Here is a 134,388-nt window from a genome sequence, read left to right on the forward strand (position 1 = left end):
TCAGTTGGACCCCCATTTCCTTCTAGTTCTCCCCCAACCAGGCAAGAGAGTGGACAGAGCAGCAGGGGGCTGTTCCGTTGCCCACATTGGTGTAAAAGGGGCATGAGAGACCACATAGAGTAGCCATTAGTTGAAGTGTTTATTGCTATTATAAACATGTAGGGTAGGGGGGCAGTCAGTCACTCCCTGTGATCTTACAGTCTGCTGGATTACCTGGCTCTCCTGGTGAGCATTTATGTCTTGCAACCTCCCCAGTATGGATGGCCCTGAGGAGAAGCTGAGGTGCTGTGGGTCCTAGGCAGGTAGAGGCAAGTCTAGAACTCAGCCTTTCGGAGGAGGCTGTGGTCAATACAGTTGGTCAACACCATCCCTTAGCCCTGGCTAGTGGCTTGCTTGGTTGGAACATCGCCCCATACACCAAAAGGTGGCGGGTTCCATTGCCTGTCATGGCACATACCTAGGTTTCAGGTTCAGTCCCCAGTTGGGTGGGATGCCTCCAGGAGGCAACCGGTTGATGTTTATATATTTCTCCTTACTCCTGGCTGCATTTGTATTCTAAGTAACCATAAGGAGAAGAATGCAAAAGCATTGATTCCTGATACTAAAATGTTAGGCTCTGTGACACCTGTGATAGTTCTGAACAGCTGAGTTTCCCTGTTGCCTTTCCCATCACACAGCGATGAAGCCATTTATCCACACAGGCACAGGCTGGTCCCTGGTCCAAAAGGCAGCCCCTGACCGCGCCTGGTGCAAAGGGCCTAGGGCAGAGGGAGCAGGTGGCATCGGCGGCAGAAGCACCTTTAATTTCGCAGCACAGGACCCGCTTCCTCTCATCCCCAACCGATAACCCAGAAATTACATCCTGAAACTTCTTTCCTCAGAAAGAAAAGGAAGGGGAGGCATAGCTTAAAAAGAAGATACTCCTAATATGGTATTAGACTGTAATTCATAGGGAAATTTATGCCTGAGATATGAATTTCTGAAAATAGAGGGGTTTTTTTTAAAGGGAAACACTGACACATCCTTAATTATAGAGTAATAAACACCAATGGTATATTATCTTCCGATATTTCCTTACGCAGATATCAAAGCATGCAGCTGTTTTTGAAAACTGATAATCAAGTACAATATAAGTATATTACATCTTGCACTTACAACAAACCCTTCCACTAAGCAGTCTCAGGGAGCACTAACAGTGAGAGACGGAGCTGCTCATACTAGAAACCTAACTGAACAAACTAGCCTTGAATTGTAACTTAAGAGTCATAGTCGAACCAAAGTGCCCGTCCTTGCCAGGAAAGGCATTCCAAAGGCAGAGAGCGAGCCAGTGAAAAGCCTGGGCTTCAGGATTATGGAGGCCGTGCTCGAAGGCCAGCGTCACTCAGTGGTCCATCAGAAAAACACAGAGCAGCAAGGACACAGCTGAAGGATGCATCACAATCGTACAAAGCATTCACAGTGGACTGGGGAGTAGGGTGGGATTTTCACAGAAAGCATTCAGATCTTAGGAAGCTCTCTTTATTGCTTTCATTCCAGACAGCAAGGAGAGAGACAAACATGGTAAAAAAATAAAAATAAAAAAGTATGTGGACAAATGTGGGGGGCCGGAAAGGAAATGAAGGTTAAACCAGGCCAGTATGATTCAGAAAGAAAGGAGACGAGTATAAGGAGCCAGCTGCAATCACTAAATGTTGCATTCAGAAGAGCTGAAAATGAGAGGGGGAGGTCCGGGTATTTTACTAAGTGGATTAATGCCTTCCTTGGGTGTCTGAAGTTGCAGATTTTAATTTATTTGGTGTAGGATTTTATTGTGAAATTATTAGTGGAGTGAGTGAGGGGATAACTAGGGATAATTATAAGCACTTGGAAAGTAACATATAATACTTTTTATAAATGTAACTAATAAACAAGGTTTGGGAGCTATGGACAAAGGTAAAGAGTAAAAAAAACAAACAAACAAACAAACAAAAAACAACTAGCCATAATAATAGAACTTAAAAGAAAACTAGAGGTAGAGAGAGAGAGAGAGAGAGAGAGAGAGAGAGAGAGAAAGCAAAGATGTGTGAAATGTGTGAAGCCAAGGATTTTGAGGGACTTGGGGGTGAGTTTTATTGCCGCTCCTTTCTCCACCCATTTAAAAAAATAAATCATAACTCTGGCATTTAGAAGCCTCGTCAGGAACAGCCTTTATTAATATAAACTTAATCATGTGCTGTTCTTTGGTGGGTGGTAAAGCATGAACTAACAACAACTGGCCTGAAACAACCACAAGGGTGATGCTCTCCAACACTGGAAAGCTATAAGGAAAGAAAGGCTCCTCATTTGCTCTTTCGCCTTATTTATTTTACCGAGGATGGAGTCAGAAAGTGGGGAGGGTGTGGCTACATCATGGAAGGACTAGATGCATCAAGGAGGATTTTCAAGGTTTTCCTACATAAGCTTGGAGCCTAGTATGACTTGTATCAATTTATTACCACCCTGGGGAGGGTGGGAAGGAAGGAAGGCTCTCTGCCTTCAGCATTGGAAGAGAGGAGAGGAGAGGAGAGGAGAGCAGTTGTGTGCATTTTGCCTGAGAACATCTGGCTGGCAACCAGGCCACAGACGTATGGGTTCGGGCATTTGCCAGACTCATAACCTTAGGAATTGTTTCAACTGAAAATATGGATCAGGAGGTTTTTAAGAATTATTGATACGAAGCTATTAATCTTGGAAGCAAATAGCATTATTTGGGGTGTGGGCAAATCACTTAACTTGAACCACATGAAAATGCACTTTGAAATTGTTATTATTATTATTTTTTAATGCTGTGGGGAGAGTGGCATTGGTGAAAAAATACAAATGAAAAATGGAAAGTATCCACAGAAAACGAACATTGGGAAAATGAAGCAAAGGGGCCCTGCTGCCTTGAAAGGGGTGCATCAATGGTATCAGCGAGTGAACCCCAAACCCTCTGTTTCTCAAGCTGACCCAGTGACAAGCTGGAGGAAATGCAGAAGACTGTAATGCCTGGGGGCTTGGGGTCACCCACGGGGTCATCTCTCATTTTAGTGTTAGAAGTGAGGGCACAGAACCAGAGGTTTGCACTGGTTGGTGAGTGGGCTGGGGCTTCTGAACACCTTCCTGCCCTCTGTGGAGAATTTAGGAACGTCGTGGAACTGAGCCCGCCTTAAATCCCAGGGACAGGGAGGAGGTTGTCCTGTGATCATAATTAAGAGGAAAGGCATAAGGCACACCTCTCTCTCCTTTTTCCTCTTCAGCTGAAGACCTGGGGTGGGGAGGGGGGGGGGTGGGGGGCGGTTCTCCAGTGCTTGCAGGTATGCTCCCTGCTCTCAGCTTTGCCCCTGGATTGCTAATGCTGTGAGACCAGGCCAGGGGAAAAAAAAAAAATGGTCTCTATAAAATTGCAAAACTAAACCTGTGTATGCGCGCGCGCCATAGGCCTTTTACTGAAGATAATGAATTGCAACACTTTAAGCACCAAATTTTAAAACTTAAAAATGTATGAGTAATGAAGTTTTCCAGAAGCAAAATGTGCTCGAGCGGGGTATTTATAGTTCTTTTTGTGCAGAGGTTCCCAGACCTTTGGGTGCATCAGCAAACTGTCCTCCCACGCGAGGCAGCGTGCAGCTGCGATCTGGCCCCAGGCACCACCTACCCAGGCTCTACCTAATGCATTCTGCATTTGCACAGATAATAAAAGAGGGAAGAAAAGCTTAAAGGACGAGAAGGGGCCTGCTGCCCCCCTCCCCCCGCCCCTCCGCGTTTTGTGTTTCCTTTTGTCGCGGCGTCAGCTGACACATGGAAAATGCGGTGGACGGTTTTGCTTGCCTTTAGTCTGTAATTAAGGATTCCTTGTCTGGGGCTTGCTACCTCTTTTCTCCTTCCCTTCCTGCCTCTCGGGGCTTCCGCCCTCAGTTGGGTCTGGCCCCGGGCTGCGTGGGGGTTCGGGTCGCCCGGCTGCGCCGCAGGCAGTGGTGAGGCGGGGGGCGCTCCCTGGCCCCGGAGCGCGCGCCCCCGCGCCCCGCGCCCCCCCCCCCCCCCCGGGCTGGTCCCGTCCGAGCTTAGCGTCGGGGCAGCTGCGCCCTCGCCGCCGAAAGCGGGAAGGGTTTCCCCGCGGGGCCCGGGCGCCTCCCTGGCCGCGCGTCCTCTCCCCCGCGCCCGGGAAGCCCGAGCTCCCGTCCCGCGGCGTCCGCCCTCGGGGCCCCACTCCCCTGAGTCCAAAGAGGTGGGGAAAGTGCTGCAGCTCCTCTGGGCGCGAGGGAAATGGGGAGGAAGGGAACGAGGGGGTCACACAGTCATAACCGAGCCCAGAGCCCGGAGCCAGAGGGGCCCCAGGACCAGGGCGGGCCCCCAGCGGCTGCGCCCCGCGCCCCGCGCTCAGACTCGCTGCACCCTCTCCTAGCCCGCGGCTCGCGCACCAGGCGCGCTCGGCCCGACACGCGCGCTGCCACGCACACGCACTGGCACACACACTAGCACACGCACTGGCTCACACACTAGCACACGCACTGGCACACGCACTGGCTCACACACTAGCACACACACTGGCACACGCACTGGCACACACACTAGCACACACACTGGCTCACACACTGGCACACGCACTGGCTCACACACTGGCACACGCACTGGCACACACACTGGCTCACACACTGGCACACATACTGGCACACACACTGGCACACACACTGGCACACATACTGGCAAGCACCCGACACGCGCGCACGACACTCACACGCTGACACGCACACGCGGCGGGTGCCACACGGTTGCCCTGGCCCTTCGTGCAGAGCTGTTGTCCGGACCCTCCCGCCCCCCCAGGCAGCGCAGCCCTGGCGCGAAAACGCCTTTTCTCTGTTCCTCTAAGTATTTTATTGCATTGGGTTCCTTGAGTCCGCTAGTCTCAGTCCTCACGGAGAGAATGCCATGAAGGTGCACTAAGCAAAAACAGAAATACTGATGTCTGACCTCATCCCCTTAGGGGGAAAACATTACCTTAAGCAAAAACCAAGGAGGAAGTAGGGATGGGCACAGAGTTTTCAGGGGGCAGATTCTGTCTATTAGTTTAAAAACACTCCTGTCTCTCTCATATGTTCAGACGTGTGATTTCGATCCCACCCCATTCCTCAGGTAGCTTTCCTGTTCACTCTGTGTCTGTTTCACATGACAAACTTTGTTTCCTCCCCTAACCACCAACTGGTTACTGAGGAGGAGAGAAGAGGGGGTTATTCGATATTCGAGTGGAGAATATTTAGAAGCATAGCATTGATATGCACTCATTTGGTCTAGTTAATATAACAAAAACCTTGGGAAAACATTTAATATTATTTTGAGGCTTCTAAATTTTTTAAAGAGTCTCCCTATACTAGTGTCATTATTTATTAGGTCTATTTGAGTGTACACATTTAGAATTGTCTATGTAGGAGGAAAAAATGCCCCTTGTCTTTAATTTCAACAATGCATTTCTATCCATTTAGGTTGTAGCATAATTTTCTTTTTCTTTCCCACCATTAGAGATTGTATGCTAAAGTGATGCACACCAATAGCCAAATAGAAGAGACCTTTTCCTAACCATCCCTGGCATCTATCACTCAAGATTCTAAGCGCCCCCCCCCCTCCAACACACACACACATACACTTCCACCCTGTATTCTTCAAATTGTGGCTTTGAACCTATGGGCTATTAGGGTGGTTGTTTAAAATCTGAGAAGAGCAGTCAAGGGGTAAACTGAGGTAGGGGAGGGTGGCCTACATAAGCCTACCCTTGGAAGGCGGAACAAGAACACATTCGAAGCACATTGAGAAGAGACTGTCTGTAAACAATGATAATCGAGGCTTTCAAAAATCATAAAATGGATTGAAATATCTGATTCATTATTTATTCATCACAGCCCAACTTTGCAAATCTGAGAGCGGTGTTTGAAAACCAAGTGGCTTCTATTTTGTACATCGACTCAGCAGATGGAACTCCCTTCCAAAATATGGCTAAAGGGTTAAAGCTATAATTTTAGAAAAGAATCTCAGGAAATGACATTAAGATCTGATACATTCCCTTTTCTTTCTGGCAATAATATTCCCCCAAAAGAAACACACACACACACACACACACACACACACACACACTTATTGATATCATGATAATGTTTCTCATTCGGAGTATGAGTGTCAGAATGATTCCTGTTTGTGGAAGTGTTTTTAAAGCTGCGAGGACACTTTCACTACTATGAAAGCTGACAAGCCAGTGAAAGGGAATTTCTTTTAAATCCATAATAGCAGGTTACATAGAACATGAACACTGATGGTCAAATAGCCAATTATGGTATAAATATCCTTTGTTTACAGAGAGGTGTTAAATGAGCCTTTGGAGTACAAAGGATTAGGCCCATCTAAGCTACCATTTGTTCTTCAACCCATTATGTCTTCCCTTAAAAAGGCCAGTGCCATTGTAGGTAATAGGCCCACAGAACATACTCTTCTCTGTTGATTTTAGTTTGCTTTATTTCAATGAGCACTGTTGTTTACTTTTTAAAATTTAAATAAATGTCAGCATTGTATAATTTCTATGTTAACAAAGCAGTGAGCAAAATCCCTTGTATGTTTATAAAATATTATTGTTTAATTCACATAGTTTAGAAATTCCAAATGTTGAGAATAGGAAGGAGGCCAAATACCATCTGTTTATAACTATGATGCATCGTAATATGTGTACTTTTAAAAGGAGTTTGGTCAATCATGCCACTATTTTATCTGCTCGGAATATGTTGAAGATTTAAAATGTAATTTACAGGATTACTTTTAGTGCGTTGCATCCAACTGTGAGTTGTAAAGAAATCGGTCTCTTCTGCTTTTCTCAAATCAATCATGTAACAGCCCCAATTAATGGGGGCTGTTAAACGTGTCGCTTTTTGCTTAGCTCCAGAATTATTCTAACTTTGGCTCAGTCCACCTTCTCAATGCTGATAAAAAAAAAAAAAAAAAAAAAAAAACAACCTCCAAGGACAAATGAAACAAAACACTCCTAGCTGTGTCTTTCTGCCAGGAGCTAGTCACTTCGAAAGGGAGGCAGGGTATGGTAGCTAATAATTAGCTCACATCAGCCCTGAGAAATTACCTGTGAAACATCCTTTGGTGCTGGGTTGAAAAACAACATTTGACACTCCCTGTTTTAAAATAGTACTTTCTTGTCCCTGAGACTTCTGATGTCATTTACCTTTTATTTCAAAGGCACTTAATTGCATAGTATGTAACAAAAGGAGAACACTTACTTGCAATAGATGAACAGGGTTTTTTGTTGTTGTTTTGTTACAAATCAAGTTATTTATCGAAGAATTCTGTTCTTTGCAAACTGGAGACACTCAGCAACTGGGCCTTCCATGCAGGGCAGCGATCTGTTGAAGTCCCCAGGTGGTGTTGGGATCTCACATCACGGGGTCCCTTTTTCAAGAAGGGGGAACTGAAGACTCAGATGACTTGGGAAAATTTGGAAAATGGGATTAAAACATTGATTAGCAAATGACAGTTATTTTATATTTTTAGCAAGGTAGAATCAGTAAGAACTACACTTTGAAATGCTTTTACTGTCAAACACATGTAGAAATATGAAAACACACTCCCAGGGCGCTGGGCATGTTTGGATGTTTGACTTCTCAGCTGAGGGTAAACAGGTACAAAGTGGTCTCACTGTCCTCAGCAATAGCAATTTTCTCAAACATTTTAGGTTTAGCAGCTTCTAAAATGTTATCAATTAAGGTTTCTTACTTACATATAATTAAGAACATTAAGAGTACCCAAACTCTCCTGTATATACGTGTGTGTGTGTGTGTGTGTGTGTGTGTGTGTGTGTGTGTGTGTGGTTTTTTCTTTTTTCAATCTAATTGTTACATTTTGAAAGTCTGTTTTGTTTTCTTTCTGGTTAGATTACCCGCCCCCCCCCAAAAAAAATGAATCTTTATATCATAGAGATATGCCCAGGCTTGTTTTCCTTTGAATTAAAATAAGAAAATACCAGACTCATTTTTTCTAAATAATTGCACAAGTGTACAAAATAGAAGAGAGAATATGAGGGAGGGAGGGAGGAAGAGAGAGAGAGGGAGAGGAGAGAGAGAGAGAGAGAGAGAGAGAGAGAGAGAGAGAGAGAGAGAGAGAGAGAGAGAAATGGGAGGGATAAAGAGAAAAGAAAGTGGAGAGAGTGGAGGTGAGAGAAGCAGACAGAACTGGGATAAAAGAGGCTTGTCAAGAAAAGCTTTCAAAATTGCTTTGAGCAAAATAAAACACAATCATTAAAAGCATCATCATTTCCAAATAAAGCCCAGGTTGTTGCATTCACATCTCCAACAGGTCAGAGAAGCTCTTAAGTGAAACTTGAGTGATAGCTGTGGACCAGTTTTGCCACCCGAGCCCCAGCTTCTTAAGTGGAGCTTGTACTAGCTGCCCACGCCCACCCTGTGAGAGAGCAGCAGACACATTCTTTGCTCTTGACGCATGTACAATCTAGACGTAAGCCATAATGCATGCAATAAACATGACTATATATGATGCGTTGTTTATATGTTACCTACTGGAGGTGCAAAAATAAAGGTGACATTAAATGGAGGAAATGCAGACAGTACCTGGCTAGTGGTTAATTTCTAAACAAAATAAGCAACTCTTTGCCGTAAATATATAATTGAGATTGAAGGACATGTAGGTACACATTTCAAGTTGCTTTTGGAGCTGACTTAGAACCATAGCAATGGCCCAAGTGTGCAGATGTCATTGTATAGCCATGTTATCTTGACAACCACATTCACTTTATAAAATAATTCACTCTAATAGTGCTCTGAGGTAGGACCATAGAACTTAACCAATACTGCGTGGGCATTCATAGGAATTATGTTTAAATAGGGGAAACGATTAAAGAAAGAAATTAAGAGTAAGAAAACCATGTGGGAGACTACTTGCTTCTTCCAATGCATCTAAAACATGCCAGAAACTTTTCTTCATTTTGCTTTTGATGAAGAATTATTGACCCAAGCAAGAGTCAGATGAGGACTACCACTAATCAACAATAAAAGCAACAACAACAACAAAAATTTTGCTTTTTTAGGAGAGAAATATGAAAAGTAGTAAATTCACCCATTTTAAAAATTAAGACAAGAAGACATAAAATTTAATACACACCATAAATAATAAATATTCTTCAGTTTCATGTGATGGCTAATTAAGGAAAATGCCCATGTGCAAAATTTGGAGGAGAGATGAATATAACAAGGTAATTAACTCTTTGCTCCTTCAGCTTTAGAGACAAGACAGCAGGGAGAGACTTCTTTCAAGTTTGGACCTGCAGTGAGCTCAGAGAGCAAATCTGCCTCTACAAAAGAAATAAGAGGATTCCTAGTAGCTCTCCACCTCAAGCCCACCTTCTCTCTGACTTTGGTGTCCCAAAGTCTCAGTTCCTGGGCTCTTTGTTCTTTAAATTGAATTCCTGTGCTTTAATAGACAGTCAGCAGCTGGGTTCTTGCTTGGTTCTCTTGGACCTTCCATGGTGGAATCTGTGATCTGATATTCATTCTATTCCATTTGAGAAAGTCTTGATAGTTGAAGATGCACTTTTTCACCCATCCTCTAATTTAGTCTCTGTAATACCCTCGTGATACGTAAGCCACAGCTTTAATCCCAAACTTCAGGACAGGGGACTCAGAATCAGACTGCTAGTAGGCTGCAGAGCTGAGACTAAAAATCAGACCCCGTGGTGCCCGTTTCTCCCTCTCCTTTTGGCTAGATTCATCTTTTGTTCTTCACTTGAACTTTGTGCATAACAATACATTACAATCACAGTTTTTGCATTGGGAGGAAAGAATAAGGAAAAGGAGAAAGAACAGAGGCTGAAGGAAGATGGGGAGAAGAAAACAGGGGGGAAACCCTAAACAATCTCCATAGAGTTTTCTGTAAAGTGGTGAAGGATAAGGCATTAATTTGCTCCCCTTTTGCTTACAGAGACCAGTAAGGAGGGAAACACTCCTAAAATTTCTACCATAAATGGAAAAATGAATTCCAAAGCTATCACAGTGTTTTTTGTTTTAAAGGATAGAAATTTGAAGTAGATAGCCCATTGACAGAGCACCTTAATGAGTTCTTGTCTATGCATGAGTGGGCCACAAGCTTAACTTTAAGTATAAGACAGAGAGAACTATTCTGTTTATAAAATTAATGGGAATTTGCAGAAATTGAAAAAAAAACACACACAACAAAACCTGGTAGAGAGGAAAAGAAAATGGTCATAGGATGGAGGAAAATAAACTAGGACTTAAAGATGACATATCTACCAACAAATTCCCTGTGGTAGGCTAGAGTTGATTATTAAATTTTTTTTATTATTTAGGTGTATTAGACTCAGTTCTATGCTTATGTTCCAATGCAAACTCCTCTAAAACCTCCACTGAAAGTCTGAGACCCCAAACTGGCTTAATTTACTTCCACACTTGGGGAATGAAGGCACAGAGAAGGCAAACGAAGGTGACATTGCAGAAGGCATCATTTAAAATAAGACAAAATCCTGTGGAAACAGAAAATAAGGATAAGAAGTGAGTGGGAGAAACGGAAGCCTTCAGAGAAAGATTACTAAGAAACCTGTACTATAGGAGGTCTTGGGGAAAATCAGGTAATTGTCAATAATGTAGACATTTGACAGTTTTGGCTGCTCAACCTCTAGCTAACCTTCTATAGAAATCTAAAGTTCTATTTGAAGAATTCATTCTTTCTTACTGAATATGATCAGCCTTGGGAATTGAATCTTGCCTTGAGAGAGAAACGAAGAGACAATATTGTAGTCCTGGCTCAGTGGTTGAGTGTTGACCTATGAACCAGAAGGTCACTATTTGATTCCCGGTCAGGGCACATGCCTGGGTTGCAGGTTCAATTTCCAGTGGGGTGCCAGCAGGAGGCAACCGATCAATGATTCTCATCATTGATGTTTCTATCTCTCTGGCCCTCTCCCTTCATCTCTGAAATATATATATAAGAAAAAAAAAAGACAACATTGTAATCCCAGTCCATTTGACATGGAGCAGCCCAACAAAAGTATTGGGTTCTGCTTCTCAACTTCTAGCTTCTAGGGTCCCTCCCTTGTAGATTCCCAAGTGTGAATGTCCAGCATCCAGTTGATATGTTCTCTGTCCATCAGGATTGTGTCAGGTGAGAAAACAAAACAGAAAGATCTGGTTCAACTGAATTGTTCACTAAGGAAAAAATGATCATTTTAGAAAGTAAAAATGATGCAAGTAGAGTGGCTACGTCTTTCCATGTTTTCATCCCGACGTGTTACCCTCACAAGAGAGCTACAACATCCCACATGCAGGAGAGGGGACCTTTCTTGCTTGTGTTTAAACAGGCAATGGGAATGAGAATGGGGATTGTCTTCTATCCATTAGGTCCTAACTCTGAACAATGTAGATGAGGAATAAATAGACCCATGAGTAAAATTAGGACAGGACAAAGGGAGGAAACGGCTGATACCTGACACAGGTAAGCAACACAACTGCACCTTCTTTCAGTAAATTACTTTACCTCTAATGTAGTCATATTTGGTCTCTGTGGTTTGCAAGCAATGAATTCTAATTAATATGCTTGGTTATAGCTACTACTGGTATTATTTAAATCAAATAGCTTTCTTGAAATATATTTATATCATGATTAACCAGGCCTATTCATTTGGTGCACCACGAAGGGGATGGAACATGATGCCTGTGTATATGAATCGAGCTTTAACCGCACATGCCATGGACATTCGCTGCTGTCCCTGCAGTGGTTTTCTTAAAGTAGGGTTATGGTCAATATCGCTAATGCATACTTGTCAGTTTTTATAAATATTTCTTTATCGATAGGTTCACAATTTAAACATCTTTAAATAAGTTTCAATCAAGAACTGTGGACAATATTTCATTAGATAGATAGATAGATAGATAGATAGATAGATAGATAGATAGATAGATATGCTGTACATATACATATATTCTTTATTCATTCATTTATGGAGTCCTAGGTTGTTTTCATATCTGGGCTATTGTAAATAATGCGTCAATGAACATAGAGTGCATATATCATTATAAACTATGTTTTCAAATTCTAACCTAAAGAAAAGCAAAACAAATGAACACACAAAATAAAATAGGAAGAAATTCATACATATGGAGAACAAACTGACGGTTGCCAGATAGGAGGAGGTGGAGGGATGAGCACCAAAGATGAAGTGGACTAAAAAGTTCAAACCAGTTATAGAATGAGCCATGAGGATGTAATATACAGCATAGGAAAGAGAGCCAATTACTTTGTAAGAACTATGTATGGTCTGATGAGTACTGCTAGACTTAACCATGGTGATCACTTCATAAAGTACATAAATGTTTAACACTGTGTTGTACAACTGAAATTAATATAATATTCTATGTCAACTACAACTAAAAAAAGAAAGCACTGCAGACAAAATGTGCTGCTCTATTCCGGAACATGTATAATGTAGGTGAAGAAATGACTTGGATTTTAGAAATGAACTTTTTAATCATCTAGATGTCAAGCAAGCATTTATTGACCATGACTTTAAATTTCCCAGTAATAGTTTCCCCAAATGCTTAATGTCTTGCTTTTACATTTATTCATGTATTCTTTTTTTGTTCATTCAGTACTTCATTTACTCATTAATTTCTTTTTTGTTTATTCAAAAAAATTGTTATTAGGTACCTAATATGTATGTGGAAGGCATTGGGTTGGCAAGGAAAAAAGCAGCGTTAAATATTTTATGTACAACGTAAACCCAAGGCATGTGTTGCTTTCCATTTGGTAACATTTGTAAAAGGGAAGCAATAGGACAAAAACAAGGAGCACGGGGTTTCCAGCCTTTCCAGGTCTTGCTAATATGGTGTCTCGTGTTCTGAGGCGAGTCCTGCTTTGACAGGCAACTTCTTTGGGTTTTTTAAGCATGAGAATAGGGAGGAAAGGGAGAGAGAACAAAAGTTCAAAAGGTTAAGTTGTGGGGAGGAGGTTATCTTGATGTGAGACTGGAATCTGAAGGCAGATGTAAAAGAGCAGAAGCAGCTGCCGTGTATGACCTGGACGGGAGATGTTTAAGGATCCCCGTGCCTTCATCGTGTTTAAGAAAACAAATGAAGAGCTTGAGTTATTCTGAAAATATGTTTGGTGGTTGTACCATTGTGTGTTTTTCCTGACCGTGATGTTGATGTTCTTCATGTGGGTTGTTATTTTGTAGTGCCCAGGACTCCGTTTGATTGCAAGTGACAGAAATCAGCTCACACTCATCAGGCATAAAATTTGGCCTCTTTGGGTTCAAAAGTCCTAGAGCATGATCTTGGGCATCATGAGAACTCCACACTCAAGCACTGTCCTCTGGGATCTGGTGACCTGGCTCAGTCTCTCTCTCTCTCTCTCTCTCTCTCTCTCTCTCTCTCTCTCTCTCTCTCTCCTCTAGATTATTTTTTATGTCCAGAAGGTTATCTAGATGTGGTGAGAAAGATGACTCTTGAGTATTTCACATGATTCTTACAGCCACAGAAAAGAGATCCTATCATCCTAATCCCACCCTAGTACTTAGAACACATATTCACTCCACCTAGGTCACTTGCCTACACTTGTGACAGGGGACTTAGGGAAACTGAGCAAGACATAACTTCAGATGACTACTCTGGTGTTATTTGGATGGATCCTTCAATCCATGTTAAAAGAAAGTTTCCAGCTATTAGGCAAAGGAATCAAATGTGATATATTTGACATTGTACCTCTAGATGAACAACTGTCTCCTTAGTTGGGATATATACACTGTTATCATCACACAGGGTTGAATTAACTGATATTTAAATATATAACTGTCTTTTCAAATCGCTTTCAAAGGGTTACACTTCACGGTAGCTTTGAAAAGTTCTTGGATGTACAAAACAACATGGAAATAGAGTCACAAGACTAAGTTACAGTAAGTGAAGCAAATACTCAACACTGGAGAAATGATGGACATGCACTTAAATGTCATCTAGAAACACTCAAGTCCTTTGCAGACCCCCTAAGATATAAAAGACACCCACGAAGAGATAAATCCCTGTTTCCTTTTGTTAAGACATGCTCAGAAGAATTGCCTGCCACCTACTAGACCAGTGATGGCAAACCTTTTGAGCTCGGCGTGTCAGCATTTTGAAAAACCCTAACTTAACTCTGGTGCCGTGTCACATATATAAATGTTTTGATATTTGCAACCATAGTAAAACAAAGACTTATATTTTTGATATTTATTTTATATATTTAAATGCCATTTAACAAAGAAAAATCAACCAAAAAAATGAGTTCGCGTGTCACCTCTGACACGTGTGTCATAGGTTCGCCATCACTGTACTAGACAGTACAATTGAGATTATAAACAGATTGTGGCATTTCCAAGTTAGAAAAGTTCATATATTGCAAAGGCTAATCATTCAGATGTCAAGTATCTGTCAAAAATTACTTGTTGATTTTATAAAAAAAAAATATTAATTTCCAAGAGAGTAAGTTATTCGGGGAGGGGGAATGTCTGAGTTAATGAAATTGAGAGTGCAACTAGTGCCTTCAAATGAAACCTACCAAAGATAAGCTCACCATTCAAAATTACAAAACATACAAGGTCACAATCTAACCTTAAGAGAATTAGGAAAGAGTAAAAGTAGAAAAATTAATACTCCCAAGAAAATTTAGATAATAGAAATATCAGAGAGAAATAATAAAATAGGTAGATTTAAAATGTTAAGAACAGCCCTAACCAGTTTGGCTCAGCGGATAGAGCACTGGCCTTGGGACTTAAGGGTCCCAGGTTGGATTCCGGTCAAGGGCATGTACTTTGGTTGCGGGCACGTACCCAGTAGGGAGTGTGCAGGAGGCAGCTAATCAATGTTTCTCTTTCCTTGATGTTTCTAACTCTCTATTCCTCTCTGTAAAAAAATCAATAAAATATATTAAAAAATAAAATTTTAAAAACATTACAAAAGGAAAAAAATGTTAAAAACAAGGTACAGATAGATTTGAAAAAGAACCAATTAGAAATTCTAGAAATAGAAAACATGGCCCTTTAAGTAAAATAAAATCAGTGGTTTTAAGGGCATGTTAGATACAGCTTGAAGGAAATTCATGAACTGAAAAATAGATCTGAGGTTATAAAGAAGTTGCAATATGTACATATAATTTATGTGCACGCACAAATATATCCACAAAGAAAGGTTAAAATGAAAAAGTCACTTACAATGGGAATTTTATTAAGATTCAGTAGAAAGAATGGGAGAAAAAATACCTATTGAAGCAGATTATCTGCAATGGAATACTAATGAGATTGACAGCAGACTTCAATTGCAATATAATAGGCACAAAAAATAATATCTGCAAAATGTTGAGAGAAAGTAGATGTCAATCAACAATTCTATATCCATTATATTTCATACTATATACCTATGTCATTCAAAAATGGGGTCAAATGCAAGTACTTCTTTCCAAATAAAGAATAAGGAAGCTTAAGATTCACAGACCTTTGTTGAAAGAACCAAGTCAGAATGTTCTTCATACAAAGAAACCAAACCCAGACAAGGGTAATACATAAGAATTAGTAGTGACAAAGCAAAATGGCAAATTGTAGATAAATCTAAATAAGCACTCTTTGAATGAAATAATAAAAACAACCATTTTGGACCATAAGCTCAAGATGGAACATTTCTTGATTTTACAGAAGTTATTTCTGAGGAGGAGGGGGAGGGGGAAGGCTACCCAGGGTTGTTTTATTTCTTAAGTTAATAGTAGACAGAGGTTATGATTCCATGACTCTTCATTTTTGGTGTGTGTTTGAATGTGTCATATGAAATTTAGAAACAAATAAATTATCTATATTTAAAAAAGAAAAGTGGATATAAAACAGTGAGAAACAACAACATACAGGACAAATGGAGAATAATCAGATTTAAAGTATAAGTATATTCTTGTCTTTTTTTAAGAGGCTAAACATATTCATTAAGATAAGGCCTTACAGAGTCAGAGTAAAAGAACAGAAATAAAATATATTATTTCAAACAAGAAGAAATTTTAAAGAACCAACAAACTTGAATGACCCCCAAAAAGAGCAAGAAAAGAGGAAAACAGAGTGATGGTAAAAAGAAGCACAAAATATAATGGTGTAAATAAGTCCAAATATATAAGACATTACAATAAATATAAGCAATCTTAAGTAGCCAGCTAAAAGAAATATTAAAAGCTTGAATTTTAAAATTTACATAAATAATTTCTACTATAAATACATCCAAACCTTAAGACCATAAAAAGTTTAGAAGTAAAGTTCTAGGAAAATAAAGAGAAAGCAAATACCAGCTAACTAATTGGAATAAAAAGCTAATGCTGCTAAATTAATATTAGAAAAATAGACTTTAAGGCAAAAACCATTATTAAGACATTGTTAGGAATAATTATGGTTAATACATATTGATAAAAAGAATACATCAGCTGGAAGATATAACAATTCTGAACTTCTATGCACCAAATAACAAACATGCAAGATATATGAAGCAGATATTGACCAAATTTTAGAAAAAAAAGTGGACTAAAATCATAGTGAAAAATTTTTTAACAATCTTGTCTCAATAATTGGTAAACCAAGCAGGCAAAAAAAATCTTAATAAAGATATAGAAGATTTGAGCAACACAAATTACAAGATTGATATGTTTGATATATATATGAAATTCTGAACCCAACAGTTTGAGAATATGAAATATATTCCAGCAAACTTGAATCATTCACCAAATTTGACTATTAATCAGGCCTCATAGAAAATATCAACAAATACCAGAATTGATCTGAATCTGATTAACTAAAAAATTAAAAAATAGAGCTGAATACAGTGTCATTAAATTAGAAATCAGCAACAAAATTCCTTAATATATTTGAAAACACAAAATACACATAAACTTATTCATGAGCTGAAACTTTGAAGGATAATGATAGGTGGAGGGTGCCAAGGGGCGGGGGGGGGGGGGCGGGAAATGGGGACATCTGTAGTACTCTTAAGAATAAAATAAATTAAAAAAATAAAATAAAAAAGCAATAAAAAAAGCATTACTAGGCAAAATTTGAGTGACACTATTTCCCCTTGCTCAATAATTTAGTCCTAAACCAATAGCTGATACAGAGCAAGGTCGGAGGATCTGCAGTGCCAGAGGAGGATATCAGGATCCATAGAGGATGAGGAGAGCATCCACGCAAGGATGAAGGCAAGCTAGCAGGAGGAATCAGCCTGAACAGGGTCAGAAGGTACCCACACAACATAGGGCAATACCTAAGAATCCATTTACATGGATTGCAGATTAGTTGCACAAAATGAGGTTAACTGCATAAATAAATAACTGAAGAATTATGGAGGCTAGTCTTCTCACTATTAAATTTAATAGTGGACAAAGGTTATGATTCTATAAATTCATTTTTTGAAAAGTTATATATATGAAAAGGGCAAAAACTAGAATGGACATGTGACTTGAAGGTATTAGCATGAACTCATGATTGTCAATATATGTTGACAGACATAGAAATGAATTTAGATGTAAATATGTGGAGTGTACACACAAATACTTCCCAGCCCTCTCTTTGGATGGGACCTAGAAAGAGCAACACTCCAATAACAATGAATATATACCATAGAATATACAGGTCTGGGCTTCTAAATACCATTTTCCAGAAAAAGAAATAGGAATTCTTAGAGAAATGGCTAATTGTGATATTGAGGAGAGGAAAAGTTAAAGAAAAGTCTGGAACTTGTACCAGAAAACCAAGGAAGTGTTTTTGTCTTTGTTTTAAATGCTGGGAACATATCAAAAGAACCTAGAAGCCATTTTAAATGGGCTTCTACTGGCCACATTAGTCTAAATTTGGGTACCAAAATTAATACTGATAGCAGTAACTCATAGAACTTATAATATTAAGTAAAATAAGGAACTGTGAGACCATACCAATATAAGTGAATGAATGAATTTTAAGTTTGATGAGGAATAGAATATTTACCTGGCTTCAAAGTGTGTCCCCACAGAAGGAGGAAAATGTATGGAGGAAAATCCTGGAACACATCACTTTCATCAAGTGGTCAAAGTGAACATCAGTTATTAAAACTATGCATAACCTGATATGATGCTTTGAGAAAAACACAGCATCACTTCTATGACATTAGAATCTGAATCCAATCATGAGGAAATATTAGCAAGACTTAAACTGAGGGAAATTCTATAAAACAACCAGACTCATCTTCAAAAATATCAGTCATGAAAATCTAGGATGGGCTGAAAAATATTTCAGGCTCAAGGAGACTAGAGACTCAGAACTGTATGCAGTGTGTGATTCTGAAGTGGATCCTTTTTTACAAAAAAAAAAAAATATATATATATATATATATATATATATATATTGCTGAATGAATTGGTGAAACAACTATGGCCTATAGAATAAAGGGCAAGAGTTTATCAGTTTATTTCCTGACTTGAGGCCTGGTGCACGAGATTCATACACTCGGGGGGCCCCTCAGCCCCGCTTGCACCCTCTCGCAGTCCGAGAGCTCTCAGAGGATGTCCCACGGACGGCTTAGGACCACTCCTCACAGGGAGTGGTCCTAAGCCGTCAGTCAGACATCCTGAGCGCTGCCACGGAGGCTGGAGAGGCTCCCACCACCGCTGCTGCGCTCACTAGCCATGAGCCCTGTGGGAGTGCGCTGACCACCAGGGGGCAGCTCCTGTGTTGAGCGTCTGCCCCCTGGTGGTCAGTGTGTGTCATAGTGACCAGACATTCTGCCATTTGGTCGATTTTCATATTACCCTTTTATTATATAGGATTTTATTGGTTGTGTTGCAGTTAAGTAGTAGGATATTCTTATTTATAGAAAATGCACATTAAAGTATTTGGGGTTAATGAACAAGTAGTAATTTATAAAAGGCAGGAAAAAAGTTATTTGTATTGTATGTCTAGCTTTTTCTGGTAATTTTTTTATTGTTTTAAACTTTAAAAAAGAACAACCAATAGCAAAATAAAAAAAAATGTGTTAAGTAGCACCTAGAGGTAAATATATAGACTTTACAATTTGTAATTTTTTAACAAGGTAAAAATTGGTGAGTTAACTATTTTATTCAATAATCTAGAAGAGAAAAAAGTCCAATGAACTAAACTCTAAAAAAATAGTAAGAAGAGGAAAGCAAAAGGCCAGACAACAAAATGAACGAACTAGAAGAAAGAGAAGATAATACATAGGGACCCTTCTCCCCAATTGGGCAGCAGTTAGGACTTCCTTATGTGCTTAGGCAATGGATGCTCTTGCAGAAAGAGAGAGGAACCTTGGGAATTTTTATATCAAACATGAAGGCCTTAAAGATCTCAAAGCATGATATTAATATTACAAACAAAAGATTTGGTGGGAAAAAGACAACATTAAATGAAGACCACATAGGCTAAAGAAAGGAGGAAAGGAGAACATGGCATAGAGCTTAAATATTGGTGGTGTCTCTGTAAAAACACTTTGGCCCTGACCCTCTTTCATCTGAGTTGGGAGTAATGCCCATGGTTAGTAGAATCTAGAAGCAGAAAGCTATCTGGTCTCATATTTTGGGGGAATCCAAGGAGGCCTGAAGCCTCAAAGATTCCTCTGTGCCCAACATAGCATGGGAGCAGTAGGAGAGAGATGGCTGTGTGGATGTTCAGGTAACCTATCAAAAAGAGCCTCTGTGTTTCTGACATTCCAATGAGTCCGTGAAAGGGCCACATGGATTCTATAGGCCCAAAATGCTGAGGACATTTAGCCTAAGAAACAGGGTTAGGGTAAGGTTAGGCAGGTGAATAAAGTTCATATAGGATGGTGACATCTTGGACACTTGCGTGGATTAACACCAGAGAACCAAAAATTGGTGATACATCTCTCAGTGAATGTCAGCATGAATAGATGGCTCTCATCCTAGCACCCTGTTTCTTTGTAAACTATTCTGAGCATACTCCCAAAAGTATCCCAATGGCTCTTTTACAAGTTATTAGATGAATGGACAGATGGATGGATGAATAGAAGGAAGGAAGGAAGGAAGGAAGGAAGGAAGGAAGGAAGGAAGGAAGGAAGGAAGGAAGGAAGGAAGGAAGATGCATGAATGAATAATAAAGGGGCAATTCCTAAATTACATTAATCTAAAAGTAGGTTTTAGCATTTCATGCCACCAAGAAAACAGCCAAATCATCCTATTCATTCATGCCCACCTCCCACTGCTTTCCAAGATCATTAGCAGCTACTACTGGGAAAGGAATCAGTCCTTATATGATTTTCATCTGCAGCTGAAATAGCCCAAGATCAGTGGATACAGCAAGTGGGTTTGCAAAACAGTACATTAGAAAAGAAATATCATTCAGAGCCTAGGACACTGAAAAGTGTTTTAAAAAAGACATTTCTCCCAAGTTTGCTTGTTTACTGAAGAAAATAAAGAGCATTCCTTTCTGCTCTGTTTGGAATCTTCTCTTTTTATCTTGGCCATGATAGGTTTATATTGTATACTTAGGAAGATCTTCATGGGAGCAAATTTGTAATTCTAAAGCAGTCTACAAATGTATACTCACACAGCATAACCCACCCACAATGTTATGCAGCTTTTTCTTCATCTTAGATTCTGCAGGTCTTAAAGGAAAACGTGGATGCAGTGGTGTGTTACAACTGCTGTGTGAGAAGTCCAAGGAAACAGGGTACAGCATGATGATCAACCTTGGCAGTCCCCGCAGACAGCATGATTATATTGTAATACTGTTTGATGCAATCATATGTTTGATCAGTTTCAAGAGATGAATGTCACTTCACTTCAAACAATATGATACAGTCTCATTGTATGGAATTATGGCTGCTGTCAATCAGCATATGGTATAACCCTTAAAGTGCCACTTTTTGGCAATGTCATAAAAACGATTGCAACACTTGCATCAATTAGTAAGTTTTTGCACTAACACAAAGCAAAACCTGTTAAGATAACTTATCTGCTATATCTCAGTTCATTTTTCTCATCATAGAAACATGCATATAACCCATACGTGCATATATTCAGCTAATGAGCTCAACTTACTGGAGTAACCATGCTAATAAAAATACTATAATGTATATGAATCCCCTTCCCCACTCCACCCTATATGGAGCTATATTTTCTCTATTTTGTTTATGGTCCACAAATATACCCCTACTAGAGGCCTGATGCATGAAATTCATGCATGGCAGGGGTGGGGGAATCAGCCCAGCCTGCACCCTCTCGTAATCCTGGACCCCTTGGGAGACATCCCTCTCGCAATCTGGGACTGCTGGCTCCTAACTGCTCCCCTGCCTGCCTGCCTGATTGCCCCTAACCATTCTGCAAGCCTGCCTGATCACCTCTAACTGCTTACCTGCCTGCCTGATTGCCCCTAACCACCTCTGCTTTGGTCCTCTGCTCGCCACGGCAGCGACTTCGTCTGGAAGGTGGTCCTGAAAGATGTTCATCAGGATGTCCTGAAGGTCGTTCAGCTGTCCAGTCTAATTAGCATATTACACTTTTATTATTATAGATTCTGAACCAACTATCTTATCAAAGTGAGGGGTTGGTGCAAAGTAAAGATAAACACTAAATTATCACTAGGTCTATGTTCTTGACAAACCAAACTCAGAATTCAAGCTCAACAAATGACAAACAGTGGCATGTGGATATGTTTCGATTGATAAATACAGATTTGGAGTCTTTTGAATGTCAGTAATTTCAATTTATGATTGTTAATTGTTAGATAAAACATTTTGAGGCGTTAGAATTATGATTTTTTTCACTAAGTTTGGAATATTTTTCATCTTGGTTGAGGTGTGTTTCTCTGTTATCAATTATTTCTTTGTTTTAGGTGTTTCTCTGTTATCAGTTATTTCTTTGTTTTAGGTTTTGTGATGGTCACCCTGTCATACTTATTATTTCAATTTTTCCCAATGTACACATAACTTGAGAGACTACTGCTTTAACATGGTATACACTGATTTTACCTAAGATTTAATATACTTTCTCAAGGTAACTAATACCTCCAGATTTAATTTTGTTTGCTGACAGTGTATATATTTTTAGGGTAGTATGAGTCTTTTCCTGAGGAATTCCTCTGTCCTTACGTCTCCTGGCATTTTCCTTTCCATTTTCCCCCAGCGAACTTAAAGTCCGTCAGCAACTCAGTAATCACCTGCTGTAGTTGACAATTTCTAAGGTAGTTTCCAATAACATCTGCCTCCCAGCATTCATAAACTTGTATAATCTTCTCCCTTCACGTATGGGCTGAACCTAGTGACTTGCTTAAAATGAATAAGAATATGGCCAAAGTTATTAGATGTCACTTTCATGATTAGGTTACAAAAGACTATGACGTCGGTCTTGCAGGCAGTCTCTCTCTTGCTGGCTTAGATGAACCAAGCTTCCATGTTGGAGAGCCCAACGTGGCAAGGAACTGAGGCAGCTTCTGGCCAACAGCCAGCAAGGAACTGGCTCTCATTCCAATAAACCCATAAGGAACTGAATCCAGCCAACTACTGTGAGCTTGGAAGCTGATCCTGTCTCAGGTGAACCTTCATGTAACTGTGGCACCAGGTGACATCTAGATTTCAGCCTTTGGAGAGACCCTGAATCAGGGGATCCTGCGAGGCGGTGCCCAGATTCCAAGCCCACAGAAGGTGGCCATGGTTGGAAGTCACTAACTTTGGGTTTATTTGCTACATGGCAATGGACAGCACTATTACTATCTCTTAGTGAACATACTTGGTATGTTCCTTTTGTAGTGAGTAGTAAAATAGTGCAGTTGAGTTGTAGGTCTTCATACTTTTGCCTTCAAAATATAGAAGCTCTTATATTCATTGGCAGGCTGCGTGGAAGTGCTGCCCAAGTCCACAAAGAAATATGTGAAGTCTCTAGGACCTTCCAGCAAAGCTCCCACTATAATTCATAGGGCAAAAGATATTGACCAGTGTTTATTCTTTGGGATAAGATTGTAAAGGTTTAAAGTGTAAAGGTGCTATTTATTTTTCTAAGGCAAGGTTTGGCACATACACTTACTGGGACTATGGAAATATAAAATGGTTTTTATTCAGGCCACCAATGCCATATTTTAAGACACATCTGCCTTGTTTCACAGACTCTTTTCACATGGCCCCATCATGTCAACAGCTTGTTGAGTTCTAGGCTTTGTGGTGAAATTTTTAAAGATCCCATGAGAGCCTTTAAAAAAATTAAATGTAAATTGTTTTACTATTAGTAGCTGTCAGGATTTGAAGAATGGGTCCAACAACAGTATATATTTTGTAAATTATTTTATTAATTATTCAATTATCTACACCTTGATAAAGTATATTAAATCATAGGTAAAATCAGTGTGTACCATGTGCAAAGGGACAATCCAGTTGGGTAGGAGAGGGAAGTCAATTTGGTACAGAACATGTTTCATGGGTGGGCCATATGTGATTTATCAAGAACTGATTGATTTAAAAGGTCCCTAAGTAGTCTAGGATTTAAAAGAACAATGGGAAAAAATGAGACTTTTTTCCTTATTAGATTAACAAAGTTTTTTTAAATGAATAATATCCAGGCTGGGTTATAGGGGAAATGGGTTATGCACAGTTGGTGAGAGTATAACTTGGCAAAACATTTTTTGAGAGTAATTTAATAGAATACTTCAACATATTTTAATGTTTTTTTTTAAAAAATTTATTGATTTCAGAGAGGAAGGAAGAGGGAGAGAGATAGAAACATCAATGATGAGAGAGAATCACCAACCAGCTACATCCTGCATGCCCCACACTGGGGAATGAGCTCACAACCCGGGCATGTACCCCCAACAAGAATTGAACTGGGGACCCTTCGGTCCACAGGCAACACTCTATCCACTAAGCTAAACCATCAAGGGCAGAATACTTCAACATTTTAAGTCCATTTTATGTCTAGAAGTATATGCCAAGAAAATAAATCTGAACTTGCAAAGATGTTAAAAGCTGTTTATTGAAGCACTGATTATAAGACTAAAATGTAATGCAACGTAAATATCTGTCAGTAGAGTTAAACACATTAGGAAATACACAGAATAGAGCTACCATAGCAAATTAAAGAGAAACACTCATATCATGGAAAGGTTTATCAGAAATAATTTTTAAATTTTTTAAGCTAGTCATTGAACAAAACTTTTTTAAAAATGCCAACCTTACATGCTGCAGGTATGAACAACTGAGAGCACCAAATCATTTCAAACTGGTTTTCTCTAATAAAGGAACTTTTATGAGGTACTTGAATGTCTTCCAGTGACCACGTATTCTTTATTGGTCAGAAAAGGCAGCTACTTTCACTGAAAAAAATTCTAGATACTAGTTTTTGCTTTCACTCTTTTGAACACTGAAAAAAAATTCAACACATAATCATGTTTCATTTGACCTCCAATTGCTCATCTTTTTTTATTCATTAGCTCAGTTAAGCACCTATCATGTGTCCTGTGGTAGTCACTGAAAAAATGCTGTTAAAAGAGATAGCCTTTAATTCTAATGAAAAAGACATGCAAATTTCACATGAAATGAAGTTTGTAAATGCTCAGTTAGAGTAGATGTAAGATAAGGTGGAGTCACAAAGGAGGGAGTGATCAATTTAAAATTGTGGAACAATTCATCTTTGCAGGTATTTCATTCACTACAAAATGATAAAAGTTTTGAGACTGATTTTATAACACATACTTTTAAAATAATTTTTTAGGGCCCACAACCTTGCAGATGGTGTGCCAAGTGTTCAAAAACATCTCTACTATCTCTACATTCACTTAATTCATCATTAGAGTAGTAGTTTTTGAACTTTTGGGATTAAGACTTGAGTTCAAATGATAGAACAAGCAGTGGGACATTTGTATGGATTTAAAAATTCAAAGCACACTAAACAAGTAAGCAACAACTTCAGACAGGGGAAGGTCTTATGCGTCTATGATAAAGAATACAGCGTACCCAAGGTAAGCTAGCTCACATAGTTGCCATTAGGTACAGAGATTCAGTGTTTGAGTAGAATGTCTATATTCTAATAACTCCTGTTAGGTTATGAGTTTGGTTATTTGTATGATCATACATATATGTAATCCACATGGAATATATATGTGAATATGCTCACATAATGCCTATTCATACATACATATTTGGAAATCAAAGATTTAGTAACCATGCTCGCCCTTCATCACTGATTTGAAGTTTTCTATTTATTGCAAAGGGCGAACTGTGTGGTAGAGCACCTACCTGAGTCAACATAATTCCATCAGGATGAACAGCCTTCCAAGGGAGCTCATTGAATAGCTTAAGGCGGATGGACGTTTGATGGCACACCTGGGCTGGGTAAGGGGCTGGCTCAGCTATTTCAGAGGAAACTGTGAGGAAGCAGTGAAAACATGCGGCTTCTTTTTGCTTTCACTAGAAGCAGACAGTTGAGCTCTTTATTCATCTTTTTAAAGGGACTGCTGGTGCTTGGGGGGAACTCATTGGGATGCTTCATTCAAGGAGTACTTGCTCTTTCTCCAAAGCTTTCACATGTTATCTGAAGATATGGACTCAGTTGTTTTCCTATCATAATCAGATGACAGACACAGAGAAGGATGAGGTGAAAGAACAAGGGTAAAGCAAGACACAATGAAGAAGAGATGAGAAAATGGAGTTGGAAACTTGAATGTGGGGAGAAGGACCAAGTTTCTCTATCTACCAATATGAGAATTTCAGGTCATTCACTGTCGGTAATGATCACACGTGGGAAAGAGTTCTTGGGGATGAGTCCAGCAGTGTTTGCCATTTTGAAATTTGTTAGCCATTGCTCGTTTGAAAAATCTCTGGGCTTGAAATTAGGGACTCTAGGTTCCAGTGAAAACTTTCCCTAGATGACTGTGCAATCAAGAGAACGTATTTGCCCTACCACGTGTGCCTCCGTATCCCTATTCATTAAAAACAAAAAGGAAAGCGGTGCTTATCCAACCCATTCCACATGCCTGATGTGAAAATGTGAGAGACTTTGAGTACACGATAATGCTTCAAAAGATTCAAAACAAATTGCAAAATCCAGACATTAAAATCAAATAAAGGGTTTTCTTGTGTGGATGGTTGTTGAGCAAAATATTTCCATTAAAAATATTAACTGATGAGTTTGGTTAATAAAAGGGTGTGACTTGCCAAGAAATGGATTTTGTATTAATTATAAAAATTATATTCTAATTAATGCACTCATTAATGATCTACCAATCAATATCAATTGAAGATTTAATACTTTAAGGAGGATGGGCAGTTAACAGTTTGACACCATGAAAAAAGAGATAACCAACTGACTGATGGGTCCCCATCAAGTTTAATTTTAATTTGTTTCAAATGTATCTTCTTTAGGAGTGATTTTAAATGCACATCACTCTTTCTCCTTTCAGAAAATGAATATATATATTGTTTAAAAGGGTATATCTGAACAACAAAGAATGACGTCTGGCATATGTAACAGGAAATGAGCATATCTTCTAAATGGGCTCGATGGTTGGTATACGTTCTATTCTCTCCCACAGTAATATAACTGGATTGCTCTTTAAATTAAGTGAATTTGTATGTCCACTTTTCCTTAATGGAATCAGTTTTGATATACTCTTTGTTCGTGATGTTTCAGGCTTCAGGGTAAGGGTTCTTTGTATTAACTTTTTAAAGTTACATTACAAAGAGGTTTAAGAATTCCCAACAGGCTTTTATTTAACCAAAGCTTTTGATCTCAAACCTGCTGGGACCTAGTGAAATCCTTACCAATTCTCCAGTAACTCCTCACTATTGGAATTTGAAAAGACCCACCTGAAGGATTGAACTCCCGGTATGGTTTCAGCCATCCTTTAGATCACTCTATTCAACAGACTGCGAGGGGGTCTACTGCACCCTTTGTGATCTGCTAAGCAGCCTAAGGTGTCCTTTGCATAAGTTGTTCTCCAAGGAAATAAAAATCAGGAGGACACAGGCCTATATACCTTACTTCCTGCTATCTTCAGTTAAAGGGGCATTGCAGGGGGTCTGCTTAACATCCTTTGCTACCTAAATACCTTTTGGACATGGGAACTCAATAAAAGACCTTTCATTGCATCCATTACCCTACTGCGGTGCATAACAAATTAGATTTAAAAGGCTACTTCTTTCCCTTACAGCAATTTCCATCATTTTCTTTAAAATTTCAATTTAGTGTTTAGTGACAGACTATTTTATAATATGCTTTAAACCACTCTAATGCCAATTATGCTGGCTATTATTTCCAAAAAATTAGGCTTATCGTACTATAGACAAATTGTAGTTTTAAAAGACAAAGTAGGAAATTGACTACGTTTAAAACATGTTAAATATAAAGCACATATTGTTTTTAATAACTTTTAAAAAATATAAATGTTCATTAATTTTGTTTTTGGCCTCAAACTCCCATTTTTAGAAAATATTTGCATTTGAAAATTATCAATGTCACATAGTAAACTATTTGGAGAAAGAATGAAATAAAATTCTCAATTGTAATACTGAAACTTTTTATTTATTTCATTTAAAAACTTTATTGTGCAGAGATTTTTAGGTCATGCTAACAACAGCAAGCATGGAAAGCAAATAAAACTTGGCAAAAGATACAATATTTGCTGCCATGTGTGAGAAAAACAGATTTGCCTACAAGCCACTTCTATATAAATCTTGATCTTTACCTTTCCATTAATGTGATATAAAGCCTCATCATTATTAAAAAAAAATTTTTGTACTCTATCTTGATAAATCGAGATCGACTTGCTCCTGTTACTCTCATTGCATCAGATGCATCCCTGACAAAGCCTCAAGGTAACTTTATGCCAAAGAACTAGAGAGAAACATATACGTATATCCAGAAGCTGTGAAATATTTGCCATTCAGTGCTCACTGCTGGAGGGCAAATTTGATCATGCTACACATGTACCACCAACTACCAGACACTAGAGGCACTGGACCCTCCTTCTGTGCTAACTAAAGAAAAGTAGCCTAGCACAATTGCAATTCTGAAGATGTGGTAGAGTTGTCAGGCAATGTGTTCACGTTGGGTTTCAGAAATAATATTTCCATATCCGTAGACATGACATAATTCTTTCATTTCTTGACTTATTAATTGTCATAAACATTTGTTACACATCTGATTGGTAGATATCTATAAGTAGCTGCCTAATGCAATATTATTTTCTTCAATTAGTAATAACTGATTATCTGAAGTTAAGATGCTACGAATGCTGTTCCTGGAGGAGGAGGGTCCAAACACTTGCAGAACTGTGAGAATGGTGGGAATGATGAAGAAATGGTTTCTGATATTTATGGATAATATAATACAAGCATTACTTATTATATGTTGTGCTACAATAATCCCCTCCTTCTTTGTGAAAAAAGATATTTTTATGTACACACAAATAGTTTAATACAGTGGGGCCTTGACTTACGAGTTTAATTCATTCTGAGACCAAGCTTATTAAGGAGCTCGTTAAGGAGCTCATTAACTCAAATTACTCTATCAACTCAATGCAAAAAATCCGCCGAGAGACAGCTGGTATCTCAAAAACCTCATTAGTCGGGACTCTTGTAAGTCAAGGCCCCACCGTACAGTATTTTTTGTAATTTCAAATTTACTTTCACTCACTCTTTTTTGAAAAGATATGTATTTTTCTTGATTTCAGAGAGGAAGGGAGAAGGAGAGAGAGGTAGAAACATCAATGATAAAAGAGAATCATTTATTGGCTGCCTCCAGCGTGCCCCCCACTGGGGATCGAACCTGCAGCCTGGGCCCTGACTGGGAATTGAACTGGGATCTCTTGGTTCATATAATAATGCTCAACCACTGAGCAACACTGGCTGGGCATCACTCACTCTTACAATATAAGTGCTTACAATTTAGGGGATGTTACTCTACAATATCTATCAGTTTAAAAAATGTGTATCACCTTTGATTTGAAATAAATGTACTCCCAAAGTATGGCCTTTTGAAATACAACATTGGTATAGCTGTACTTAGAACCATGTTCACTAACTAGTGCATCATGCGTGAGAGTAAAAATTGTAATCAATCTAAATGTCCATCAGCACGGGATTGCTAATAAGATAGCAAACATCCATGTAGCAACACTGTCGTGGTTTGCAACCTTACCAAGTGCCAAGCAGTAAGTCCTCATTCACAAGGCAGCCAGTTCAGGTAGGCTTGCTCAATATGTTATGGGCTTAGAAAGTGAAGTACAGAGAAGTTAAGTAACTTGCCAAAGTCACAGAATTACGAAGGGTGGCGCTAGAATTCAAACCCAGTGAAGCTCTTGGTTGCAAAGCTCATATATATTTAAAAAATGAGACAGCTTAGACATCATGAAATGAAAAAGATGTATAAGAAATATAATTTTTTAAAAATGAAGTCACAAAGAGGAAGTATGGTAAGTTGCCATTTTGGTAAAAATTATATCCATATCCATTAGAATGTGGAGAGAAAAGTTTAAAGGAATGTTCACCAGGCTGCTCATGTGAGAGTTTTTGCAGGTGAGACTCTCATGTTCTACTTCTAATTCCTGTAACATTTAGATATTTTATAAATGCATTTGATAAAAACAAGATAGGTATTTCTTAAAATATTAACATATAATTATGAGGCTCAATAAAAACAATGAATTATTGTATCAACATATGCAGTATTTTTTCAAGATCTCGAGTGCTGATAGTCAATTTGGCCTTTTTTTTTTTTTTTTTTGAATTTTTAATTCCACTTTATTTAAACGAAGTTAACTGTGAACCGAATCAGCCATGAGTAGCAGCACGTGGCTCCCATACTGGACAGGGCATCTCTGAAGTGGGGAGCGGAGGGACCTGTGGTGACTGTGTGTGGGTCCTCATTCTGCAGAGGAGAAATCTGAGACCCCGAGGATGAATCAGACCCCTGGGGCTGTTGAGGTAAATTTTATAAAACACGAATCAACACGATGATGGGGTCAGAGTGGGAGACAATGTTGCAGGTGGTCAGAGGCGAGCTCTTTGCAGAAAGTCTTTGAGGAGCCTCAGGTGGGTTTACCATCTGTCAGTGGCAACATGACCTCAGAGGGCCGCAGGGGCAGGGGGAACAGGAGGATCGGGGCCTGCACACGACATTGCTCTTTAAGAGAGCTGAGGGTCACAGCACAGAGGGCTGAGCCATCCTTTACGCAGTTTTGTTTTAAAATGTCATTTTAAAACACTGGCATCACTGGTCTAAAAGACTAGAAGCTCTGGGCTGATAGGCTTCAGGCCACTGGGACGACCCCTGAATGCCCACCCAGCAGCACACGGATGCTTGAGTGACCTCCCTCAGAGAGGACACAGAGCAATGGGACACCGTGTGGTGCATGGAACAGCAATGCCTCCCAGAGTGTGACTGGCAGTACACACGGCAGTGATCACTCAGTGCCTTTTTATTGCCATTGGGTTGTGACCGTTGATAGTGATGATTTCAGGAGCAACGGGTGGATTAAAAAACCGTGGCCAGGAAGTTCTTTTGGAGAGAAAGAGCAAGTGAGGGCGAGGAGGGTCAGAACCTGACGAAGGTGGCGTCGATCTGCCGCACGCTAGGCAGTGCCAACATCACCTTCCGTCGGTACTGTGGGTCCTTCTGCAGGGGGTTCCCCTCCAAGTATACTGTCTCCAGGTTCTTGGCTCCCTTCAGCTCGTCCAGGTCGCTCCAGCTCTCGAGGAGATTGTCGTTCATCCAGAATTCCAGCAGCTCTGTTAGATGGCTGATATTTTCAATCTTTTTAATTCTGTTTGCCGCAATGTCCAGCATCGTGAGTTTGTTGTTGTTCTCCAGGCCTTCTATCACTTCGATGCCGTTGTGGCTGAGGTACAGCTCCCTCAGGTTTACCAGGCTCTGCAGACCCTCCATCTTGGTCAGCCTGTTGCTCTGTATACTGAGGACTGTCAGGTTGGAGAGTGCATCCAGGTTTTGAAGTTTAGTGATCTTGTTTTTCCCCAAAAACAAACTGTCCAAATTGGTTAACGTGTCGATATTTTCAATGGCCCGGATGCGGTTGGATCCCAGCTCCAGCATCTCCAGTTGACGTAAGTTGCTCAAGTTCTCAATTTTATTGACTTTATTGTTGACCAAGAAGAGCTTTTTCAGTTTTGTCAACTTGTCAACCCCTTCAATGTTTCTCAGTAGATTAAAAGAAATATCTAGAATCTCCAGCTCTGTTAGTGTGTCCAGATTCTCTATCTTCTTGATCTGGTTGTCATACAGGTCCAGTTCTCGGAGGCTGTGCAGCTCCTCCAGGTTCTCAATGCACTTAATTAGATTTTGACGGAGGCAGAGAGTCTTTACTTTCTTCAGAATCTCAAATCCTTCAATTTTTCCAATGCAGTAGTGATTCAGGTCAATGTCCTCTGCATCTCTGTCCAGGGTAATGGTTTCCATATCCACAGGCAGCTCTTGTCCTGCTGGTTCTTCTTCCCCCCGTTCCTCTCCATCCTTCAGGCTGTGCTCGCTGAGGTCTGCCACTATACGGCTGCTCTGCTTCTTCCCTTCTTCATCGCCCGATTCTTCAAACTCGACCCGCCTGTCAACCTCCATCATCTCCTGCGACAGTTGCTGGCCCCCGCCGTGCTCGGCCGCCATGTTGGCTCAAATTTGGCCTTTTTAAAAACAAAGCAGAAATAAATAACATTGCATAGAATTTTCATTCTATGGACATTAACTAGCGCAGTCTGTTTTGAGGGAGGATGGTAAGCTTTGATAAAGAAAGCTATAACATGGAGAGGCTTTTTCCTCATGTAAGCAGGTTTTGTAAGTGGCTTGTCTTATAACTATTGAAAAAAAAATCCCTGTTTCATCAATAGAGTTATATGTCTTTTTATTTCTCATTCCCTATACTGGAACACAAAATATTTATTCTTTTAAATCAGTGGTTCTCAACCTTCCTAATGCCGCGACCCTTTAACACAGTTCCTCATGTTGTGGTGACCCCCAACCATAAAATTATTTTCGTTGCTACTTCATAACTGTAATGTTACTACTCTTATGAATCGTAATGTAAATATATGATATGCAGGATGTATTTAGGCGACCCCTGTGAAAGGGTTGTTCTACCCTCAAAGGGGTCGCGACCCACAGGTTGAGAACCGCTGTAAATGCTTTAGGGAAGGAGGATTCTCACAACCTTTCTAATGTAGAGAAACACTTAGTATGTTGGCACCTATAAGCTGCTTATATGAGCAGACACTGCATCCAGGCTCCTGAGGAGGGAACGTATCTGTGCATTTTATTCTGAAGTTACAAATGGTATTTGATACCCTGCTAGGCTACACTGGAATCTGGGCTGGCTCTCGCTCTCCTTCTTGCATTTCAGCATTGAAAAAAAACACACACCAAATCAGTCATGCTTTGTAATGCTTTCAAAAATTCGAATTCAAAGATCTGCATACGGAGCTCATATGGTTTTAAAAGGTAATAAAGAACATGTCCTATAATGAAAGGCAAGCCAAGGAAAATGGCATCTGAAGGTGTAAGTCTGCCAAACAAAAACTTGAGGCAACACCAACCTCATTGTCAGAATTACAGCTGCCACACCAGCCAATGAGACCTGGAGGAAGGTGGCCAGGAAGTCGGGTGCTGGGGCTGGAAAGACTGTTCCAGATCCACTGGCAGTTGGCCCTTCAGCTGCTGTACCACCCACAGGGCCCAGCGTGCTGGATTGGGTTGTGAACCACAGGAGGGGAGTGAAGTGAAGTACAGCCAATATTGTCAACAGCAAGATTGTCAAGTTAGTACTGATAATATATTCCTGGGAAGATACAGTGTTTTGAACTTTGGGTTCTGCGGGAAGGAGGAACAGGGAGCATGTGTGTAGCGACTCTGAAAGCTTAATCTAACCCTCTGCTCATAGAAACTGGTAATGGAGACCCAGTTTTCCTTCAGCCTTTTGATTCCTGCAGGCAGTGTGTCTTACTGATTAAATAGGATCTTGCGAAATATGGAGAAAGAAGTGAATGCCAGGTTTAAAGGGGAGGTGTTAAGGTTAGAAGAGATATTCAGTTTTAAAAGAAAAATGGGTTTTTCTTATAATGAATAACATAAACTGATGAACAAAAATAGAACCAGAGTCACAGAAGCTTCGAACAGACTGTCCAACCCATGAGGGAAGGTGGAGAGTGAGGGGGTAAGAGATCAACCACAGGACTTGTATGCATGCATATGAGCATAAACAATGGACACAGATGGGGGGCAGGGTGTGAGGGCATGTGCTGGGGGTTGGGAGCGGCCAGGGAGAGGTCAATGGGGGAAAAAGGAGACTTATGTAATACATTAAACAATAAAGAATTTAATTTTTTTTAAAGAAGAGCTTCACACTCAAGAAAAAGCTAAAGGAGTTCATCCCCACCCAAAAAGAGGAAAATGGGTTTTTGATTTTGACACTAACATGCTCCTTTTCTTCAAAAGGGAAAATAAGTGAAGCAAAATAGAAAAAAAAAAAAAAAAAGATCATTCTGTAGATTAGCAACTCACTGTGTTTGTTTAGTGAGAAGTAAAAATGTATCCAATAAAAATTCTAATCAGAGATCACCTCCTCAAACAAAAATAAATAAACTGAGGCCCAGCCGAGTGACCTGGGGGATCAGCATCCTGTGTACCTAAAGGTTGCTGGGTTTTTCCCCGTCAGGGCACATACGCAGGTTGCGGGTTTGACCCCAGGTTGGGTCACATAAGGAAGCGATTGATGTTTCTTTCTCACGTTGATCTCTCTCTCTCTCTCTCTCTCTCTCTCTCTCTCTCTCTCTCTTCCTCTCTCTAAGCATGTCCTTGGGTGGGGATTAAAAAATAATAATAAACAGAGAATACACACTTATGGCAAGTCATCTTAGAACACCTTTGAAGCTGAAGAGTATCCCGCTTGCATAGAGCAGGCACTTCATAAATATTGAAAACTGAACACGCTTTGCTGAATTTGAGCTTGTTTTTGCAGCCTGTGGACTTCCCTAAATAGTCTGGCCTCCTGGTTTGTACAAGTGTTTGCTTTGTGTGCCCCCAAAATGCATAAATTGAAATCTCAACTCCTGATGTGATGGTATGAGGAGGTGGAGCCTTGGGGAGGTGCTTTGGTCATAAGAGTAGAGCCCTCATCAATAGGATTAGTGCCCTCACCAAAGAGAGCCCCTCCCATCATGTGAAGACCATTGTCTATAAACAGGAAACAGGCCTTCACCAGAACCCGACCATGGTGGCACCCCGATCTTGTACTTCCAGCCTCCAGAACGGTGAGAAATCAATGCCTAATGCTTATAAGCTACCCAGTCTATGGTACTTGGCTACAGCAGCCCTAACAGACTAAAACAACATCACACATATGACAGGCATGTGCCAGTCATAAGTCTGGAGCATTATTCAGGCATAACTACAGCTGCACATTTAAGACTCAGTTGAGAACTGGAATATCATTTGGCTAAGAGTGTACGTCTGGAGATTTAGTTATCCTTCTGTATGCTCACGGCCAGTGTTTGCATCTCCCTGCGGCTGGGTTCGGCCTTCCTCACCACCCCCTCTGTGTAACCGTGCTTCTCCTGCTGCTTCTCACTTTCTTTTTTTTTTTTTATATATATATATATTTTTTATTATTAGTTAAGGTATTACAAATGTGTCCTCATCCCCCCCATTAACCCCCAACCTCCCCCCCACACACACTCATGCTCCCATCCCCCTGTTGTCCATGTCCATTGGTATGGCTTATATACATGTATACAAGTCCTTCGGTTGATCTCTTCCCCTTACCCCCGCCCTCCCCTACTTTCCTTCTGGGGATTGATAGCCTGATTGCTGTTTCTCAGTCTTTGAGTCTGTCCCTTTTCATCAGTCTATGTTGTTCTCTATAATCCACAAATGAGTGAGATCATGTGGTATTTATCTTTCTCTGACTGGCTTATTTCACTTAGCATAATGCTCTCCAGTTCCATCCATGCTGTTGCAAAAGGCAAGAGTTCCTTTTTTTTTACCGCAGCATAGTATTCCATTGTGTATATGTACCACAGTTTTCTAATCCACTCATCTGCCGATGGGCACTTAGGCTGTTTCCAAATCTTAGCTATGGTGAATTGTGCTGCTATGAACATAGGGGTGCATATATCCTTTCTGATTGGCGTTTCTGGTTTCTTGGGATATATTCCTAGTAGTGGGATCACTGGGTCAAATGGGAGTTCCATTTTTAGTCTTCTGAGGTAGCTTCATACTGTTCTCCACAGTGGCTGCACCAGTCTGCATTCCCACCAGCAGTGCAGAAGGGTTCCTTTTTCTCCACATCCTCTCCAACACTTGTTGTTTGTTGATTTGTTGATGATAGCCATTCTGACAGGTGTGAGATGATAACGCATTGTCGTTTTGATTTGCATCTCTCGTATAATTAGTGACTTTGAGCAGGTTTTCATATGTCTTTCGGCCTTCTGTATGTCCTCTTTCGAAAAGTGTCTATCTAGGTCCGTTGCCCATTTTTTTATTGGATTGTTTATCTTCCTTTTGTTAAGTTTCATGAGATCCCTGTAAATGTTGGAAATTAAACCCTTATCGGTGGTATCATTGGCAAATATGTTCTCCCATGTAGTGGGTCTTCTTGTTGTTTTGTTGATGGTTTCCTTTGCTGTGCAAAAGCTTTTTATTTTGATGTAGTCCCATTTGTTTATTTTCTCTTTAGTTTCCATTGCCCTAGGAGCATTATCAGAGAAGAAATTTCTTCGGCATATGTTTGCGATTTCGCTGCCTGTGGATTCCTCTAGTATTTTTATGGTTTCCCGTCTTACGTTTAAGTCTTTTATCCATTTTGAGTTTATTTTTGTGTATGGTGTGAGTTGGTGATCTAGTTTCATCACTGCTTCTCACTTTCACTCACTCTCTCTAACCTCCTTTCTTGCTCAGACTTCTGATCAGTCAAGGTTCCTTTTTCCCCCACGGTCCCTGGTCCCTGACTTCTTCCTGCGTGAATGTCTCTTGGTCTCTGTGAGTGTGAACTTCGCCGATGTCTTCTTTCACAGGCCTTGGAGACTGGCTCAGAGACCAGCGGGTGTGCAGCCATGCCTGTGGGCGGGATCTGTCTCCTCGGGCCACCGCAGAGGACCCCGGCCCTGACTGCAGACAGCAGCCTTTGGGCAAAGCGCTGATCTCAAACTGAACTGGCATGGCCTGGTTTGACAGCTAATTTTATGTGTCAATTTGGCTAGGCGGTAGTACCCAGTTTTTGGTCAAGTGTTAGTGTAGATGTTGCCGGGAAGATATTTTTTTAGATTAATACTGAAATCAGTAGACTTTGAATGAAGCAGATTTCTCTCAATAATGTGAGTTTTCACCCGCCAGTTGGGAGTCTTAAGAGAAAAGACTGAGGTTCCCCTTAGAACAGCGGTTCTCAACCTGTGGGTTGCGACCCCTTTGGCGGTCGAACGACCCTTTCACAGGGGTCGCCTAAGACCATCCTGCATATCAGATATTTACATTACGATTCATAACAGTAGCAACATTACAGTTATGAAGTAGCAACGAAAATAATTTTATGGTTGGGTCACAACATGAGGAACTGTATTTAAAGGGCCAGAAGTGCTTGAGAACCACTGCCTTAGAAAGAAAAAGTTTAGCCTCCAGATTGCCTCTAGACTCAAGATGCAGCATCAGTTTTTCCTCGGGGTCTCCAGCCTGCTGCCTGCTCTGCAGATTTCAGACTTGCTAGCCCCCACGATCTCAGGAGCCAATTCCTTACAATAACTCCCCCTCCCCCCCCATGTAGATGTACACATCCTCTTAGTTCTATTTTCCTGGGGAGCCCTGACCAATAGAACAGGTAGCAGGTTCATAGAGATAGTGACCTCTGATAAGAAGAGGCATTGTGTTCAACGTAAAGAAAAATGGTAAGAACAGAAACTAACTAGCTGATCTGAGAAATGAGTGACAAGACCAAGAATACCTTAAATAAATAAACATGAGTTGGCTTTACATTGGCACAAAGAATATCAGTCAGTCAATCATAAGAAAAGTTCCATTATAGCTAAAACTAGCTCTTCCAGTGACATCAAAGCAAGTAAAATGGCTTAGTTTAGTTTCACTTAGAGGTGGGGATGAGAAACTTAGTTTTATTCAAAATCTGCTAGATGTCAGGCGCTTGCTTGTACATGATCTCATTTAACTATCACATATCCTGCCCAGTCGGCCCCTGAGACTTAAGGAGATAAGCAGCTTGCCCATGGTTACTTAGAAAGCAAGTGGTGAGCTCTTTATTAACTACAGATACCCAAACCAGGTCGCTCATTACTTGATTCAAAGTCGCTGGTGAACTTGCTTTCACCCAAGGTCTCCTGTGCAATATACCGGGGGTTGGGAACACCTGTCTCTGCTTTGTGTTTAAAGTGTAGCTTGAATGTTCTCTTTAGAGACTCATTTTCTGCTCTCAGACAGGTTGAATCAGGACCACTTGCTATAGCTCTCCAAGCTCCCAGCATTTTTCCTTCATAGCACTTGTAATTACATGTTTATGTAAAATCATTTATTTAATTCAGTCTTCTCTACTAGGCTGTAAGTTGCACCAGGGTAAGAATTGCACCTGCCCTAGCCGGCTTGGCTCAGTGGATAGGGCGTCAGCCTGCGACTGAAGGGTCCCAGGTTTGATTGTGGTCAAGGGCACATGCCTGGGTTGCAGGCTCGATCCCCAGTGTGGGGCGTGCAGGAGGCAGCTGATCAATGATTCTCTCTCATCATTGATGTTTCTATCTCTCTCTCTCCTTCTCCCTTCCTCTCTGAAATCAATAAAGAAATATATTTTAAAAAGAGAATTGCACCTATTTTGTTCATCATTTTATTTTCTGGGCCTAGTGTAGTCCTTAGAATGTGGTACTGACCTATGGTACTGACCTATATAGTTGAGTAAAGCAATGTGAATGAATTTGAAGCTACTAGTAAATCTAGCAAAGGCCATAGTTCATGCTTTATTTCATTGCATCACAAGGGTTTTCTGATTCTTTCAACTAAAAAGTTATAGGTTTCTGACTTATAAAAAGAAATAGAAAAATACCTGGCCGCCTTTCAAATGCTACCTAAAAAGAAGTCCATTCTTTCATGTACCACAGTGTTATTTTACTATCAGTGGAACTTAACCCACCCAGGCACAAAAGCTTAGAATGAGATTTGCCTTTATTTTAGCCCATCAAGCCAAGTTTTAAAACATTTATACAAAATGTGGAACAGTAATTATTATATCCTTACCTGAGGATATGTTCATTGATGTGAGAGAGATCGAGAAAGATAGAGAGAGAGAGTGAGAGATCAATGTGAGAAAGAAACATTGATTGGTTGCCTCCCATATGCACCCTGAGCAGGGGCCAAACTCATAACCTAGGTACTTGCCCCGACCAGGAATTGAACCCAAAACCTTTTGGTGTATGGGATAATACTTCAACCAACTGAGCCACCCGGCCAGGACAGTATTATATCTTTATTTGAATATTTATTTAGATTTACCCACATATATACCAAATTCTTTGATTACCATAATTTGCCCTTCTCCTTTCTTCTGGTTCAAAGTTCTTCTTACTTGAGTATATCCTTTAGTCATTTTTTTCAGTAAAGAATCTGTAGATGGTAAAACTCTATTAGTCTTTATTTAAAAATCTATCATATTCTTAATCTTTCATCATAGTTGATTTGAATATAAAATTCTAGGTTGACAGATGTTTTTTCCAAAGCACTTGGAGGATATTATTCTGTTTCCTGCTGGTTCTATTCTTACTGATGAAAAGTCTGCTTCAGTCTAAATATTGTTCTTTAGGTAATCTGAGTTTTCTTTCTAGTTGCTTTTAATATATACATATTTTTAACTTTAGCATTAAAATGAACATTTAGCATTTTAGTGAACATTTTTCTTACTTTTGTAAATTTTAACTGGTTATTTTTCAAACTTGCCTTTTTTTTTCATTAAGTTCTGTCCTTTCATTTTTATATCTTTTCCTTCTTTAATCTATTTTATCATTCTAAACATACTATCTTACAGAGTCAGATTCTTTATTTTAAAGTGTTAAGGGTACTAATCTTTTCACGTTCCCTTATGGAAAACCATTTCCTCATATATCTTGTCATTTTGTATTATGAGCTTTTCTTTGTTGTAAGATTCTTTGGCACCCTAGGCTGTGTCAGTATCCCTAACCATAGGTTTGAGGTTTGCTTCTGTCATGTTCACTTCCCTTTTTTGTACATTAGATTTTTTATTTGAGATTTTCAAATAACTCAGGTAGTATGAGAAAGTTTTTCTCCCTTTGCAGCAAGCAGAAACAAATGTTCTTGTTGCTTATAACTCCCACAGTCACTCTGGTGTCAGCCATGTTCTTGCCACTTTGACAAGAAATAGAGACTCAATTGATTGAAAACTCCAAACGTGGCTATAATTAGAATAGTCAATTTTAAATGACTTGGTCTCTTAAATTTCTTATTTTTTTTTTTTTTTACTTCTGAAGCAGAGAATTTTATTCTGTTTTTCAAACTACATATTATATTTTGGTTATATTACACCCAGCATTTTCACAAGTTAACCGAGAAAGAGTTGTTTGTGTTACTTCAGTTTGCCATTTGCTAGAAACAAGAATCTATTATTATCATTATTATTTATTAATTTTATTAAAGCACTATTTATCAAAAGACTATGGTCATTCTTATTATTCTTGCCATTTCTCTGACATTTTAAGAACAGAATCATATGGCTGCTGAAATCAAATCCTCAAGTAACCTGAGTTGCAACTTTTCCATAAATTGGCAGAAGGAAGAAAAAAAAATAGAGTAAATTTTTAGGAGTGGAGAAATACTATGATGGTATTCCTAAGAACACAAAGAAGTTATGGGTCAAGGAGAAGAGACAGTGGGCAAGTGGGCGGAGGTGCTGGGATGGAGAAGGTACAAAGCATTGTGGGTGATGAGGAGAAGAAAAGAACAAATGTCATTAATGCCTATGATGTGCTGGACAGAATATTAGGCAGTTTTATGTATATCGCATATGTGACATCAACCAATGTATAAACTATGAATGATTATTTCACTTGGTAAATCAATTAAGTCACAGAAAAATCACTCATTCAAAACCTGAAAAGTTAGTGAAAATTCATGCCCAAATCTAAGTGTTTTCACCAATAACGGGGGCAGGATTGGAAAGGTCGCTCTCCTCCCTCTGTGTGGAGCCTAGGACAGATGCCCCTGCTTTTTTCTTCTTTTCTTTGCCAGCTAATTACATCTCTGACTAGTGCAGGACAAAGGGAAACGCACAGAAGAGGAGTCTGACAAGGTCCAGAAGGACAGAAAGGGAGATGCTTCGTATATAAGCTCTTTGTCCTCTGGAAAGGTAATAGGCCTCCTCGGAGGAGAAACTCAGTGTCTGTGGGGACAGATTGGACCCCGAGGAATGCGTCACTCAGAGGTGAACAGGACAGACCTCCCTACCTCAGCAAGGCAAAAAAAAAAAAAAAAAGCCATAAAAGGTCTTCAGTTCTTCCTCCTCTCCATTCACACTGTTATAACCGGCCTGTCCAACATCTTTTAAGCAGGACCTCCTTCGAGAGCAGTAAATTAACCAGCGGTGTTTCCTAAGCATCTTTATAGTGCCCAGGATCGCACTTCATTCTTCTCTAAGACTCACCACAATTCAGGGTTTGCTGAATGATTCACCCCTAACCCATCCCCCTCCACAAAAACCCCAAACGGCATTAAACAGCAGTTTAAAAACTGAACAAATACTATTTCCCATTGATAACACTAACTATCGGATCTCTGTGTTGCTAGCCGCGGGCCGAAAGTCATGTCAGATATGCGGTGTGGTAAACTCACTTTGTCATTGAAGCTCAAAAATCAGATACCCTTTCCTTTAAAAAAAAAAAAAGATTAAACATTCTTGGAAATTTTTATCATCATTTCCGTAGTGTAATTTTTTTTTCAGATAGGAAAATAAAGGTCATTTTTAATCTTCAAATTCTAGTTGAGTGTTATCTCGCTTCAATTCTTGATAAACCCATCATTTAAAATTGACTATTCTAATTATAGCCACGTTTGGAGTTTTCAATCAAGAACGGTTGCTTCTTCTGGCTCTCGCAGGTAAAGCCTACATATTTTAGAACTCCGGTGGGCCTCCCCCTCCAAAGCTGAAATTGCCCTTTGAACTCCCTTTCCCTTTTAAAACTGCCTAGGTTAAAAATTAAGCCCCTACAGTGAAGGGCACCTGTATTGGCTCACCCTAATTTGCAGCTCTCCTGCAATGCTTTACAGCTGTCTGAATTAGCATAATTAAATCCACATCAGTGGAAAACCTCAATCACCTCTCTCCCCTTCACATGTAGATGGTGACATTTGTCTAAGGTGCGAAGTAACAAAAGAACTTTTAAACAGTTGGCGATCCGGCTGAAAAGCAGGGTAATAGGATTGGTCTATTGTCTCGGGTGCACCTTAGGACCGGGAGCAGTGGTCAATGAGAGCTATTGGCCCAAGTAGGATGCAGTTTGCATTTCAATGCTGTGGGCAGGCAGGGCCTGCGTTGGAGGTGTGCATTTTACAACAGGCCTCTGCTGCTCTTTATCCTCCAGTAATGAGGATAAACAAAGCACCATTATGACTTTGGGAGGGTGGTTGTTTTTAAACTGGGGAGGCCTGCTGACCGCAGGTTAGTGACGAGACTACGGCGTGTGGTGCAGGCAGAGAGAATTCCTGGAGATGAAAACTGACGTGGGGTCCCGGGGTTAATTTCTGGAACAGGCAAATTTGCATACAAATGAAAAATGATGGGATTTCCGTTCTCCTAAATTCTCAATGTCATCAGCATCAAACAGCAGCTCCCTTGCCGTTTGAAGAATATTCATGACTTTAGAAGGGGCACCTTGTTTGGTGTTCAGCTCAATGCAGGTCAATGACTTAATTCGTGAAACTTCATTCGGAGGGTGAATTTTCTGTGTGTCTTTGCAATTCTTCCAACTGTGGCTTGAATGATATTTATTTTTACAATCACACACTTTTATGAATAAACACTGAGTGGCATATGGCTGACTACTTTGAGCATTTACCTTTTTCACCCCGGTGACTTGCTTTATTCCATTTAACTGCCCCCCCCCCATTTTTTAAAAAAAATTGCACAAGATAACAACTTGGTCTATGTTGAGTTACTAGATATGAGAGACAGGACATGACAATACTTATTAATTTCTCCAAAACACATAATATTTCTTCATTATCATCCTGACTTTTAGTTATTTGTTTTTTTCATATTTAAATGCTTTATTTTTATTTTTAAAGTAGTTTTAGGTTTGTGTAGCGAGTTCCCATGTACTGCCTGCCCCACACAGGCACAGCCTCACCTGTTATCAGCATCTCCCACCAGAGTGGTGTATTTATTACAGCTGATGAACCTACACTGACACATCACAATTACCCAAAGTCCATACCTTACATTAGGGTTCACTCTCGGTGTTGTATATTCTACAGTTTGGGCTAAAACTATATACACTCATATCCATCATTATAGTGTCGTGCATCATCATAACATCATATGGTTTCACTGCCCTGCAAAACCTCAGTGCTCCACTTATTCACCCCTCCCCCCTGCCCACAACCCCTGGGAACCATGTTTTACTGTGTCTATAGTTTTGTCCATTCCAGAATATCATATAGGTGAAATCGTACAGCATGTAGCCTTTTCAGATTGGCTTTTCCCAGTTAGGTGTATGCACTGGGTGTATGCACTCCATGCCTTTTCCTGGCTTGACAGCTCATTTATTTTTAGTGCAGAATAATATTCCATTGTCTGGATGTACCACAGTCTATATCCCCATTCAAAACGAAAGGATATCGTGTTGTTTCCATTTATGCTTTTTTGATGACACAATTCACTCCTGCTCATTTTTTTATTAGCAAAAGATATGCGTCTGGAAAGTGTAAGATCAGACAGAGGCCGAAAACCAGGACTACAGGCTTTATTAGAGGAGAAGGACCTGCCCGGCTGTCTCGCAAGGGGAGGACAGCAACACGTGCAGAGAGGTGAGCACGCCTTTTGAGGGGCGGAATGGGAAGGGGTGGGGGCTTAGTGTACTCAGTGCACACTGATTGGTGGCTTAATGTATGGTCCATATAGGACAAGGGCTTAGGGTATTTGGCAGGTGTGGATTGGTGGTTCAATGTATAGTCCATATAAGGCGCCTGGTTAGTCACTCAGGTATTTCCAGGCTGCAGGTTACGTCATACTCCACCCACCAGTTGGGGGAAGGGAGGATCTATCAGAAAGAAGTCCCGGTTCCCAGAAATGACTGCCAGTTAGTGTTTTGGTGCCTATGCTTTCTCATCCCCTTTCCATGATCTATTACTTGGAAACTGCCAGACACTGAAGGCCAGAATACTGTCTGGTGCCTGGTTAGCTAAGGCTGCCCTCAAGGAAGTCCTGCTGAGGAGGCTAAAAAGCTAATTCTAATGTAACCCTGATATTTGGGGCAGGGGGTGGGGGGGAGGGGTTGCAATCTGAATCCATGCCAGCAAGCCCAGTATACACTCTTGATAACCTATAATTAAGTCACTACCTCTTTCCCAGATACTGGTCTTGCAGAACCTGTTATAGAGGCCATAAAACTGTGAACAGTGCACTGCCTCAGAGGGAGGGCTATTAACACTGGCATCAGGCCAGACCATCAGATATGGCCTGGAGACCCCCAACACCTGGGGGCCTTCTTGCAAAGCCCGCGAAGAGGACCAGAAGCATAACCCATATTTGTGGGACAAAGACCCCAGAAAGATATAAAAGAGAAGCCCCCTGCATGCTACTTTACTCAGATTTGGGAAGTTATTCTGCTGAGTCCACCGGCATATTAAACAGTGTAACTTCTTTTCTTTAAAAGCATTGCTTGGTTTTTCTTTGGTCTTCTGCAACACTGCCAGTGGCACCTCCTTATGAGAGAGACTCTCTCGCCCTTCCCTACTGTGCCACTGATGATCCATAAGACCCTGATAATTTTCTGAAGCCTCAAGTCCTGAAGTCTTCCTTTTCCTAAAACATAAATCACTCCAGATGTTGCTTTTGGATGCTTCTACAAATTAATGACTGTTAAAGTACATAAGCATTCTTGTTTAAATTGAGGACAGTATTGAAGTGTTTCCATTGATGCAATGACACAGTATTGCCCTCAGCCCCTCAGCTCTTCAGAAGTCCAGGACGCTTGGGCAGGTATGCTTGCCCCACGCCCTTTCGATTTGCCTGCAGCTTCTGTGGGGAACAGTTCATGATGCCTTTTATTGGGTCATTGAATGCTCTTCAATACTTTACTTCTCCGTCATGGGTGAGGTTCCTCCCTGGCAGTTTGTCTTTGTTCTTTTTCTGAAATATTAATAAAAAAAGAATCACGCATGAACTTAAGAAGTCTTAAAGAAGGAGAAGGTCCAACTTTCAGGATATAAAATGATTAAGAAACCCCTTAGAGCCATGGTTGGCAAACTGTGGCTTTCGAGCCACATGCAGCTCTTTGGCCCCTTGAGTGTGGCTCTTCCTAAGCCTTAGGAGTACCCTAATTAAGTTAATAACAATGTACCTACCTATATAGTTTAAGTTTAAAAAATTTGGCTCTCAAAAGAAATTTCAATTGTTCTACTGTTGATATTTGGCTCTGTTGACTAATGAGTTTGCCGACCACTGCCTTAGAGAAACAGCATCAAGGCAGCTGAATTGCTATGATACCAGCACATAACCATAAAGACAATAACATACATGGGAAGAGAATGTATCTGCTTAAACTGAACTTCACTGGTCTTATATATCTCTGGGACAATAAGTAACTTTGACATATGTGTGCATTGATCAGAAATACTTTTACATTTTTCCTCAAGGAAGTTACATTTATTGTAATTATGACTTGCTAAAGGGGAATTTTTAAGCAATAAATAAACTATCTCAAAGCCCAGATGTCCTGTTTAGACAAGGAGTTTTATATTGATTCTAGCCTGCTTTCACCTACCCTCCTGTAGCAAATATCACAAAGATGTAATTAGAAAATTCGGTACAATATTTAGCGCTGTTCGCTGTGTGATGGAATTGTTTGACTGCTGAGTAACTGAAGCTTGTTTGCATCCCAGTGTGTAGTGAAAGGCAAACCTCAAATAAAATGTTATATCTCCTAACTCCAGCTCCTGAGTGTCTTGGAAGTATAATAGAGCAAGGCTTAAAACTCCCTGCTGGGGAAAGGCCAATTTGACACTGAAACTACTGTTAAATCACTACTGAAACACCGGCTTGCAAAAGAGTTCTTATTAGATAAATATAAAGCTTTAGAAGGCAGGAGGAAAACACAACCAAGTCACAGGGAAAAAGTGGGGGTGGGGGCGAGTCTTTAAAGTTGGACAGTATGTGTTGACAAAATGTGGAGATTTTAAAGCATGTATCTGCACATTTATTTTATAAATTGTACATAAGACTGGCTCCTTTTCCAGTGTAAAATCAAATATTTGGATTTGTAAAAACCTATGGAAGCCAGATTTTAGACAAAAAGGGATTTCTGTCAGACTGTCAGTCCCTGAATTCCATCACAATCTGTTCGGCTGTTTTTGTTGCAGGCAGGCGTAAAACGCACTGGGTAAGTGTGTTTGTATTTATTATTAAAATAGGGATGTGAAACCCTGCTTTCTAACAGTGCTTGCATTCTGTAAGCCTGTGCTGGTCACAGAGATGTAGGCTCAGGAGATACAAGGGTGAAAGTCAGACACAGAGAGGTTGTACCTCTTTGCAAAATGTGGTTTTGAGCTTTAAAAAAAAATGACCCTGGCATTTTGCCTCAGTAACTTTTCCTGCGGTGATATGCACTGATTCTTGCCTTGAAGAGAGATGGGAAAATAATGGGTTGGTGGCAGATCAAATTGTTTTATTTACTTGTCATGATTTCTTTATACCATCCTCTGCACTAATAAAAAATAATAACTTGCTTCGACAGTTTCAACATCCTTTTTCATGTACATGTATGATGATCTGCAAAGATTGCCTAAGAGAAAATTAAAGATAGAACTTAAACTTCCAATAGATGGGTCATTCTATTAAAGAACAAACAACAAACATCAAATCTTACATAAACACATGTTTACGGAGCTAATTCTTCTTCCAGTCTTGGCTTTCTGATGCATGGCGCTTGAAAGTGACAACTAGCAGAAATGAGATTTGAGATGATATCATCCTTCATTTAATGAAACTCTTTAAAAAAGGAAAGTAATACAGTTCATTCTAATCACAATTGACTATGACAGAGGGGACATTTGAGGTCTTTTTCATATTTTAAAGATGCACAAAAAACCTTTCACCTTTAACTGAATGTATTCATCAGCTCTGGCTACCATAGCAAAATACCACAGACTGGGTGGCCTAAACAACAGAAATTGATTTTCTCACAGCTCTGGAGGCTGGAAGGTCAAGATCAAGGTCTCGGCAGGGTTGATTTCTGGTGAGACCTGCCTTCCTGGCTCACAGACAGCACCTTGCTTGTTGTGTCATCACATGGACTTTCTTCTGTGCATGAAAGAGAATCTCTGGCATCTCCCCCTCTTCTTACAAGGACACTAGTCCTACTGGATGAGGGCCCCACCCTGAGTACCTCATTTAACCTTAATTACCTCCTTCAAGGCCCACCTCCAAGTAGTTACATGGAGTGTTAGGGCTTCAACATCTGAATTGGGATGGGGTGGGGGGGGGCACACATTTCCGTCCATAGCACCAGGAGAACACACAAGCTCACTGGAACTCCAGGTGTCTTTGCACTGGCTGGCTTTACACCAACTCAGTGTAAGACTAGTCCCCATATTCTGGGCACAACTTCTGATTTGCAGTTTTATATGTTTTTGATTAGTAACACATGGGATAAATAAATGCTGATGCTCCATAAATGGGGTTCAATAGACAAATTATTTCTAAACATAAGGGCTTTGGAGAAAAATAATGAAAAGGATTCTTAATGGTGAAAAAAGACTGAGAGTCACTGGAGAGAACATGACCTGCCTAAAGAGGTGAATTCATCTAAGGAGTCGCTTGAGATCACTCCCTGTTTTCAGACCTGTGAATGCAAGTCATACAACCAGGCCTGGGAATTTTATTCTTTGTAAATATAGAGCAATAGTCACTTTTAAAAAAATTTGGAGGGAAGACCACTTTTGCTATGTTCAGTGGGTTCTTCTGGCCTGAGGCCTGGGTAGGGGCGGAGCCGGCGATTGCCCTGGGCTGGGGGTCCCCTGCCCAGGCCTAATGCCCTGGCCAGAAGCCTGAGGCAGGGGCGGAGCTGGGGATCGGTGTGAACTACAGAGGAAACACCTTTTCTGACCGCTCATTGGCTAAGCTCCCTGTATGCCACTGGTAATAGTCTTAGTAACTTGGGTAATAAGAATCCAAGAAGGTGATGTAGGGTTTTTCCACCTCACTCCTGGAGGAAAAAGCGAAGGTCCGCTGCTGGAGGGGCTAAGAAATATTATATCCTGCCCTAGCTGGTTTGGCTCAGTGGATAATGCCTTGGCCTGCCTACCACAGGGTCTGGGTTCAATTCTGACTAAGGGCATGTACCTAGGTTGCAGGCTCCTCCCTGGCTGGGGCCCAGGTCAGCGCTCTTGCAGGTGGCAACCAATCAAAGAGTTCCTCTCACTTTGATGTTTCTCTCTGTCTTTCCCTTTCTCTTCCACATTCTCTAAAAATCAATGGAAACATCCTCAGCTGAGGATAAAAAAAATAATAAAGAAATTTCATATCCTATGAAAGACACATCTTGAAAATACCTAAAGAAAGTTGTCATTTTTTCATGGTAAAGGGACTGGAGTCCGTGTTGATGAAAACACCTTGGTGGCTGCGGTGACTGGCAGTGGCTGCAGCAGCGGGGTGATGGGGCTGGTGCCTTCCCCTGACCAGCCTGGTCGCCTTCCACAAAGGGAAGCCAGACTGTGGCTTAGGCCCGCTTCCCAAGGGGAGCAGGGAGCGGGCCTCAGCCATCAGTAGGACATCCCCTGAGGACTCCCAGTATGTGAGAGGGGGCAGGCTGGGCTGAGGGACTCCCCCCCCCCAGGGCATGAATTTCATGCACCGGGCCCCTAGTGTGATTAGGTCCAGCCAATTGAAAGTGATGTATGCCACTTCCAGGACTGGCCAGAAAACCATCTGTGTGAGCCTTCATGATTTCTCCTTTGCAAGTACCAATGGAGGCCATGTACGAGATCAGATATACAAAGAGCCTGAGTCCCATAGCCACCACTTCATAGAGGTATCCAGAAAATCTGACAAGGAACAGGTTTTGTTGTGTTAATCCACTGAGATTTAGGCTTTTTTTCTTATAGCAGCTGGCATTAGTTGTTTTTATTAATATAATATCAAGGACAATTTTTGAAAATTTGGGATAGCACACTAAATTTTATTTATTGAAATATATATGCCCTTGAAGAAAGCCAGACAAAAATACAAAATTTCTAATTGTTTCAAGACATCAAATATAATTGCTATCCTGGCATCTTTTGTCTTCATCACCAGAAAGATTCTGACCGGAGTATTTCTCAATCAAATATGAATTATTATGTTCCACTAGGTCAGTGATGGCGAACCTATGACACGCGTGTCAGAGGTGACACGCGAACTCATTTTTTGGTTGATTTTTCTTTGTTAAATGGCATTTAAATATATAAAATAAATATCAAAAATATAAGTCTTTGTTTTACTATGGTTGCAAATATCAAAAAATTTCTATATGTGACACAGCACCAGAGTTAAGTTAGGGTTTTTCAAGATGCTGACACGCCGAGCTCAAAAGGTTCGCCATCACTGCACTAGGTGCACACACAAATCACAGTAAGGTTTTAGGCTTCAACCTGTTCCCATCATTAATACTACTGAACACTGGGAAGCACTTTTCAAAACAGATTTAAAGGTCCTGATCAGATGCCACCTGCAATTTCTCCCTCCTCCCTAAAATACATCCTGGTGAGAATTTTGTATCTTCTGGTCCATTTGTTTGGCAAACCACTGTGTAAGCTTAGGGATGACAAATAGGTTGTACCTAATGTGTTTGCTCTAATGAGTTTGTAGTGGCTGCCAGAGACAGTGCTGTGAAGGAATCAGAGGTGGAGCCAGAGATCATTGGAATTACCTTTGTCTGCCAAGGGCCAGAGAGGGTGGCATGGTGGTGCACGTCCTAGACTTGTTATCGCTGGCTTGCACTATTTCTAAATATTACATTTCTCTGTCTATATGTCTACTTCAGATAGGGTCCTGTCTTGTTGAAAATGTTAAAACCCCCATCTAAGGCCATACACTTATTCCAGTAACTACTGTTCAATCATGCACAGTGTGGGTTGCCATTTTTAGAGCTGTGTTAATTTAGGTCAGACTTGTCTGACTTACTCTAATTTGTCTGACTCATCTCCAATTACCAGTGAAGATGGCACTGTATAAGATCTGGTATCTAGGATGTGGAGTTCACAGACATCCTAATAGATTCTCTGCCTTCTATTAGATGATGATGTTAGGAAGTGAGCATTATTATACATTCTTGATGGGAGTGTACATTGTGATAAATTTTCTGTAGTACAATTTAGTAATATGTATAGAAATGTAAAATATATATATACTTTGACTCAGTAATTATACTTTTTGGACTTTATCCTAAAAAACAAATGGACATTATATTCAATGATATCAATATTAGCCTTTTTTTTTGTAGTATTGGTATAGCACTTTATTTTTTTAATTTTTCAATTACAATTGACATTCAATATTATTATTTTTTTTTATTGATTTTTTACAGAAAGGAAGGGAGAGGGATAGAGTTAGAAACATTGATGAGAGAGAAACATTGATCAGCTGCCTCCTGCACACCCCCTACTGGGGATGTGCTTGCAACCAAGGTACATGCCCTTGACCGGAATCCAACCCAGGACCTTTCAGTCACAGACCGACGCTCTATCCACTGAGCCAAACCAGTTAGGGCTAATATTATTTTATACTAGGGGCCCAGTGCACAAATTCATGCACCTTGAAAGGAACTGTGGGCCACGAGGCTGCCGTGGGCACAGGGGAAGGTCTTGGTCCATCCTCCACACCTCCACCCAGCTCCTTCCACCACAGCCCTTAATCCCGTCTGCTGGCAGCCCCCATGAGTGGCGGCTGCTGCCCTAATTGTCCCTCAGGAGCAAGATGAGGTGGAGAAGCCCTCAGGGATGATCAGGGCTGGCGGCTGCCACTTGCACCCGCTAACAGTGCTGAGTGATCAGGGCCTGCGCCCAGCGCCAGCAGCGGGTGCGAGCGCCCAGCGGGACCTCTGCATGCTGGAACAAAGAATTTTTAGTAACCACCAGAGGCCGCCCTGATGACAGTGACTGGTGCCCCGCCTTGATCTGGCCCTTCTGCTCACCTGCTCCACCATCCTGCCATGGCCGATGCTCTCCATGTTCTGCGCTCTGCTGCCTGCTGCCGACGCCTGCTATGTTTCATGTGCGCCCCCTGGTGGTCAGTGCATGTCATAGTGACCGATTGTTCCACTGTTTGGTCTATTTGCATATTAGGGTTAATATATATATAGATTTGTTTTAGGTGTACAACATAGATGTTAGACATTTATATAATTTACAAAGGGATTCACCTGATAAGTCTAGTACCCACCTGGAAGCATCATTGGCTATACTAGAGGCCCAGTGCATGAAATTCGTGCATGGGGAGGTGGGTGATCCTTCAGCCTAGTCTGCACCCTCTCCAATCAGGGATACCTTGGGGGGATGTCTGACTTTAGTCACAATCTGGGACTGCTGGCTCCTAACCACTCACCTTCCTGCCTGCCTGATTGCCTCCTAACTGCTCCCCTGCTGGCCTGATTGACACCTAACTGCTCCCCTGCCAGCCTGATCGCCCTCAACTCCTCTCCCCTGACAGCCAGATCACCCACTACTGCCCTCCCCTTCCAAACGTCTTGTGGTAACCATCTTATGGTGGCCATCTTATGGTGGCCATCTTGTGATGATGTCATGGTGGCCACCAAGCCTTTTATTATATAGGACTAGAGTCCCATTGCACAAAATTTGTGCATGGGGGGGGGGTGTGTCCCTTAGCCCAGCCTGCACCCTCTCCAATCTGGGACCCCTTGAGCGATATCCAGTGGGATCGGGCCTAAACAGGCAGTTGGACATCCCTCTCACAATTCAAGACTGCTGGCTCCCAACCACTTGCCTGCCTGCCTGCCTGATTGCCCCTAACTGCTTCTGCCTGCCACCCTGCTCACCCCCTAACCACTCCCCTGCCAGCCTAATCTATGCCTACTGCTCCCCTGCCAGCCTGGTCACCCCTAAGTGTTCTCCCCTGCAGGCCTGGTTGTCTCCAACTGCCATCCCCTGCTGGCCCCATCACTCCTAACTGCCCTCCCCTGCTGGCCTGGTCGCTCCCAACTGCCCTCCCCTGCTGGCCTGGGTCCCCCACAACTGCCCTCCCCTGCCAGCCATCTTGTTTCCACAGGGGTGTGACCATCTTGTGTGTTGGAGTGATGGTCAATTTGCATATTACCTCTTTATTATATAGGATTTTCTATGCTGTACCTTACATCCCTGTGGCTATTTTGTAACTACCAATTTGTACTTTTTAATTTCTTCACCTTTATTTGTAGCCTTGTTTTTTTAAAAATATATTTTATTGATTTTTTACAGAGAGGAAGGGAGAGAGATGGAGAGTTAGAAACATCAATGAGAGAGAAACATTGATCAGCTGCCTCCTGCACACCCCCTACTGGTGATGTGCCCACAACCAAGGTACATGCCCTTGACCGGGATCAAACCTGGGACCCTTCAGTCCACAGGCCGACTCTCTATCCACTGAGCCAAACCAGTTAGGGCTGTAGACTTGTTTTTAATAGTAATGTCCATCATTAAAGGATTGGTTAAACATGTTATGATGTATCCGTATAATGGAACAGTATATAGCCTTTGAATAAGATAAAGTAAATCAATGCGGCATGAAAAGCCATATGACAGAACATACAGTGAAGAATGCAGGTGGAGAACACTATATATAATATTAATTTATCAAACATGCAGCTTATATTGCAGTGCATATAATATTTTCTATTTAGTGCTTTTACAAAAGGCTTCTATGATATAAAAATAAACTGAGCCCTAGCTGGTGTGGTTCAGATGGTTGGACATCATACCATGCACAGGATGGTTGCTGGTTCGATCTTCGGTCAGGACAAATGCCCTGGTTGCAGGTTCAATCCTCAGTAGAGGGCATGCAGGAGGCAGCTGATGGATGTTTTGCTCTCAGATAGATGTTCCTTTCGTTCTCTCTTCCTTACTCCCTCTCTGACGTCAATTAAAAAATCTATAAAGTAAAAATAAAAATGAACTGAAAGTACATATTTCACATAATAAGAGAGGGTACATCTGTGGGATAGGATGGAAGCAAGGGAAAAGGCAAGATCAAGGTAGCTCCACATTTTATACTTCTGTATTTTTCAATTTTTTACAATTAGCACATATTACCTTTTTATCAACAAAAGCAATATAATTATTTTATTTTGAGCAGAATAAAAGAAGTATTAGAACCTGATAATTCCTGTGTTTTCTTCAAGATAAAATAAAAATCCTAAATACAAGAATTCAAAACTTCTTCTAAAATATAAATAGGTGTTCTAATATACATATTACATATCTTAAAGTTTACCCAAAACTACAGAAAGATAATAAATCTAAAGAAAATGGAAACCATAATGGTCTGCATTGAGAAGTGTGATATTAAATATGAAATTTTATGGAAGTCTACTGTTTTTGGAGAGTATTAGATCATATATTAAGTGCCTGGAAAATACACCAAAAAGTAGGGAATTCAATCCAGTAGGCCGGCATGTGTAGTGATTGGTTTTTATTTGCCTAGATCCACTATCCTTTTTGTGACAATCCTATATAATAAAAGCCCAGAGACTGAAATGGTGGAATGACCAGAATGACCAGAGAGCAGAATGACTAGGGCCCTTTGCCCTGGCTGACCCTGCCCCCCAGGGAGTGGATAGAGGCAATCACACAAGCAAGCAGAGGCAGTTAGGGGTGATCATAAGGCAGGCAAGTGGTTAGGGGCAATGAGGCAGGTAGGTGAGTGGTTAGGAGTAATCAGGCATGCAGAATGGTTAGGGGCAATCAGGCAGGCAGGCAAGTGGTTAGGGGTGATGAGGCAGGCAGGCAGACATAGTTAGGGGTGATCAGGCAGGCAGGCAGAGGCAGTTAGGGGTGATCAGGCAGGCAGGAGAGTGGTTAGGGGTGATTAGGCAGGCAAGCAAGCAGTTAGGAGCTAGCAGTCCCAGATTGTGAGAGGGATGTCCGACCGCCAGTTTAGCCCTGATCTGCAGGGATCCCTGTGGGATCAGGCTTAAACCGGCAGTTGGACATCCTCCAAAAGTCCCAGATTGTGAGAGGGTGCAGGCTGGGCTGAGGGACCACCCCCCGCTCCCACATATGAATTTCATGCACTGGACCTCTAGTAGAAGTATAATGACAGTTACCTGCCATTTTTAAAAACATACATTTTATTGATTTTTTTACAAAGAGGAAGGGGGAGGCATACAGAGTTAGAAACATCGATGGGAGAGAAACATCAATCAGCCGCCTCCTGCACACCTCCTACTGGGGATGTGCCTGCAACCAAGGTATATGCCTTGACTGGAATCGAACCCAGGACCCTTCAGTCCACAGGCCAACGCTCTATCCACTGAGCCAAACCGGGGCACCTGCCATTTTTTCGGAACCCCATGTGTTCTTTCTTATCCTGGCCAGTGGGTGGGCATAGGACCTGAGCTATGCTTCTCACCAGCCTTTCTTCTAAGAATTGTCCTTTTGAACACAATTTCCCAGGAAATAGTTGAGACTTCCTGGATCCCCAAGACTCTACTTTTGTTTTGTTTTATTTCTTCTGTTTTTTGTTTTACTTTCCCAATGCCTAGTGATTCATTTACTCAATAAATATTTAGGTGCCAATTACTGTGCAAAATAGCAACTTATCTCTGCTCTAATATTCTACGTAAGATCAATAATAAATACAAATCAGCAAACATGAAGTGTGTGAGTCAGTGATAAGTGTCACAGAAATAAAATTTCTGTTGGGATGGCATTGAAATTTTAAATAGGGGATCAAGGGAGATCTCATTGAGAAAGTGAGGGGTGAGAAAAAAATAACAGAAGGAAGGGTGGGAATGAGCCAGATGGTGATCTGGAAAAAGATCTGGAGATGGACAGGTCTGAGGTGGGATTGTGCCCTGGGTCTTCAAGGAATTTGTGACTGGAGCAGAGAGAGAAGGAGGGAGAGGGTGGCAGGAGGTGAGGTCCGAGTTGTCTGGGGGCCAAGGACAGATCAAGTAGGACCTCTTTGGTCAGAGTGTAACAGGAGCCATTGAAAGGTTTAAGTAGTCAAGTGACATTGCTTGACCTACATTTAAACATGACCCATCTCTCCACTAGGTTGAAAGTCGCCTGAGGAAAGGCAAGGGCAGAAGCCTGGGGACCACTTAGGAGGCTCCTGCATTCATCCAGGTGAGGGATGGTGGTGGATTAGTAGAGGGTGACACCCTGAGGTAATGAGAAACTGGAATTCTGGGAACAGTCTGTTGGTTCAGGTTTTCCTGACCCTATGGGTGACTCCATTTCCTTCCAATAAATTATTTTTCTCTCTAAAGCTAGACATTTTGGATTTTTAGTCTTGTAACCCAAGAATACTAACAGATTCAGAATGTCCAGAAAAAATAAGAAAATTAATATTTTGCTAATTCTGTGATCTTGGGTACATTAACCTATTTGCACCTCATTTCTTCTTCTGTAAAATAGTGAAGTAATAATAGGTTGAACTATATAAAATTGTCATTTTTGTAGGTCAAAAATCGTCCAGTATTGGCTCTTTCATATGACTTAACTGTAGGACCCTCCGTATAATACAGGTTAAATATTTATCACACTGCGTAGTACATTGTATGACCTAAAATAATGTGAACTATTACTGCCCTTATTACTAACTGTGCTTTTGTATTTCTGTTTTTCACTTAGTCTTGTGACATTCTCTTGGGATAGTCAGGGCAGGCAACACCACCCACATGTTCGAAGAGCTTTTTCCAGCACTTTGAAAGGTGTGCTTTCACACATCATGCCATTCGAGTCTCAAAACAATCACATGTATTCAAGTCTGCTTTGCTTATTCAAATTAACTAATTAAATAGAAGACAAGAAATTTGTACATGATTGATTCCCTCCCTCCCCCCACAATAGATAGGGATAAAATCGTGTTACCCTAACATGGATATTTTGATTGATAAGATGCACAAAAGCAATGTTTAGAGCTCTTGATCTTTAGGATGCAGCTCAATGATCATGTCCTTTCTGAGAAATCCTGTGATTCCTGGGGGCAGATTTTTTTGCTCTGTTCTCCAGCCTCCATAGTCCTTTCCCCATCATATCTATTAGCATAAATAGATGTTTTGTGAACATTATACATAACATTGCAACCGTTTGATTTTTGTGTCTTCTCACCTCTGCTTTGATTCCTTATTTAGCTCTGATTTCTTCACATCTAGCATAGTACCAGACCTAATAAATGGTTAAAAATTAACAAGGAACCAAATAAAGGAATGAATTAATGATTATTCTCTTTGTTTTGTTCATTAGAAAACCAAAGCCCCAGAGAGTACAGTGGGTTGCCCATTTTTGCAAAACTACTCACTGAATAAGCCAGGAGTCAAGCCCGGGTTGCACAAAACCTTGTCCAGAATACCATCAAATGTGGCATGAAGCTTCAGACCAAATGAAACAGTAGGTGTACTCTGCCTTGAATGTGCCTACCAGACGAAAACCCACCCCAGATGGCACATCCAATTTAATCAACATCACCTGTGAGCCAAACTGAACAGTAAATGTTAAGACAGGATCACTAATAATGGGGACCTGGAATGTAGCCAGAATTAAAACAATGATCTGCTTAACAATCCCTCTGGGCTGGATGCATGTGGAGAACGGATAAATGCTGGATATCGAAACAGCTGTTGTATGGCAAACTGAAATGGGGCAATCATAGATAGCAAAGGGAGAAGAAACACTTGAAAGTTGTCTTAAATAAAGTAGTGCTTTAAATAGTGTGTGACCTGGCTGTGGCCTTTGAAGAAGCAACCACCACATACAACCTACCCTGACATGCATTGGGAGACAATGAGGTGGCTTTGGTGAGCAAAGCCTATCCTGTATAATAAAAGGGTAATATGCAAATTGACCCTAACAGCAGAATGACTGGGAATGACTGGTCACTGTGACACACACTGACCACCAGGGGCAGACACTCAATGCAGGAGCTGCCCTCTGGTGGTCAGTGTGCTCCCACAGGGGGAGCTCTGCTCAGTCACAAGCCAGGCTGACGGATGCCAGTACAGCGGTGGTGGTGGGAGCGTCTCCCGCCTCCTCAGCAGCACTAAGGATGTTCGACTACAGCTTAAGCCTGCTCCCTGCTGGCAAGTGGGCATCCCCCAAGGGCTCCCGGGCGCCAGAGGGATGTCTGACTGCCAGCTTAGTCCCGATCCCCTGGGGAGTGGGCCTAAGCCAGCAGGTGGTTATCCCCCGAGGGGTCCCAGACTGCAAGAGGGCTCAGGCCTGGCTGAGGGACCCCCCCAAGTGCACAAATTTTTGTGCACCGGGCCTCTAGTGGAATTATAAAAGGCAATGACAACTGGTAACCATTAGTCCCCAATACACATGGACAGCATAAGTCCAAACATCACCGTGGAATATGAAGCCCGGTGCTCCAAGTGAAAATTCCATGGTACTGCCTGCTGAACTTTGCCTCCTACCATGGCTGTTTGTTTTTTTTTGTGACCTCCTCGTAGACGTTGTATTAAACTATCCTGTTTTTCATATGCTCACTATTGCCTATTATTTTTAGATTATTATTATCTAATGTCTTTTCATGATAATCACAATCACAAATTATCTTTGATCAGAATCCAAAGTTGATGTTCAAAATATTTTGCAAGCAGACACAGGCATAGAGCAAACAGAGTGCCAGTGCGATGATGCCCTCCTGACTCGCACCGGCCACTGCCCCTGTTCTTTGGGCTGATGACTCTCCACTGTGAAGGATAGTAGGTCCGCATGCGCACAGTGCTCTGGGAAAGGACTTCTTGACTGATTGATTCCCTAAGTGAATTTTATGCTTACCTGTCAGTTGGAGAAATCCCATATCAGTGTGTAATTTATCATCCGTACAACTGTATTAAAATAAGCATGCCAATTACAGAATTAGGAGGAACAAATAAGCAGGCAACCAAGGAAGAAATCAGTTGTTCAAAAAAAATTCTAATGTATTCAAATAATTTAAAAATACATCCTCTGCATCACGGTGCTGATATTTGAGAACATAGAGATAAAAGGAACTGTGCTTACTTTCCAGGAGCATATAGGTTTGTAGACATACAAATTTACCTCTAGTACTGTCAACAACAATATGGCCAATGTTCTAAGAATAAGGTCAGCATAATCATTTTTAAAAATTTATCTTGATTGTTAAAAGTATTACAGATGTCCCCTTTTTTCCCATTGACCCCCTTCACCCCGTCTGTAACCCCCACCGCGCCCCCCCCGCAAAAGGCATAATCATTTTAAAAGCTGTGAGATCACTATCAGGTTGACAAGTGCAGTTGCATTTTATGTAGGTAAATGTTGGATAATCTCATCCAGACTTCCTGGTATGGGAATTCCTATAGCAGCGCCCCTAGAGGAAGCTAGCAGCTTTGCTGGACCACTCACAGTACCAGGAAGAGAAGCCATTCATAAGGGAAGCAACATTTTTAAAGAATTTTCATACTTTCAAATAGCACTTTGCAAGATATACTACAATTGTGGATTTCCTCACATTCCCTTCTCTAAATTATTCACTAAGAATTTAGTTAGACTGGATCTTAAGATCCAAGAGATTTGTAACTTGAAACCAGAATGTCTCCTAATTTTTAGCCTCAGAGTTATCAAGTGTAACTTTCACTAAATCTCAATAGCCCTCAATAACACTCAATGAAAGGGAATTTATGTTTTAAGCAAACTTCAGGGAAACAAAGGAAATTTTATTCATTTCCCCTTGTCCTTGTTTAGTTAGGTTATTTGATCCCCATTGGTAAGTTGTTCATCATCCAGCTCATTTAGTTTTTAACAAAAACTTTCAGCATTCCTTAACTGCTTTGATGTGGGAAAACATTTGTTGGGTATCTTACTAAATGTTGATATTTCCATACAGTAGACATTGGACTACATAGATACTATTTCAACTCGCAAGGAGCTTCTAATGAAATCAAGAGAGGTAGGGATGTAAGTAAGCGAGAACTACATGAAGTTGCCCATACTTGTGAGACTGCATGAGCAGGAATCAATGAGTGACACAAAGAAAGGAGTGGTCAGTTCTCTCTTCTGTATACACTGGCCTACCAAGATAACAATATTCCAACAAGAGGAGAAAATACTTAAATATGTTTTTCCACTGTGAGATGACTATCTCTGGGATACGTCCTACTAATATTCCTTATATGTAGAGCATTTGCTTAGTATGCTTTTTATGTTTGGAACGTTTTCATGGCTATTGTAGCATTCATATTGATGGCTTGCATACGTTCCTAAAAAACTATTGCTATTTCATGTTATATAATTAAGAAGGTCCCAATGGGTAAAGTATTGAATACCAACTAGTATTCAGTATAACAAGTAGCTCAATGTAGTATCTTAGATATATAGCTTTGGGGTTCTTTCTGATATCTATATCTATATCTATTGATATTGATATCCATATTTATATCTATGTCTATATCTATCAATGAAGAGACACCTCATAATTTGAAGAGAACATGGGTGATAAGATGAGAGATATCACAAATGCTTTCTACCACCACCTCATTCCATTATTTTGAGCCTCGTCTCTGAGATACCTTCAAGGTGACTAGAATAATTCTATTATCTCTTTGACATTGTTTGGTGTTGCTAACAATTAAACTCCAATGGTAAAGCAGCTTTATAAGAGCTCTGCAGTGTCACATTACAGAGAACAGATGTCGAGAGAAAGGTTCACTATCTTATAGTAACTTAATAAACAGAACACTCAGGTGTGTGTGACCCCCAGAGGAGAAGGTGAGATTGTATTTTTTACAGTTGAGTGATATGCACCGGCTCTTTCCTTGATATGCCAACAGAGAAATTTTGTTAGCAGTGTTCTGTGAACAAAACACTTAAGAGAATGTATGTATACAATAGTTAAAAAAGGGGGTTACTGACACAGATGCCAATTTGGTGGGGCATATGGAACATTTACACTTGCCTTTTTCTTGCTTGCTTGCTACAGCTGGTGCTGATTTAGTATGTGAAATTTTACTAGCAGGAGTGCTAATCAAGACCGAGATTCTGTGAGGATTTAGTCATTTATGTAGGGGAAACTACGGGTATCATTAAAAAGTAGAAGATCATCTTATGGAAAAGCATTACCGTTATCAACCTCATTTTTAAACTAAACAGACACAATGGTACTGTAAGTGTCGCTTTAGCAGCCGAAAGAGTCAGAATGTTTTCCCGATAATGTTCTAAGAGGATGGCACCCACGGTGTACAGTTGTGGGGGAGGCACGTTAACGTTGGGTAGTGTCAGAGTAACGCAGAAGGGTGAGCAGTTTAGCAGTCAGTTGCTTGACTTTTGCGTGTGTAGTGGTTCGGAAAAACTGCCTTTTGGAAACATTCGATTTGTAAGAAACAAAATGTAATTGTAATGATATACAAGGTGAATGCATTTTCCTGGGTCATTTGGGGGCAGTCAGGGGAGGTGGAGAAGTGGGCCGGCTTTGATTTTTCCCCTCCCTTATATTTTTGAACAAAGAGTTTTGCACCATGAGGCCAAATTTCAGAGCATAATCCCAGCGATCATAGCGGGGGTTGAGGAAAAGATTAAATTAACAACAACAACAACAAAATCTTTCCCAAGTGGCAGCAATCGCACTGCCGGTACATTAAGTATGTGGCACAGGTGGCTCTTGGAGTTGGAGACCTGCACAGCAGCCACCAGACATCTGCTGCCGGAGGAAACTCGCAATGCGGCCGCGTGGTGTGTGCAGCTCCCGGTGGAAGGGTGCCAGCTGCCCAGGGCTTCGCTTCTACCGGTGACGGAGCCTTGTTGGTGCTTCAGATGAAGCGGGCATCACCCCCACCCTCTGCTCCGCGCGGATTTAAAGGACCAGGGAGGCCTGCCGTGAAAGTCCGGTTGGATGTTGTTGGATGAGTTGTAGGTCATCTTTCTAATATTCCCGCGGGCTTTGTCCGTCAGTGTGACAGCAAGCACAGCCTGCCTCCAAACCACTCTTATTCTGTGTTCATGTTTCATTTCCCTGACTCACTGCGAGTTACCCATGATTTTCATGATTTTAGCCTTACGTGTTCTCAGAAGAGATATTTGAAAAATAAAGTCTGCTAAAATGCAAGCAACAGATTTTATTTTAAAATAAGTAATGGTTATGAATGTTTTAGGTGATTGGTTTATTTGTTTTAGGGCATTTTGATGTAAATATGGCACCTGTTTGTTGTGGTTAATCCTCACCTGAGGACATTTTCCTCATTGATTTTTTTAGAGAGGAGGGAGGGAAAGAGAGAGAGAGAGAGAGAGAGAGAGAGAGAGAGAGAGAGAGAGAGAGATGAGAGAGACACATCGATTGGTTGCCTCCTGGAGGCAGCACAAACTAGTGACCCTCTGGTGCATGGGCTGACACTAACCACATAGACCAGGGCAAATATGGCACCTTTAAAAGCAGAATACATATTATGTCTAATTAAAATTTATTTATTATTACCATACACCAACCTCTATGTTAAAAGCAATCTGCAGCTCTTGCTCAGAATCTAGATATTAATCAGAACACCTTAATTATTTTATTTACTCAGGCTTTAATAACATTTTTTCTATAAACATGACCATCTGGGATATCTGATTAAAACTGGAAAAGTTGAAGATCTATCCTTAAATACATGAAGAGAAAAGGATGAGTAGGCTTACACCAAAGTGTCAAATTTTAAAACAACTAATACAAACTTTTTCCTTTTTTCTCCTTCAAAAATCCCTTCCATCTACAATAATGCCTCAGACATGAAGTTTCAAGAAATAAAAAGAAAGGGCAGCTAGTTAATGGGATATTTGGTTGCTTAAACACATGAGAAAATCATATAGTTCTTTTTTTAAAGGCAAAAATTAGACAGGGTAAAAATGAGTATTTTTAGTCATTTGTTTACATGCACATAATTTAAGCTGTAATGATTTCTAAGCACTAATAATTTTTCTTTAGAAATTCTGTTAGGCTATGTTGAAGGAAAGAACTTATTTCTGAGAGTGCACCTGATGAATATGGTTAGAGAATTTCCTCAGCGAGGCGATCATTTATGTGATAACGTCTGTGGTAAGTTCTAGGGCCAAATACCCATTCTTTCCCCTTCAAACTATCTTAAATTTGCCCTTAATCATCTACTATGCTGTCATGCTTATGTGTAATAGGAAAACTAAAATACCTGATTGGAAAAAAGAAACAGGTATTCATTCTTTTTTTAAAAAATTTCTTTATTGGTTAAGGTATTACAAATGTGTCCTCATCCCCCCATTTGCCCCCAACCTCCCCCGCCCCCCCGCAATCATACTCTCATCCCCCTGTTCTTTAAGTATATCAGGTCAGCCAGCTGAAGCATACATTAGGATGGTCTACAAACTGCGAACAGTGACAGCAAGCATATGGCAAATTTGAACTGTCTGCAGGTCAGCTTTTACTTTTGCCTTCCCAACGTCTGTCAGTCATTGTTGGAATCTAAGTGCATGTGTTAATGGGTGGGATTCAACAGTATGAAATCAGTCAGCAAATTCATGGAGCAAGTGGAATTTTCTGTGTCTTTGTGGCTCATGTGCAGCCTTTCTTGCTAGCAATCTTGCAAAATTTTATCCAGAAGAAAACAAGCCCTTTGAAGAGCACCATTTCCATTTTTGTTGTTCTGTTAGGAAGATATATAATCATATGCTGTGTGTGTGTGTGTGTGTGTGTGTGTGTGTGTGTGTGTGTGCATTCATGGGTGTGCTTGTGAATGTGTGTACATGAGAACCAGTAAGATGCTCAGATGGGCGCATTTGTCAATATTGTGACTGTTCCTATTGCTCTGATTATACCTGTCACTGTGGCAATAGAAAGTTAGCTTTTAATTTTTCTCCTATCAGAGTATGTTTGCTTTCTAAAGCCAGTAATGTCTGGAGACCAATAACTGTGACCATGTCTCCTTTTTGCCAGAAATAGTAATAATAGGGGTAAGACTGTAGCTGGAATGAAAAATGAAGTGGAGTTCCTGGAGAGCAGGTTATAGAGCAAGAGAGGAGAGGAGAACAGAAGAGAGGATTTGAAACATGAGTCTTGAAACTGGCAAACCACCAAACTTCCAAAGGGACGGAGACACTGAATGCAACAGCGTTTTCTGAACGTATATGAGAAGATGCATGAACCGCAAGCGCTGGAGCTGCCTTAATTTTGAAACACTGCATTCACAACAACTTCAGTTATGGAGTCAGATGTTGGACGAGAGAGAAGTTGCTTATTTCTCCAGGGCCAGAAGAATTCTTGTCACATAAAAAAAAAAAAATCACTTGTCAAAATAAGAGCTTGAAGAAGTTGTTCCAACTCAACTGAAACTGCACAAGGAAAAGTGGCCTTGACTCAATTTAAGAAGGACATGTTGACATTACCCTTATCTTCACTCTAAGGATCTATTGCTTTAGCCATTTGAAAAAGCACAGTTATTGTCCCTAATGCTTTTTTATTAACAATTTTTCATTTGTATTAAGTTTTGTGCATTCAAAAGTACTTTTGCATACAATCTCAAACTGAGGCATTCAAATTATATTTTTTAAATTTTCATATTACAAATTTAAAAGGGAGAACATTTTAGAACATTATTAACATCCCAAAGATATGAAAATAGCTAGAAACAATTCTATCCAACTCCCAACATACTATGTTCTTTGTTTTCCAAAGTTTGGACTTGTGTGGATTGAGATTGTGTCACTCAGTAAATGTTAAACTAAGCCTAATATTCCATTACAATAAAGTCAGATAGATAATATATTTTAATTGTAAATCTGTCACTTAATTGCTCTTTCTTAGCTTATTTTCCTCGTATTTAAAATCAGGAATAATGATTCTTATCTTGAACTGCTACAGGGTGTGCTGGTAAATGTTTAACAACTTGATCATCCACCCTCTGAAAAAAGGATCTGATGTGTAGCTTTTCCCAGTTTCCAGGATGTAAGTACTCCAACTATGGACAATTTCAAGCTACCAACATGACATCACTAAATACCTAGTTGGTAAGAGATGTGAATAATCAGCTCTGTGGAGCTAATTGAGGTTCTACTGGTGTGTTCTAGTACATCACTGCATGGCTTTAAATGGATAGTTTGATTTCATAGAATTGCTCTTCTGTATTATTATAATTCATAACAATAAGAATATATTAAGAAATAATAGTTTAGTGGATGCTGCTGGAACCATGCCGTTGGATTCCTTGCATGCAGTGATGTATCCATTTTCTAGCTGCTGTGGGTATAGACTAATAACCATTTATAGCTGTCTCCTTTTTTACAGAACTGCCCTTAACAAGGAGGCTATGGAGGACTTGAGGTCCGGCTCTCAGGTAAGGATGCTTCCTTGGGGGGGATCATAGTAAGACCAATAAACTCAAAAGCATGGCTGCTGTCACATCGCTCTGAGCTCTCCTTAGAATTGGCCATGATTAACATAAAAAGGTAGGGCTGCTGCTACGTAAAGGGGAATGTGGGTGCCTCTTCTGCCCATTGTAACTTGTACTTGTGAAGAGCAAGCACAATACCTGTAGCTTGAGAAGGATGTGAAAACAGATACCAGCAATGAGGTTCTGGGTTAAACCACCAGGCAAACCACCTGGCCCAGCCAGAATGCTAATTGAAAGGAGAAGCATCTAACATGGCTGAAAAGGAGAGAGTAGATGAATCAGTTATTGCCTCAGCGTTTACTGCTGCAGTGAGGATGTAGTTTGTCCCATTAACTTTCCTGGAAATTCTGACAAACCAGAATCCTGTAAGAGGCTGTGCCTGGATGGAAACACTTAGTCATTCATGGAAACGCTGTTGTCTACTGGAAAGGCTCTTACACACTCTCTTCTGTTCAGTGTCTATGGTTTTGATAGACCTCTGACAAATTATTTAGTTCAAAACTTGAAGTGTGTGAGTGCTTGCATGTGTGCATCTATATGTTTTATACAGGATGATATGTGCAACCTTAATAACCGTTGTTCAGTGATAATAACCAAGGTTGTTGGAGTAGGTCATGAATCATGCCAGCTGGCTCTCCTACAAATTCATGCCATCCAACCCAGCTGGACCCTCACTGCTATTCAGCAGTCTTTTGTCTTTAGTTTTTTTTTTCCCTATTGTATTCCCCACAGCTGCTATTCCATACCCTTTCCCTTCTCCTCAAGTCCAGAAAAATATTCCTGTACATTTTATACCAGTGGATGACCTCCAAACATACTTTACAGTGGTTGAAGCTATTCTGATCCAAACTCCAACTTGTTAATCCTCAACCGGCGTTGGGAACATTGTTTTCTTGTGGGTCTCTCTATCTTTTCATTGCTTACTCTTTCCTGTTCTACCTCCCACCCTTCAAATAGAGTTTCCCTACAGCTCTCTTTGGTCATCATTCGCCATCCTCATAATAAGCCATGCACAAACACATCAACATTCTCTCATCTCTTCTGTCAATTATATGTTCGCAAAGTTTCTCTTTTAAATTTGCATGTGATTGGCATTGCCCAGGTTAGAACCTCATTTTCTCCCTCCTAGGTAGTAGAAGCCCTCAGTGTCTCTTCTATATGTCCACCAGATAGTCTTTCTAAAACATAGATTCGATCCATTTTCCTACTCAGGCTTTTTGTTTTTATATTTTGCTATGAATAAAATGTTTTGTATTTTATTTTAAACACAATACTTTATACTGTAAAATATAGTACATTAAAATGTATATAATATGTAAGTAGCATTCTACAAATAGGATAGTAATCACCGATCACAATCTTGTCTACCAAGTAAGATACTGCCTTTGTTTTGAAAGTTATGTTGCATGAGATCCTTTTTGGTGATATAATTGCCCTACCTCTGCCCTAAATGTAACCTCCGAATTATGTTAGTCATTTTCTTCTGTGTGTTTTTTTAAAGTTTTCCATATACGTGTATATATTAATCTATGCAGACGTTGTATTTGTGTAAATATATATAAAACATGTTTACCTATGTGGTTTAATTTTGCCTGCTTTTAAACTGTATATATAAAAGAAATCCTAATGTGTTATTGTAGAAGTTGGTATTTCACTCATATTCTGTTTGTGAGTTTATAATTTCTGTTTCACTGTCGCATAGTACTCCATTTCAAGAATGCATTTCAATTTATTTTTTTATTCTACTGCTGGTGGACATTTGGATTGACTTGCCATTACAAAAAGGTGTTGCTGGAATTTTACTTGTGCACGTTTCTCTATGTTTATGTGATTCATGTACGTAAGAGTTTCTCTAGGATATATAGATAGAAGTGATATTGTTGGGTATGCACAACTTCACCTTTACTGAGCAATTCCAAATTGTTTTCCAAAGTAGTTTTGCTGATACATCAGCAGTTTATGAGAAGTTTCTTTAGTTCACATATTACCAATACTTGGCATTTTTAGACTTTACTCTCTTACCACAAAGCAACAATTTGTTTATTTGTTTGTTTTGTTTTTACGAAATCATTTTCTGGCTGTTATAAATTCTTGGTTGGATTCCAGAGTTTTTTAAAAGCTCATTCTGACAGTTTTTCCCACTCATTACTTACTTGTGGGAAGAAGGGATGAAGCCCTATAGCTCACACTCTGCCATTTTTGGTGATATCATTGCCCTTTAGACTATTCTTGGTTCATTGCTTTTCTGTGTCCATTTTAGAATCAGTTAGTTAATTTCCATAAGTAATCTGGTGTGTTTTTTTCCTCAATTAACCTTTTATTTTGAGATAATTATAGGTTAACAATTACAATTGTTATACAAAGATCCATGTACCCTTTACTCCATTTCCCGCAAGGTAACATCTTGTAAGAGTATAGTAAAATATCACAACCAGGAAATTGACGTTGAAATAGTCAAGATTCAGCATTTCATTACCACAAAGATCACTCATGTTGCCCTTTTACAGCCACACTCACTTCCCTTTCATTTTCACCTCCTCCTTAGCCCCTGGTGACCACTAATCTGTTTTCCATTTCTAAAAATTTGTCATTTCAAGAGTGTTATATAAATGGAATTATACAGTATATTACTTTGGGGATTTTTTTTATTTCTTAGTGTTATTAACTGGAGATACATCAGAGTTGGTTCATGCATCAAGAGTTTATTTCTCTGTTATTGTTCAGTAGTATTTATCTCATATTATAGATGCACCATAGTTTCTTTAACATTCACCCATTGAAAGGCATCTGGGTTGTTTTCAGTTTTGGACTCTTTCACATAAAGCTATTATAAACACGTGTGTGTAGGTTTTGTATGGACATGAGTCTTCATTTCTCTGGTATAAATGCCCAGCAGAGCAATTGCTAGATTGTATGGTAGTTGCATATTTGGTGTCTTAAGAAACTGTCAAACTGTTTTCCAGAGTGGGCAATGACTTCCCACTAGATTTCTTCAGACACCACTACAGTAAGGTCAGAGGGATGTCAACGTGCTGCCAAGTGTCAATGGAAGTCCAGCCTGCGCACATGTTCTGCATTGTCAGCATAGTGAAGAAATCTTGTCTAGCCAGTGCGATGAATGAAGGTCCTGGCCTTTTCTGATGGTCCCTTATCCTTCCTTGAAACCAACCCAGCAGGTTGTTGAAAACCCCAATACAGCTTAGCAAAAGTAGAAGTCCATGAGCCTAGCTTGGCTTTTTTTGCTGGTGGGGTTGGGGTGGAGTTATACTTTTTTTCTGTGTTGTTTGGCTGGAGCAAGGCTGTTATTTCTCACAGTTGTCTGTCACCCTCTTCTTTGTCCTTTGGCTAGAGAAAGAAGCCTTTTGGACACTTTTATGATCTATGATCATTTGCATTTTGGGTTTGCTGGGTCATTCAGTTTCAGGTTCAGAATACATGAGCAAGACGAAAACCAGAGAACTCACTGCATGTCATCACTCAGGTACTATGGTTTTGATCAGTTGGTCTTCTTACCACCTTTCAAAGTCTTCTTATATTTTTTTATAGATATTTTTCAGAGCTTTAAGTTGTACTGGGAGCGTTAGTGAAGAGCATATCCACTCCATTTTACTGGAAGTGAAAGTCTTTCCCAGTCAGGTTTTGATGTCAATTGCATTGAATCTAAAAACCAATTTGATGAAGCAACATCTTTATGTTAGTAAATCTATTTATCCTTGAACATAGTATACCTTTGCCTTTTAAGCTTTTCTTGATTTCTTCCAATAAAGTGTTATAATTTTCTACCAAAAGATCTGTTATATTTTGTTTGGTTTATTTCTTAAATATGTTTTTAGATACCATTATAAATAGTATTTAAAAAGTATACATCCTTATCTATGTCAGAATGTATAGAATGCCATTGACTTTACAGTCTACTTGTATATATTTACTTTATTAAAATTTTTATACATTCCATTAATTTGTCTTTTTGATTTTGATATGTAGACACTTATAGTGTTTGTGAATTATGCTTAGAGTTTTACCCCAAATAGTTGTCACATTATATTGAATATTGAGTACTTTTACTGTATCTAATGAAAAGCAAAAACTGATTTTAATTTTCTTCTTTAATCTTTTAGTATAATGAAGTAATTTCACAATTTCCTAATGTTGACTCAACTTTGCATTTATGAAATAATTACAAACCTATATAATAAAGAGGTAATATGTAAATTGACCACTGCACCCTCACACAAGATGGCCACCCCCATGTGGGCACAAGATGGCTAGCAGGGAAGGGCAGTTGTGGGCAATCAGGCCAGCAGGGGAGGGCAGTTAGGGGCGACCAGGTCAGCAGGGGAGGGCAGTTGGGGGTGATCAGGCCAGCAGGAGAGGGCTGTTAGGGGCAATCAGGCAGGCAGGCAGGCGAGTAGTTGGGAGCCAGCAGTTACAGATTATGAGAAGGATGTCCGACTGCCGGTTTAGGCCCGATCGCTGTGGCAATTGGACATCCCCCAAGAGGTCCCAGATTGGAGAGGGTGCAGGCTTGGCTGAGGAACACCCTCCCCCCCCCCAGTGCACAAATTTCGTGCACCGGGCCTCTAGTTTATTAATAATAAATTATATTTTTCATATATCCATAGATTTAGTTTGTTAATATCATTTTTTATTGGATATTGGCCCATGATATTCTGTTTTAAACTCTATGGTTTTGGTATAAAGAATATGCTAATTTTACCAAATATATTATGGAACACTTCTTTTTCTCTTTTCTAAAAGAGTAGAATAATCTGTTCCTTGACTGCTCAGTAGAATGCATCAAAAAAAACTATTTCAACAAGATGTTTTCCCTTGGGAAAATTTTAAATTATGCTTTTAGTTTTTTGAGAGAGTTCTAAGGTGATTCAGATTTTCTTTGTCTTCATGAATATTTTTGGTTACAAATTTTCTAGAAATTTTTCCATTTTACTGATTCATTCTAATTTACTGTAATACAGTTAATTTAATGTTTTTCTACCATCTTTTTAGTATGTGCTACATCACTAATTAAGTCCCGCTTTCATTCTTCATATTGTATATTTTGCACTATTCTCTCTCTTTCTTTGTTGTTGATTTCTAATCAGAGATTTCCTCCTTATCATAGAGCTAACATTTGGTTGTATTGATGTTCCATATTACATCTTTAATTTTCTGTTATATCTTATTGTCTTCTTCCGTTTACCTTGTTGTGTTGATGTCCATTTCTGCTTTGACCTCAAGTTCGTGTCCAATCACTAAAGCATGACTAATTGAAATCCAGCTGTAAGGTCAGCAGGAATTAGCAGAGATCCCAGGGCAAAAATCCATTCCAAATGTCTTAACCTCTTGGATTCCTTGTGGTTCATTCCTAGGGAGTCCCCTATTATTACAACAGCTCGTCCAGACATTACAAAGGCATGTCTTCTTTTTTGTTTACCTTTTTTAGGTGTGCTCTCCGGAAGACTTTTCTCAGAAGCTATCCTGCCTTCCACTGTAGTCTTCAGACACTCTCCATGGCTTCAACGTCTAGAAATAGTGTTCAAATTCCTTAACTTAATTTTCTAAGGTGTGTGACCTCAACCTGTCTTTCATGGTTTTATTTCTTGTCAAGTGGTTTCCTTTTCCATATAGAAACATCTTTTTAATTCTTCTAGACCCAGATCAATGTCATTTATTAGCAATAACTTCCTAATTTCTCAGCCCTTTGGACATATAAGCACTGTGTTCTAGAACATTTCTAACAGGTTGTCCTGATATCTTTACATCACTGTCCAATGTTTGATAAAGGAATGAAAGTATGCCCACTCTCCTGCTGGATTTTGAGTTCACTGAGGCAAAACCTGTGCCCGACACAGAGTAGTCATTCACTCAGTGCTGGTGGAATGAATGAGTACCATTTTGGATCTTTCCTCTTCTCACTTCACATTTATTTTTTTCCTCAGTGCCACCTTTGATACTCTGGCTATAAAAACACTTACCAGTAATGTAATAAGGCTTGAGAGCCACGAAGATTTTTCTTTTCTGCAGATTTAAACACCTGCGGCCCAGCTCTTAAGTGGTATTAACCAAATTGCACCAAGCGTTTTGGTTGTACCTTTGGGTTCTGGAGCCTAATTGCTTGTAATGAAACACTAGAGTCATAATTTGATGGTCTGTAGGTTTCTCAGCTGTTTCTCTCTAGGAGAAAATATATAATGGTATATTTTGCACGTGACTGTCTATATTTTATATGCAACACATCAGTGTTGTGTAAATTTTGTGAACAACTTCTATTATCATTGAAACCACAGAAGCAACAAACAGTTATAATTAGAGCCTGAAGAAGCTATAGTGTTTCAAATATGCCTACAGTAGTGGTATTACAATGAGAAGGCTCTTTTTGCCTGCAGCTTTCACTGTGCTCGCTGACATCACAATTATCCTAAATTTTAACAGAAACTTCTGTCCTTAAACAGAAACAGCTTGTTTGAAAATCTCAGAGTGTTCTTTCTTCTGAATTCTTTGATTCTTCACTGAATGAAAATGGGAGAAGCGGTACGTATCGTGGCATAACTTTATTCTTTGTTACTTCCCGGCTGGTTTTTACTATCACAGAGTAATAGGTATTCTACTTTGCTCCACATGGGGAATGGCTGCACATTATTTAAAACTTCTTTCTGTGCATCTGCTACTTGTCAACTCATGATCTTCTGATCCTTGAAGATTTGACAACCCTGTGATTTGCTGTAATGGAATTACTGCAAAGTTATCAACAAAGACGTTGCAATGTAAGAATGCAAAGTAAGTCCTTAGATGTTTTAGAGGGAAATGAACTTCAAAAGGGGAGTAGTGGCCGCAAAGAAATACCTGAATCATACAATTTCTGGTGCGGTTCTGCATGTCTTTAATTTTGTCAACGAGGAGAGAGGATGTTTACGTTGCCTTCCCTTTTCCTTGCCTGTGACTTTTTTTTTTTTGGTCTGTAGTTTATTCTTCATCGACACCTCATACGGTACTGAATATTCCTCAGACTGGGAAAGTCAAATCAAAGGAACCCTTTGCCTGGAATGAGAAAATCTGTGTTCCCTGCTATTTCTGCCACTGACTGTGGCAGAAACATTGGATTGACCTTTCACGTTTTCTGGGCCTTTGTGTCTTTATCTGTAAAATTTAGGCTGTAGGTTAGAGCAGTGATCCCCAAAGAGTGGTCCCTGGACCAGTGATATTAGCATGTCTTGGGAACTAGTTAAAAAAGCAAATTCCCGGGCCTCACCGCAGACCACTGATTCAGAAACTCAGGGTGGATCCCAGCAATCTGAGTTTTAATAAGTCCCGTAGATGTTTCTAATGTACATGGAACTTTGAAAACCACTGGGTTAGATAAACTTTTAAAAATTCCCCGCCCTAAACTTTTATGAATCTCTATGAATTTAAGGGTAATTTAAGACTAAATTGGATGTAAAGTAGGCATATTCTTCTGCTTGTAATTAAATTTAAATTTTGAGTTCCAAACACATATTTAGAAGCATATGTAAGAAAAAAAGAAAAAGAATGTTGAAAGTCTTGTCCAAAAACACGTAATTACTCTGAAACTGTTTTGAATGTAGGGATTTGTCGAATTTGCCTCCGTTTGACACTGCAAAAGGAACTTGGTATTTCTGTCATACTCATGTCTTGATGAATATTTCCGCTGAATGACCACCACTGCTTAATGGCTGTGATTTCAGAAAAACAGTCCAAAATTATTCAGATTTATTGTAATTCATTTCTTATATTTATGGAGGGTAACAGTTAATAATCTGTCCTACATAAGTGCACATATGGCTAAAATTTTGTTATTGAATTTTGGGCCTTTGGTCTCCCAAATAGGGAAATGTCTTGTATTTAACTACTTCTGCAGTTTATTTAGAATATGCTTTACCTAACAGTCTTTCTGGCTCCATGGATTTTTTTTTATTAATGTAAAAGAGTTTTGGGGAGTTATTTTGATTTTCTAGGATTGGTATAATTAAATTAACCGAAGCTTTATGCTTTCTAAGGCTTCTGAAAGAAGGAGTTGGAGAATCTTTTATTCTTAGTCTAAATAAGTTAATAAATATAAATATGCAACAGAGAATATAGAAAATCATTTTTAAATAAAAATACAGCATTATAATAAATTTAGAAAGTAAAATGACAACTGGGGAAAGGGAATGTGAGAATTATTTTTTATTTTGCATTGATGAGCAAGATAGAATCTTGCTCAATAAAGAGTGCCAGATTTCTGCTTTTATTAAGGGAAGTCAAAGTTAACCCCAAGATGGCAAGACTTGAGTATATGTCACATTTCAGGTAACTATTTTTCATGACCCGTTTACAGAAGCCCATGAAAAGTCAACAAAAACATGAATTATTTTTATTTATTTTTCTTTTTCAGTTTATTTATTTATTTATTTATTTATTTATTTATTTATTTTTACTTTTTTAAAATTTTTTTTTTAGTTTTATTGCTTAAAGTATTACAAAGGGTATTACATATGTGTCCTTTTTTTCCGCCGCCCTTGACAATCCCCCGTCCTCCCCTACCCCCAGTGTCTTATGTCCATTGGTTATGCTTATATGCACGCATAAAAGTCCTTCAGTTGTTTATTTATTTATTTTTCTAATCCTCACCAAAAGATATGTTTTTCACTGATTTTTAGAGAGAGAGTAAGGGCAGGGGGGGAGAGAGAAAGAGGGAGAAACACTGATGTGAGAAACATATCGGTTGCCTCTGTATGTGCCCCAACAGGAGATCAAACCTACAACCCAGGTATTTTCCCTGACTGGGAGTCAAAACTATGCCTGGGATGTGCTCCAAACCACTGAGCAACCCAACCATGGAATAATTGTGTTTGTGTGGTTTTTTTCCCTTTGCAACTAGTTATAACCAAAGAGTCAAACTAAAAACATTAAGACATACATTTCCATTACAAAATCAAATGGAGTATAAAAGACATATTGAGAAGTTAGTTATTCAACAAATATTTATTGAACATCTACTATGTACTCAGGCATTGTGCTTAAAACTGGGCCTAGACCAAGGGATATAGTATCTATGGATCTTGCTTGCTAGAGATTAGTATCTAGTTAGAAAGACCAACATAAAAAAGTGACATGCTAATTATGATTAAAAATAAAGTAAAATAAAATATAAAAAGAGATGTATAGACTGCAGTCATAATACATAATACAAACATAGACTAGTTTGGGGACCAGAGTATAAGTTATAATAATGGTCACTCTGACTGTTATTTAAAGAATGGAAGGTTGGAGGCAAAGTAACGTGAAAGCCCAGTTAGGAGGCCATTGTAATAATGGAGCTACTATTTCCTTTCATCATGGAACTTACATTGTAATATAAACATTGTGCATGAAGTACCAAGAATGAATAATAGAAACTTGCACAACTTAGGTTCAGGTTTTCTGTTTATTATTTTGCATAATAAACCATCTTGAAATTTAGTGGCTAATGACACAGATTTATTATAATGTCTCACAGTTCTCGGAGTTGGCTGTGCTCAGTGGGTGATTCTCACTTAGAGTTCTCTTGTGGTTGTAGTAATACAGTAGCAGGTATTTGAGTAATCCCAATAAGCAACCAAGATGACCTTTATTGCACACAGGCCTGAAACATCAACATAGCTTTACGTGGCCATGAGGGTAGCCTGAAGTTCTCATGTGATGGCTCAGAGCTCCAAAAGACAGGAAATCAAGCTTCCAGTCTCTTTAAAGGACTCTACTTGAAACAGGTCTAGCATCATGTTCATTGTACTCAGCTGGTCAGAGCAGTCACAGGCCAGTCCAGATTCAAATTGACCAAAGAAAAACTCCACATATTGATGAAAGGTGTCATGAACAATGGCAAGATGACCAAGATAACACCCCCTACCCCCGCCAAATAATCTTTGTCATTTTTGCCCTGTAGGTTTCCCTTCCACACTTAATAGGGGTGATCCCGTGTGCCCAATATGATACTGTGGACATGATGGTCTGTGACTTCTCAAGCTGGATCATACAAGCCATTGTGGCATCTGCCTTGTCCTTTTGGGTCACTATTTTTAAGGGAAACCTAGCCCGTCAAACATTGATTAGCCTTCTGGAGAGGCCCACATGGAGAGAAGCTGAGGCCTTTTATCAACAGCCAGAACCAACTTGCCAACCAGGTGAGTGAGCCGCCTTGGAAATGGACCACCCAGCCTCAGTCAAGCCTTCAGATGATTGCAACCCGAGTCTTTATTTCGAATGCAGCCTCAGGGGAGACCTCAAGCTTGAATACCCATCTAAGTTTCTCCTGACCCTGACCCTGACCCACAAAAGCTTTGTGCTGCACTAAACATTTATTATTCTTTAAGACGGTTAAGTTTTGGGGTGACTTGTTATGTAGCAATAGATAAATAGTATAGAGGCCATTTTAAGAGATAACACGAGGGCACTGCTTATGTTTGTGTCAGCAGTGAATCTCATGCAGTGTAGGACCTGACGCAAGGCAATGTAATGAAAGAAAGAAGGTCATGTTATTATAGTCTCCCCATTGCATAGCTTCTGGGAATTGAGGTAAGATACACATACTGAGTGACAGGAAGGGCAGCGAGTGGAAGAGGGATTCTGGGTACAGAGGAAACATGGGTTTCATGCAAAAATAGACCACTCAGGAAGGTAGGCGATCACCTTTAGGCAGGCATGGCTGGATTGCTGACACCCCTGACCAGTACTGTAGAAGTCAGAAACCAAAGCTTTCTGAACACTAGAAAGTTATGTCAAAGACTTCCTGTTGGTGCACATGTCCTTTTCTCCGGTCATAGACAGTGATGGAACTGATCTGCACAGAAACCGATTTGCTCTTCAAAGAAGCTGCTGGTTGCTGCGCAGTGACTTGTGCTCTTCTAGGCTGGCTACCCATGAGTTGATATTTTCTTTGTGTAAAAGATAAAGTTAAGCTTTTCCCCCCAAGTTTTTTATTTAAATAAATATTCATTGAAAAACCGCAAGAGAGCAACAGAGTTAAATACACATTCCTAAAACAAATGCTTAGAAATTCAGAAGTCATATAACTAAAATCATGATTGCTGAGTTTTACAATTCACAAAGGTTTCCTGAGTTTTTGAAATATTAAAGAAGATATCCAAGAGAATGAACCTTAACTATATTTTAACACAATTTTGGCCTACTGCTTCTATATATTAGGCTTTTTCCAATATATAATTGTGGTATAACAAATAACAATAAATATTAAGAGGTTTTTTAGTTGGAACATTTTGAAAGACTGCTTTGTGATAAAAAGTAGTATTATAAGTAAAATATACACACATTAAGCTCATATGTATTATTTGTAAAGGGGCTATGTTTGAAAGAAAGATAGAGGCATGGCCTGAGTAAGAATAGACAGGGTAAGAAAGAGTATTCCAGGAGGGAGAAATAATAGATGAGGTGTTTGGGAAGGGGGACAGACAGAATGAGACACATACAAAGGTTAGCAAGTAGAATTCTCTGCCTGGAGCACTGAGTGTGTGCTGAACAATCCCCTCTTGCCCAAATGCCTTCTTGAACCTCAACTTGTCATGTCAAGTTCCCTCCCTACAATCAGAGTGTGCACATTCTCTTCGATGTTTCCCTGGCTCCCGGAATGAGGAAATAAAGGCCTTGCACCCTCCCTCAAAATATGCTGCTTCCATTCCCTACATAAAACTCTTGCACTGATGTTGGGAGACAGGCTCAGAAAAGGTAAGTGCGAACTGAAACGGAGTAATCCAAACAGAGAGAGCTGGCGCAAAGCTGTCTGGGCACAGGTAGATACACCTGGAAATGATATTGGTTTATCAGTGTGTGTGTGTGTGTGTGTGTGTGTGTGTGTGTGTGTGTGCGCGCGCGTGTGCACTCGCATGGAGGGGGGAGGGGGCGTCAGAGAAAGGAAGATTTGTGGCCCGCATGAAATCACACAAATGGCACATATATTCCACACAAAGTTTTTGTATTTTCAAATCAAAGGACTGCCTTTCAGTGTTTGAAACAATGAAAACCATGGATGTTGCATATTGTTCTTGTTAGGTGTATATTTGGTTCAGTATCTTCTAATAAGGACAACTAAACAACAGAATTAAATATGCATGCATCCTTTTTTTAAATTGTAAAAATAATGTACTCTCTTTGAAGAAAATGTGGAAATACAGACAAGTACAGAGAAGAAAGAAGAAGAAGAAAAAACCACTACCCAAGAAAAACCACACTATTTGTTTGGTATATTTTCTTCTACCAGCCCACCTCCCCCCTTCTTCCTATTCATCGTGTTTTACACACACACACAATGTAATTTTGTATTTTTCTTTAGTTTTGTAAGTATTTTCTTTATTAAGTGTCTATTTTTTGTAAACACCACAAGAAATTACTGTGCTTTGTTTCATCATGCGTGAAAATGTAGCCATTGGTTTCTTAATCATTCCTCTCTGTATATTTAGGTTGGTTTGATATTCAGTTATAAATAATATGGTGATAAACTTCTTTGTATATTACATTGTATCTGGATTTAGGAGTCCCATAAAAGATAGAATTCTGGAAATTTGATTACTTTATCAAAGGATAGAAACAGCATGCATGTTACTCTTTATGGTTATATGAACATGGGCTAGATTCTTTGATGAGGTGTATTTTCTCTTAACAATTAATAAATTCTAATTGAGACCCAAAATCATGTATAAGACAAGGTTCATTTAGAATTGGGCTTCTATCCAGACTCGGTGTCACTACCGTAATTGTTCTCCTGTGTCTTGAATGCCATGGGGAATGCTGCATGGTTACATCCATTGCTTTGGTAGTAAATATACACAATTGTCCCCTGAATGGTTTCTCATGCAAGAGACAGGAGAGCGGAGGGGTAAAACAACTTGAAAAACAGCACCCAAGAGTCCCAATCAACATTCTTTGCCAAATAGCATGAAAGTGTAAGAAGGTAACATAGTACTTAAAACATAGGATCCTCTTTCTACCTTATTCATGTTTTTAAAAATACAAACTTTTTAGAATATGCCCTTCTTATAAAACTTCACTCAAAGGATCCCTGCATAGATGTTTAGATACAATATACAAACCTTTATGACCAAAGAAGTGTCATTACAATGATATTGCTTACTTTTTTTTTTTTAGAAGCTCACCTTTGGTAAATAAATGAAGCTCATATTTTTACTCATTATACTGTTTCAGACTGTTTGCTTTTCAGTAACTTTTCATTACCATGTAAATATTTTTATATGTTGTTATGAGAGCATCCTCCTATTAGTTTCAAATCCTGTAGTGTTATAATCACACAAAAGGCTGAAGTACTGATTATGCCTCAGATAATGTAGCTGTTAATGATCAACTTAATGCTAAAAGCCATTACTGCTCATTGACATAATTCTGAGAACATTATACTGTAAGAAGTGCACCTTTTGTGTGGAAGCAGAATGACAAAATTGAAATGTTAAAAGTTGAGTGTCTGAATAATAGCCTGTGAAATCATTTAGACAAGACCATTGTCGCCTCTATTGTTCAAAGACCAGAGAGTGACAGGATGAGACAAAAAAGGAGAAAACCACAAGGGCTCCCCTTGCAGGTCTGCAGGGAGATGGGAAGTGAAGAGGATCCCTATTTGTCTGTTTCCCTCTCTTCCTGGAGGGTCTTCATCTAACAACAGAGCACCCTCCTCTGGCCACTTGCCAAAAGGGGACGCAGGCCTGATTGATTGGCAGGAATCAGGCCAGGCAGGGAGTTGCTGTAAGTGCCCTGCAAGGATTTTTCCAATAAAAAGTTGCCTGAGAGTGACCGGAACCTGTCACCCTTGGCCCCCTCCACACTGATGAATTAAGACTTTTCAGTTACGAAGAAGCATTTGGAAGCTGGAAAGGGACTTTAGAAAAGTGATGAGTACAGTTACCTCACCTTCCCGAACACCGGGTCAGGCCACTTTGGGACTTTGCAACTTAGTGTCCGTTTTCTGTTGTATCCGTGGTCCACTTTGATCTGGAGAATGGAGGGAAGTCAAGAGGTCAGAGAGACAGATGGTGTGTACATGTGCTGGTGTGGGGGAGGGATATGTGTGAGTCACCAGGCTGGTTTGATGGAGGCAATGATACCTAAAATAGAGGTGTCAGTCACTGTTGGATCATCTAACTTCACATTTCCATGGTTAAACACATAAATCCTTACCTTCATTAACCATATAATAATGTCAATCTTTAGCCACAACAGCATACAGGTGAGCAAATATGGATGGATTACAAGTTCATCACTGTTACTAGAAATATCCCAAGTTACCATATGCTTATAGTGGGTGAAAGTATTTATAATAATAATAAAAGCATAATATGCTAATTAGACCGGATGACCTTTATGACGAAGCTGGGGCTGCGAGGGAAGCCGGGTCCCGGGTGCCAGAGGGAAGGCATACTCTTGCAAGAATTTCATGCATCGGGCCTCTAGTCTTTCTATAATATTGATGTTACTGCACACTTTGTTTCAGGCACTGCTCTAAATGCTTTATACTAATACATATCAACAGGAAAGACTTTGCTAAAAGTAGGCACATGCAGTAGAAATGCACAGATTCTTTAGAATGTCAGAGAGGAAGAAATAATAATTATGTTCTCACAGGGGATCTTTTAAAGAAAAGATCGTATTATACTTGATACTGCTGCTTAAGAAAGATAAATTTGTTTTACATATTAAATTTTTTCTATAAAGTGATTATTTAAAAATGTTTTATTTACATTGAATTTTAAAAATTAAACTTTTTAAAAGAATAGTTTAAATTTACCAAAAAACCCCACAAAACTGCAAAGTAGTACAGATAGTTCCCATATACAATTTCTCCTTACACTACTGTGGCATATTTGTCATAGTTAATGAAATAATATTAATGCCTTATTGTTAATTAAAGTCCATAGTTTATTGAGATTTCCTCGAGTTTTTCTTAATGTCTTTTTTTTCTGGATACCATCAAGGATACCACATTATATTTAGTTGTCATGTCTTCTTAAGTTCCTCTTGGCTGTTAAGGTTTTTAAGATTTTTCTTTTGACTTTTACTTTCTCAGGCTTTCCTTGTTTTTGGTGACTTTGACAGTTTTAAAGCCTATTGGTCGCCCAGTGGCGTGGTTCAGTGGTTGAGCATCAACCTATAACCAGGAGGTCATGGTTCAATTCTGGGTCAGGGCACATGCCCAGGTTGCAGGTTTGATCCCCAGTAGGGGGTGTGCAGGAGACAGCCGATCAATGATTCTCTCTCATCATTGATGTTTCTATCTCTCTCTACCTCTCCTTTGCTCTCTGAAATCAACAAAAATATATTTAAAAAATAAATAAAGAGTACTGGTCAGGTATGTCATAGAATGTCCCTAAATGGGGATTTGTCAGATGCTTTTCTCAAGAATAGAATGAGGTTATGGGGTTAATTTGTAGTATTACTGAAAAAGTTTTCAGGCTTTTGGCATATTAGTTTTGGAGAATAGCTCATAACCTTTATTTAAAAAGAAAGCACTATTTATTTAGGGCAAGAGAGTGCTATAGATTAGACTGGTATATGGATATGTCCCAAGGAGTTCACAGATACATAAAAGACTAAATTTTTCAGAAGTCATTCTGAAAATATTTACTCAACAAACATTCACAGAGCACCACTGTTTGCCAGTCTCTGCTCAGAGCTCAGGCAACAAAAATCTGAACTAGTGATAGAAAGTTAATTTCTCAAGTGGCCATGGAAGGAGGGCTTTCCGATAAAGCTCTGAGAAGAAAGAGATGATACAACTTCCTTCCATAACCCATTAGCATCTTTATTTCTTTTTCTCCCAGCCGAGATGGAAATTGGCAATAAATCCTTATTGATACCATTCCATAACCAAAAGCTCAGTTTTCCTTAATAACAAATTCAATAGGCTCTACCATTCTTGGTCACATGTACTCTTTTTGTGTGTACCTTCTCAGTCATTTCTTATTCAAGATTTCTGCCTTTAAAACATTTATGCAAGATTACCTCCATTAGGCTTCATGCTGTTAATAAAAGCATTTTATTTTGAAATAATTTTAGACCTTTAGAAAGTGACAAAAATAGAAGAGTTTACATAAACCTTTCACTAAACTTCCCCTAATGTTAACAGCTTACATAATCCTGGTACAATTATCAAAATCAGGAAATTAACATCGATACAGCACCTTTTTCTAAACTTAGAGCCCATATTCGAGTATTGCCAGTTTTTCCACTGATGTCTTTTTTTTTTTTTTTGGTCCCATGATCCAATCCAGGATTTTACACTGGATATAATTGCTGTGCTAATTTTTTTTCCATCTTGACAATTTCTCAGTTTGTTCTTGTGTTCCGTCATGCTGACATTTTTTTGTAACATTTTGATAGGTGGTGATTTTGTAGAATGTCTCTCAATTCGAATTTGACTGATGCTTTGCAATGATGAAGTTGAGATTATGAATTCTGGACATGAATACTACAGAAGTGTATCGTATCCTTAGTATCATACTGAGGGATACTGAATGTTGATATGACTCATTACTGGTGATGTTAAACTTGATCACTTGGTTAAGATAGTTGTTTTCTGGGTTTTTCCACTGTAAACTTAGTAATTTTCCCATTTTATCAATAATACTTTTAGATGATGCAAATACCTTTTATTATTTGTTTTGTGTCCCCTTTCCTTATCATTTGAAGGCTCCAGACAATATTATTCAAAATTGATTCTATCATTAAATAAGTCATTAGAGACAATGATATTTGACTTTTCTCCAATAGGTATTGGTTCATTCTTATTTAGTATGTTTTTTTAAAGGGTTGGTGAAAGATAGAATATTCTCTTCAATTTAATCAAACAATGTGGAAAAAAATAGGTGGACAAAGATCAAGAGTGTCCATAAATTGTACTCTGAATTAGTGATGAAGAAAAAGCACCTCAGTCAGGGCACAATGGAGCCATCCAATATCGGTACCAACTTTTCACTCTTTGATTTTCCAAAAGTTGTCCTTTAGTCAGCTCTACTCTTTACAATATCCTAATCTTCCTCAAGAATTCTATCCTAATGCTATTGGGAAGAGTTACTTTAAAATCAGGCCAATTAACTACTAATGAATTAGGATGCATTAGCCGTAACTACATGGGATCCTAATTAGAAAAGGACAAACTACTTTGGGAAGAAGTAGGTCTAAATGTTTGTTATGCAATTCTATTATTTTTAAAGTTAATATTTTTATATTGACCCTGCATTTAAAGCCTCTGGGTCCTTTCATTTAACACTGGATATCTGCTTCAATCATTGCGTTCTCTGCTACATCATCCACTTCTCTAACAGAGTTGATAGGGGTCAGTTTTCGCCACGTCATCCCTCTCCCCTAAAGACTTCTTGCCTTTTAGCCCCAAATAGTTTCTTTTTGCTTATCATTGACTTTACTTTTTGAATTTCCTTTAGTTTTTATTAATTTATTTATACTCTGCTGTCACCCCCAAAGTCTATGTCAGTGTGTACATGTTGTTGTTACTTTCAAATTACTCCCAAATACGCATTCAGTTTATTTGTTCATTTGCTTCACTCTGCCCTAATGTAAACCGTGGGCTAGGCTAAAGGGGAAAAGCGAAGATTAAGAAGTGAGATTCCTGTTTCATAAACCTTATGCCACCAGAGGATATTTTCAAGGTAACATCTTCTCTGAATCTGGACGATCTTGTGAATGAGACCTCGGATGTTAGGGAGGCATATAGTGTGTTTTAGAATATATAAAATATACCCCAAGAGGATAAAAAGTTTGCCTTATATTCTAGTGAAAAGGGAAATTGGCAGGTGCTATTGGTCATTATTCTAAAGGTAGGTGTGAGTGCAGAAATGGAGAGCAAAGGAGGACACACAAGGAGAGAATGAGAAAGAAAAGGGGGTAGAGGTGTTAGGGGAGAGAGTGAAGGGGTGTGGAGCAGTAGTAAGGGCTGGAAGAAAACACACATTGTTCAGTAGCGAAGGGAATTTGAGAAGGTAATGAAGAGTTCTTTATGAGAAACAAGTGAAACTCATTTGCTCCCTTTGAAGAGGCAACAAGAATACCCTCAGCTTGTTCGTGAGTTTCTGAACCCTGGTTCACCCACCCACCACGAGCTCAGAGGCTGTGGGAAACCAGAGGCAATTGTTATTCTCACAGAGTCACATTCGGAACTGACCCAGCCCCTGCTGTTCTATCAGGAGGCTAGGTTGGCAGCAAACAGATCCACTCCTGATGTAACTGGAGGGGAGAGCTTAATGCCTTTGCACTGCCATTTGAATTTTTTCTGTTTGAAAGAGCATATAGATTATTTATAGTCCACATCATAAACCGGAGGGTCTTTTCATAAACTCATAGATTATGTAGCTCAAAGGAGTTTATTGAAATAATATCTGAATTTGCCCATGACAGTGACATTCCATAAGCGTTTATCCGGTGTGGAATAGGATTTCCCACCTTAACCCAGGGTATCTGGGTATCATTTCAACATTCAGAAGGAAGATGAAAGAGTGACTTTAGGTCATTGTACCTGTTTCTCACATAATGTTTTTTCTTAAAAACAAAAACACAGACCAAAGCAGGTAGAGGATCATTGATTAAACACACACACACACACACACACACACACACACACACACACACCAAACAAAAAACAAACAAACAAACAAACAAACAAAACCTGGGAAGAACCCAACCAACTGCCTTCTAAAGCAACTAAGTATAAACCCTTTGATTAAATTTTCAAAAAATGTAAGTTTTCCTGGTCAGCATATTAGGGGTTTAGGGAGTTTGACTTGGATGTGATTCAAGAAGGAGCAACAAGGATGTAAAAACCCATGTCATCATAGCCAGAAGCTTTGATTCCAGCTACATTTATTTATTCTCTCATGCCCCCTAAATGCTCACCGGTTGTCTGAAAGTGTGGGGTTATCATTCACACCACTCACATCGCCACTGTAGTTCACCCCTGCACCCCCTTTGAGGGCTCTTTTGGCATCACTTTCAGAATTATGGTGTTTTCCTTTCCTTAAAATTAAACCACTCCATTACATTGTATTACTTAAAGTCCAAAATTTCTTAAAAAGTTTCTCAATTGTTGGCCCATTTTACCTCTGTATTTCCACCCATCAGTACTTTCACCCCCAATTCCCCTCACCCCTGTCAGAGGGACTTCTTCGCTCCAGCTGTCTCTTCAAATCTCATGTCTCACTTGAAATTTCATTTAACATATCTAGCCTCTCCCTGTATTCCTTACTCATTTCTCCCTTGGCTGCCATTTGTTTAACTTTATAGTGACATTTTCTAACTCCATAAAGCCTTCTGAGGTAACAATTTTTATGAAACACACATGATTCTATTGTATTATTATTTCTCTTCCAAAGCAGAATGTGGCCAGAAAAAGAACAATGGAGAATTGTTTTCTTCGGAAGAGGACAAATTAAATTAGAAAATCAGGGAAACCTTAGAGTGAGAAGGAATTTTTTAAAGTCATCTTGTCAAAGCCTCTCATTTTATAATGAGGAAAACGAGTTCCAGGGAGGCAGTGACAGGGCTCACGCAGCCGAGGAGCGTGCGGGTTCTCTGCCTTACTATTCAGTTGCCTCTCTGTTCCAACATGCTGCCCTTCTCGGATGTTTTCTCTGAGCCAGGAGCGGTGTGATCGCGGCGGCTCACTTGGAGGCAGGATTTCTGGAGCGGTTTCTTTCATTCAGGAAATGGTACTGAGGGTCCACCATGAGCACCATGTAGGCACCAGGCACACACAGGGACTAGTTCTAAGTCCCTCCCCAGGGAGTTTACATTTAAGCGAAGAAGATCAGTGATAAATAAGCAAGAGAACATGTAATGCCAGGAGGTGATGTGAGCTGTGAAGAAAAATGAAGCAATAGGAGAGAACAGAAAGTGAACAAAGGAGTCTGCGCGGGATTGGGTAGAACCGCCACGGTGGCCCTCTCTGAGGAAGTGACCTCTGCGCAGAGGTCTGAATGAAGTTAAGGCATCGTTCACGAGACCACATGGGAAAGAACATTTTAGGCGAATCAAAGGGAAAATGCAGAGTCGCTGGAGTCTAAAAGGCCAGTGAGACCTTTATTACATTTACAAGTGAGTCTGATTTTGAGATTACAGGCATAGTTTTCGGATTAAGTTGTGAGGGTTTTACTATGTATCAATTGACTAAAATAAAGAACTTTAACTCCCTATCATGGTAGGAGCTCAGAAAATGCGGCATATCCTTCCTGCTACAAAGACGCATGATGAAGAACTACCTCAAATCTAGGTTTTGCTTTTAGTCAAGTGGCTCCATCGAAGAGACAGATCCCATAACTGGCAGAACCCACACTGATTCTTTGGAGCTGAGTATTGGCTTTCCACATTGTGACCTAAAGGGAAAATGCCGCAGGAGACACTTCTGAGGCCAGCAAACTGTCTCCTAGAATGAGGCTAAGCCCTGGGGTGGGGAGGGGAGCTTCGGGCACAGCTGCTGTGGGTTTTGTAAACCTGTGCCCTGGGATCTCGAACTCCTAATAGAGAAAAGGCGAGCCCATTTTGACCTTTATAGCCTGTTGCAAAGTCATTGCTGAGCTATTATTTGAGTAGCTTGAGGTAGAATAATGTTCAACTCAGCTTCCTGGAGCTGCATTTGAACTGCAATTAATTGACTGCTGTTAGTTGTCAATTAACATTTATTATCAATTAGTTCATCAAATTGATTAGTTGGCAGGACCTTAAAGTCTAAATGCACTCCTTTCCATTATAAATATGTCTATAAGAGTAAAAGCTACTCACTAATTGATGTCAAACTGGAATTGCTTATGTTGGACTTGACTCTTGTCCATATTGCATTTTAAAATCTTTATCGAGTGAACTTGGATAATACGCGTAAGGTTCACACTTTAAAAATGTGCATGTTGTAGTTGTTTTGGGTAGCAATGAGTAAACATGCGAGGTGGAAACTTTATATTAATGTCAAAAATAATATTTAATAGGACCTATTTCTTATTCACATGTCTAGAGTGATTTTACTTTGGGAAAAAAAGCATTCTGTTTCTGAGTGTTGGTGAGATTTTTATACACATTTTAACATTGTCTGTGTCAGTTTAAACATCATGTGAGTCAACTAATAGGATGTAAGCTTTTAATTGCTATCTAGAGGAACACAAAATATGTGTATGTAATCTGCAACTCCTTCCATTTAAAAGACAAGCATTATTACCCCTCTCCCAAGAAAACTTTCTAGAATATACCCAGCATTCTAGATCATTCTGCATTCTGCCCATTATCTAAAGACGAATTTAAAGATTTTGAATTTCCTCTTCTATCCCTTCCTTTTATAAAATAAAAACAAAACAAAAACAAGACAAAAGAGATATACCATCACTTAAAAAAGATCAATTCTTTTGTGTGTGAGAAAAAGAAACTTACAGACAACTGTTTAGCCATTAGCATATGGTATTTTGTCTTATATTTTGTGCAATTTGGGATGAAGCATGGAACAAAACTGTAAAATCCACCCCTATCTATTTAACAAAGCACAAGATACCTACAAGGGATTATTTGTTTTTATTGCCTTTGTGCAAAAAGATAATTCCTGCCTCCTCCCTTCCCGAATTGTGACCTAAATATGGCTGAAAGACACAACATGTGACCTGCTTAGCACTGCGTGCCATGGCCTCCAGCCACAGCAGGAACTCTATTAGAGGGAACGGCACAGATGCTACCAGATGGCCAACATATTGTCCAGAGATGACCCATGTATAATTGCAGAAAGTTCAATACATTCAGGTTTTGAATTTAATTTCATTGACCACCTTACCTACTGCTGCTGCATGCTTTAATTTATTTAAGGTGGAAACATAGTTTAAGAGGGAGTGAGAGGACTCCTACAGTGTAATCTTTCTGCCTTTTGCCAAGCACCAAATGGCCTAAAGATGTGATTCCAGGTGTTCCTGGCTACCTGAGCTATGAGCATTTGTGACATATTTGCTTGGCCTTCATTATTTGGATAGAGAGTTTTGCTTTTTAATCATCGTAGCAGCAGATAAAATTGCACAAATGCACATAAATATGTATTTTCAATATTTTTTTGGGGGGTGGGGGGAATGATAATGGGCTGCGATTGGATTGGATTGCTGCCGTAGCCTTCACTGAGTTGCTTGCAAAAATGCTGGTTGAATTTAGTTACATTTCCTCCCACTCCCCAACTTTAGCTCTAACGATATGAGCTATCAGTGGGTGATCTAGTCACAAAGAATTTATATTTTCAGTAAGTAGTAATACTTTTGGGGGAAGTACTACATTTATTTTGCTGCCTATGCATATATATTGCCACCTAAAAATGAGAACCTAGACTTTAGTTACTATGGATTTTGAGTCCTTTCTCTCTGAGGAAAAATGGCAATTACATGTTATATAAAGACAGAGAGCTATTGTTTCAGTTTCCTCTTGCAGGCTGTTATTTCTTAAAATGTTTCTGCTAAGCAAATGTAATCACTATGGCATGCGTTATTAATTCAAAATAGCTTCTCAAATGGCTCAAGCTCTGGGATGGCGGCATGTCTGTTGTGATGTCATTTGTCATAATTCTTTGCTCTTATATAGTGCATTTTCTCTGGGCCACTCACATAACTACATTTGCTTTGTGTCTACACTCAAGACAAAAGACAAATCCTCATTCTGTTAGGACTTTCCCATCTACTGACTCTCTTCATATTTACACTCTAGACCATCTACTGATAGATCTGATTGGTTTCCAGCCCTAGAGAGGCCATTTGATAACTCATTCAATGATGCTTTCCTGGCATCTGCTACCATTAATTACACTTTACTGAGTGCTACTTCTTGTTTTAAATCTGAATCCAAATCATTTAGACTAAAAGAAATACATTTTAAGTGCTCCAGTTAACCTTTAATTTTTTAAAAAATAAGAATGTGTTCTTATGAAAATAGTTAAATGTACAACATTGTGTTAAAAAGCAAGAGTATTTATAGAATTAAAAATGTTTTCTAAGTTATTGTTTTTTGGACTTGCTGATAAGTCTTTCAGGATGTCACAAACCTGATTGGGGAGTATCCCTTTAAAAGCAGAATGACAGCTGCTGTCAAAAATGGAATGTACCCCCAAAAACTTGCTGTTTATTCATATTCCAGTTAAAGCTGAAACAAACAACTGAAACTAATCATGCTTGAAGTTGGGTATCGCCTTTGTGAGCTTTATGAGCCTATTTTTCTGAAATTAGAAATTGCCTGAGTGAAATGTTTCTAGCTAAACTGCTTTCTACTGAAGTCATGATTTTTACAGTCAGATAAATGCCCCTTAAGCTCCATTTGTGTAAGCATCAGTGACATCCAGTGGCTAGCAGGCTGATCACAAGTGTGTCTCCCCACAGTGTGAGGGGCCCCTAGGAGGGAGATGGCGTTGGAATCCTCTCTTTATTTTGATAATCCACTCTGCATTTTGTTCCTACTCAAGAAAGTTGGGTTTTTATCACACACAGCCCTCTGATTAGGATGACTAAATATCCTACCAAACTTTGAAATAGCAAAGATGGAAATGAGACTTCAAGACTGGAAATTAAAATGCACATGGGGCTACCTACGAAAACACGATTGCTTGGAAAACATCATTAGCATCCACACGAAGCCCTGAGCTTGAAACTCTGCAGGTGTTATTTAGAAATGACTATTGGGGAGCTTATGGGCTTTTAGTTAAACAAAAGGGCCTGAAAATTATGGCAAGACCTGTTCGTTATTCAGAGTTGGGTAATGTTACCATTAATGTTTCAAACACACGTGCTTCATAAAACGGTCCACCTTAATTTGAAAAAAGGTATTACTTGCAATTATGTCAGCTACATAAATTTATTTGCAGACAGTCAATTCTTATTGATCATAACCTGACCTTACAATGACCTTGAAGAAAGGTAGTCTGTGACAGGTATAGATATTGGGATCAATACCAGACTGCAATCGACTATACCTAGTTACTGATAAATGAAGTAAAAAGGTACACTATTTTCAGAAACAAAGATAATAACAGCTCATTTAGTCAACTGTTTGTAAAGGTTTAATATTGATACACGTGGTTATAATGACATCCTCGGGCACTTTCAAATGGCAGGAAACAATAGGGCGCTGAGTCGCTGAGCACATTAAGTAGAAAGAATCATTACTTTCCAAGTCGAAATAAGAAATTCTGCAATATTTATGTCAACATTGCTGAGAATTGGGGCTCTCTCTAAACAGTACACAGGGAGCTCAGGATTCCAACTGCACGGGGCTGTTCTGCTTCAGGTTTCTTCTGAACGTGCCAGGTCTTGTGAAACGAAGCACCCTATTACGTGGGAACAAAGCCTCCAGGACCGCACATTGTACGTTAGTACTACCCTCTCTTGCACATTTGCAGCAGAATTAGTTTGCCTAGCCACAGGTATAACCAACTGTAATCATGAGGAAGAGAGCATTTGGTCTCAGCACATCTGCTCCACTTTGATGCCTTCCCCTCCGCTATGGAAAGTTAAAAGAAAGGATGTTAACAAAAATTTCCCCCAATTGTTCTTTTCTCTTTCCTGGGAAGTCCACAGAGTGAGCACTTGGCAAGTTACGCAGAACCTAAGTAAATAGAGTCCATTGGCAAAATGGTAACAGGTTGTGCAGCTTAATTGGAGAAGAGAAGTCCAGGAGCCAGCCCGGTGTCTGCTGCACCCAGTTGGTAAATTGTGCCTGTGGTGAGAACAGAGTGATTTTGCACTAAGCTCATTTTGGGTAACTAGTCAGCCTGCTACGATGAGCCAGGAAATATGAGGATTTGGGATCTCTCTCTCTCTCTCTCTCTCTCTCTCTCTCTCTCTCTCTCTCTCTCTCTCCTATTTTTTTTTCCAGTGGAAGATATATTTCTATATCTTGAGCTTTGTTTATCTTTTGCTAGTATAATTTTTAAAAATTGATGCCATGACTCTGATATTGTCCTCTGAAGGGAAAGAAATGCTCAGAGACACGTGTGGCTATTAAAACCTGCAAACAGAAGGAAAAGGCTCTGTTAGCATAGATTCCATGTGAATGTCTCCCCTGAATGTTTACGTTTACAAGTTGATCTCTGCGGTTCATCTCCTGGTCACATTTCTGAAGCCACATGCTTTTTCACAAGGGCTTCCTGCTTCTTGTGCCGTGGTGTCGTTTGCTATCTCCTTTTGCCTTGTATGCTCTCATGTAGCTGTTTATTAATAAACCCGTGTTTCCAATACAGCACTACATCAATAAACCTCCGAGTGGTTCCGTTAGTCAGCATTCTGGGAATCCTATGCTGTATTGAAGAACTGTAAATCTCCATTATTGCTTCCCATAGCACAAATAAAGAATGCCCTCTTATCTCCGCGACATCCTCTGCTAATTTTTAAGGGTGAATGCATATGCTCGCACAGGCTCCTTGAGGTGATGAACTTGTGTGTATTAGCAAGTGGAGTGTCACTGCCCCTGAAGACTCCCTGACACCTATAATCAAAGGACCTGCTAATTTAAGGTGTTTAAGAACCAAATCACTTTGGTTTGCCCTAGTCTCCTTTCCTGAAACCTTCAACTCATCTGGTGGGACAGGCACATTCTGGACTTCAGAATTTTCTGTTCAGCAGCTGTGTTATTTGATTTGCAGCGTGTTATCAACTGACACAAAGGAAATATCAGTAGTTAGAAAGGTAAGAATAGACTTTTATATATACCTTGTTGGTATGGGAGAGAAGGAATGGAACAATCTTTGTTTATATCAACTTAAAAACTACCGAAGACAAGGGCGATCGTTACATTTATCCATGACGGTAAGAAAGGGTTGGGCCGGTGGAAGGTGTGGCATCTTTCTAGTTTCATGATTTTCCCCAAGAGAAAGCACAGTGGAGGCCAGAAGAAGGGAGAGCGTGCACAGTGCGGTGAACAGCTTGGAAGAACTGTCTGAAACGAGTTTGGACTCGGAACCTGCGCTTCCTCACCGGGTGCCTTTGAAAGCTACAAGAGAAAACCAATGTTTTATATCACCAAAGGTGCTTTTAATGAAGCAGACTTAGGATTCCTAAGAAAACTGTCGTAGTCGTATTCCCAAATCCCTGATCACTCTGGGGCTGGCCTCTGTGTGTGGCTTTCTCAGCTCACTCTGCAGCAGGTCCTCTCCTTCTGGGGACCCACAAGCAGCTCTGCCACGACTCTCGATGGTCCTGCCTTGCCTGTATCTGCTGCCCTGGCTCTGGGCTCTGCCGGGGGCACACCCTGCCTACCTCGATACTAACGAAGTCATTAGGGGCATAAGCCTATTCCCCCTCCAGACCAGTTTGGCTGCTGGCCTTCTACTTTGTATTCTGATTTCATTTTCGCTAGCGTCTCCAGTGAGAACAGGGAGGCCTCAGCTGTTGCAAGGCCCTGGGAGTTTTCTAATGCCCAGCTGCCCTCTGCTGACTCCACCTGGGCTGAGCCCCTATAGCTGGTCTCTGGCCTATTTTTTTTTTTTTTTTTTTTTTTGCTGATCTTGTACTGTTCTTGTTCTTGGCCAAAATCAGTCTTCAAGGTTCCATTTTAGTTATATGTGCTCATCTGCCTTCTCAGTGCCTTCTGTGGCCCCTGGAATTTAGGGCCCAGCATAGCGGCCTTCCCTATCGGTCTGCTGTTGTGCAGTCCCCATGTGTCAGACAGTCCCTCAGAGCCCACCACTCCACTAAAACTCCAATATTTCATTCAGCCAGAGTGATTCTGTGTGTTGGGTTGCCTCATGATGAATCCCCAATGGAGAAATGGATCTGTTGGATCTAAATGACATTCACTTTTTAATAGGGATGCTGAGGAACCTCAAAGATTTTCTCAATAGGTAAAGGGAGGAGATTATTTTAAGGCTTTGCCATCCTTGAACGACGCCCTGGTACAGATGCAGGCAAGGCCAGCCATATGCAGCATGCTGACCCAGGAGGCCTACACATGCCACCACAGCTGTTCAGAGCAGCAACCGCCACAGCAGGCAGTGGGAGTGGGTTTTACCGGAAGGCCAGGCATTCCAGACACGCGCCACTTGATTTAGACCTTGAAACTCACCGGATTCCCACTAATTCTTACGTTCAACAATCTCAACTTGCTGGAAGTGTGTCCTGAATTTTACCTTCTGGTAATTCAATATCATTATGAGTAAATGGAGTTCCTTTGCTGGGGGCTTTTCACTCTGACAGGGACAAATCATCCTTCTGGTGAGAGACAGAAGATATTGAGGAGAGGTAAATTCTCAATTACACTGCTCACCCTAGTCACGCCAAGCCAGTGGGAACACCCAGCAGACACAAGGCTTTAGTCTTTCAATAACTGTGAATTCTGGGGCTGGAATGTCAAATGTTTTAAGACATAAATGACCTTTTAAAGGCAGATTTCCCACTTATCACTAAATAAAATTGCCCTCCAAAAAATGCCTTGGGTGGATTTTGTGCTAGATTTCACCTGCTGTAATAAAAATAACTTAGATACATTTTAAAAGATTGCAAACTTGCAAAGCAATAATACTTTACCATATTAATTAATTTTGAATTATAGCTGAACTCATAGAAGTGCATATGACATTCATGGTAATGCCAAATTAATTCTTTATGATCAGTGCTATTGCAATCAATACTAAATGAATTCATAATGATAAGATACTTAAAATAAAGAGTTACCACAAAAACAATAAAAAGACCATCATTATCCAAGCTATAGCACACTAATAAAGTATTAGCCCAATAAGCTGGTGCTATCCATGACAATCAATGGCAGATACTTAATTTATTTCTGCTTGCCCATGTCTTGCTTTTCCTGGAAGGGCTGTGTAAAAGCATAGCTCTTTGGTTCTACTGTAAATTGTATGGAGAGGAAGAAATACAGTAGTCTTATTATTAAATAATTTTGCTGTAGCATTTACTTTACATCTCTGCCAAAGAACTCAAGGCATATGATACATACCAATTTACATTCCAAATAGATTTCCTCCTCATAGGAGTCATGTTATCTTTTTAATTTCTTTTCTTAACCTCTTCTCTCTCTCCCTCTTTCTTTCTTAGATGACTATATCATAACTGTCTTCTACTATACATGAAACAATATATCAATCATGAAGTAAAGAAGCAATAAATATCTTCTCTTCCTTCTGTCATAAAAACTATTTTGAGTATTTTTTGTTTGTCAGTTATATGGGTCTTAGAAACACAAACAAACAAAAAACATAATCCTTACCTTCCAGCTTAAATAGAGTCAGGAAAAGAGTACTGGGCTTGGTATCAGGTTTGGGCCAAATCTTAGCTCTTTCATTTTACTTGCTGTTTAATCTTGGGCACTGTGACGGAAACATATTCCCTATCAAATTCCTCTTTCTTGGGAACATGGGAAGCTATACTCATAGCAACCTTGCATGTAAATAGGATTGTGTGACTAGTTTGGGCTAATGAATTGCATGTAGAAATGAATTACATGTAGAAATTATGTGTGTCACTCTGGGCTACATCTGCGAAACACTCCTGGGTAATTCTCCAGGTCTTTCTCTTTCAACCTATAAAGTGGCCCTGGGTTGAGGTGGTTGAGCCACAAAATGGAAACAATCTTGACTGCTGAGCCATTGTAAAAAGAACAGCTGCCATGCAGAGGTACCCAACCTGTGGGTAATTGGTGTAATGGAGAAGCAAACTGTGTTTCTTTCTTTCGATATTGCTTATCACTGTAGCATGAGCCTAACTTATCCTAACTAAAACAGGTATCTAACTTCTCTGAGCTTCTGATTCTTCACCACAAATCAGGGATAAAATATTTCTTAGCTATCTAATGAAGTTCCTGAGAAAATCAAGTAAGATAGCTAACGTACAACACACAAACTAAGTCAGAATCTTGCACCCCTGGCTTTCACTACCTTGGCTTACAGAATTATAACTCCAACCTTTCATGAGATTCATTTGGCCCTGGTGTCTGACTACCGCAATATGAGGAGATGTTGTTTAATAAAGATTTTATAAAGAGAAAGTGATATGTTGAAGATGGCTAAAACTCATTCTCTGCAATGGGAGTTGTATGTAAATTACCACCACTGAGGGCTTTGATGTCTATCTCCCGTTTCTCTTCCCGAGACCCTGATGATACAATTACTGGCTTCTTGGGCTGGAGCTTTATGGGTGAGTTCCACATTCTCTGTCCCACAGTCTGCACCATGATGTCTAATTATACTTAAACATTTTTGTTGCTAAGCTTGGATTTTGTTAGTGTACTTATGGAAACTATAGTCTTTATGTCTCAAGATTTTATACATCTGTTTTAATGGAAAGTTTTGTTTTCTTCCAATAGTCTCTGCAAATTTAGGTTCTGATTGTGTTTTCTGCCCACCTACCTGGAGAGCTGGGTCAAGTTCTCTCAGATGGCTTCTCTCTATGAGAAGAAATCATCACAGTTTAGTGATGAGCTCTACACAATGCAAATTTGAATCATTCATCTAGTAAATCAATATTATTTTAGAATTAATATTCTATGATGGGTGAATTCATGCAGTCATATAGCCATTCATTTATTCAGTAGATAGTTATCAGGTACCTACTATATGTTAGGCACTATTCTAGGCACTGGGTATGCAATGGTGAGGACAGTCATTTGTATCTCTGATGTCATTAAGTTTATATGCAAACATTAGGAAAAAGATGATAAATATTCAATACTGGATAACTTCAGTTTACAAAAAATACAATGTATATCAAAGAGTCACTGAGCATAGAATGACTAGCTTTTCTGGAATGGGTAGATAACACCTCTTATATGTAATGATATCTAGCTTGCACCTGAAAGGTGAGGGCAGGACTATTTCATTCATTAGTTACTGTTGGCATGCTGCCTACAGCTAGGAATTTTTCATAGGCCCGTGAAAGTATTTCAAACCTGGAAAAATGTTATTGGCATTAATTTATGATAAAAATAGTGAAAATTTTTGAAATAAAAAAATGAAATCAAACATGTTTACATAATGCATAGAATTGTTTATTGTAACTAATCAACTGCAACTCAAATGGGGAATGATGCTTCTCAACACACCCTTTTATTTTTCTGGCTCAGGGGTGTGGATATGAACATGTGTGTGAGCACTTCCTTTTTTCAAATGCATTTGCTTTTGAGAAGTTGCTTAAGCCAGGTTAAAGGGTATTCGTCATTTTCCAATATATTCTGACTGTCCTTCTGCACAGATTATTGCTTCAATGCCTCCTCATATATTCCTAGACCCAAATACTCCATGGTAGTTCATGTTTTTTCTCTTCATGGACCAAATAAGAACATCCTGTATCCTAACTAGCTTCGTGATAGTAGGTTCTTGACTTTTAGACTGAAATCCAATTATGTTTGTTTTGTCTTATCTCACTTCAACATGGCTAGTTCCCAGATGTGAAGGGGAGGTTCAAAGTCATGGGGATTCATAAGAATTTGGACAACCATTGAATGCAAGAGCCAGCCACCCCTTCTTGCCTTATCATGAGGCCAATGGTTCATTCCAGAGCTTAAGCTCAGTGCGGTTGCTCCAAACGCTGTGTCATTCACACTTGTTTCATGATAATGTCCAGTTACCACGCAATGAGAAAAATATCTTAAGATAATTGCTTTATCAGGTATGGCTCAAAACTTTTGTTTATGCCGTTTGGAGAAGGAGACAGGGCCGTTTAGTGATTTGTCTGCCAAGCCACAGACCATCTTTGCTGCTTTCTTTTTCCTTTCAATTGTTATTGAAAATAACTAGTCATAATGCCTTTGTAAGCCCTGCCTAGCCTCAGCTCTGTGTAAATCAGGCTTCCAGACGGGGCCCTGGGTTTAGAGGTCCCATTGTGGAGTGCTTTAGGTAGAGGCGGGATCATGAATAAAGAACACTCACCCTCTTTTTCGGAGGCAGGGGTGAGAGAGCCCGGGAGAGCCCTTCCCAAACATCTCTTTTCAGCACCACTATTTGGCTAAGAGCTTTAATTTCATTAGACAAACGGGGGCTGGGTTTCTCCATGCATCTCAGCCTCCTTTTAATGTGTAAATTACATAGGATTTGCCACTCGTTACAATGGTGATATGATTATTGGCCTCAAACAGACCACACCGCACAGGCCCCCGGTGATAGGCCAGCTGAGAAGTGGCATGTGTGGGAAAAATGGGCTAGCATATGTTTTCTGATCAGAAGCCCTCCACAAGTTGAATTCACAAATGTGAGGCTCCCGCTTGGTTTGCTTAGAGTGCCTCCTGCAAAGTGAATTTCTGGGTGTATGGGACATCCTGGTGGGGAATGATGTTGTTATGGGGGTGAGAGAGTTACTCAGGGGCCAGAAGTACAGGCTCAGGGGAAAGTTTGTTGGATTTGGAGGCAGAAACTGCAGTCTTGGCTGTTTGAAGACAAGTCACTCAAATCCTGTGAGCCTCAGTTTTCCCATTCACAAAATGGGGACAATAAGGCCTCCTCAACACCTGCAAGTTATTAAGGAACATTATTTTAAAAACTTTGCTATGAATGACTATGCTAGGAAATGCCACTCACATTGTCTCCTCGTTCATTCTTTACAATAAGCCTTAGAGGTAGCTGTGGCTAAGCACCCTAAACAAAGTTAGGAAAGACAGTGCAGCATCTCCCCCAAATGCTCCACGGAAATATAGTTTTGTAGGAAAATGTAGCTTAGACAGTTCTACACAATGTGTCCAGGCCTTCTTGACTTGTTCTTAGAAAACCACAACTCACAGTGGCACACAAAGGCTCTGAGAAGCTGCTTATTGAAACAATGATTTTTATTTGTTCATTTGTTCATTATTCCAGAATTTCGTATGAGACTATCTTCCCTTCTCCCTCATCCCAAAAAGTATATACACCCAGCCGCCCAGGACCGAAGTCTTCCTCTTCTATAGAGGCCATGTCACCAACGCTGGTTACTGATTTGAGGAGAGAGAAGTAGTAGAAGATTCACATGTACTTGTAAGGAGATACACTCTGTTTGGAAGGGATTGGCAGAACAAGATACGTTTGAGAGCAAATTCTCTATGAGTTCATAACTACATAATTATGAAGGTAGGCCCATCCTGGAAGAACTTTGCCGCCATTTAGACATAGTGTGTGCGTGGGGGGGATTTATTGTCCCTACCCCAAAGGAGAATTGATTCTACAGGGATGGAATATGTGATATTGTTTTTACTTTCTCCCATTCATTTATTCACTTCATATATTTTTTATATACCCAAATATAGTCCCCATCTGTGGTCTGCATCATGCCAGAAATTGAGACCTTCAGCCACACAAGGCTATTGCCTTGGCAGATTTATACTGATCCCAACTTAAGCTCCACCACTCTGTTAACGGCTTCTAACACCCCCATTTTACTCATTTCTACCAGCACAAATTGGCCAGGATGGTAATATTTTACATTTGTTTGTGTTGCAGAGCACATGCCTTTCTCAGACATATTCAGAGTCTGTTTCTTGGAAAGTTAGGTCAGAAAGAAGATTGTGAATGTCTCTGAAAGAATAAGTATACAGGCACATTTGTAGGAGATGGTTTCATTGGAAATTCCATGTTAAGAAATAAATGAAAATGATTTCTTTAATACAGGACACCTCAGAGCTTTGAATGTTCATGGCGATTCTCTAAGAGTGTGATAAAGGTAGTGGGAGTGTCAGTGGCATGCAACATCTTCCAAGCTGTTTTTTTTTCAGCCAGAGAGCTTTTTGTCCATGAAGCATTTTTTGGTAGTGGCTACCTCAGAGGGTTCTTTTGGAAGTGATTGAGGTATGTTGATGATATTGCCTAGTACAGAGCACACAGTAGAGATTCACAGATGATGCTCTCTAACAGCCTATAGGATCAGGCAGGTCTCTGCCTCTCTATCAATCACCCTTCCAGTGTGACCTGTTTTCTAATCTCCCTGTGACCTGGGTTGGTGCTGGGTCCAGGTTCCTGTAGTCGTCCTGCTCTGGGACTAGCTTGTCTCCCACAGTCACCTGGGACCTTGTCCTCCTTCTCTTTTCTCTAGGTCCTGCCAGCCAGTGGATTGGGGCCAGACTATTTCTAGTGTCTTGTGTATTCGTTTTCTTGAATTCTGTAGGTAGATGTTGAGAATGATTCTCCCCCTTGCTGCCCTGTGTCACTCTGTGATCAGCAATTTCAGACATTCATGTGGCCTTGGGGTTACTCTGCTCACTGAGAATACAGTGCCTCAGCCTCTACCTTGCCTGTCCTGGCTCTCTCTCTCCTTACTACGGAGAGCTCCCAATTTGCCGCATGGCCAGGGCTTGGTGAACTTTAATCATCTTAGAAATGTCACAGAACTATGTCTTATATTGTATGTGAGTAACATTATACCTGCTTTATACTCGTGTCCAATGGCAAGACAGCTTGAACTCTGCTCCCTAGGTACCAGAATGATTCTGTGTCTGTTATACTTGTATAATTGATTCTCTATTACTTAATTCCCTATCTGTTTGTTGAGAAAGAAAGGTGACTGATAGGCATAAACATTTTGCCATGACTTTGATCATTCTATGCATACTAAGTGCCTAACTAAGTTTGTCTATTTCCACCAACTTTCTGCATTAGGAATAATAAATCCTATAAGATTCTCTCTTTTGAGTAACCTCATACTTAAAATCATGATTCCTTCAATAACACTTGGGCTGTAGTCATTTTAGGGAAATCTCTAAAAGCCAGTAAAAAATAGCTTTTGAGAAAGACTAAAGAGATAGACCTCTCTGCCTCCAATGCTTCTAGCAATGAGCCTGGAGAAAGTTTAATTGCCGAGCCATTTATATGACACCTGGAACTCCTCAGTTGGATGCTGGAGATGGAGTTACTCTGGTTTGTCTATAGGTTCATCCAAAGAGTGGGGTTTCTTGCAGGTCTATTGCACATTCATTGGCCTGGCCATGCTCCTGCACAGACACAGGGCTTCTGGAGGCCTCTGGGAGCCCTGACTGGGTGGAGATGGCCTCACTCCCCAGCAGAAATGTCAAGGACAAATACCTGGATATTAACTTGTTATATTGAGGCCAGTTCAAGAGCAAGGATTCTAATGAGCCACGTAGAAATTAAATCACTAGAGGTTGCTAAACATGGTCAGTAAATAGATAGAGCATCAAGGAAAGTAACCCACAAAATCCTAAACAGCTCAAGTTCCAAAATCTGAAGAAATGGGGTGTGTGAATAAAAGGGACTACGGTTGGAAATTTGAGAGTTGTGGTTAGAAGCCATGGAACAAAGTACAGCTGAAGGACCTGCCCAGAGAATAAGCTATGACCTTGGTGTTAACTTCTACAACATCACACTATAGGCAACAACAAACAACTGAATTTTTCCTATTTGCATTCTGAACATCACAGTGATCATCAATTGCCAAGTAAAGGCTCTGTTCTTTGCCTTAAACTACTGATGCCACTTTATGAATTCTTCATCAAAAGCTTTGAAGGAAGTTATATTTTATTTTATTATCTTTCCTGAGGTCAATGAGTTTAACTTTCAGTCTTACTACTTTCTGAACTGCTTCAGATGGTGTAGGTGGCAAATATTGCACTTTTGGTAAGAAACATCATGGATATAAATGCCCTTGTCTCTTTTCCTCAGATCAGTGGAGAGCTTTGAGAACAGGATAAATACGCCTCTGCCCGGAATATTGCCTGGGTGGTGGGCTAGATGTCTGTCTTAGATTCCTTCCAACATTCTGTGTTATTTTGTTGTTGTTTTATTTGTTTTTTTATGTTAAGTTATTTTTAGAGAGTAGGAATGGAGCTGGAGGGAAGAGAGAGAGAGAGAGAGAGAGAGAGAGAGAGAGAGAGAGAGAGAGAGAGAAAGGCACTTGGTGCCTGGGACAGTGACCAACCGAGCTACATGGGTCAGGGTCCTTATAACCCTCTTGATTCAGAGCTCCTCACTGTTGCCAACAGAATTAGTTCTGGTGGAATACGTCTATGACTGCAAACCCTTCTGCCTATGTGCATAGTGCCTGAAGATTTTTGGTTGAGATAGCTTAGAAGTAATTAAGTTAAACTCTCTTTTCTGTCTCTATGGAAATCTGCTGCTTCCGAAATACTTTCTGCTCTGCGCACTTCACTTGACGGCGTGGGACTCTAATAAATGATAGATAGATGTGAATGAATTTTAGGAAGGGGGGCCATCCTTATAGGGCTCCAAGTATCTTTGTGATTTATGGCATTACGGACATGGCATGGAGCCCAGTGGCATTACCTACGCTCACCTGCCAGGTGACGACTATTGAGAGCATTGTGGTTACAAGTTGAATCCATTGATGTCCTTCCACCTGTACAGATGCAATGGAGCATCATACCATTAGGATGTGGGAGTCTCAGTCATTTGCATTTACAATCCTAATGAACAAAGAGATAGCAGTACACTTTGTTTTTATGTATTATTTATTTTTGTTTTTATTTAATTTTTTAAGCAGATCATACTCTCTTTAGAAAATATTTTAAAAAGCAGAAATGTGTGAACACTAAAAAAAAAATCTTTAATCCCCCAACTCAGAAATAATCACTGTTGACAGTACGGCATTTGCAAATGGACATGCTGAGCACTTGAAAGATCACCATATGAACCCATCCTATATATGTTACCCTTGAAAACAGAGTAAATTATAATGGAAAATTTAAATGTCCGCTTCAGAGCAGTAGTGATTCTGTAATTTTTCACTGGACTGATGAGAGATTTTTGCGTTCTCTGAAGTACAAGCTGAACAAGTTTCATGAGTTCCCTTGTGTTACTTCCAGGGTAGAGAAATGATGAGCCCATTCCTCAGGCCAAGAGCCATCACTGAATTACTGTTCTAGACTTGCTGCTTTCTTTCCACTTCAATTATCAGCACTAGCAGCTGGTTTCTATCCAAACCCACCACCCATTCTTTTCTTTTCAAGAAATTTTTAAAAAGAAATGGTGTTTCCTTTTAAATAATTTAAATCACTTTGCAAAGTATTACTGGATTTGCAACAATAAAATAACTCTGAGAAGTGGCTGCTGGTTGGTTGCCCAATTACATTTGTACTCTATGTGAATTGATCCCTCTACCCTAGTGCTGTACACTTAATATTTCAAATACATACATCAGCAATGTAACTCATTTATATGTTTCATGGACTTTGAGTTGCTCATGATTAGAAAAATTGCATATGCATATGTCAGAATTTTATAATTTTTCTCTCCAGACCTTTTCTCTCTAATTCTGTGTATGAGGTGGGTATGTGTGTGTTGTTATGCCTTCATGTGTGGTTTATGTACAGTTCCTGCATATTAGTGGTGTGGTTTTTTTTTTACTTAAAAATTCACAATGGAGCATTTTCCAAGTCTGTTATCAGAATCAATTATTTAATTTTTTATTTATTTGTTTATTGCACAGTGTTTGTCTTACCACCAAAAATAAATACATCATAAGAGCAGGAAACTCTTTTATGTTGTTCATTGTTAAGTTCCTGCATCTAGAACAAGTGCTAGTATATCATACATGTGCTTGATAAACATTAGCTTATTGAATACATCAATGACTAAAACATTCACTGGGTATACAGCTTGGAATGACTGTATAATATTTTCTGATAAAGGTAAAACCAAACTTAGTTAATTATCTCTTTGTTGTTGACATTAAGGTTGCATAATATTTTTATTATCAGAACTAATGCTGTGAGGAAGAAAAATATTGGTTACTAATTTTTGATTTTTCTTCAAGGATGGATAGAATCTACTAGGTCAAAGCAGAAGAATTATGTATAGTTCTTACAGCTTAATATATTATGCCCATTTTTCCCTTCAGACCATTAGTATAAATTTTACACTCTTGCAGGCAATGAATGAATATATACATCCTACCACATCCTTCCTTCATGGAATGACTTTTCAACTTTTTAACTTCTGGAATTCAGAGGCATTTCATCTCTATCATGGATAATACATTAGTTAAGATATATCAAGTACTGTCCCAAGAACTCCCAAATCTTAGCATAATAGCAGTTTTATTTTTTTGTTCATGGCTCAGTCTACATGTAGCTTGAGTGACTCTTCTGGGCAGCTGTTCTTCAAGCAGGTTCTCAAGCCTAGGGATTTGAACTGTTTTCATTCACTATCTCCAAGTAATTCATTTCCAGAGGAGTGTGTGTGTGTGTGTGTGTGTGTGTGTGTGTGTATGAGAGAGGAGAGAGAGAGAGAGAGAGAGAGAGAGAGAGAGAGAGAGAGAGAGAGAGAGAGAGAGAGAGAGAGAGAGAGAGAGAGAGAGAGAGAGAGAGAGAGACTAGTTTTATAGAAGTTGAGTATACATTTCCAACCACATTTCATTGGCCAGAACTCAGTCATGTGGTCTTGAGTACCTGTCAATGAATGCATTGTATCTTTTTCTTTTTAAATGTTTTTATTGATTTTTAGAGAGAAAGGAAAGGAGAGGGAGAACTAGAAACATCGATGAGAGGAAAACATCAATTGACTGTCTCCTGCACACCCCCTACTGGGGATGAAGCCCACAACCTGGGCATGTGCTCTGTCTGGGAATCAAACCAGGGTCCTCTTGGTCCATGGGACAACACTCAATCCACTGAGCTACACTGGCCATGCAATGCACTGTATCTTGAAACAGATTCTAAAAATATCTTTTTAAATTTTTAGATAATTGAAGAATATAGGGTGCCTGTTCACAGATCTAATGCTCCCAATTCTCAAATGACCTACACGCTCCATTTCCTATGACAGTGGCCAGCACTTGGCCAGTAGTGTTCACACAGTAAAGACAAATAAATAGAACAAACACCACTCTTGTCAGGAATGTGGTTGCTTGTCCTGCAATTGAGGAGAGATGCTATTCAATTTACCCACCTTTAGAGCTCGCTTTTGGGGTCCTGGAACAATGCCAACTTGGATAATTGCATTCTGCTGATCTAAAATTCCCCCGTAGCTTCCTTCGGATGAGCTAGCCTTCATTTCCCCCTCTACACATCATAGCGTAGTGTTACTGGCACCCAGTGATCACTCCATTCCACAAAGAAGCTGGTTACATTTCACCACCAGGAAAGTGATCCCTGGGTGAACACACAGAGTCTGCAGATTTCTTTGGTTCCTTAAGCATAGGAAACATACATGTAATAGGTTAGTAAATTAGTGATTTGAAACTCTAGGTGATGGAAAAAATTAGTAATCTCTCATATTATACATTTAACTCTAGAAATTTAAAAACATAAATCATCTTCCCAAGAATATGTAATATTGTTTGACGCAACAAATGATACAGGCCATTTTCTGTTGCTGAATTTGAGATAGATCTTGAATAATATCCATGGGATCTATACTACAGTATTCCCACAGCAATATGTTTACCTCTATCAAAATAATAAACTCTCTCATAGATTTCAATGAATAGAATTAACCTTTAGCAAGTACTCTTTTTCCTCCCAGGAATATTCATTTTACTAAGTAGTCTACACCATCCCCAATTAAGTGCTTCTGTGTGCTAAAATAGTAAGGACAATATTAATTTTCATCCAGAAATAAAATATTGCTTGGTGGTGGGCGATTCTGTTAAAAACTGAAGGTCAATTTGCAATTAAAGGGCCTTTTAACAAAGTATCAGAATAATGCACTGCTCATTGGGGTGATGAAAACAAGAAAAATATGGCTGTTGAGTAACTATTAAGGTTGAGCTTTAAACTTGTAGAGCTCTTTTATTTTTATCTAAAAATGTTTTTTGTTTTTTTAAAAAATCCAGGCTTATTTCTGGTTTACAAATTTCAAAGCTCCATAAGCCAAAGGAGGGAGATTTTTCTAACAGTAGGGGTTATCCTATTAAAATTCATCATGATTCCCCTTACTGAAAGGAGTAAACAAGAATCAATTTTCTTCAGTAAAGAAGTTGGCTGAGATGCAAGTTGATCTAAGACAGACTTGATGGATTCTTATGAAACGTTTACAAAATAATGCAGAAGCTACAATTTACAGGGAATTCTCTCCCTTTTCTTTTCCTGGGGCAGGGGAAAGAGGGTGAGAGGAAAGCTGTATTAGGGGAGGAAAAGAAAGCCCCGTAGCACACACAAAAGGATTTTATAGTTCTTAATTCTGCTAAGCCACCGATACATGGAAGATGCACAGCACTGTAATTATCTGGCCAGATAGATGTAATTGTATCTATCAAACTAAATAGAACACTGTCAGATGACAGCCAAGATTGGATTGTCTCTAAGGGTCAGGCAGAAACCCAGAGTGACCTCACTCCTTCCTTCTCCCCATGCCTGTTTTCTTAGTCTTTGATGAGGACCCACTTTGCTAAGCATGTGAAAGCATATACAGTAACAGTGCCTTTTTGCTTTATGCCAACAGCCTCCCGAGAGACCCCACTTGGTTTACTTGGGCCCAGGGGATTAGCCTGCCCAGGCCTCCCTCGTATTTGAAATGTATGATACTGATACAGTGCTTATGGAGAATCAGTCCTCTGCAATGAACAGATCACGCCTGGCTCCATAAAGTCTACGTTGCATGGAGAGATGTAGAGATTTTATAGGCTGGGTGGAGAGAGGCCAAGTCAGGCTTTTGCTCTGGAAAGCAAGTATTAGGTAATGAATTAAAGAGTTTGTTTCCTGGCCTGGTCCTTCATTTTCAGAACGTTTCCTTGGGCTGTATAAATAGACTTGAATTGCTCCGTAGTTTTCCATTTGCTGTAGTGGGAGATCATTGTCATGTCATAGGTGCTGGCGGGGCTATCAGCATGAATGTTTCTCTGCCCTGCTGCCTTTAAAAGAAGCAGGCCCTCTCCCCCTTGCTCATGTACTCGTATAAGCAGTTGGGATCTATTTTCATGGAGTTCCTCCAATCAGGATCATGTCCAAACCATTTTGGGTTTTTTGAGCCTCGCATACTATATTTACTGTGTCTAGTGAAAAGCTTGGATTCTCCCCGTGCTAAAAAGTGAACCATGATGGGTGAGGTATTCCAGTAGTCCTGCCGCATTTATAGAAGGAGGCAAAATACACAGGAGAGATGCGGTTATTCCAGCCGTGGGCAAACTACGGCCTGCGGGCCGGTCCGGCCCGTTTGAAATGAATAAAACTAAAAAATAAAAAAAGACCGTACCCTTTTATGTAATGATGTTTACTTTGAATTTATATTAGTCCACACAAACACTCCATCCATGCTTTTGTTCCGGCCCTCCGGTCCAGTTTAAGAACCCATTGTGGCCCTCGAGTCAAAAAGTTTGCCCACCCCTGGCAGTGAGCGACCTCTTCCCCCCATCCTGGCGTGCATTTGCTGTCCTTCTTTGGCAAGTTGCTGCCACTGAGTCATACAGTTCCCGTTGTTGGTTGTCCTCACTTCAGATGGGAACAAAGCTCTAAGGAAGGCAGGTTTGTCTTGCGCCTTTTTAGCATAAACATGCAGGACACTTCTGCATGTGCTGTGTGTTCAGCTTAACCAGGTCACCGCCCCTCTGCCTGGGCTTTTGGAAAAGAGTCCCACATTGTCACATGGAAAGGGACATTTCAGTGCTGATTTTTATTTCCATGAGATTAAAAGTGAAACATGTAACCACAAAGCTGGTTTATGTCATCCCCCTGTCGGAGCCAGCAGTCATGCCAAAAGTTAGATATTTGATAGGTTTGAGAGAGAAACAGATGCAGAAGGATGCCATTCCCACAATTTAGACTCCTTCTTATCTTTAAGCTAGAAAGAACATTCCAGATGAAGAAAATCTATTTTATTGGCCTTAAAAAATAGCAAAAGAAAATGTAGAAATAAAAAAAAAAATGCTAATTTAAAACTGATGTCATTCTTGGGGACTTCTATAAACTGCAAATTGGTATTTCTAACTAAAAAAAAAAAGTCGTTCAAGACATGCTTACTTGATATTTTCATTTATGCTGCTTTTTTTTTTTTTACCCCAATCAGGGTGTTATAATTGAGAGAAAATATCTACAGATATATTCACATAGAGTAGTGTGTGAATATAGGCAAGAAAAAAAAAGTAGAAAACCATAAACCTCCAAAAAGCTAAAACAGCCAAAAAGTATTCTCTCAGCTTTTTTTTAGGGAAGCATTTTGTGTCCCATTCTTTTCATTTAATTCTGCCAGCTGTCTGCTAAACAAATCTAGCCAGGTGGGGCTTACAACCCATGACTAAAAAACCTACCAGTGCAGCTGTCCAGCTTGCCCGGAGGAAGAATTCAGACAAATGGCAGGGACGAAAAGATTGTTTTGTTTTCAAGACAGTAGCTACTGTGCCTTCTTTGGGTTCAGCTTTTTTTTTTTTTTTTTTTTTTTTTTCACGGTTTGCTTAAAGTTCATCCATAACTTCTTAAGGTTTTATGATGAAATAGAAAAAAACCCACCCCTTAAAAACTTAATATTTGTGTCATAATTAGTTTAATCTATTATAATTTCCCCTTAAATAAATGCTCAATCTTACATTGTAACCTGTCACGGAGTTGTTATTTATTTATTTATTGAGTGTTACTGATTGTTAAATTACTCCCCCCTTTTTTTTTTCTCTCTCTCTCTTAGGGGGGAACAGGTTTTTAGTGAACTGTGACTGAACTTTATTTCCAGATATCACGTAATTACATATGGAGCCATGTAAAGGTGAAGGCTGGCTTGGCTTATCCGTGAGCAGAGGAACCAACAGGCCTCTTTGCACTGCATCACCAGTCGACCTCGACTGTGAATTTCTAGTCAGCAAATGGGCACTTCCTTCGGTGCATTTGAGCAGAGGGAGGCAGGAGCCGCGCGAGCAACGAGCACGTCGCCATCTGATCCACTGATGACAGATCAGCGCTGAAACCACTCCGTTCCTTTCCCACTTATTTGACATTCATCAGTTCAGTGAATCTCAACTTTTTCATCAAAGCTGTGTAACATTCTTGTAATGAAAAGGTCTGGGGGAGTGAGGACTGTCCTCGGTCTCTGGGCCCAGCACCTGTTTGAGAGGTGGGACTGTCCCCAGGGAACTCTGTGGGATGTCGCTGTACTGATGATGCCCTAGGAACTCAGCACTCTGACATGCAAGGAAAATACTACATCCATGCGCCAGCTGTCTTTTGTGTATAGGTTTAAAAGAGAATTAAGACTGCATGGGACAAAGAATGCTCTTAGCAAGGGCTCACGTCATGTCATAAACTGGTGAGGTTCTTGGGCTAACTCTCAGAGCAGGTTGGGCAAGGAGCTAGGACTAGGTGACTCTCAGGTTCAGGTGCCTCTTGCTGCCATTTATAGGGACACAAGGAAACCACTGATGGTGCAGTGAAAGGAGGCCTGTGGTCTGAGTTGTGCAGATCGCAGTGGTATCCAGCATAAGCAGGTGAAGCCAGATGACCCTTCACGTTGCCTTTATGTCGCCTTTATTTCCTTTCGTTACCTAAGACATGAGTGATATTGGCCTGGATGCTTACAGACCCCAAGAAAGAAGAACAATTTTTCATGAGGAAATTGAGGTGGTGATGCAGAACTAACCCTCATGGTTTGCTGTTATTTAATGAAGAAGGAATGATGGGGGATTTTTGGCAGAACTGGTATAGAGGCATAACAATAACACACCACAAAAGAAAATGACATTACTTAGCCCTTGGAGGATTCACACAGGCCTTTAAACGTTAGATGTAAATACATTGCATAGAGGTGATTATCAAATGAGGATACAATAAGTAAGGACTCCCCTTCCACCTCCTTGCCACCCCTGAATCAGGTCAGGTGCCCTTCATATAAAAGCATCCACCTTTGTCCCAAACTCATGCCTCCCAGCAGCGGGGCTTAGCTATTGGACAGTGTGAGCAGCCAACATATTGCAACTCCAGTAACTTTGTGGTGAAGCAGGAATAAACACAAAAAAATCATGAATATTAGAAATACAGCATCCTTTTCTCTTAGTGCACTAACTGATACAAGAATGAATGTCACTTAAGGAAGAATATCCCAAATACTATTCATGCAAGAAGTGATGCTTTGTAGAAAAAAAGTTCATAACATTTTTTTCTTTTTCCTTTCTTCCATTATGTATGCCTGTGCATATGAATCTGTTCATATTTAAATTCTCTTTAAGTATATCTTTAAATGTGGGCCAGGATTGCTCTATAATAGTGCAGACAAGCAAATCCATGACACACATTTTCTCTAGATTCTCTATTTTGAGATTGATGAATGGAGACTCAAAAAATAAATAATTTATATTGGGGAAATAGAAACATGATATGAGTTAGGCCAAGATCTTAGAAATCTTAATTTCCAACCTGTGGTCACTATTATTATGGAGATGGAAAACTTTTCTCCAAACTTGTCTCCATTGACAAAAACATCCACAGAGGAACCAGAGGTCTTCAGTACAAAATAAGTTTGCAATGAATAGGGTGATTTTCTCTTGCAGACATTCAGATATGGTATACCCTTTTGTAAATATTTTCATGAAACAAATGCTCATATACTATAGTTAGTTTAAGACATGGCTGCTTGGTTTGTTTTACTTCTCCAGGTGAAAGAGGACCAAGTATCTATCTTCTTTCGTTGCATGTCTTCTGCAATATTCTAAGCTGTTCTCCCAAGACCTGTATCCTCACCTCCACGGAAATGGCTTCCCTTTTTCGAGTTCTGCCTCCTTATCTCGGCATTTTGCTGACTTCTAATCCCGAGGATGGTGAATTGAATTTGAATATTTAAGCTTTAAACTACTTCTCCATGGGGGAAAAAAACAAAACCCACTTTGACTCTTTACCACATTTAAAAATGATTTTCTCATAAGAATTGTGGCATGTTCTTGAAATTATTCAACCTAAACATGTGCCAAATGGACCCCAGGAATATCATATCAAACATAAATGCAGAGCTTCCATGATCAGTATCAGAGGAGCGCCAGACAGAAGGGCGTCCCAAGCCCTCCATCCTCACGCGCTTACTTTGGCGCCGTTTTGTGGCGGCCCGCATGCGCACCGTGTGCTCCTGTACCGTCACACAGGCAGAAACGAGGGCGTGAGGCCCATTTAACAGTGTGAGTTGTCCCAGTGCACCGCCATTACGGGAACACCCGAGCCTCCTGTTTGCTGGTCCACTCGGAAAGCTCTGTGTGTGAAGGTGGCGGCACTGGCAGTTTCTCCCATGTTTTAGCCTTCTCTCTAGTCTCTCTCCTTCCTGCCTCCCTCCCTCCCTCCTCTCCTGTTCAGCATTTGCTTCCTTCCCATTCCATATCTTTCTTCTTTCTTCTTGTTTTTCCCTTTCATTTATCTTCTCTTAGATTTCCATTCCCTTTGCTGAATTTCAAAAATTGGCTTTACGCCAAGATTTTCCTTAGTGCCCATGTACATCCTAAACTTTAACGTTTTTTTTTCATTTATCCATGAAAATTTGGGAGAGAAAGCTCCAATAGCACTGCCTATCAAAGAGCAGCCACATTATTCTATAGAAATCATGTTCAATGATTTTATTTTCTATTGAACATGTTTCCCGTCTCACAATAATTTAAAAAAATTGCTACAAAGCCATACAATCCTGCTATTTGGGGTTTACACCTCTAGCCTAATGTACAGATTTGACTTCGCACAGCACTTGCTTATGGAGTCAGAATGGAGACAGACCTTCCCAGAGATCTCATGTTGTACTGTTTACAAGGCAGCCTGCACTTCTGGTGTACAGTCTGCTCAGATCCCGTTACAGTTACACTCAGATCTTTCTTTGGGGATAATGGAATTTAATGAGAAGGAAAGTGTGCTTTCAGTTTGCATTTTCAGAAGGATTTATGGTTAAACTTACAGTATGTAAAACCACATTTACCCCCAAATAAGCAAAAGATCCATTCACAGGAAGAACAAAACGACCCCATCTGAATCACAAAGGAAGACATTCTTCAAACGTTTTTAGAAGGTTTCAAACATCACAAAATATTTTTCTGAAGCCATCAAGTTTCCTACCTTTGGTTGAGGTCCACCTCAAGGGCAGTAACAACTCTGGTGCGCTGATCATTTGCGAATCCCAACGTTGCAACCACGGAAGGGGGCTGCATCCTGAGACATCTGTGGACCAGAGAAGCTGGCAGGGACCGCAGAGCTTTCCATTGAAGTGACTGCTCCCAGCCTGGCTGCAGGAACAGTCGACCTGAGGTAACTACTTCCACATATCAACACCTTGTCAGTGGTGGTCTGAAAGGCGCGGGCTGCAGGGAGAGGGAAGTACCTGCTTTACGGAGAGCTAACCACCTACCCTGCCCCCCTCTATCAGCAAATCTTTCATATGGAAGAGAGAAAGGAAGCCAAGTAGGAGAAAGCGATAGTAATAAAGCAAATTAAGTGCTTAAATTATGACGCTGGTTGGCTTTGGTTATTGGTATTTAACTACATAATGAATTTCTAAAAATTCAGAGCACATGTGGTTATCTAACTTGAAAAGAATTCCGTCTATCTGGGTCGATGGTTCTAAGTGCGCTGTGGCGGCACGCACAATGCGATTCTTCGGGACGTGCTTCATCAGTAAGTTGTGATTAATAATCATTCACAACTGATTTACTTAAACATACACTAGAGCAGAGGATGCAAGGCTACTCCTATAATACTTTATTCCCACTCACCGATATGCCCATTTGCATTCTTGGGTGAATAAGAAGGGGGTGGAGGTAGGCTAACATCCTGGGGACTGTAGAATCCTTAACCGTCCCAGAAACTATGTGTCACGTGTGAGCATCCTTTGCCACGTGTTTTGCAGTGGGAACAAAAGCCAAACCCTGAGTCCATTGCTTTGGGATTTGAGTTACTATCATGATTTGAGTATGTGCCCATACTCAGTTTCACTGTAATCATGACACAATAAAAGGAAAAGACCAATGATTTTGTTAATCACCTAATAATAGTCATAGACAAGGCCTCAGAAAGTGTCCAGTTGCTTCTTTTATGAGCTGGATCACAATGAAACATGCCCCAAGTTGTCAGCAACGAAGCATCCTCCGACCATTCAAACTTAGATGCAGAATGTAAGGGGCTGGAATGTGCTAATTTTATTAGGGAGAACTTGTCATTGAACCTACAGTATGAGAGCTGGGCATGAGCTCATAGGCAGCAGTTGCCATATTAGTGATGTATTATACTAAAAGCTTCTCCTTGTTAGAGTAAGCTCAAAATCAGTCTTGGGGTAAGCAAGCATTGCTGGAGTTTAAAGAACTTTAATTTCAGTGGACAAATCTAGCACCGATATAAAGTATGGGCTGACATTACTCTATATCAGTGGTTCTCAACCTTCTGGCCCTTTAAAACAGTTCCTCATGTGGTGACCCCCAACCATAAAATTATTTTCGTTGCTACTTCATAACTGTAATTTTGCTACTGTTATGAATCGTAATGTAAATATCTGATATGCAGGATGGTCTTAGGCGACCCCTGTGAAAGGGTCGTTCAACCGCCAAAGGGGTTGCGACCCACAGGTTGAGAACCGCTGCTCTATAGATTTGCATTACTTGTTTAATGCATATTTTCTTTTCTAGAAAGTAAGCTACATGAAGACAAGCATTTCATGCTCACATTTATGTCTGCAGCACCTGTAACAGAATAAGAGCACCCAGCATGCAATGGGTGGTCAACAAATACTTGTTGAATAAATAAATTTGTTGAAAAGTCCTCTGTTTTTCCCCAGGAAAAGTCAGCATGTTATTCTCACAATCTCACCAGTGCCCCAGTAATATTTTCAGGTTTCACTTTTATAGAGCCATTCATGAGAGGCCGATTGACATAAGGCATTGGTTTCTATTTTTTGTTAGAAAAAAAAAAAAGAAAGAAACAGAAAAATCTGATATCATTTCACTAGCCAACATGATATTTCTGGTTCTTGACTCATTTGGCAAAAGAAAAGCACAGGTTGAACTGTTTAGAGAAGATAAAGGATCCTTTTTAGAATTTTGAAGACTGGGGCTTTTACACATGGTTTCAAAGTTGATTGAGCACGTAAAGCGCAATGAAGACAGATCCTGCAAAAGCAAAGAAACCCTATCTGATGAGTGCCCCAAGTGTGAACACACCACATCATAACCATGTGGAAATAATAGCCTCTATCGGCAACAAAGGCTTCTATTTAATGAGAGCAGAGCCATTGTTCTTGAAAGTCTAATTTGGTAAACATCTTCCAGCGCTGACTCACCAGTACGGAAAATCCAATAATAAATCACCGCTGTGATTTAGCAATAATGCTGGAATTCACATCACGGAGTGGGCTACAGCATCCACTGCAACTCAAACAGGTCGCTGAAAGGTGCATTTCATCAGCAAGCTATTTAATTCATATCAAAGGACTTTTACCCCAAGTGAGTGGCAACTGGCTACTTTGAAAGCAGTTAACTGTTCGGGGAAATGAGTTGCCGGAGTTCCCCATAAAAAGGTAATACTCTCTAATCCTGGATGTTTTAAAAGTCGTTTCCTCCAATTCTATAGCCAACCATGCGAAAGAACAGGCCAATATCTTTGTGTCTTAATCATGTTTGGTAACCAAGCCCTTCAGATAACTGGCACTGCTTCTGTAGCAGACCAAACTTTCTTTCAAGTTACAAACACTCACCAAAGGGTTACATTCTAAGGGACTGCTTTGGAGATGTGCAGATGTAGTTTGTAAGTACAAAGTGAACATGCAAATTGCCTTATCTTGTGGGATTCACAAACAACCATCATTCAGATTGATTTAATACATGGCTTTTTATCTTTAAAAGTGTTAATTAGAAAATAGGGACAGTTCTCTGAACACTTAAGAGTAATAAATAGATCAAACGAGCATCCATGCTTCTCTGATGGAACTTCTGAAGCCTTTGTAAAGGCATTAATGCAATTGTCAAAAAGACCACAGTGCACATATTTAATAGTGTTACCAAGCTACAATTACAATTCCAGAACTTGACTGCTGAGCTTTTCAATATTCGCCACCTCAAAACACTGAGATTCTGCACAACTTGGTTCAACATTTTGAAGTTCCCGTCCTACTTTAAATTTTTCCACCTTGGACCTGCAGACACATCCTTCCAGAGAATTCTAAAATTACAAGCAAATACCAGAAGTTATGCAGCAAAGATGGGGCTGTAGAATCGCACAGAGTGAAATATTAGGAGAAAAAAAATAATTATGATTCTTTCAAATTAAAAGCATGAAACTATTTTGTCTCTATTTGGACATGTCTCTATAATGTGACAGTTAAATGCATGTGCTGAGGAGTCAGTCTTGGTTCTGCCTGGTTCAGTGACTTCAGGAAGTGACATTACATCTCTGTGCTTCACTTCATCTAAAAAATGCGCAAAACCACAGTCCATTTCTCCGGGTCTTATGGTGAGGATTAACTAGGACAGTGTTGGACAGTGCCTGGCACTTGAGTAAGTGGTCTGCAAGTTACCGGGAATCTAGGTGGTGTTTTTCACTTGGGGTACTCTATGGTTATCCTATCATCAGACCTAAAATACTTGTGGATGCCTCTTCAATTAAGGCAGGCAAGCGGTCCCAGTGCAGGGCGAGGGCTCTCGGCCTTGGCATTTCCAGGAACCTTGACTCTCTTTCTTCTTCCAGAGAAGGACTTAAGGAGCCACTTAAGGAGCCATCTTCTGAGCCACTGCTATTCCAGAGCCCCTATCTGTGTTTTATTGTGCTTTCTCACTATTCAATATTTTGATTGAATGAATTATACATATAGGTGGCAAAACAGTCTAAAAGTATAAAACATTATACAATAGCATTAGTTTGCCAGAAAACACAGTTTTTAAAATATATCATTCCAGAATTTTTCTTTGCATCTTGCTTTGCCTTTTTTTTTAATTTAAGTTTTTCTCTATAACCTCTTTCAATTCTTTACACTTGTGTTTCCTTTTCCTGACCACATGCTCTAACCCACTTGCCTCATCCAATCCCTTTTGGACCAGACACTCACATTCCTTTGACCTTTGGCCTCCTGAATTGTGAAGTTGCCCTGGTCTCCCAGTCAAAGGGCCCTTCCCTTTTTCTTCTCTGCCTGTGGTCAGTCCTTCAGTCATGCACCTGCCTTCCAGACGCACTTCAATGCCCTCCTCTGCTTCTACCATACTATGAAATCCTTTTCATTACCTGTCTTATCTACTCTCACTTCAAGATGACAGTAGGAGGGCAACTTATGAAACTCTAGTGACCACTATGAATTTTTATTATTTATCCTCAGCTGTGTCTTTCTCTTATTTCAACTGCACCGAACTTGTTTGAGCACACCTATTGGCCCTGTTATAGAATAAGTACTATCCATACGTTACGTTATTGAATTCCTCATTAGGATCTTACTTTCTTATACCAATCACAAAAGAACCATCATTCTCATCTCTCAGATGAGGAAACAGGTTTAGAGAGATTAAGTAGTCGGTCTAAGGTCCCATAACTTATTAGTGGCTGAGCCAGAATTTAGAACTGGCACGACTGCAAAGGTTTTAGCTGCTGTGCAGAGCAGTCCCTCATGCCTTTCTTTGCTCCCATGTTCCCTCAGCGGATTCTCATTCTATTCTAGCAACCCCCGTGATGCCCTCACCATCACCATCATTAGGTGATGATGTTTGCTAATTTCCTGAGAACATGGAGCCTAATCAGATCTTCCTTTCTCTTTGCTCTTCTCCCCTTCACATCACTATGGTCTACTTGTTCCTGATCGGTTACCAGCTCGAAGGATCTAGGCCATCTCCCCTACTCCTGAGCAGACAGAGGCTCTGAGAGAAGACGCACTTGCCAGGCTTGCATGGTGGATTGCAGACAGCATCAGGACTAACGTGTGGGCCTTCACACTCAGTCCAGTGCTCTCACCACCCTGGGCCTCTTCTGTGAGGCTGTGACTTCCAATGGGTTCTGGGCGCAGACACACTTTGTCTGTGCCATTCTCTTCACTTTGGGACTCCATAATTTCATGGATGATTCCTCTTTCTATTGGCTCCTTCTCTCTTTTTATAGGTGTCTTTATTTCCATCAGCTAGAGATACAAATTGAAACATTTTTATGGACCTTAATACTTCCCTCAACTTCTTCCTTCCCTCTCTTTTCCTACCTTTTCTCTCTTTTAGTGCAAAATTCCATCAGATTTAGTTGTTTCCATGAACTACATTCTTTTTTTTTTCATTCCTTCCTTTATGGCTTGCAATTTGGCTTTCACACCAGCTGCCATACATCCTGGTTGAACCCATTATTTCCGAAGGCACTCCTATGTGTTATTATACTCAAATTCAATCTCTGTGATCCAAAAGGTCTTCATAGCTGTAGCCATTGGAAGAACCTTCCGGTTTAAACTTGCCTCAGATTTCAGAATCCTCCCTAAACCTAAGTAGAAATTTTGGGACTTCTAGTCCAGTGCTCTGAGATTAAAACAACGAGTTATTCTTTTGTGTTGTTGTTGTTAATCCTCATTCAAGGATATTTTCGCATTGATTTTTAGAGAGAGTGGAAGGGAGAGGGAGAGACAGAGAGAAAGAAAGATTGATGATTGGTTGCCTCCTGTATATATACCGACCAGGGCCGGGCCTGCAACCAAGGTATGTGCCCTTGACTGGAATAGAACCCAGGACCCTTCAGTCTGCAGGTCAATGCTCTATCCACTGAGCTAAACTGGCTAGGGCCAACTAGTCATTCTTACTGCTCTTTTAAAAAGGCGAAAGATTTATGCGATCTGAAGAGAAACCAGAGTATATCTTACTGCTCTTTTAGCCTTAAAATTCTGTTAATAATTGCCTAATTTATACCTTTTAATTTTCCTGCTTGTACTGGAATCTTGTTTTAGAATCATTTTAGGATACTATGTCCTCTAATATTTAAACTTTGCCTTGTTGCTGCCACTGCCCATCAGAGAGTAGAATTCCTCCACCACTCCCATACTGTAGTCTAATGAGGAGCATTCTCTGAACCCCTGATAGCACACCCCTGGAACATGACTCCAATGTCTCTACCTTTTGGATCTCTCAGTATCACTTTGTCTTGGCTCCTCCAGTAGGACACTTAATCCTGAATATTGCTAATGCCCTCACTTGGGCCCATCGCAGGAGATGGCCCTTACCTGGCCCATCTTATAGGAGCTGTATCATTTCAGACTTTCTGCAACAGCATCAAATCCTCCTGCTTGCTCTCATATTCTGCCCCATTTTCCCCGCTTTATTGCCATTGACAGCTCAATATGAGTTTCCTTCCCATATTGTTGATGGTGTTTTTATTTCTTTTGACAGTTCTTCTTAATACCCCAAGCCTTTATCTTTTTCCCATTTCTCTTTTGGAATTCTTATTTATTCCTATAACTTGATCTAGACATTTCATATTTTCAATCCCTCTAATATCAATATGACTCTCAAGTGCCACACATAATTTACAACTCTCTGACCTGGAACCTTTTAATCTGGATGTCTCACAGACACATTCATGTTAATCCATCCAAAGTCAAGTCATCATTTTCCAACACCATAGACAAGTCCCAGCTTTCCTCCTTGTTATTTTCTTCCTACTATTAAGAGAACTACCTTTTCCTAGGTCTAATATTAAGATTGTGTGTTCTTGATTGATTTATTTTACTCTTTGCTTCCCACATCTAATCAGTTACCAAATCCAGCTATTTCTTTTTCATTGTCAATTGCATTTTGTCTTTTCTTTACTTTATTGTAGCCACCACTTTGCTGGTTAAAGGCTTCATTATCTCTTCGCTGGAAACCACTTTAGTTCACATGGCCTCTCCCAGCCTGGATACTTCCTATAACTGCTCTGACTCCAGCTTTCTTGTCACCATCGAACCATTCTAGAGCAGGGTTGTGATTAAATGAGATGATATCTGAAAAAATTACTTGATACTATCTCTTTGCTAAATGAATATTAGTTGTTTATCTTATTATGTCACTGACTTGCTCAAATATTATTAAATTCCTTTCAATTTGTATTGACTAAAGACAAAGTACCACTGTCTGTTTTTTAAGATTCCCTGTAATATTGTTGAAGTTTATCTTTCCACACATTTCCTACTAATCTGTATGGATTTTATTCTATCCAACTGAAAATCCTGCCATTCTTTTGACACATCTCTATCACCTGTACTGTGTACATGTTATTCAACCTCTCCCCCACCCCGCCCCTGCCCCTGCCACCCCTGGATTGTCTTTGCTCCAGTGAGATGAAAGTAAGCCAAACAAATGATATCTAGCATTCTTTGGTAAAGGTTAACCATCATTAATTAAGTTTTTAGGTTAAGCACAGGTCTATCTATTGATTTTGCATTATTCTTTTGGGTCATATTTGAACATTAAGTTATAATCATCCTTCATCCACATGGTTATCTTCAGAAGGTGAAAAATAATAGATATTGATCATGTAGAAAAGTAAAAAAAGCTGGAGCTTCAGTTGATGACATACTCAATATGAGCTGAGAGTATAATGTAGCTATTAAAACCTAGCAAGCCCTGGCCAGTGTGGCTCTGTTGGTTGGGTGTTGTCCCATGTACTAAAAGGTTGCTGATTAGGTCCCCAGTAAGGGCACATGCCTATGTTAGAGGCTCAATCTCCAGTAGGGAGTGTGCTGATCAGTGTTTCCCTCTCACATTGATGTTTCTCTTTCTCTCTCCCTTCCTCTCTTTCTAACAGGAAGAAAGAAAGAAAAGTTAGTAAGATCTTAGCCTATATAGGTTTAAAAAATTTATTTAGGGGGAATTTATAATCCCCTGGTTCTTAGCATTGCTTGGTTTACACTAGAATATTGTGTCTGAATTGCACATTTGAAAAGGAGCATTGGCAGAAAGAAGTGTGTGTGGAAGAGAATGGCTAGAATAGTGAAAAATATAGTAGTTAAATGAGAGAAGGAAGCAGGATAATTTAACCTATAGAAGAGAAGATTAATTAAAGAGATGACTATTATCTTTATATATGTGTAAGACTATCACAAAGAAGAGGTGTTATGTGTGTCTCTCCATCAAATAAGAGTATAGATTCATAGAAGTATTTGTGAATCAATATTATAAAAACTTTCTAGCTGATTCTCTCATACACTGGACAGTAAGATCAAGTCTGATTAATCCAGGTTTCCTACAGGATAGGGAAATTATACTAGTTGTCCAAAAACAACTGTTAAAATTTTTAAGATTTCCAAAGCGGCGGGGGGCGGGGAGGGACCCTCTTGGGAAGTCTCTGGAATAACTTTACATTAAAATGATAGATACAGTATATATGACTTTTCCAGTCCCTGGCTAAACAAAAACAAAGAAGCCCTAGAAATGGAGAGACTCCTTCCCCTACCCCACCCCAAATTAAGAATTGTGAGAAATAGCAATAGAATTCGTATGTGGGTAATTTATCAAAAATGCTTCTTTGCTTGGGAGGTTGGTAGTGCCATTGTCACTATGAAAGAACACATGGACTGGGATGACTGGGTGAGAGGGTATTCTTAGAGCAAACTGCAATTCACCTGAGACAGTGGTAACAAGAATGTCATTGACGTGCGAACTGCGTGGCTATGTGTGAAAGTTATGTTTACGCTGTAGGTGGTGGGAACTTTGCTTGATTCCCAGAAGACCAGTTCTGAGTCCAGCAGACACAGTCTCACGCCCACCACAATGTCTTGAAGTTTACCTGATGGATTTGATGTTTACAGTTCCTTCTCTTACTACGTCTCAGCTGCTTTTCTCCCCATCTGCATTCTATTTTCCTTGCACAGAGCTCTGGCTAAACTCATGGGTGCCAAGCTTTCTCAACGAGCTGTCTGTCTCTTGGTCTTTCATTTGTCTTCAGGTTGTCAATTGCAATTTTGATCACAGTTGAGTTTTATTTTGCACAGCTGCGTTACCAGTGGCATAAACTGGTCTTTATGATTCTCTTCCCCTCCCCCTCTTAGTTTTCAGTCTAACATCTTAGCTGCTGCATTCTCTCACCACCTGTTTTGACTCCAGATTACACGCAAGTTGTTTTATTCCAGACTGACTTGTATGGCCGGAATGCAACTTTACTAGTATCAATGGAAAGGAAAAATTACCTGTAATCTTCTCGTCAGTCATTGAAAATGTATAAAAAGCATGAACAAGTGTAATGTATCACTCTCTGCTAGTAGGCATGTAATTATTTTTAAGGCTGTTTTTAGTTTAAAGAATAGTCTTCTATTTCTATCTTTAAACATTTTCCCTGTGTAGAAGGTTTGGAGAATTTGGCACATTTGCAAATGCCTGGTGCTGGTGTTACTTCTTGAAAATAGTGTGCACATCATACATCATTTCAATGACATTGCAACTATCTCTAATTTAGGCAGAGGGTCTATGAGTACTTCTCTTCCTGATCCTCTTGGTTAGTGTCTTGTCACAGAAGTTTTAATTGCCCAATAAACTACAGTGCAGGAAGAAGTATACTAACAGGTAGTGCTTACACATAAACCAAACACCCAAATGACTTTTACAAAATTAGATGGGAATTGTCTTTGGTGTTATCCCTGTAGCCTTCACATTACATACATAGATGTAATTATTTAAGAGAAACACTAAATACATTTAATTTTTTAGATTTGTTCCTGAATTTCAAAACTTTTCTTTATCTCTCCACATGTAAGACCTTTATCATTTCATTAGCTTGAAAGATTTTTAAAAAGTTTCGATATTTCTGGAATTGAACGCTCCAAGCTCTGGAGATATTTCAATTTCATGAAAAAGTCCACTGAGAGATGGGAAGCCTCTAACTTGAGAGGGTTTCTCAGTTTAGCTATTCTAAGCCTGACTCAGCATAGTCACCAATCCTGACTCCATTCATGATCCATCAGGTTTAGTAACCACCACCATCTAAATGCATCTCCTTGAAAAATTTTGGAAGAAGAATTCTATTGGTTCCTTGTTGGCAAATGAATGGTCTTTATTGCTGGTTGAACCAGTGGACATTCTGATGCACAAAGAGCCTAGTGCCATGCTCGGCAAACTGTGGCTCGCGAGCCACATGCGGCTTTTAGGCCCCTTGACTGTGGCTCTTCCTAAGCCTTAGAAGAACCCTAATTAAGTTAATAACACTGTACCTACCTATATAGTTTAAGTTTAAAAAATTTGGCTCTCAAAAGAAATTTCAATCGTTGTACTGTTGATATTTGGCTCTGCTGACTAATGTGTTTGCCAACCACTGGCCTCCTGCTATTTCCCATGCGAGACACTGTGAACAGGACAATCTCAGCTAAAACGGGGCGTAGCAAGCAAATTAAACAGTGGATTTTGCATAGTGGTCAGATTTTCATTATCTGAATTATTGGTTATTAGTATTGTCTGTTTCCTCACTCCTTTTGGATCTGGAGAGTAATCTTATATCAAACTTGAGGCCTGGTGCACAAAATTCATGCACGGAGGGGGGGTTCCCTCAGCCCAGCCTGTACCCACTCCAATCGGGGACCCCTCGGGCCTAAACCAATGGTCAGACACCCCTCTCACAATCTGGGACTGCTAGCTCCTAACCACTCACCTGCTTGCCTGCCTGATTACCCTTAACCACTCTGCCTGCCTGCCTGATCACCCCTAACCTATCTGCCTGCCTGCTTGATCGCCCCTAACTGCCTTTCTCTGCCAGCCTGATCGAGACCCCAACTGCCCTTCCCTGCTGGCCTGATCTCACCCCCAACTGCCTCTGCCTGCCTGATCACCCCTAACTCCCTCTCCTGCCAGTCTAATCTCATCCCCAACTGCCCTCCCCTGCTGGCCTAATCTCACCCCCAACTGCCCTCCTCTGCCAGCCAATTTGTTTCTGATTGGTCAGTTTCTATGCCAGTCAGCATCAAAAGCTCCACCTCCTAGGCAGCCATTGGCTCCTTACATTCACCCAGATTTGGTTCTGATTGATTAGTTTCTAAGCCAGTCAGCATCTTTGGGCCTATCAACGGGGCCTGATCAGAAAGGCAGGGCTGATCAGCAGCCCTGGTGGAGGCCTGGAGAGAAATGGAGGCACAGCTGTTGGCCAGGCCCGGAGAGAAAGAGAGGCAAGTTCTGATCAACGGCTGCCACAGAGTCTACGGATCAGACCCTGCCTCTCTCTCTGCAGGCCTCTCTCCGGGCCTGATCCACAGCCCCCTAGGCAGTCAGTGCTGGGTTGGGGCGCCTGCAGCACCCCATTCAGTACTGGGTCATCTTGGCAACCCAGCAATGACTTCTGCTCTGGTAGAGCCTTCAGTCCTAATGGTGGTTACGACCCTGGCTCTTTATTATATAGATAATTATAAGTAATGAAGCTGCATTGATAGAAATGAATTCAAGAGATCTCAAAAACTGTTGTTCCCTTGGTCCATCTTTGTCATACCTGTTGAATTTCTCTCTTGCCCCCCAGTGTATACTGAGGATGAATTTAAGTAATTATTATCTAGATTTAGAATACTAGCCGAAATAGATCTGCATTCTGTTTCTAAGCTTGCTATATAACTCACTGTATTTCTAGACTCAGGAAACTAGTTAGGTTCCAAGAGATCAGCTCTTGCTGGGTTTTTGGTGTATTTGGAATAAAAGTGAATGAAGATGATGATAATGGAGACTAAGTTGTTAAGCATGTGATATTCTGAAATAAACAAATTTTTTCAAGCACTTACTACTTGTAAGGTTGTGTTCTATACCCCTGATTAACATGGAATTGTCCATTTTGATGCCTGCTGTCTCTGGTAACTGAGAGCACAGTGGGTCTTCTAGAGCACAGGAACTATCCTCCAGATTCCCTCCAGAGAGATCTACTGTGATGAAGATGTGGGTTACTTTTCTGTGGGATAGAAGCTTATTGAAGGTCTTAGAGCAGTCCTCCCCTTCCCTTACCCTTCATGCAGTACCCTGTTCAGGGCAACTTTGCATTAGATCTCACGGATGGCTGTGGGCTACTGGACCTCTGACAAACAACAGGTGTCTGCCATCTATGTTATGTGCTATATTGCTTAAAATGTCTCTCTTAGGCAAATGTGCCACAATAGAAAACAACAAAATATAAGACTGGGACAACTAAGATTTGGAGATAATCTTATATGTATCCCTTCAAGATATATTCTTATTCAACATATGTGAAGCTCTTTACGATTCCGACATTTAGACATTGTTTGCATTTTATTTTCTGAATTCCTTCATTTAAAATCCTGAACAATATCACCTTTATTATATAATCATATAATTATAGTCTTTTTTGAATGCATGCAAGCTTTATTTCTATTATAGAAACAGAGAAATGTAAAGATATGGATTCTCTCTTTGCATATTATTATAGGATACAGGAGCCTAGTAAAATGCTAATAATATTTTACTAAGAGAATATGGCACCTTTTATGGCTTAACTACATTTAGGTGACATCATGGCTCTACATGACAGCATGAGTTAAGATGAAATACAATCATTAAAAAACAAATTCCATCATGTCACGGGCAACTCTGATCTCTAGCTTTGGAGTGTTAAGCCTTGTAGATCATGCCTGAGTCCACGTGAAGTCTGTTACTAATAATAAGAATAAATTCCACCCCTCTCCTTAGGGCGCTCATTCACATCACCAGTCAACAACTCAACACACTCTTTCGTAGCAAAAAAAGAGAAATCTAGTATATTCTAATGGTTTGAATAATTGCTTGGAAACTTGATAATGCGTTAACATTCGTTTGTTGAAAAGTGGGCCAATGATGGTTAAGCGAATTCATCTTAAAATAGGTGTGTGCTATTTGTTTGTCTGTGTCTGGTTAACTCCTTGGTTAGAGCACTGTGCTAATGAAGCTCAGATCAGCGGCTTTTTCCCACGTGGCCCCATCAACTTCTCCCTTTCAAGGGTCATGCTTTATCTTTGACCCAGCCTGCTGTTGCACACATGTTGACTCCTGGCCAATAAGGAGATGAGATTAGAGATCAGGCATTGCCTAAAGCAAATTGATCACCATACTGGAGAAAACAAATTATAACACATAATCTCTGTGGGTGCTTCTGTAGCATCACCTGAGGGTCTGTGTACCTGAGAGTGTGCAAATGGGCATGTTTAGATATAAAGACACATACACTAGAGCCAGTTACTAACCACATCACTGGTAGATTCATATGGAGAAAGACCATTCTGAAACAGTGAGTTGTTTGTATCAAAGATTAGGTTAAAGACAGCTGTACAGTTATTATTTTAAAATCTCTGGGTGAGGGGACTGGATTAGATAAACTTGCTCTAAGTCCTTCCAGCTCCCTACAATCTCCACGTGCATCGATTAACATACATAATGTAAAACAATGGAGTTTTGTAAGGCAGAATTGGCAGGAAGAGAATATTCTCTCAAGAAAAACTACTTTCTGTGAATTTTCCCTTCAAACTACCAAAAAAAGGTGATCAAGTGGAGCTCAAAAATAATTTCTGGGCTTAAACTTAAAATTCTTTTATCTGGAACAGATTATTTCATTCCACAATTAGAAATGAGATCCAAAAATGCAAATATTACTGAGAGAGATAGCACATTGCCTCCATGGTGTTAACAACTGTGATAAGAAGCCATCTTACCAAGTAAGTTTGCGAGGGGGAAGCATACCTTATTCAAATATATGAAGATGATTTTACAAATCATATCCTATTTTATTCCAGTCCTAATTCTGCCAACCCTTCTGGGTATGTAACAGTTTTAAAGACAGTCCTTCAAAATTTGAAGAGGGGAAAAAGAAGAAACAGCTTAACTGGGAATATAATTCTTAGGCTTTCACCAAATAAATTTTCATAGTTTTACAGTTTGTTACATTTTTCTTGAGAAGGGGTAAAATGTCTTGGAATTAAATGTACAGTAAAATACCAAATATATACTAGTTCCTTAAAGCTTTGTATCTCTATTTTACTAAGCTATCTTGGCTTAGATCAAGTCTCTCTGAATGTGAATTTGGTGAGACATGCTAATAATTACTGTCCTATTGAGCAGGAAGAAATCTGTTTCATCAGTATTTGGAGATTTATTCCATGTGGAGTTCTGGTTAGCCATGGAGGAATGTTATTTTGATAGTAATAAGACAAAAGTAAGTAGGAGAAAAATAGTGTGTAAATGAACTGAATTTCAAGGCTCTAGGATTTCTGTTTCCTATTGTCGCTGTGCGTGGGATAAAGAAACCAGGCTCCACATGTGGAAAAGGGATGCAGGTTGGATATACACAAGTTCTCTTTTCTCTGTGTAAGAGTTTTAAAAAAGGCTTACAAAGAGACACCATTACATCTTGGCCTGGATGTGTTCTCTCAGTGGTTTCATTGCTCCAACCTGGGGATCATGTAGGCTTCACCTGGGACAGATGGTTGGACACGTGAACCTCCTGACGTCATCTGACTAGGAATCGCAATCAGAAAATATGTCTAGGTGTTTTACAACAAACATTTCCTATGCCCTGGCTGAAAAGGATTAGTCATCTGTCCATACTGCCCCAGAGATGCCAGGCCACTTGAGTAGTAATGAGGTCAAAAGCCCTCTCCCCTGGCTTTGCTGCAATTCCCATGCCTGTTTTATCGGTACAACTTGAGTCCTTCCCGTCTGTGAAGCTGAGAATGGAAAAAACCAGCAGTCTCCACCACAGTGCCCTCCACTGCTGCCCTCGTCTGGTGCCTGCGTTTCAGGTTCTCTAGCTCATCCCCGGACCTCAAGAGTAGATGCTTGCCAGGCCCTCCTCGGGCAAGAGCAGCTGTTGGCCTATTTAAAGGCCTTTTAGAGTTTAGGAACTCCTTAGTGAGATCATTTTGTTTATCTTTTGAACGTTAGGTGACCAGACCTTTGAGAAATTGGTGTTCTTCTTCCCTATAACTATAAACGGGAAACGGCACTTGTGTGGGTATGGTGTATTAGAAGGCCAGGCTTTCATTCTTCTTAAGTTCCCATATAATCAAAAGAACCTAATGAATTCAAGTTGCCTGTAACATTTGGTGTGTTTCTGAGTTGAAACCAAATTCCCAAACAACCATGTGAACAATAATGAAACTCAGGCAAAGAGGCTCTCATTTCCTGTTGGTAGAAAAGGGGCTCTTACGGTCAGCTCCTGGGTTCCACTCCCTGTGATTTAAGACAACATAACATTTAGCACTTATCGACCTGCATTTTTGTACACAAATTATTTCAAAGACCTGGAAAAAACGTAATGGCTAAACTGAGTTTGATCAGGAATACAATTTATAGAATTATATAACACATGCATTCTCCCAAGTTAAAAGCTATACAGCACACTCTATAGATTACAGTTTAATTGTGGAGATAATACAGTAAAAGGGTGTCTTATACTTCCATATGAGAATTTAGGTACACTAAACAAAATGTAATTATTCCAGTTGGAATCTGGCCAGAAGCTGCAGATTAAAAACCCTTAGTGTTATGAAAAGTTCCATGGGATGTTTAATGGCTAGAAATAGCCCAAAGCCTAGATTTATGATGTTCAAAAATAGTACCCCTAACAGGATTAGTGCACCCAGGTCATGCTGGGGCACGGCTTGGGCAATAGTAAAAAAACAAAACCCTATTTATTGAATCATAAACCTAATTTCTAGCAGCTCTGCGTTGGAGATTTGTGTTCAAGTACTACTTACCAACTTTTAGCAGCTCCCTTGGATGTTGCATCCCACTGGCACTCAATAAATGCACAACAATAAAGAAAGTGTCAGGTAGGCTTGCATTATAATGATGGTAGTTGGTGTAGGAGTCCAAGGACCAAAGGTGGATTTCCAAGTGGGTGATTGAGATGGCTCCAGATGTCATGTGAGTTCAAAGGCTGTGGAATGACACGAAACACCCATAGGTTTGGCTTGCTGGTGCCTGCAAGTTCACAAATGCAATTTTACTCTTTTTGATTAATGTTCAGCTCCTATTTCGAAGCAAACATACTTGAAGTTAGTACATTAGACTTAGTTGTCACTTAAATAACAATGTAGTATTAGCTTTTCACATCCTATTCTAAGGAGTTTTGTTAGAACTGAAGAGTAAAGGAGCTTTATGAATGAAGATATTAGGTGGGTGAACCACCATGGGAGGAGAAGTTTGCAGGAAGTTTGGAAAGTATGAAACCAACACCTCCAGATTTCTCCAGTCTCATTGATATAAAGGCAATATATGAATTGCCTTCTCCCAAATTCATATATTTAAGCTCTAGCCTGCATTATTTCAGATTGTGACTGTATTTGGACACAGGGCCTTTAAAGAGGTAATTTCTATATATAAAAGCCCAGCGACTGAAATGGTGGAATGACCAGAATGACTGGTGGCTATGACGTGCACTGCAGCAGCCAACCAGCCTGATCTGAAACCAGATTGGCCCCCCCACCCAGCTGGCCCAGCCCCTGATCGGCCCCCAACACCCCAATCGGAGGTGGGGCTGGCCAGCCAACCATCCACGGCCCCTCACCCCCCACCAGCCCAGCCAATGGACCCCCATCGGGGCTGGCCTGCTGGACCCCACCTGTGCATGAATTCGTGCACTGGGCCTCTAGTCTATAATAATAATAGTATAATATTCTAATTAGACCTGATGTCCTTCTGGACGACCTTCTGGATGAAGCCAGGGCTGCAAGGGAAGCCTGGGTCCCAGGTGCCAGAGGGAAGCTGGTGCTGGCAGCCAGGGGAAGGAAGGCCTACTCTTGCATGAATTTTGTGCATTGGGCCTCTAGTTAAGTTAAAATAAAATGGGGTGGGGGGGTGCTAATCCAATATGACTGCTGTCCCTGTAAGAAGAGAGATTTGGAAATACAGAAAGACACCGAGGATGAGCATGCACAGGGAGAAGACCTTGTGAGAACATAGCAAGAAAGTAGTCATCTGCAAGCCAAAGAGGAAGGCCTCACCTTAGGCTTCTAGACCCCAGAACTGTGAGAAAATCAAGTTCTGTTGTTGGAGACACCCAATCTGTGGTATTTTGCTATGGCATCCCCAGCACACTAAAACACACCCTATTTCAGAGGTGAGTGTGAAACTGCTCAACCTCTGTGAGGCTCGGGCTTTTATTGAAAGTGGCTCTAATCTTTCCAGCCCTAGGGAAAAACCCTGTGGGTCAGGCCTATCCCCTCAGGTTGGTTTTGTAAGGCATGGCTTACATTCAAAATGTTAGCTGGGCTTTTACATGCTGAAGTGAAGAGAAGGGATGAGCAAAGACATGCTGGGAAAGTGTAATCATGAACTTACCAAGCTCATTGTCAAGATGGAGTCAGATGATTCACTTACTTGCGGGTAGCCATGGTTTGTGGGCCAACACTCCATATTAAAAATGAGGTGCCTGTATCTTCACTACTTAAAAACCAAGAGCAATTTGCCACAATAGTCCTTGTTGGGTACTTCTGATGTGCTAAATGAATTTTGGTGAGAGCATTTCAAAATAGGCTTTGGGGGTTATGATAACTTTGGCATCAGCAAGCAATGAAGGGCCTTCTGCATCAATATTATTTAATGTAAAGTAACTGCAGTTATAGCAAGTCAGAGCATTCATGTTTAAAACCAGTATTAATTGTTCATAATAAAACTGCAGCCTTTTAAAAATGCAACTATTGATGTGCTGCTTGCGGAACCTGGGAGTCTTGAGGGCAAGGCTAATTTATACTTGCCAAATCACTGAGAGGAAATTCCGGCTATGCGACTATGTGGAAATGTAAATATGCAGTATTAGAAAGGATAATTAGGGATAGGCTAAATATTTACCCAGTTTTCTTTTTAAAAAAATCACAAATAAGACTTCTCTTGTTGATTCAAGTTTTTCTAATAGGAGATGGGGCGAGAAAAAATGGGGGTAGTGAGATAATGGGGTAATGGTTTTTTTCCCCCCAGCCAAAATATATCTTGTAATTCATATAGTCATGAAATCTGGCACCCTTTTACTTTGGACTTTGAAATTTATCCCCCATTTATTTTATTTTACCACGATAGTGATAAAAATGTAGTATGTGCTATATTAAAAATATCAAGATATGAAGTTGAATATGAATACAAAAAATCATGACTTAAGCAGCAAATTAAGTGGCAGTTAAGTAGAATGTAAACAAATTAGAGAAATCCACAAAAGGTTAGAAGTCTGAAGAATTCAAAAATTCAAGGACTCCTAATTGTCCTGTTAAAAAAAACTTGCAAGAGATGCACATAGAAATAACTATATTGTGGGAGAATTTTCATATCAAGAACTTTATGTAAAGCTTTTCATTCAGTTTTAAAAAGAATGTGCTTTCCTGAGAAGGAAGTGTCTAAATAAAAACATTCTATCAGTCATGATCCAGACAGGAAAACAGAAAGCACTCCAGGTATTTCCAACAGAAGTAATTTAGTAAAGGGAGTTGGTTACATAGGTGATGGAAGTGTTGACAGGGGGGAAGGTGAGGTGATTCGTAAATTAGAAACAGTGGGAAGCCACTACCACTCCAATGGTTGGAAGGACACAAGGAGGAGGCATTGCTTTCACTGCTCAGGGATGAGGGCCACTCTTGCGGAACTAGAACCCAGATCAGGACTCTTACTGGTGCTGTGACCACTGAGAGAAGAGCTTCACCAACAGAGCCAGACTCAGAGAGAAGATAAAATCATTGTCAAAGGTGAAAAATCCAAGCAAGAAGGAGCAGAAAAAGTAAAATATTCTGATGCATTTTCATTTTCTTCTCTCAGGATTCCTCCAGTGCCTCTCCTTACTCAAACCTACCAAAATCCAGTGGGCAGAGGAAATTTAGTTCTCAGAGATACAAAGCAGAGCAAGGGATGGGTAGGCGATGGTTCAAGAGCTAACTGGACCATGTTATTTCTATGTGCATCTCCTGCAAGTTTTTTTTAACAGGACAATTAGGAGTCCTTGAATTTTTGAATTCTGCAGACTTCTAACCTTTTGTTAATTTCTCCTTTTGTTAATTTGTGTTTTCCTTTGTTTAGTTTAAGCTGGTTCTGTCATGGCCATGCTATAGTGAAAATCACTTTGGGATATTATGGCAATTTATTATTATTACTAGAGGCCCAGTGCACAAAAATTTGTGCACTTGGGGGTAGGGGGTCCCTCAGCCTGGCCTGTACCTTCTCACAGTCTGGGACCCCTCGGGGGTGACCACTTGCTGGCTTAGGCCTGCTCCCTGGGGGATTGGGCCTAATATGGCAATCAGACATCCCTCTGGCAGCCCGGCAGCCCTCGGGGGATGTCCACTTGCCAGCAGGGAGCAGACCTAATCTGCAGTCGGACATCCTTAGAGCTGCTGAGGAGGCAGGAGAGGCTCCCATCACCACTGCTGTATTGGCAGCAATCAGCCTGGCTTGTGGCTGAGCAGAGTTCCCCCCTGTGAGAGCGCCCTGACCACCAGAGGGCAGCTCCTGCATTGAGCATCTGCCCCCTGGTGGTCAGTGTGTGTCATAGTGACCAGTCATTCTCAGTCTTTCTGCTGTTAGGGTCAGTTTGCATATTACCCTTTTACTATATATAGGATAGAGGCCTGGTGCATGGGTGGGGGCTGGCTGGTTTGCCCTGAAGGGTGTCCTGGATCAGGGTGGGGGTCCCCTGGATGAGGGGATGATGGCTGTTTGCAGCTGGTCACACCCCCTTCAGGGTGGGGGTCCCCACTGGGGTGCCTGGCCAGTCTGGGTGAGGGGCTGAGGGCCGTTTTCAGGCTGGTGGGTGACTGAAGCTCCCAACCTCTCCTTTTTTCTTTCTTTTTTTTTTTTTTAATTCTGGGATTTATTTACCTTCTATGGCTGTCACTGGAGCTGAGAGCTGGCTTTAGCTCTGAGGCTCAGCTCTAGCTCTGAGACCTCGGCTGCTGAAAGCAGGTATCTGGGGTTTGTTTGGCTTCTATAATTGAAACATTGTTTCTTAGAGTGCAGTTCAGAGCCCGGCCGCAGCAGGCAGGGAATCTTGGCTTCCTCCATCACTGGAGCATGCAAGCCTCCTGTTCGCTTCAGCTGCCTGGCTGCCAGACGCCATCTTGGTTGACAGTTAATTTGCATATCACCCTGATTAGCCAATGGGAAGTGTGTTGGTGGTACGGTTAATTACCATATTTGTCTTTTATTAGATTATTATTATTATTATTATTATTATTATCATTATTTGTTATGAAATGTTTAATGATATAAGTACCCTTGGGCCTTAGAATTGGAAATCCACTGAACACTAATGTGGCAGCTGAGATTTGGCAAGCAGAGGCAGAAGAAAACAAAATGGTACCTGTTACATTGAATTTCAGACCCAGACTGAGTATTCTTCAGAATATCGGCTACCAACGTGATACATGGCATTTCAACTTTAGCAATTTTATACTAATGAACTCCTTTATTTCTGCCTGTCTCATTAGGACACTCCATGCTTTCCAGAGACGCAAGTGAAGTTTAATAGAAATAAAGCTATTCCACTAGTGCTGCTATGATCAAGAAGCTACAATCAATCTTGTTTTCTTCAAGCATGTCATAAAAAGACCCTTTTCCTTCTGATTAGCATTCTTGAACACAGTACACGCTGATGACTTGCTGGGAGTCATTCATTGTAGGGATACAGCACCTACTACATGTGATAAAACGGCATAAGGCATATGAACTGCTCATTACAATCTAATTAGTTTGGGTTTTTCATTTCATTTTATGTCCTGAATTGAACCTGATTCAATATGATTCTGAACTGGAGTTCATCATGTCTTCTCCCTGGCAATGCAAGTTCATGGTGGTTGCTTGCTAGATTCCATTGTTACAGAAATGCCAGCGCCCCCCCTCCCCTTTTTTAAGGAACTGATTAGAAAGAAGGCCATTGATATAAAATGACAGAGGCTTTTTCTGTTATATTTTCTTCAGTGAGAGATTTTTATTGGACCTAGGGCACATATCACAGTTGTTGAAGTATTTCTAGGTCTGGCTATTAAAATAAACTGGCTTACCTGATTCATGGATTCACTTCCTTGTAGTACAATGAGAAAAATAGTTCCAGCAGTCCATACAATGACTAACCACCAACAAAAAAACACATAGGTTTGTTTTACTAACAAACTCTATTATATTAGGGGCTTCTGGAGAACAAGATTTCTTGCATTTTTTAATTGTTTTCAATAACATCTTTCTGGCCCAGCCAGTGTAGCTCAGTGGCTGAGAGTCAACCTATGAACCAGGAGCTCAGGGTTCGATTCCTGGTCAGGGCACATGCCCAGGTTGCCGGCTTGATCCTCAGTAGGGGGAGTGCAGGAGGCAGCCCATCAATGATTTTCTCTCATCATTGATGTTTCTATCTCTTTTTCTCTCTCTCCCTTCCTCTCTGAAATCAATAAAAATATATTTTAAAAAATAACATCTTTCTGTGTTTCAAACCAGTAAGTAGACTACGTAGATAGATGAAGTACACTTTGATTTATCTGATCTCAATATTTTAGGGTTTGTAAGTATAGGATGATGGGCATTCTTTCGGAAGACATAAGCCCTCTTCTCTTTGTCTTTATTTTTGGCACAATAGAGATGGAAATATCTGTTTGTTTGTTTTTTGTTTCTTCATAGCAACATTATGAGTATCCATCAGAGTCAGTTACTTCTTTTTCAAATTTGTGTCAACATAAAAGTGCAAACCTACGTGTAATTTTTATAAGAGTTTATTTGAGCCAAACTGACCACACGTGTTGGGAAGCAAGATCTCAAACGGTCCCGAGAGTAACAGTTTTGCAGCTTATTTTATGCATTTGAAATTAAGGAGGGGGCATAAGTAAGATGGGAGAAAACAAGGTGGGGATTGGATTACAGGATAGTTAACGAGATAATGTCCTCTCTGGAGGGTTAATGCCCCCTTTCAAAGGGAATTATATCTGGTATTTCAAAGGTGTGTTAAGCCCAAGTCAGTTTTGCTCAGTGGTTAGAGTGTCAGGCCTCGGACTGAAGGGTTGTCAGTTTGATTCTGGTCAAGGGCATGTACCTCCCTTGCAGGCTCTGGCCCCGATTGCGGCACATTCGGGAGACAACCAATCGGGTCTCTCTTACATCTGTTTCTCTCTCTCTTTGTCTCTTCCCTTCCCTTCCACTCTTTCTAAAAATCAATGGGAAAAAATATTCTCTGGTAAGAACTAACAAACAAACAAATAAACAAAAGAGAAAAGGTGTGCTAACTTAGATGTATAAGAACAATGGGCAGGGCTGTTTTAAGTCTTTCACTAAAGAATTTATAGAGCTGGAACATGACTACCCAAAATTATTTGCCCAGTTAGGAATTTATGATCAGATCACCCTGTGAGGTTACTTTACATTCCCCCCTTTTTTGGTCCACATTGGAGAATCCACTTAATATGGGTAATATTAATATAAAATGCTCATAAGCATAGTTTGCTTGCTATTCACATGAACTTTAAAATTGTGTTACATCATCTGGGAAGCAAAGACTGTGTTTTATATTCACCTTATAAAATACCTCAGGGCTTTGTCAGAACATTGCCCCTTGGTGCTATGCCATGTGACTGTCCTGTCCACGAGGCCTTCTGGAACTTGATAAACAAAATCATTTAAGGTAAAGTAGATTTCCTCCACATGACTAGGCTCATCCTACAAATAATCATGGGAACAAATAATCATGCACACCCCATAGCTTTGTTGAGAGGATATGTTTAGATGATAGATGTAAAATGTCAAGAATTGTATTTTCCACAAAATATATGCTCACCACGTGGGTTCCCTTCCTACCTTGCTGCTTTGGAGCAGTGCAATTTAATCAGATTCCTACTTTAAATAGCATCATTAAACTCCATGTGGTTTTGTTGCTCTAATTCCTAGACCAACCATACTCTGCTCCCAAATATTTCTTACACGATAGAGGAGTTTGTTTCAATTTAATTCAATTTTTATTTCATAACTGATTACCATCATGCATATCACCAATGAACCAAGCTTTGCTGTTGATTGAGTATTTTGAGGGTTCCGCAGAAAGCTTTTTTCCCTTCCAAAGCCCATAGAAATGTTAACATTTTTATAATATTCACTGATCCACTTGGTAAAGAATCTGTACGAGGTGAATATCTGCTTTGTTTATTTAGGTCATATATCCAAGCTGGTCTTTATTTCTGCAATAATTTGTTGAAAGCTTGTGGTTAGATGGTATATAACCTTTAATTCAGCTATTGTTAGCACTTTTGTATGCCAGAGAGAGGTTCTGAAATTTTCAGTAGGCCATGGACTCTTAATAGGCAATCTTAATTGTTCCCCTAGTACTCGAGAGCCATCGTGACACCTGAGTTATACACGTTTCTTATGTATAACCTTCAGCTCAACATTGGAATGAGGCATAAGGCATTTGTCCCACACTTCTTACAAGAGGAGGAAGTGAGATTTTTTTTTTATTACTTACATTGTCAAGGATTCTTAAGGGATTGGTCTTGGTTAATTAGCAATTAGTAAAATGAGTATCAAGCTCCTGATAAAATATTGCTAGGGAAATTGGGAAACAGAAGGTTACCCAAGTCACTAACCCAATCTTTGGGGAACAGGAGGAGGTAGGAAGAGAGGGAATCCAGGAGCCAGGGGTGCCCAGAGCGGGGAGTGCTGCTGCTGCTGCCCATGTCCTCCAGCACATCCTTCTAGTCATTCTTTCTGCCTCGAAGCTCCGTGCTGGGGCCCATGAGACTGGAATGAACTCAGAAATTATGACTTGATTAAAGACTACTGAGACATTCACATTAGAAATAGAAAATGATGTTATGAAAATGGATGTGCTCTTCTTTGTTTATAAAGACAGCGCAGTTAACTCTCCATCATCTGCATTTGAGCCGATGGCAGGTTTGGGCGGAAATGTCTGCACTCCGGTGGAAGGGCATGAGTTTGCCTGGCAGTGATGTGTGATGTAAGGGACGCTGTCCATGCATGAAGTAGAGCTGAGCCACCTGGGTAGCATGGAGTCAGAGATGGACCCTGGCCAGCTGAGTGGGATGAGCATGACCATCACCATGTATTAACGGATGTGGGTCTTCATCCAGATGTTAAGGGGTACACATGCACTGGTGTTTAAACTTACATTCATTCAGCTGAAAAACAAAGTGAAACGAAACCCTAAAGTTCTGGTGAATGAACTGTGGCTTGAGGATCTAGAGAGAGTTTGATCTCTGACTCTATTATGTTTCTACTGATGGACTCTGTTGAAGTAGAAGGTCCCATCTGCAGTCTTGTTGCTCATACTTTCTTCCATGAGACTGATTTGGAGAGACATTGAGAAATGAGGTGAATTAGGAAGTACCTTATGGCTTAACAGCTGATAAATGGGATATGCATTTTCTTCATTTGTTTCTCTCAGACATTTTGGCCCAACTTTGATTAAACTTATTAGATATAACTACCTCTATAATTGAAATGGTATGTCAAATTATATGGGTTTCAAATGGGGGTGATTTTTATATCAAATTCTTCATTATTATCTCAATCTAAGCGTGAGGTAGGTGAGTGTAGGAGAAAGAGCATGAATTTTTCAAGGGAGACCAGTGTGGCTTTCCATCCTGACCCTACCAATTTACTGATTTGGTCATTTTGATCTTTTAACCTCCATGCCCCTCAACTTTCCTTCTCTATAAAATGGGGGAAATGGCACTTACAGCTAAGGGTTGTTGTATGTAAACTTAAATAATGGACAGAGTTTAGAAGGTATTTTTCTAAATGTGTTACATGCGTCAATTCATTCAAATTTACGACAATCCTATGAAAAAAGTACATATTTTCATTTGGTCCCTTTTATAGAAGAACAAATTGAATCACTTGCCTCCCCCAATGAAATAAAGTTATGGACATGAAATTCATGGCAACTAATACATTCTTAGTATTATCTTCTTTCCTATCTTTTACTTACACAAATTATCCATAGACAAATTCTCCTTTGCATCTTCACTAATAGAAATATCTTAAGAGGGTGGCAAATATCTAAGCATTTATTTTTAGACTCTTCATCCTATGACTTTCTTTAGTTAGAAGGCTCCAGGTTTCAATCTAAGAGTCTCCTAAATTATATGAGATCTGTTGAAATTATATTTCTAATTTGGTAGCTATAGCTGCTCCATGATGAGTTTCAAGAGATAGGGACATTTTTTTTAAAAAGGAGTCTAGGAATCTACTTTATATAATGTTTGTGTATAGGGATTTACAAAACTAAAACTGAAATGAGAAGAAAATGAAATATTATTGGTTGGCTTAAATAACGAGTCATTGTGTATATATGTCAAATATCTTAATTTGTGATAATTAGCCATTGTCCATAAAAGCTTTACAAAGATAGTAAAATTTACGCAAATTGCCTGTACTTATAGAAGCAAGGATCTGTGTGGTACCTATTGCATCCAGTGAAAAACATTTCCAACGTTATTCAAGAAACATGGGCGTATGCTCATTATTCCCTAGGGTCTGGGTTGAGCCCCCTAAGAGGTTTTTTTTCTGGGACACTGTCAACAACTTAGCTATTATATAAGCAATGTTGAATAGTCAAACTGCCAAGTGCAAAGCTTAGAATGCCCAATTAGGCATCCTGCAGCTGGAGAAGGTGGGTGATTTCCCCTCAAGAATTGTGCATCATTTCTGCAGCTGGAGTGCTTAAGTGGTCCATTGAGCCAACAGCTGTGGGAGTTCTATGCAGCTGGATCAGGTCCTTAGGTAGTATTAGTGATAAGAGAATAGTCATATACTCAGCAACACCCGACATTGATTATTTTGACCTGATTTTGCTTATTATGTACTTTCTATTTCATTCATTTATTTATTTTTTTTGGAGGTGGTGGTTATTTTTAATGTGACATTGGCAAAAGCAATGA

General features: G+C 40.0%; 1 protein-coding gene and 1 long non-coding RNA gene across 2 annotated transcripts; both read right to left on the reverse strand.

Annotated features, from left to right (window-relative positions):
- Window positions 1-29,962: 29,962 nt before the first annotated feature.
- LOC118661968 (protein phosphatase 1 regulatory subunit 7-like) lies at window positions 29,963-31,660 on the reverse strand. Its single transcript, XM_036320523.1, has one exon. It carries the CDS (start codon window positions 31,657-31,659, stop codon window positions 30,580-30,582), a length of 1,080 nt encoding a protein of 359 aa, XP_036176416.1. The 5' UTR covers window position 31,660; the 3' UTR covers window positions 29,963-30,579.
- A 30,054-nt stretch (window positions 31,661-61,714) lies between these two features.
- On the reverse strand, window positions 61,715-108,989 carry LOC118661841. Its single transcript, XR_004969494.1, has 3 exons — window positions 108,678-108,989; window positions 77,709-77,789; window positions 61,715-62,670 (listed from the first exon to the last, which is right to left on the reverse strand). It is a non-coding gene; the product is annotated as an uncharacterized LOC118661841 (long non-coding RNA).
- Between the last annotated feature and the right edge of the window lie 25,399 nt (window positions 108,990-134,388).

Source organism: Myotis myotis, unplaced genomic scaffold (genome assembly GCF_014108235.1).
Source record: "Myotis myotis isolate mMyoMyo1 unplaced genomic scaffold, mMyoMyo1.p scaffold_m19_p_8, whole genome shotgun sequence".
In the NCBI taxonomy this organism is placed as follows: domain Eukaryota; kingdom Metazoa; phylum Chordata; class Mammalia; order Chiroptera; family Vespertilionidae; genus Myotis; species Myotis myotis.

Bases quoted from the DNA above. Each gene is read 5' to 3' on its own strand.
- LOC118661968 (XM_036320523.1), bottom strand. From the start codon at position 31,659: ATGGCGGCCGAGCACGGCGGGGGCCAGCAACTGTCGCAGGAGATGATG.